Source organism: Gymnogyps californianus, chromosome 1 (genome assembly GCF_018139145.2).
Source record: "Gymnogyps californianus isolate 813 chromosome 1, ASM1813914v2, whole genome shotgun sequence".
In the NCBI taxonomy this organism is placed as follows: Eukaryota; Metazoa; Chordata; class Aves; order Accipitriformes; family Cathartidae; genus Gymnogyps; species Gymnogyps californianus.
In genome coordinates, this window is record NC_059471.1 from 133,258,717 (window position 1) to 133,402,895 (window position 144,179).

General features: G+C 42.4%; 1 protein-coding gene and 1 pseudogene across 1 annotated transcript; one reads left to right on the forward strand and one right to left on the reverse strand.

Annotated features, from left to right (window-relative positions):
* The first annotated feature begins 6,761 nt into the window (after positions 1 to 6,761).
* On the forward strand, positions 6,762 to 19,957 carry LOC127015639 (transient receptor potential cation channel subfamily V member 6-like; annotated as a pseudogene).
* Positions 19,958 to 24,701: 4,744 nt separating this feature from the next.
* Positions 24,702 to 113,583, reverse strand: LOC127029743 (ephrin type-B receptor 5-like). Its single transcript, XM_050915536.1, has 17 exons — positions 113,120 to 113,583; positions 95,812 to 96,029; positions 83,685 to 83,749; positions 78,497 to 79,193; positions 56,248 to 56,403; positions 53,719 to 54,057; positions 36,000 to 36,124; positions 34,702 to 34,864; positions 33,735 to 33,849; positions 30,897 to 30,946; positions 30,662 to 30,781; positions 30,016 to 30,263; positions 28,853 to 29,068; positions 27,627 to 27,776; positions 27,284 to 27,477; positions 25,866 to 26,021; positions 24,702 to 24,810 (listed from the first exon to the last, which is right to left on the reverse strand). The coding sequence occupies exons 2-17, from the start codon at positions 95,903 to 95,905 to the stop codon at positions 24,702 to 24,704; spliced, it is 2,997 nt and encodes a 998-aa protein (XP_050771493.1). The 5' UTR covers positions 95,906 to 96,029; positions 113,120 to 113,583.
* Between the last annotated feature and the right edge of the window lie 30,596 nt (positions 113,584 to 144,179).

A 144,179-nucleotide genomic window follows, 5' to 3' on the forward strand; every position in this document is an offset into this window, starting at 1 on the left:
TTCTAGATGCAACCTCATCTGTGCTGAGGCAAACAATCGCTTCTCTTGCCCTGCTGTCTATGCTTTTCCTAATACATCACACTAAGTTGTTAAATGGCATTGTCACAAAGGCACACTACACTGCTGAGGCACGTTCAAGTTGGAAGTCTTGTTGCAGAGCTGTCCCCTAGTCAGTCAGTCCCTGGCCTGAAGTGAGTCATAGGTTATTTCCATTCCAAATGTAGGACTTACTTAGCCTTGAATTCCTGAATGGCAGATTTTTAGTTTTCCTTCCATTTTTTTTTCCAAACCATTATTCAGACATGTAACAATAAGTAGGAAGAAAGAATTCTCACTTAAAATGTTTCAAAATTGTTCACTTCATTGAGCAAGTGGATTATTTCTACCTAGTTATCTAGATCAGAGAAGATAATATTTGATTCAAGCTTGTCTTTTTCCTTGTATTTGAAAATTACCTCTACAAGTACAGTCATATTTAGGGCTGTTAGGCTAGTTAGCCTATCTGGAAATGTTAGACCATTATGTCAAAGGGAAGGAAAATTGTGAAAATGGACTATTTAGCATGTAAGTAATAAACAGGCCACTTGCTTTCGTAACATACATATTTCTCAGAGGACGAAGCAGCAAGAAAACCTCTCATCAGCAGAACGACTTTTCTGAACAGTCGCATGTCTAAAGATTGATCAAGTCATTTTCCTTGCTCACTGAAGGGTGAAAATTCTCACCAGCCTTTCTGCTGCTTCTAAAATGACTGTGCAAATAGAAACCCTGAAGAAGCCTCGCTCATAAACCATGTGTTTTCACCTTTTCCAATCATGGGCTTCTATTTTCCTGTGGATAGATAAATCCCTTTGGAGCAAACTCTAGCATGCTAAAAATAAGTTTTCATAATAAAACAAAGTAATTTCTTAATTCCTGGATGCTTTACAGGTAGTATGTCAACACACACACTCTTCCAGAGTCCTGTTAGACAAGATCATCAGATCTGTATAACTACCCAGCCTTACGTGCACATATCCAATCAAGTGATGAGCACCTGCTTTAAAAATTATTCCAAATAATGTATAATATATTTTACAGAAGGTTCATTAATGTTTTAATTAAGGGATATTACATTTACTGCATCTTCACAAATTTTTAATGGTAGGCTTTAAAAATTATTTTTAGGCATTTTAGCATCATGAACAAACTGCTGAGAATAAAGACAGAGAGCACAGGTACAAACAATTTTAAGGCAAAGGTAGAGTTATACAGACAGTGATCTTATCCTTAAAGATAAAGCAATAGAAATTGTTTAGGGTGTCCTGAAAGAACACAGAGAACTAAAGAAAATAATTAGGCAAACCCAGAAGATTCAGGTAGGATGATAAGAGATCCTTCTGCACAATTACAGCTCTGTAAGGCTATGAAACAGTCACCTCAAGCACAGAAGCCCAAGCATTTGGAATCTAAATGATTTAGACTTCAGAAATGGCAGAAAGTGTGATCTCGGACTATCCAGGGTAGATCACAATAAAAGGACATTCCAGACTTTCATGTATATTTTCTTCTGAGAGAAATGATTTTTTCAAGCTTGACCATTTTTTTATTTCCTGCAACTCCATGTTCAAATATTCAATTATTATGTAATCAGCTTCCAGTTTCTTTCCTTATCTTATATATAGTTCAGACTTAATCTTTTATAAAGGCATCAAATCCACTTTAATATCAGAGATTTACTAGTTTCATTTCTAAAACTTCTAATTGATAGGTCTGTAATGAGATTCAGGCCTCCCACGTTATTCTCTGGCTATTGGGGGACAGAAGAACCTCAACAATCCCCTTTGAAGGTAGCAACTTTTTGCTACCTTGTATGTAAGTATGGCAAAGCAGACCATCTGCTGCGCGGGTCTAGACAATATTAGCTAGAGAGGAAAGCCTTTTCTTCTCATTATCTTCTTTGTGTCTTCACAGAAAATTGCAGATGTGATCCGTTGTGAAGATTGGGAATTCATTTTCAGGAGGTGAATTAGTTTTGGACTGTATTAGTTTTGCAGAGATTTTACAGTGTTCTCAGAGACTTCTTAGAGTCAATTCTGGAGGGAGCATAAAAGCAACCTGAACAGCAGAGCCAGTTGGCTCTTGTCAGCTCTCTAATTTCTCACTCTCACCTTTTAGATGTATAGTAACCTACAGTGTTCCTTGGGCCATCTCCCTCCCTTGGATTTCAGCCAGCAGCCTCAAGATATTTCATGTGCTCAAGTGTTGTTCTGCCCAGTGCACCTGCTGTATATCTGCACCTGGGATAGAAGAATGCTTTGGATATTTCCCTGACCAGAAACTGTCCAGAGTAGATTCTATATGGTGAACAGCTACTATACGGTGGCTCACTCTTAGGACTTCTGTTCTCCTTTTGTAGACTGACCATACTCCTTTTAGATATATTTTATTTTGAACTGCTAAACTCCAATGGAGAACCCAAGAGACTGGAATCTCTCCCATAAATAAACATTGCACAGAGAGACAATGCAGATTTCCAGCCTACCAACTCTTTTGCAAACATTCGATTTCAATGCCTTTAGTTCATTCTTGACTTTCTCTAGAAGCAACAACTGACAGGAAGGGATGGCGATTGTTAAGGCTTCATCAATGTTCCTGAGGAACCTGCTAAACTGAGGAACATTCAAAGATTTTGTAATAAGAAATGTCATCTGTCACCTGCCTTGTGTGAACAAACTGTTCCTTCTACAGTTAGCTCAGGCAACTAACTACAGGTTGAAGGGGAATCCTAAAATTGTGTTTTGTGGGAGAACTGTTTGTTTTTCAGTCTCTGCATATCTTGCAAGCCTTCTGCAGCTGCAGTCTCAGCCCAGAATTTTCATCTTGACTCATTGAAGAACGAAAGCTATTTGTTTGTTGAACTATTATTCCATGCTGCTCCTGAAGGAGAAAGCTAGTTTCTGCCATCTACATTGCTGCCTAGTCCTAATCACTGAAGACACCATAGTCTGCATGGATAGAGAGAAGCTGTAAAGACTTCAGAGCCGTCTCCTTTTCTATGAAGTACACAGAAACCAAAGAGAGACATATGAAGGGAATATATAAGACTTTGTAGAAGGGTTTCTCCCATCTTTTTCTGGAATACTTATGGAGGATCAGGGCCCACTTTCCACAATTGATTTAGGGTAAATGATGAGCCCTATGTCTTCTTTCAATGTTTCATTGAGACTAGCATCCAAATACACCTACATAATACCTTTTTTGCCTTGTGCATTGAGAGGCAGCAAAACAGAGGTCCTGGATTGTAACTGCAAATGTTTATATATATTATCCACTGAACCATTAAGGAACTATTATAACCATTTTATCTTATCTATCTTTTTAATAAATCAGGTATTGCATTGCTGGTAAAGATGAGTAGCTGACCGCACTACCTAGTGTTATGCAGTGCCAGTGAATGCTGAACAAGTGTTGACCATATGTTCAAGCATACTCCAGTCCTCTTCGGTATCCCTTCTGCTCTTTCTTCTTTGGCTTCTGCACGCCATTTTGCAGATGCAGGTCAGCAGAGAGATGCAGCCCTTTTCCTAATTTAGTTCTTCAGCCTTGTATAGCTGTGGTGTAATACCTGTTGGCAAGATTCTCTGTTACCCCAATCTTGCCCTTTCAGCACGTTTGTCAGTAACTTCAGGCTGGACTTCTCATTTTCTTAAGCACAGCACGCCCCATTAAAAGCAGGTGGAGTGGTTTTCATTCTCTCCTTATGAAAAGCATGATGCTGCATGTTGTTAGTACATTTTCTTAGGGTATCACCTTATTTTACTTAAGTTAATAAGCTGATGAAGAAGAAGTTTGTTTCTTTTTTTTTTCATTTTGGCAGATTAAGCTGGCTGGGTACCTACAGACAGAACCCCTGTGGCTCTCAGCATCAGAAATAATTACAATGGGCATGCAGCCAACCTTTATTTCTCTTAAAAATTATTTATTTCTGTAAACAATGACATCTTTATTTTCAAACTTTCCAGAGGGATCATTATGTATTGTATTCAGCTGAAGCTCCCATGCTGGGATGGAGCAAGATGAAAGGTTTGAATATTTAATTAGGATTCTTTTTCTACCCAAGTTTCCTGGTTAGAGCAGAGGGCTGGGAGTCAAAGAGACAGTTTTGTGTTCTGCCAGTGTATTTCCGTCTGTCAGAAAGAAAGGATTTGGTTACTGAATTTTGTATTATGACAAGAATCAATGATCCAGCCTACTTGAGACTGGCTGATGAACTTCAAATGGGAACAGAAATCCATAAATAATAAAGGGAATATGTGCAATTTCTGCATTTTTCTCAGATGTAGCCTGCTAGAAAATGCTGAGGCCTGACAGTGTAAGATTTGAAGGTAATTTGACACCCTGTACAAAGTCTAGTCAAGTACAGTAAATGTGCAATTACCCTGGAATGCTAAATTACCACCTGAGTCAGAATTATATTTCCTCTGCAACATTTTCATCAGCTCTCTAGTAATTCAAAAGCTGAATTATAGATCTTCTGGTTATGCAAAATGTCTGATCTTTAAAAGGTGGATCATTCATGTATGTGTCTTGACAGTTCTCAGAAGTGTCTGTTACCTTGAGAACAAAAACCTCTAACCAAGTCTGTTTTGCTGATGCACCAAAACTTGTTTCCAATAACCACTTTATTTATTTTAAGACTATGAATGGGAAATTTTTATTGTTCCAGGCTCTGGGAATCCATGTTAGAGATTCACTCAGGATCCCAAACAGCCAATGAAAATGACCTACTCAAGGATGTTCTATTTTACTGTCCCGTGACTCAGTTGCTTGACACCTCTGGATACTCTGCTTTCACTCCAAAAAGTAAACTGTGTACCTATGCTGATCTAAAAAACCTATGTACCTAAACTGTGTACATATGCTGACCTAAAAAACCGGGAGTCAATTTTGTCCTTGGAATATATCCCATTCTCAACCCTTTTTCTCCATTTCTCATTCCCATTTGATTTGTCTGGATCGATAATTGAGCAAGATCACTTCATGATAACCTCTGCAGATATGTTTCAGTACTGCAAGAAGCAGTATGGATTCAGAAGATGACGCTTTTCCTATCTGAACTTCATTCTCACAGATGTTGCTACACAGAGACACAGAGAGGAAGCAATGTAACCAGTCCTGGGGAAGAGCCTCCTCCCTGACCAAACACACTCAATGAGAGGAGAATGCATCTGAAGCTCTTATACATTCATGTAGCCCTCAGGAGCAGCAGCATTTATTCTGTTGTTTTGCCTAAATTTCAGGGTGAACATTACATTTAACTCTGCAAATTTTTCAAGGACGATGTCACTTTTTTAGAATGTTTTCATAGCAATTCTGTGCATTGTGTGAGAATTGCATCCTCCTATTTCAGAAAAAGACTGAAAAGAAGTAGGGAATATAGTGATTTATGTGGGAAACCTAGCTATGGTCATTTGCCTGTCTCTGAACAAGGTTCTTCATTTCTCTGTGCCTCAGTTTCTCCATCTGTAAAATATCATGATTTATTTCAGAGCCATAAACAAAGGCTGATGTAAAGTTTGGTGAAGTAACATGTCCAAGTGCTTGAGATACTCACATAGAAGCTACTACAGAAGCATGTTAGGAGTGACTTTGTAGAAGACATTCTGGATTTTGTCCTGTGAGAAGGACCACAAGATCTGGCCCAGCTTCTCATTCATGTAGTCTTTAATCTGTTTTGACCCAAAGGCAGATACTACAACTGTGAAGTGAATTACCACTCAGAATGAGCAATATTCACTCTCAGCATTTCTCATTAAAGTGTTTTAGTGCCTTGTTTATTCATTTAAAATGTAGCTGTCTGAAAGTGTATATATATGAAATATTCACAGAATTTCTTATCTACCGTTTTGAAATTAAAGATCATTGCTTCAGAGTGTACAGAGACTTGTGATTTAGTCATCTGTCTTTCCTATTTCTTTCTCATGTGAATGCATTTTTCTCCTGTTCTCTCCTATAGTCTTCATGTCACATCATGTCACATCATGTCACATCATGTCACATCATGTCACATCACGTCATCTCATCTCATCTCATCTCATCTCATCTCATCTCATCTCATCTCATCTCATCATATGCTTCAAAGAAGCATACGACAGCCATAGAGAGCAATTTTTCAAAAACGTCTCACAAAATATAAAAAGCAAAGGATTGAAATTTGATAAGCAAAAGTGCAGGCTGAGTATCAGGAAATATTTGTGATAGTACAGAACTTGGGATACAAAATATTAGGCAATTAGCAGACATTTCAAAGCACTGGTCACTTAAAACTAGAGTAGAAAAAGTAAAGAAGAATTATATGTTTGCTAACAGTCAGTAAGGCTCTCTCTTGACACAAAACATCAATCTGTCTATCATAAAAAAACTCTCTCTGAAATGTTGGAACACTTCTGCTGCCAGGATTTGGCAAAATAGAGAAGATGTGAGATCAGCATAGTGCCTTGTTGCAGGAGAGAATCATCTTTTCATTGTACTGTTAATCTGAATTACCCCTGAAGAGCAGAAAATCTCTGCAGGACAGATGGAAAAGAATGCAAAACCGTAACTGTTTTCATTTCCATATTTCATTTCTGTTTTCATTTCTCCAAATTCTGTAACTTGCTTGTCGTATTTCTTCTCTCTATAAAGTTGGGTTTTCCCCTTAACATGCTACTGAGCTGAATTGTCATTTGATAAAAACTGGAATAGCGCAATAAATGTCATTAGATGATTTATGTTAGACAATGATCTGGCCACTGTATTTAGTAATTGTCAATGCCATGATCTATGAGTGTAAGCAAGTAAGTTTAGGAGAAAAATTTCCTACTGCTTTTTAAACTGACCCTTCAATTATTTTTCAGTCAGACATCTGTGTTGTGTATATATGTATATACCTGCGGTGTGTATATATATGTGCCTTGTGTTTATATATGGCTGTACATATCTGTATATTACACTTTTACTTCCATTTCTTTCCCAATAACATTAAAATCTACTCCTACTGAAACTAGCATCATAGATCTTTCCATCCCATTGAGTTTTCAATATTCTCCTCTAAAACTGCTACTGGGCCATTGTCTAATTTCAGATTGAGAAAGCATGAAAGCTTCCAAAAGAGAGTCACTTATCTCTCCATGTACTTGCTTAATAAAAGCAACTTTTCAGAGAGTTAGACATTTTTCAGATAAAATCTGCTACAGATGGTAGTCTAATCTTACTCTTGATTACTTCACTGTAAATGCAGTGACACTGTAAATACAGTCACTTTTTTAGAATGTTTTCATAGCAATTCTCTGCAATGTGTGAGAATTGCATCCTCAGAAATTTCAAAGATATAAGCAATACCAGGGGAGAAAACAATCTGCTCTGGAGAGGTTGTGATCCTAGAGCTACCTGGACAGAGAAATGCTCAGTTCCAAATTAACCAGTCCTAAATCAGAAAGGAAAGAGGCTCTTGTACTGATAAGCTATCGCATCCACTTCAGGTCAGCAGCAAACTACCTTTTTGATGATTTTTCTTATATATTGAAGGCCTCTACTTGGCAGCTGCTATCCTTAGATTTTAAAGTGGATGTGTTTGTAGTGCACTGAGGGGGTGCAGGGTGCTAACAAATTGCTTTCTCTTACTGAAGCTGAGTAGGGACTCCCTAAGAGTCTGTCATAGCTAGGAGATGAGGGTTTTTCATCTTATTGTTTTACAGAAGATCTCATTTTCTGTCAGACCTCTACAGGTAACACTGTTCTCCATATCCTGGTTCTTCAACACAACAAGACCTTTGCCTGCCAGATGTACAATCTCATCCTTTCTTATGAAAGGAATAACATGGGGCAGGAAGCCCTGGACCAGATTCCTAACAACAAGGGACTCACTCCATTCAAGCCAGCAGGCATAGAAGGCAACATGACAGTGAGTATGTGAATAGCATTCAGATTACCTAAAACTGTTGTCACTGTATCACCTCCTGAACTGAAGGAGTTGATGGATTACCTCTGTATGGGACCATTTAGATGCAGAAATGCAGCTGCCCAAGGTAAAATGTGATAAGACTGGACCTGTGCTGATCCAGAGAGAACTTCTCAACTCCTGCATCATCATCAACAAGTTATCATACAGTGTATCAGAGAACTATTCTGGTCAGTAGTGACTTAGGAGATGAAACATCTATTACTAATCACCTAACATTACAGCAAGGACTTGGGTCAGTCCTGGCTGAGGGAAAAGAGGACCTCTGTTAAACTGGTAATGCGTGTAACACATGGGGATTTTTGGAAGTCTTTCCACCTTGCTATTGACCCAGATCAGCTTACTTAGCTTGAGAATCTGGTAACACCAGAGACTGACAAGTCCATTCTCCCTTTGCAGGAGAGCAAGGCAGTTGGGAAATCTGGGAAGACTAAAAAGGAGATTGGTTTGAGTAAATGTTTTTATTGTTTCAGCTGTTCCCAACTCATTAATTAGATGTTTCAGTACCTCATGCAGAAAAGAAAACATGTCCGGTGGAATTTTGGCCCTCTGACCTCCACCTTGTATGACCTCACTGAGACTGACTCATGGGAAGATAATCATTCTCTCTTGGAACTTAACACAAGGAAGAGACAAGTGTATTATTTGATCTCTAACTCCTTCTTTCACTGAGAAAGTTTTGCACACTTTCTAAATATCCCAGAATATTAGAATTGTCCACATGTTGAAAGCCAGGAGTGCAGCTGTTATAGTGGAACATCACGACTGGCATAATCTCAGACGAATTTGGGCTGAATGTCCAAGAATGGCCTGGTCCCAGTGTCCTCTTTTCCTCCTAAGTGCCCCCTTATCCTACTTTCTTTCTCTGTTGTTATTATGGCATTGTCTATCTAGTGAGTACACTAGGTTGTTGTGTTTAAATAGGTGCAGTGGCAGTAAAGGAGTGAATAGGTCAGTGAGAAAAACTGTTGCTTTTTCTATTAGTCTTTCTCTGCCTGTGGCATTTCAATCATTTGTGTTTGACAGGTAGAGTGAGGTACAGCCAAGACTGGAAGGTTCTACTTCATCTTGGTTTGTGATAACTTTGGCAATGACAGTCTTCCCAGTCTGGGGTGAGTTGTTCATAGGTTACTCTTCTGATTGACAATGTAAATTTAGTCTGGTTTCTTTTCTGAGGCCCAGATGATCCTTGATCTTACTCCTGTTACTGAGCTGGTGAGTCTCAAGTGGAATAAATATGGATGTAGCTGTTTCTGTATCCTGGCTGTGTTCTATGTGCTCTACATGATCTGCTTCACCATGTGCTGCATTTACCGACCTCTGAAACTTCAAGACACCACCAAAACAGATCAAAGAGACAATACTATCTATGTGCAGAAACTGCTGCAGGTATTTGATTCTTCATGTTCTCTTCATATCCCAAAGTGACTAAGCCTACACAGGGAGTCCTTAGTGTCAGCCACCAGGGTTGGGAATGACTGCAAGACTGCCACCCTGCAGACATAATGGAGTGACTTAAGAGCTTCACCCTAGCTTTCCCACGTCAAAATAGCAAGGCAGCATAGGCTTCAGCATGTCCTAGAAGCATATTTGGAGTTCCTGAATAAGCTTTTATGGCCTGCACTGAAACTCAGCATGACACTGCAATAGATTGCCCATTATTTAGGGAGCCACAGATACGGGCATGCCTGTGCCTGTCTATGCAATATTTCTCATAGGCATAGTGTGTCACTACAAAGGAAGAAGTAACACTTCCTCCTGAGAAGCACACTTTAAATCCTACAACACTGTCCAAAACTTTAAGGCATTCTAAAGCTGGCTACTTCCAGTTCTGGGGACATTTAAGCTACATGATGTAGTCAAGATAGCAGATAGGTCCCCACTATGTGGACTAGCTAAACAAATGGCTATTATGTGATTCTGTATTAGTTTGCCTTTTTTATTCAAAACCTCTTCCCTCATTCTTTTCTTGCTTTTGTGTGTGAAAGGTATGTAAAGGTGTTAATGGAGAGCTCTGCTTATTAATACCTCTCAGAAACTGATGATTTATTTCCATTTTATGGATGAGGAAAGAGAGTCATGGAAAAGAAGCAGCTAGTGCTTTGAAAATTGCTTGTGATTTTTAGTGCTCCAGTTCAATGGACAATATGAAATATCCATGGCCATATTCCACGGAATAGGTATCCACAATTCCAGGTGAACTTTTTGGCAATTCAAATGCCCAGAACCTCTGAAAATCATCGTCTACTAGGTTGTCTACAACTGTGAACCTGACTGTGAGGTCATTAGATAGCCATCTTTTGTTAGCAGTTGAGACCTAAATCAGTTTTCCTTAGACTAAGCCATGCTCAGTTCTCTAGGCTGCAGAGTTTCATAATAACACTAAGAATTATGACAGAAGCTATACCATGAGGAGGATTTGTTGGCCCAGGTCACCACTGGGCCTGCTTAAATGGAGCCTTATGGTCATATCTTTGTCAGTTTCTAATGTAGTGAGATCTCTTTCAGGAAACTTATGTGACTCCTGAGGATAACCTCCGGCTGGTGGGGGAACTGGTCACAGTGACTGGGGCTATAATAATATTGATCTTGGAGGTAAGTGAGAACAGTTTACATTTATAATATTTCCTCAGTTTGCAATTTGACTGAATACAAATGTAAACAGTGTATACCGCTTAGATTCCAGATATCTTCAGAGTTGGAGCAACCAAATACTTTGGACAAACCATCTTGGGAGGGCCTTTCCACATCATCAGGTAAGGTTCCACTCTTCCAGATTTCAGAGGGATTTTGTTTCTGGGATGTATGTAACAACATTACCATTTTATAGATGGAGGGAGGATGGTGTCAAGGAACGTTAACAAATGGAAGGTACCTGATGGGGCAGGGAGGTAGGAGAAGGTGTGATTCCAACTCTGTATTTTTGCCTCTTCTTCCTTTGCAGCATCACATATGCTTGCATGATTCTGGTAACCATAGTGATGCGTCTCACCAGCACAACTGGTGAGGTGGTGCCCATGTCCTTTGCCCTGATGTTAGGATGATGCAATGTCATGGACGTCACATAAGGCTTCCAGATGCCTGGACCCTTTACCATCATGATCCAGAAGCTAAGTTAAGGAAGTCCTTTGACTGTGAGAGAAAAACTAATAAATGTGTCAGGGAGAGCTACACAGCCTAGCAGTTTTAGAATTATTCCATACATAAATATAAGCTAGGATTGTAGCTCAGGCCTTTTGGTAGAGTGGCCACAGATTCAAAGATTGCTACCTGAAAACCATTTAAGGAATATTTTTCCTTTAATTAGGAAGTCATTCTAAGGGGAAAAACTGGATGATAGGAAGTGTTTATATTGTTCCCTGGGTAATGTGAAAGATGTCACATCCAATCCACTAACAATGGCAAGAATGGATGAACGTGTTCATTCCACAGGATGTCACATCAACAAAGCACAGGAGACTAGCAGGAAGCATTCCTGTTGGAATTCACAGTCTTGAGGGATATAGGCCAAGCGAAGAGTAGAGTCAGGACCCTGAATTTTAGGAGAGCAAACTTTCAGTTCTTTAAGGAATTAATGGATGGGACCCCCTGGGAAACTGCCCTCAGGGTTAAAGGAGCTGAACAGAGCTGGCAGCTCTTTAAGGACATTTTTCTTAGAGCACAAGAGCTCTGGATTCCCATGTGTAAGAAATCAGGCAAGAAGGGCAGGAGACAAGCATGGCTCAGTAAGAACCTCCTGGTCAAACTAAAGTGTAATAAGGAAATGCACAGGCAGTGGAACCAGGGACATGTATCCTGGGAAGAATATAGGGATGCTACCTGAATGTGTAGGGATGGGACCAGGAAAGCTAAGGCACAGCTGGAGCTAAATTTGGCAAAGGATGGAAAGAATAATAAGAAGGGCCTCTACAGGTACATTGGCCCAGAAAAGGAAGATTAAAGAAAATGTATCCCCCCACCCCGATAAATAACACAGGAGAACTGGTGAAAACCAACATGGAGAAGGCTGAGGCACTAAACAATTTTTTTGCCTCAGTTTTCAATGGTAGTCTCTTTTCCCACATCTCTCAAGCCCCTGAACCTCAAGGCAGGGATTAGGGGAATGAAGTCCCACCCATTGTAAGTGAGGAGAGACCACCTCACTTACCACCTAAGACCACCTAAGGAACCTGAACATACATAAGTCCATGGGACCCGACAAAATGCATCCCAGGGTCCTGAGGGAATTGGCTGACGTAATTGCCAAGCCACTTTCCATCACATTTGAAAAGTCATGGCAGTCAGGTGAAGTCCCCAGTGACTGGAAAAAGGGAAACATCACCCTCATTTTTAAAATGGGTAAAAAGGAGGACCCTGGGAAGTACTAGCCAGTCAAACTTACCTCTGTGCCCAGTAAAATCATGGAACAGATGCTCCTGGAAGATATGTTGAAACATATGGAAGACAGGGAGGTGATTAGAGACAGCCAACACAGCTTCACCAAGTGCAAGTTTTGCCTGACTAATCTTGTGGCCTTCTACAATGGAGTGACTACATCAATGGACAAGGGAAGAGCTATAGATGTCATCTACCTGGACTTCTGTAAGGCCTTTGATAGAGTCCCACACAACATTCTTGCTGCTAAATTGGAGAGATATGGGTTTAATGGATGGACTGTTACATGGGTAAGGAATTGGCTGGATGGCCGCACCTGAAGAGTTACAGTCAATGGCTCAGTATCCAAGTGGAAACCAGTAATGTGTGGTGTCGTGACAGCCCAGACAAGCAATCATATCCTGGGCTGCATCAAGAGAAGCGTGGCCAGCAGGTCAAGGGAGGTGATTCTGGCCCTCTACACTGCTCTCATGAGACCCCACCTGGAGTACTGCGTCCAGTTCTGGGGTCCCCAGTGCAAGAAAGACATGGACCTGTTAAAGCAGGTCCAGAAGAGGGCCACAAAAATGATCAGAGGGCTGGAACACCTGTCCTGTGAAGAAAGGCTGATAAAGTTGGGGTTGTTCAGCCTGGAGAAGAGAAGCCTTTGGGGAGACCTTCTTGCGGCCTTTCAATATATCAAGAGAGCTTACAAGAAAGATGGAGAGAGACTTTTTACCAAGGCCTGTAGTGACAGGACAAGGGGCAATGGTTTTAAACTGAAAGAGGGTAGCTTTAGATTGGATATAAGGAAGAAATTTGTTACGATGAGGGTGGTGAGACACTGGAACAGGTTGCCCAGAGAAGGTGTGGATGCCCCATCATTGGAAGTGTTCAAAGCCAAGTTGGATGGGCCTTTGAGCAACCTGATGTCCAGGGCTTGGCTGGGATAGGGTTAATTTTCACAAGAAGCTGGGAGGGGGCATGGCCAGAATGGCTGACCCATACTAGCTGAAGGGATATTCGATGCCATACTGACATCATGCTCAGTATATATCTGGGGGAGCTGGCTGGGTGGAGTGCTATTGTGGCCGGGGAACAAGCTGAGCATAGTGTTCCAGGTGGTGAGCAACTGTATTGCGCAAAACTCGCTTTATATACTCTTTTGTTAGTATTGTTGTTATTATTATTTCTTCTCTCCTTGTGTTGTTCTATTAAACTGTTCTTATCTCAACCAGCGAGGTTTTACCTTTTTCTTTCAATTCTCCTCCCCATCCCGCTGGGGGGGTGGGGAGCAAGCGAGCAGCCACATGGTGCTTAGTTGCCAGCTGGGCCTAAACCATGACACCTGATCTCGTGAAAGACGTTCCTGCTTATGGCAGGGGGTTTGGACTAGATGATCTTTAAAGGTCCCTTCCGACCCAAACCATTCTATGATTCTACGATTCTATGATTCTATGATACGGTGCTTGAAATTGAAGGAACAGAGTTAGTTCTTGAATTAGGAACAACAGTGGCAGAATTAGAGAGGGAACATTATCAGTAAGGGAGAAGTAAGGTTCTTCAAATGGCACAAGCTAAAGGCAATCACTTTCAATGGTCAGTATGGCAGAGAGAGTCACTAAGTTGGAATAGAGTATAAGTCTACCGGATCTGGTTTCCATGTCTGGGTATTGGTGGAATGGTTTAGCTTCTTGCCCATAGGTAACACTAAGAGGCAACACTTTTGGAAAAGCATGCCATTTCCCCTTTATTGGGGAAAACACCCTAAAAATAATATTTTAACAGTTCTGCATTTGCATAAATAAGAATGTTGACTGTGATACTGTTATAATATGGCTGTTGATGTTTATGATTTAGGGCATAAATAGAACAACAATTTGATGTAGCAGGAAACAGTCTTATTTTATAGCCACCTCTTACAGACACTTCAACATGTTGATTTAGAGCATCAAGTCATTCTGCTGTCAGCATATTAGAGTCCTCCCACTGGATCATTTGGATGGTACTTTTTCATCCTCAGGGTGAAAAATATTCAATATGTTATTCACTGGTACACTACAAACCTGAAGAAAATGAAATTAGTTCTCCAATTTACATTCATGGGACTAGGGATAAATCTATACTTCACTTTGCCTATGCTGCCATCTAAACAGATAATTAAACAAGATACAGGACCAGATGATCAAACAAGACAGAGGAGATGCAAGAATGGACCCTTGATTCGACTTGGTATGCCAAAAAATGAAAAAGCAGGGTAGATTGATGACTAGGATATTAAGGATACTATTACTTAAGAATTTAGTAGTTCGGTATTGTGGGATCTTGACTATGATGCATCAATTTGAAAAGAGGACTGGAAGGGGTGCAGGTTATTTTTTATTTCTATCATCAGATTAAAAGACTAGATAATTCACATGGTAAATTCACATGTGAATGGGATCACAGATCCCAAGCAATGTGTGGACAAAACATTGAGTTGCTATGATGGAACACATAGACTGCAGTCCTGTGCAACCCCAACAGCACAGTGTCATTAGAGTTATATAATAAATGACAGGATAATTTTATAGCATGAGCATCCAGGTCCACTAAAAGACTTTAACACCTAAATGCCCAAGCCTGTGATCCATAGTTCCCCCACCTGATCTATTTAGGTAATAGGATATAGTTGTTTAAGATTTTGTTGACTGAGTTATTTTAGATCCTGGGATACTGCTGCTATGCTCACCCATCAGATCACACATATATGACTTAGAGTTTATCATCTCGTCTAACTTTGCTCTGACTATACCTTGTATGGGACCTGATCTGATAGGTACTCTGAATATACCTAACAAACCAAAGCAGGCATGGAAAAAATTGATAGAATACAAAACAGCAGTCATGAACAAATTTTGGCAGGTGGTAAGGCTGACCTTTGATAAAGCCATTACATTTTTAGGTGACAGAGACAAAAATTCTGGATCACTTTCCTTGTTTAGACATTTTATATTTGTAAATCCCTAATTGTAATAATAAAAAAATGCATTAGCAGTATGGCCCAGGATTTGGGACTCCTCTGCCCTTGGAGTTTCAGAAAATTGAAGCCACAGGTTCAGTCCTCACTGTATTTAAGAAGGGCTTACAGCTCAGGAATAGCTAGATGCCTGATTCTTCTGACAAGGAGGTCCTGAACAAGCAAAGGAAAACTGTGTCAAGGGAAGAATTGTCAGACACTGATATATTTTCCTTAATTCAGGTGGTTCTTGTGAGTATTTGGTTTGAGATTTGGATAGCAAAGCTCTCATAAAATGGACCTTACATGGTCCAAACTTGACCTATGGACCATTTTATGGTCTATTATTTTGCAGAATAGATTGATAATACTGATTAAAGTCTGCTTAATATTGTAAAATACCAATATAAAGATCCATTTTTTGACAACTCTCATCTAAGGCTAGTCCTTGACATCTGGGGAAAAAAAAAAGTGCACATTCTGTCTACATAGAATGGATTTTGTAAAGAAACATTTATGTCAGAAGGATCTGGGTGCCCTAGCAGCCAAAGAACTCAATTGTGAAAGGCTTACTGTGATCTGTGGGTGAAAAAACAGTGAAGAGAGTCAGTGTGAGAGGCTGGTTCCCTGTCCATGTATAGTATTAGTGAGACTGATTTTGTCTATTCTTGACATTGTCCTCTTAAAAAGGATGCCCAAAAATGTGATGAAGAAGAGAACCACAACAATGATGGGAGGGCCAAATGAGATGTGTAACAGGGAGACATTTAAATATTTCAAATTTTTAGGGTATAAAGAAGTGAATATGTGACCTGATGATGGTGGAAAATGCAGAAATACCAGAATACAAACAGCTCTTTATCCAAATTGGGTAGTGTACAAAAAGTGCCAGGCAAACAGCAATTAAAATTATCATAACGGTAAGATTGAGTAGCCACGGGGAAAACCAGTCCAAGGTATCTGGTAGATTCATTATTCCTGAATTAATCAAGATACACCTTTCTAGCAAAGATTCTTCAGTCAAGTGTAAATTAAACTCAACAGTGGGTAAAGAGGTGAAATGTAACGTCCTGGAGGGTAAAGGAGATCAGACTAGATGATCAGTGTTCCCTCTTCTGCCATAATTTCCATGGCAATATGCTCGTGGTTCTTTGTGAGAAGACTTGGTCTTATTGCTAGTACTTTGCCTAACCTGCAGATGATATTTGGAGATCTCATGTGCAGACTTGGGTCCATAAAGGGAGGGCTTATTCAGAGGATCTAAATTCAGGATATGAATTCAGAGGAAGAGAAGAGGACTGCTGGAATTTGATCCAACTTCTGAAAAATTCCAATACCTGTAGTAAGAGATAATCTACATTCTTCTCATTCTTCTTCAGAAGCAATATGAATTTACTGTTGTTATTGATGTGTTCCCTAAAATTTCCCAAAGTGTATGATTGAATACAGCACAGCCAAGTATTGTGTTTGTCTTGCAATACAATGTCTGCATGATGTAACCATTATACTTCTTTCATTCCAACCTGCTTGGATAACTCAGCGGGTGAGAGGAGAATATTGGCCCATCAGTACATAATAGGATGCTGAACTCGGGAGCCTTGAAGACCGTAAGAGCGAACTGAAGTAGTTATAAGTAAATAAACTCAGACATAGACATACATAGATGTGGCTGTCTTGTCCTATTGTTTGGGCTAAAATCTGATGCTGTAGTTTACAGAGATAATCAGATTATGCTGGCCAAGGCCGTGATAACAGTCTTGGGTTTTTTTCTTTACCTCTTCTTTTTCCTTTCTTTTCTGTTAGCTTTTTACTTTATCTTCCAGACCCAGGATCCCGATGAGTTGGGCCCCTTCCACAACTAGCCCATGGCACTTTTAGCACCTTTGAGCTCTTCCTCACCATCACTGATGGACCTGCCAACTATGAAGTGGACCTGCCAACTATGAAGTGGACCTACCCTTCATGTATGGCATCCTTATGCTCAACTTGTTCATTGCCATGATGGCTGGCACCCGCTGGAGAGTGGCTCATGAGCAGGGTGAGCTTTGGAGAGCACAGGTGAGAAAACTGTTCAGCTATGTAACTCCTGTTGTGAATTATGAAGAGTGTGTTGGAAGGGACAGACTGCTTGTCAGTCCTGGAACGGGCAGAGTTGGGATCCCATTGACAAGTGAGGCATGTTCAGTTGAGAAGAGTTGTGAATTTTCTTATGGAGGGAAGAACTGAATTCTTATGAGCAAAGGTAGAGCTAGATGAGAAGTACCTGTAAATGTTTCACGAATTCAAAGGTGATTAGAAGTGTGGATTTTATGTTTGCTACATTGGTCTCATGGCAACTACGAAAATACTCTATATTTCCTCTGTTTCTGCATCTCTCAATGCCTGCAAATATTTATTTATTTATTTCAGGTTGTTTCTACTACTGCCATGCTGGAGAGGAAGCTTCCATGATACCTCTGTCCTCCCTCTGGAATCTGTGGCCAGAAATATGGTCTAGGGGACAGATGGTATCTCAGGTAAATTCTGTTAGAGTAGACAACTAAACACAGTAAATTCACATGTGTAAACCTATCAGGAAGGACCACCCTGTTCTAAGAAGTCAGACCCAGTGAAACAAACCCCATAATGCACGATGGGATTGTTGGGATCTGATGTGGAGTTCTGAAATCTGAGGCTGGACAAGAACCAGGAAAAAGATAGAATCAGAGCTTTAAAAACATTGTTAGATTATATTAGGTCCCACTCCCATACCCCAAGTAGAGAATTTTCATCTGCAGTTCATCACAAAGTCAGGAACATGCTCACATCATGAAGTGAGGAACACAGCTTATAGGGGTCCTAAGTAAATGTCTCAGCATAGTCACAGCCCCATAAACCGTCACTGCTAGAAAATGTCTCTTCATGCTTAATCTTGAGTATCATCCCGTTCTTTTCCATTCACTCCCACTCCTGAATTGCACTCCTTTAAACAATTCCTGTGTCCTACCTAACTGTCTTTGGATGATACCCAGGTGGCATGGTGTGGCAGGTGCACACTTCTCAACCACGGGAAGGAAAGAGTTAAACTAGAAGCCACGGTTTGGGGTCGAGCCAGCTAGCCGGCCAGCAACTGGAGTCACGTACACACCGTGCCCCAAGCTACGTGCCCCAGCTACCCGAGCCCGCCAAAAACACCTCAACCAGTGAAACCACTTGGTTGAGAGAAGTTTCTAGACCACTGACCATATATGACCACGAGCCCCGATCTGACCTAGGGTATAAATGGAGCCCCGCCAGAGGGTACATTGAGCCAGTCCTCCTTGGAGCAACGGGTCTGCAGTCAGGGACTCTCCCTGTGGGTTGGGACGCCGTCCACGGAAACTCCTGCAGGTCGAGAGCCTCGCCTTATCGGTGAGCGATTGCGCATTTTGAGTCATCATTCTAAGCTTAGATTTGGTTACAGTTCGTGTAGTACTAGTTCCCAACTGACATCCTGAACCTGTAAACAAGTTGTGTTCATCGCAGTGTTATGACCTAATATTCCTGTTTCATCCGGCCATTATACCTCAATGCAACATAACATTCCTGTTGAATTTGACCGTTACATACTGATAGCATTAAAGAAAACTGACTTTCAAAATACATTGCTATCCGTCTAGTGCTTCTGTGACACATGGAAATTACCTCACATTGTTTGACCTTGTCAAACAAAGATTAAGGACAGATATTATTGCTCTCACACAAAAAACATAGCAAATTCCTTCCTGAAGAGAAGGCATCATCTCAGAGCCATAAGAAAAGGGACCACACCTAGGTCTGTGGTACTGAAAGCTGAACTTACAGTTCAGCTTGCCAGTTGTGCTGCATTCTGACTGTGGCTGGATAAGGGAAGTCTCAAGAACAGTTCATTGATTTTATGATATATATTTGCGTGAAGCTAGTCAACCTAAGATCCTCAGTGTTAGCTTAATAACTTAGTACTATTTCCTAGAGAATTCTAAAAAAGCATCCTAAATTTGAATAAAACCAGTCTAGCAGTCCTAACAATACATATTACATCCTCATTCTATGTGCATGCAGTTAAGCAGCTGTTCACATGATCCTAAGTATGTCCCTAAGCTGACATTTAGTTTCCTAATTGGTAGGTTTGATAGACTGATCTTTCAGTTTGCAATAATATTTCACTTGTCAAAAAACCACATTGCTTCTCAGTACAAATCACAGGCAACCCAGCTGTTGGACTACTGTTATTTTTACAGTAGTTCTCTTAATTGAGGAAAACCACATTTTTTTACCATCATCATTGTTATTATTGTTGTTGTTAGTTTGTTCTTGTTATGGGTCTGCAGAGATGACAGGTTAAAATAGCAACACTTTTGCAACTTAACTTATAGTAGAGACATTAGGATACATTATAATCACTGTCCTTTTTAACAGAGCAAATCTAATAGATCTACTTTTAAATAGCTTTTCTATTTTTAAATAGCTTATTTCAGATAGTGCCTTCTCATTCATATCTGTCAAACTAGCTGACTTCTCTGAATAAACCTGATTTTCTTATCTTTAATCTCCTGTTCACTTGCAGAGTCAATATGGTTCAAAGAGGACTAGAGTCTGTTCTCAGCAACAGAATTGTTTATAAATGATCAGTCTGTTACAGCTGTCCAAATGCATGGACAGTAGTAGGTTTGTATAAAAGTTACTAAAATGCAATGAGAGAGAGTTGCACAGATGTAAATAGTGCAGCCCTTTCAGTAACACAGAAGTGGAACAGCTTCATACACAGAGCATGATGATCTTGAATGCATAACAAAATGTAAATTCTGAGAGGTGCCATTTTTTCCATATAGATTTGAAAAGTGAAGGATTAGACTAGCTTTTTAGTAGGACACGAAGTTTGCTCTTCCATGCTGTCTTTTAATGATATCCAGAGATTCAAATTTACATGTGCTCTACAATCCTTAGGATGCTTGATACTCATGAATAGTTGCTAGCATGGAATACATGTGAACAGCTCATTGCATTGCCCCCTCTAGCATCAGCTGGTTTCAGGGAAGAGAATTGGTTTCGTCCTGAACCCAAATCTATTGCTTAGCTCCACCTGTATGCCTAAGAGCTGTGTAGTTGACTGCCGAGAAAGTATGCCAAAGGCAGGATGAATTCAAGCTGGTTACCTTCACTTAGACTAGCCCTCAGGTAGATTCATTGGCTGGAATCCCTGACCAAAGAAGATCCAGTGGTAGGGACAGCTCTACCTTTGTTTGCTTATTAAAGGTAAGTTCCTTGGTGCTGCTCATCATTTCCCACCACACCCAGAGGTTTCATTCAGCTTAATAACATGTGCATTGTCTGGAACTAAGGAAGCTACAGCAGCTTCTTTCTTTCTAGATAGTCCCAGGTGCTGAATATATTTGTACTAAACAGACAGACTCTTTCAGCTTTCCCTCGGTAGCAGTAAGCAGCTTGTGCTCCCTCAACTAGCCCTAATATAGTGTTGTCAAAATATGCCCTAAGATTACATCCTTGAATTTTAAAAAACAAACAAACAAAACAAAAAATAGGAACTACAAGCCATATCATCTGCACATGCACTGAGGATACTTGGGTGCCAACATAGAAATCACTGTGTAAGTCATACTGTCATTGAGCCTTTCCTCAACATCATTTCAGGCCTGGATGCAAAAATCTTATCTTATGTGCTGTCTTTGAATACTCTGGGTGAGCAGGACCTGCTTTTGACATAAACATGCCATGGCTTAGTGAAGCAGGGGGTGCACAGACATGTACTCTGGCTGAGAATTCCACTTGGCTGCTGAAGCAGCATAGGTGGGAACTTGCTTGCCTGACGTGCTCTTTGGCAGCACGATACATTAACTGATGTACTGGTGCAGATCCAATTGTCTGTCTGGGAGACTGTCCAACAACAGACACCAAAAAGGCAGGTACAGGGAACCTCATCTGGAATAATTACAAACCAGCTTGCCTTAAGGTGAAGTTTCTTCCTGTTTCCAGATAGTGAAAAGTTGGTGTTCAAGCAGAAAAGCTATTAGTCTTCGCAATATATTGTCTCCAACTGTAGGTATGACTCTTCTGAGTTTTCATACAAATGCCTAATGCCCTCATGAAGGTCTACGCATTGATACCTGTGCATTTAATTTACTCAGTCTTCTTATGCACTGCATATTATAGATATCATATGGAGTAAATGTGGGCAATAACTTGTTAATCTCCCATTGCTTCTCTGGCAAAGAATATGGCTCTGTAAGACTTTTTTGCATTGTTTCTCACTCTTCTGGTGAAGGACAGATATCAGGTGCCTAGGTGAGCCCCACTCCTTTCCCTCCTGATTCTCATCCCTACCTGTTGAGGGTGCTTATATACTGCAGGACATCCCAGATGACATCTGTGGAAACAGAATGTAGGATTTCTGCTTTCACATGGTTGAGAAAAGTGAGATCAGGATATTTCTAATGCTTTTGCCATGACTGCCTTTCCTCAATGCCTGCAGAGTTGAGGGCCAACACGATGACAAATAACACAAGATGCATTGCAACATGAGAGCCTTTGCATCCTAAATTATGAAAGAAGTACTCTGAAAATAGGGAACAACTTGGGAATAAAGAGAATGGAGAGACTTCTTACAGAAAATACTTATTCTTTTGCACTCTGTCTGCGACGCCAAGCCTGTCCCTGTGCAGTTCTAGCCACAGCCAGGACATCTTGACACTTGACACCTTGGAACTATCACAGGGACATTTCAACCTTGCCTTAGAACAGGAGGAAGAAGAGATCTATGATGTCCAATCACTACTTGCCTGCCTTGGTATAGTGAGTAAATCCCTTTCCTCTGACTGTGAAAACAACTTTGCCATAGACTTCATATGTGAAAGTAAATGTCCTACTGCCTGAACTACCACCAAGCAGTTCATTTCACTGCAGCTCCCCATAAGGGGCTATTAAACCTCATTGTCATTGGTGTGAGATTCAGACAAGGCTCCCATTTTGTCTCCCATTGCATGAAGAGAGAGAGTGTATTTTCTGCATATGTTTCCACTAGGCTGAAAAGAGGCCATAGGATTTGAACTAGATCACTAATTTCTCCACTCATCTTGACCACCCAAGGCACGGAAAACACAGCCTGCCGTGTTTCCCCAAATGGCCCGCAGAACTTCTAGAATACACTGATATATGAATATGCATATATGCATTGTTGTCCTCTGGTGAATACATATGGAAGGTGCTAGAGGCCAGAGATTCCACTCAACATCTTGTGCTCAATATGCTTTCTGAAGAGGACAACACTTGTTCAGTCTCAGATGCTGTAGGTGGAGCTGACAGTCAGTCAGCATACATGTAACTGGATTTGTGAGTATTACAAGTTTGTAGAAACCTCTTAAAAAGCAACAGACTCAAATTTTCTAGGATTGGACTCACTCTAGTCTGATGTGTGTTTTTTTAATCTTCACACTCTCTTTGTACAGCTATGAATGTTTTATTCTTGTTTCCTTGTATTTTTTTTGTATTGACTTTTTTATATCTTGAAAGAATGCATTGCTATTCTCCCGCTTCAACTGAAAAAAATTAACAATAATGTTGCTCTAATGGTGTAATAGTCTGAACTGTGTTGGCTGTTCTAGTGCAACTATTCTGGAGCACCTCCTATCATATTATGGGACTCTTCAATAACTATTAAACGTGGCTTCTCAGTCTTCAATTGCTGGGTTGACTAGGGGAAATCCTTAAATCCGTACAGGAATAGTATCTGCAGAAGTTGTGCTATTCTAACCTTGACAGCTGGGGAAATACGGTAAGTTCATGACTAGTTCACAGTGAGCCAACAGATGGGCACAGATCGGAACAGCTAGGGTTATTTCTGCTCTAGACACAAAGAAGGTATCTTTTTCTGTAATGTCTTCATTGGGGTCTTGTTTAACAAGGCCATTTCCATTTCCCTTCCTATGTGTTGGTGAGGTGGACAAGCGGTGAGGTGGACATTTCCATTTCCATTTCCTTTCCTGTGTGTTGGTGAGGTGGACAAGTGTATAGTTTATGAGTTTTCCTCTCAAGCTCAGCTTCGTGTTTTCATACTCCTGCATAGGGATAGATATAAAGATACAGTCCTGAAGCTCTGCTCCTCCTCAAAGCAGATCTTTCCTTAAGCAGGTACTAGTCTGTCTGAAGGGAGACACAGGCTCTGTCATACTGGTCATTCTCATGCACCTCTACCAGACACAGAGTTCATCCCAAGGACATTGTTATTCCTTTTTTAAGGACTGAAGTGACTTGTGGGACTGGTACCCTTCCTGGGTCACTCTTGACAAGAACTCGTGAAAGAGCTTCACGTCTCTTGTTCCAATTGTCTATTTGGAGTTGACTACTGCAGGTCTGCATTTTCTTCAGAAACAGTATTCAACCAGCTGTGCCCATTGATGTAGCTGGTTAGGGTGAGAAGAAGAGCAAGTATTTTTCAACAGCAAAGGGCTTCAGATTTTTTTGTCACACTCTTCGATGTCTGTAAGGGGGTCAGAAGAGAACAAAACCCAAATTCTGGGTGCTCAGGATTTCAGAATATCACAACTTTTGCCTTTCCTCTCAAGGATGGGCTTGTGAGGACCAGAACCTATTTGTTTCCCAGCAGGATGGATTCTAGGAATCCTTATTGTTCCATTCTGTTGCAGTCCCATAAACAGAGTTGCATAGCACTAAAGATGTGCTGTTCCTTCAGCACAGAAAGTTTCCCTCCTGGACCATGGAGCAGACCCAAGAACTGCCCATGAAATAGCACAGAATTTTGACCCCTTTACTCTTAACCTCTTTACCCGGTGACATGTCTTACTGCTTACCACAGTGCACTAACTGGAACTTGAGTTCCAGACCAAGCTGGCATAACAAGTGATAGCCTGATGCTCATCTCCATCTGAGTAATAATGTCTCACACCATGATGGCATTCTTTTGGGAAAAAATAGTAATTTTTTGTTACCTTTGTCATGTCTTTGTAGCGTTGCTGGGCTCCCAGCCACAGATAAAGCCTGCTGATGTAAAGTTGTCCGATACCTTTTGTTGGTAGAGAAGAGGCAACAGGTGCTTGTGATCTGTCCAACCTATTATTCCATGTCCTCCCCATGGTATTATAACTTTCCCTCCCTCAACCCATTCCCAATGTATGACGTCAGCCACATTTAAATGCTACCAGTTATTTAGCTCTGCTTTCAAATCATGGCAAGGCTTTGTTTTTGTTCATGGAACAGTACATGTAGTGTGCACTCTCTAGGTGCATTAAGTCTTCAAGTAGCATACTGACATCTCTTTTTCTTACAGTGAAAATCCCTTTGAACTCCCCCAGAACTTTTCCAGAGTTTGAGACTAGTGGAATAAGGATGGTGTAAACATCACACTTCAACTGGTTCAAGCTGATTCAAATGGACTCGCATGAGCTGGATGCTGTTTAGAATCTTTTTCTGGTGACCAACGAGGGTGATGCCAATACGCTGGATATCTCTGCAAGAGAATAGAGGATGTGGAAGGTGTTAAAATGGGCTTCTTGTTCTGAACAGTCCCAGTCCAGTTCCCTGTAGATCCAAATCAATGTGTATGGATATATGGCTATATGTATCTTTGAGAAACAGTTGACAAGGCTTCTGCTTTTGCTTGGCAAATGTGTGTGCGTGGAGGGGGTGTTGGCAGAACTTGGTAGGTTATGATACAAAAAGAAGCAGTGGAAGTGGGCCATGAAAATGATCAGAGGGCTGGAACACCTCTCCTATGAAGAAAGGCTGAGAGAGTTGGGGTTGTTGAGCCTGGAGAAGAGAAGCCTCTGGGGAGACCTTCTTGCGGCCTTTCAATATATAAAGGGGGCTTACAAGAAAGATGGAGAAAGACTTTTTACAGGGCCTGTAGTGACAGGACAAGGGGCAACAGTTTTAAACTGAAAGAGAATAGGTTTAGATTGGATATAAGGAAGCATGGTGAGACACAGGAACAGGTTGCCAGGAGAAGTTGTGGATGTCCCATCCCTGTAAGCATTCAAAGTCAGGTTGGACGGGGCTTTGAGCAACCGGATCTACTGAAAGATGTCCTTGCTCATGGCAGGGGATTGGACTAGATGATCTTTAAAGGTCCCTTCCAACCCAAACCATTCTATGATTCTAAGAATGTTCCTTTTCCTGGCTCCTGTCTTGTACATAACACTTCAACCCAGTATATGGTATGGCTGGTTCTACACCTCTCCTTAAAAGTGGTTATTACCTGTGGCAGCTGTCATGAACATTCTGATGTAACAGTCTCTCTGCAACACTGACAATATGTTTTGTAGTGTACACAGGATCAGTATTAGTGCTTATAGAAACAGATTACAAATGTACAGTGGTATGAACGGTGTCCAGAGACCCTAATAAAATGCAAGAAACAGTAGCTACTTTGCTCTGGCTTCCCTCTCCTTTTTCATGTGTATGTATTCTCCATATAGCCCTTACTAAATATTTCTCAGACTGCTTTCACTTTCTGCATGGAAAACTCAGTGTCCGGTATCTTCTGCTCTCTGCCCCTCTACTTACTCCAGAGTCATGCGTGATATGACATCAAATGTAATCAGACCAGCCTGGTCAAAATTCTCCTTGTAACAGCCCATCTTGATAGCATCCAACCACTCATGGGCATTGCTGAGTGAAGGGAAATCTGGAAGACAGTTGCTCAGGAGAGGCTGAGATGGTCTGCAAAAGAGGCAGGTTCTAAAAACCAGAGTTATCAACATCAGCTGACCACACTAGTAAGGTAAGAGTTATGAGAGGGAGAGAATGCAACCTCTGAAGAGCACAGAATGGAGAACAATGATGTTTGTTCTTCATGCCCGGATTCCTAAAGTCCCACCTTGATGCCCTGTTTCTAGACTACCTGTGTGCCCTTTTCTGCCTGAAAACAATCAACCCAACCCAAGAAATTGATCCTTCCTTCATAAAATTGATTTTATACTCTCTCAGGCACATTCTCTTCTTGTTGCCCCAGATCTTTCCACACTTTCTGGGTCTAGACCTATTAGCTGGGCAAAGAGTTGCAGTGAGGAGGTTTCTGAGGCAGAGATGAGACCTTATACCTTTTTACCTTTGTGACTAGCTTTCCTTCTCCTAGATGCACTCCTTGGATCAGAAAGTAACCTATGAGACAATGAGTGCGATGTTTCAGCCCCAACACCCATCAGATAAAAGCATAGCAGTAAAACGCCAAAGAACTGACTGTTTGTACGTGGCATTTGCTCTTTTCCCCATCACTTGAACCTGTCCAAAAGCTATAACTCTCTTTATGTGCTGTTTTTAGTAAACTGGGCATGACTAGGCACTTTTTCTCTCCCTAAGCTGTGGACTACATTTCACTGAGACAAGGTTTATAACCACGGGGAAAAACCCTTCAAGCCAGCAGGATGTAATTCTGTCATCAGCCCAACAGCCATCTAATCTTGGTGCCATTTACGCCCCCCAGAGACTTCTCCTTTGCCAACCTCCTGCCTCTGGTTCCATCAGGCTGCAAAATGCAGTTGGGAAAATATGGGATGCAAGCTGCAGTCCTAATTAGTCTTAGCTACAGATTTCCTTCCCTACATAAGCTAAGCTCTTTTCCTTCATCACTTCTTGTGATCACACAGTATTGTGTGATCACAGAATATCTTGTGTAGCTGCACCCAGATGTGTCCCTCCCTTCATTCCCTAAGATCCCTCACTTGTTCATCCTCAGTGCACCTCATCAAGAGATTTATCTCCCCTCACATTCAGCACTCACATCTCCTCATCACCCATTAAGTGAATCAGGATATACAGTTCTTCCAACCCTCTCCCTCTTTTTTTTTTTCCTTCATATTTGTTCCCAGTCTCAGATGAGAGGCTTGGAAAAAATACTATATAGCCTGATTTACTGCTTTCTTTTCCTCATGATGCCTACTGAGAGACAAGCCTTATTATTTTGCACTAAATCCTCATCTCACCTGCTGCTCCCAGTGCCAGTGGCTTTGAGGGCAGATGGCTTCCGGATCATTTTATCTAGGGCACTGACTATTTGCTCAAATTTGGGTCTCTGGACCCGCTCCTTCTGCCAGCAGTCAAGCATCAGCAAGTGCAAACCAGTTGGGCAGTCTGGGGGTGGTGGCAGGCGATAGTCCTGGTCAATGGCATTAATTACCTGCAGAAAAAGAAGAACAAAGCTTTATCACAGCTGGGAAAATAAAAGACAAACAAGCTTCAATCACTTGGTGGTGTATGACTTTCTTCTACTTGAACTGATACAGGACAGAGAGGCAGATGTACATTCTCACCACTTCTAAAACTTACATCCTGATTGGACATGTCCCAGTAAGGCCTCTCACCATAGGACATCACCTCCCACATGACAATGCCATAGCTCCAGACATCACTGGAAGAGGTGAACTTGCGATACTGGACAGCTTCAGGGGCAGTCCAACGGACGGGGATTTTGCAGCCCTAGAAAGCAGTCAGAGAGCAACCAGAATGTTAGTGAGATAAGGACTATTTGTGGAAATGACATCACTGAATTGATCAGATGCCGGTAGCATGACACAACTCTGAGCATGGGGTGCCAGTCCAGTTGATGCTGTCTCGTAGACATTGTTGGTTTAAATTCAAACTATGTTCAAGGTTTCCACCTTGTTCTACTGTCAAATATAGATGAAAAAAGAGAATCATGCCTCCTTGCTGCTACAAATCCTATGATGTAATAGATTTTAACTTTTATAGCTCTTCTTTGCAGCATTTGAGAGGTGGCAGACAGTAAAATCCTCCTGAAAGCCACAATCATTTGGGAATCTAAAGCCATTTAAACAATCCCAACCTGCAACACCATGGACAGATACACTGAGCGGCTAGCATTAACTCCTTCCTCTTTCCATCTTGACCTCTCTGACTGCAGGTATGACCCACCAGACGAAACATCATTCAGGTGCTGGTTCTTCAAAACACATACCTCTAAAACTTGTTTCACTTTTCAGTGACTGAATTCTTCTTCATCCCCTGCATAGCAAATGGTAGTTTCAACCTGCCTGTTATACTCCCACCCCTTTTGTAGTATGTATAACAGGTGTCAGAACTTCATAGGCAATAAGTTCATTTGATGGTTGGTTGTAAGCCCATAAATATACTTATGCCAGTTATCTTTTCTGTAGGAAAAAACCAACTCTTTCCTCAAAGGGTGGTAGTACAGGACTTCAGTCTCTCCTTCAGTCCTTTATACTTCCTGTAAGAAACTAATGAAAGGGGAAAGATAACACCTACATCAGGTTATGAGGTTTGTCCTATTCACCATCATTCCACAAAGAATGGCACTGAGACTCCATTTCACATGGCAGAGTGGATCAGATATTCAGTTATTTTTGTTTTTTACTGGTTTGGAACAGATAGCCCACAAGATAGAAGGCTCTGCCCCACTGGTCTCTCTGGTCTCAAGATGATGGACTAAAAAGGGTACACCAAATCAAGGAGGAACACAGGAAAAAATTATAGGGGGCAGCACTGCAGTAACTCACTCCATAGTGGTAACTCACCAGAGCTCCAGTATAAGTGGGATTTGAAGCATCATCCTCCAGAAAGCGGGACAAACCAAAGTCTGACACTTTGCACACAAGGTTACTGTTGACTAAGACGTTACGTGCTGCCAGGTCACGATGCACATAGTTCATGTCTGAAAGGTAGCGCATGCCAGCTGCAATCCCCCGTAGCATTCCCACCAGCTGTAACACACTGAACTGTCCCTCTTTCTGCTGCAAGTGTGGAGGCAAACATAGGCTTTTATGACCACAGAACATGAAGCCAACAGGGAAGACTAACAAAGAGCAAGGTAACAAGGTGGATTTATGAAGTTAGAGAACATGCATCTTAACTTCAACCAAAATCTGAAGGTTCAGGGACAGCAAATAAGGAAGGAGGGTGGGCTTAAAGCAATGAATCTCAAATGAAGTCAGACACTGGTGATCTTTTTCTGAAGACAAATCTCATCTTGTGGCCATATCCTCCTTTAGCATCCTATGCCTAGTCTCGTTAACTACTAAGATGGCTAAATGAATGGGAGCAGACAAATCTGCCTTTACTGTTTTAAGATCTTTATAATAGGTTCTATGCAATTCTACGCAATGGGTTCATGTGCCCTTCAAAATGTACCTGCCAAAGCATTTGTGGTTGAATTAGCACATGAATCAGTAAAAAAAAGAAGTGAAGCATCTATACTACAAAAATGTCTGTATTTATGTTTCATTACTAGAAAAAAACACTGGAAACTCTGAATCCAAAAATAACTACAAGTTCCATTACTTCATTACAATGTTGAAACTTGAAAACATTCAATGGAATGAAGTCTGAAAAACATTATTAGAAAAGCAAACTTTGGAGCCTGCACATAAGGAACTGGAAGGCTGTGTACAAAGATAAACAATTTAGTACTGTTTACCATTAATTATTTGAACTGGAGAAGTCTAAAATAATGAAGAAATTTTATATGATGGGTGAGCTTTTAGAATATTTTCACCACACCATGTTGGCCCAAACCCACTTACTCTGATAATTTGCTATTATTTCTATTGCACCTGAAGAGGGCAACTGAGGACTTATACAGACAGGAGTGAAGAGGAAGGACAGGCAAAATTATCAGATCTGGGACTGGCACACAGTAAGATGAAGAGGTAACGGTTGTGGGAGACTCTGGTTGTGGTACCCTGAGGAAGGAATCCAGTGATCCATTCTCCATGAACTCTGTGACAATCATGACTGGTCGGCTCTTGGTGACCACACCCTCCAGATGGATGACATTGGGATGCTCAAATTGCCCCATGATGCTGGCCTCGCTCAGGAACTCCCGCCGCTGTTCATCTGTGTAACCTGACTTCAGGGTCTTAATAGCTACTGTGTATTCACGCTTCCCTGGGTGTTTCAGGCGCCCAAAGCATACCTCTCCAAACTCTCCTGTCAGGGAGGGAAGAAACACACCTCAAGTAAGGAAACACAGCAAAGAATTTTAGTCAGGTGCACTAAAACATTCTACTGTGGAAGACTCCAGGTGCTGCTTGGAAATAGGGTTACTAGGACTGTTTGGATTAAGGTAAAGTTCTTGATGAAGGCTCAGGTTGGCGACTACATCCTCAGGGTTCAAATGAGGAGCTCTGAGTCTTCAAAGGGTGTTTTAAACTTGGTTTGGAGCCAGCATCTAAGGGTAAGTAGGTTAAGATGAATTTTGGTAAAAATGAAGGTTAGCTATCCTGAGGCACTTGATGTACCATGGTTGGGTGCATTTCAGGCCAGTAGTGTGCCAGGTCACAATGTGAACAAGAAGGCACTTCAAAATCTGCAGATTCTTACACTACCTGATCCAATGACCTCCTCAATCTTGATGAAAGACACATCAATCTCCTTGGCAAATTCTCGAATAGCTTGATTGGGATCTTCATAGGTTGAAGGATCAATATAATACTTCACTCCAAGTCCTGCAGTGGAGGAGAGAGCCCAAAATATCACCAGAATCAAACCCTGAGAGACATGGGTGTTAATGAGTCCTGAAAAGAGACAGGCCCTTGCCATCTGTTCCTCAAGAACTCTTACCTCGTGCACTGATGTACTGCTGCAGGCGGTCTGTGTACGGAGTCTCTCGCCTTTTACTGCAGGATATAAAGGAAAGGAAAGTCAAAACACACACACGAGTCTCTCACAGGATGTTGGGGTAGGCTTCTCAATGCAAGACAGAGAATCCTTGAATTTAGGGATAGAAGATGGGTGTTAAGATCTTGCCCATCTCTTGGTAACCAGTGCATGCTTGTTTTCTATGTGGTAGTTTTTACACCACTGTTTGCATCCCCACTTTAGATATGACAAACGATAGGGCCTCCAGCACTATCCTGGAAAAAAAAATTACAGTGTAACATTACTGTCTTGGAAGTTTTCTTGCTATTCAGGCTAAATTTGCATTTTAATTTCATTTGATTACAACAAATTATTCTTTTCAATACTAATCTAAGCCATCTCCTGTGATGCCTTTTAAGTTCTTCAAAAACATTCTAAGATCCATTTACTCTAATGCTTAATTTGTATACATTTCCCCCAAAGATTAATTCTTCTTTATTTTTCCTCCTGGTCTCTTAACAGCATTTACTTTGACTATTCTTTTCATAAGTATGGTACTCAAAACCAACCACACAGAGCCAGAAGGACAGAAGTCTGTTCCATGATGTGATTTTTGCATGTGCAGATCAAAACAGTCTTTATTATTGTAATATTTATTGCATATATGCATCTAATTTCCAGCAAGCATACATCCTTCTCAGCATAGGTGTTTCTCAGATTTCATTCTCCTCTTAAATGTGTGTGATTCAAGCAATTTTTTCCCACATGATCTAGTTGTTTGATAAGTTTCATCCTATTCTTGGTTTGCTCTAAACACATTTTCCATTTTCAAGTCACTTCTTTTGTTCCCAACAGGGTTCATATTTTTTTCCAAAAATGTACAATTCATGCTAGTTTACAATCTTTTCTAAATCACATTAATTAGACTAGATTGTAAATCAAACCCTGTGGTATCCTGTAGTATCCCTGCTGTATGCATGGATTTGTGTCAACTCGCATGCTTTGCTGTTTCAGCACAAGATCTTCTAGCTGCTGATTCAATTAGCATCTGAAGACAGAGTATCGTGAAACATTATTTTACTTTTCTTTACTAACATAACTAATTCTGTCATTCTAACAGGTAACTTTGTGTATTATTCTTATTTGTCAAGCTTATCTCTTTAAATTCTGCTAAGATTGCAAAAACACAGATAGTTCTACCTTCAAAATCTGTTCTGTTGTGGAAAGAAATTGGCTTTACTGGGGGCTTATACCTAAGAGCTCTAACTCTGCTGTTGCATCTGAAAGTCAGGTCTACATTCATGGGTTTTTTATAGATTATCTGACATACTAATGGTTTTCCATCATTAAAAAAAAAAAACAATTAGCTAAAATAGGTGTTTCACATTGTATATTGCCTGGAAAATGTGTACCAACAATTTACAAAAACAAGTTAAAACCATAGCATTTGACTCTACATATATTCAACCTTTTAAAGAACTACTCATTTCATGTGGCGTTCCTCATTTCCTACATCTTCAAACTTACTTTTCTTATCAAGGAATTTAAAATAGAAATTTGGTATCTCCACTTTTTCTGAACAACTGTCTATTAATTGCACATGACCCTTCAAGTATAAATGAATTTATTTTTTATGATATCTCCTTCTATGTAGATACATTTACAGAAACCCATTAATGTCTTTCCCCAACACAGTTTTGGTAATATTAATTTATTCTGGGTTTGGTTTACTTTTTTTTAGAAAAATATACACTTTATTGAGTTGTGCACATAATATCACATTTCCAGCTGTAACAAGAAATTATATTTTTAACAGTTTAAAGCTACAAAAGGAGGCAACAATGCAAATATAACAATACTTGATAATTCTTTTCTTTCCAGAAAGAAAAATATTAAAAGACAATATACACAGAAGGAGAAAACAAATGTAGAAAAGGGAAGAGAACAAAAAAGAAATAACTAAAACCAGATGTCACTTTCTAAAGTTAAGTAGTTTATACATTTTTTTACGTCAGCAGAAAAAGCTAAAAAGTCCCTCCTGTGCAGAGGCAGAGTAGAGCAAAGATATGGAAATCCATTACTGACAATCTAGGGGATTAAGTTCAAGCCTTAGTAAATTCAAGGAGCAAGTAATGACCATTTCTTTTCTTCAAATAACAAACCCCCCATTGTTTACTTTTGTACCTCTACAAAAGTAGCGACCCTTACTTTTCTCTCTTTCCTTCTTTTTCTATCCTTCTTTTTTGCCATAACAGATTATCTCTACATTGACTTATATGCCCTTTTTTCTTTCCAAAATGGCAAGTGATATTTGCTTTCTTTAACCTATATTTTATGAGTTAGTGTTCTATGGAACCATTGGGGTTGTACAGATTTTATTCTTCAACAAATGAGCTATTGTCTCTTGGTCCTTCGTTAAAGGGTATGTAGCGCCTTCTAAATAAGTGGATCTAAATACTTATTCCACCAGTCCTTCTTCACTACATTGTTTCATTCTCCACTTGTTTGCCTAAAATGCAATTTACAGTCCCTTCTTTACAGTGATGCATTTAAATATCTTTTGAGCACCAGCTTTAAAATGCTTCCCTTGTGTTCATATTGCTAACTAGCCAAATATCAGCTAAGTACATGAGCGGTTCACCAAAGGAGAGGCTCCTCAGATAGGAGTAATGGGGCAGGATCTTTCCTTAATTAGAAAATGGCATCTCAAGGACATCTGGATAAATGTAGATCAGGTTGTTTCCCTTAGGATGGGGTTATGTAGCGGGGGTAAGAAAGTTCCACTGTCTGCAGTGCACATGAGCAGGTCAAGGAATTCACCTCTTGAAGATGATGGCAAGGATGGCAATGGCAGCAATTACCAAGAAGGCTAGACCACCAAGTGCTGAGCCCACGATAAGCGGCAGTCGGTCCTGCACCATCTCCGAGCGCTCCCCTAGCAAGGAAGACACATGCATACACACACACAAATGCAGAGCACAGGAACTGTTAGAGTCTCCCTTCTACTCAACTAGGTCTCACCCATAATTCCATCCCTACCAGCCCTTTGCTTCCCAGGCTAGTCCTGGCAGTTCAACAAATGCTTGACTTGGTGATCCCTTTACCCCTTCAATCACTGTGCTTCTCCAGTGCCTTCCTTTGTACTTCTGAAAAGCCAGTGCTCCCTCTGAATCCACTTTTCATTCCCCTGGTCCACTGACACCTGACTAGCCACTTAAGTATAGGCTAGCTCTACACCTGGGCTTTGATCCCATTGTCCCCTATTAATTTAGCTTGTAGATGACATAATGAGTACCTTTGATCCAGACCAAAGCGTATCACAAGGTAATATGTTGCTCTCTGCATGAACAGACAGTGATACTGCTGGAAGACAAGCTTCTGGGTATATGTCCTGTGTCCCACCTGTCTTTAAGACTTTCACAGAGCATTTAGCTGTAAGATGTCCTGTGACAGCTGGAGACCAAACTACAGCAGTGTATAGCGCTATGTACTGTAACACCCTCCTAAAGAGAGTTCTACTGACACACTCTGCTCCTGCTGGTCAGAGGCGCAGAGGCAACAAGGAGTAGGACTGGGGAATATGGCGGTAGCGTAAACAATACACTCTGACAGCATGAAGCTTCTTTGAGTGAATAAATCTGCATATGCAAATTATGATATACAGAAATACAAGTTGAGTTAGGAGTGTCTGGTAGCAGTCCTCCAGAGGATAAGCTAATACACTCAGGGACACACACAAGTGAAAGATGGTCACATGCAGATCTGAGTACAAAATGGTAGCACTTACCTCCCATTAAAGTCTGGAAATACATCTTTCCACTGTATGGGCCATAGCCTACTGCTGTTCTAGCTCGTACTTGGAAGGCATAGATCTTGCCTGGGCTCAGAGTTGATATGGTGGCCATGTTGGTTTCGCTAGTCAAGGTGAATGAATTATCCTCATCTTCTGCCTATGAATGTCAGTGACCAAAAAGGAATGTGAGACTTCTGCCCACACTGCTTGCTCTCCTCATCAAGGAATACTAGTTTCCATGTTGGCCCAATATTCTTTGAATCTGTTACAGAGCCTCCCAACCACAACTGCTATTCCAGACCTGACTTTCTCACACACTACTTGTTGTTCCTCACTGCTGCTTTTCATTCCCTTAGGCCTAGGCTTCCCACAAAGCTCTGCCAAAGACCCTCAGTCCTGACCTAAACAAGAGTGAAAGACAAAACTACCTTGTCCTGTGGTTCCTTGCTAAGCATATCCATAAAAAAAGCCCTAGCCTGTCCTGAAATTTTGCCTTCTACAAGCTCCAAACTCATGTAATCTCCTAGGAGAATCCAGAGCAAGAACATATGTAGTGCTGTATCCAGGAAGCTGCTAGACATGTTATTACAAAGAGCAGGCCCTTTTACTGCTAGAAAAACAGTAGCCCTGCACAATCCTGCAAAAATATTTATGTAAAAAATCAAGAATATGGAATGGGAGCTTGTCTGAACAGCCCTACGTACCTCTTCCCCTCAAATCAGTTGGATTAGGAGTCATGAAATATGTGAATGGAGAACAACTTTGTATTTGCCAACCTGTAATTCCAGCACATAAACACGTAACTAATATCTGCCACTTAGTGAATTAAAGAGTGCATTCCTCCTCCTAAAATTTCTTAGAGATGTCTGTCTAAGATAAATGGGGACACAGAACTTCCCTCCACAAACACATGACAGAATGTTGTAGTGAGTCCAATTCCAATATACACATTTGGAAACTTCGGCTCCTTCCACTGTTACCTGTGTCAGCTGGTGCTAAACTTACTAGGTTGTTAGCCACAGCTTTTTAACTTAGCTACAACTATCTTCTCTTTTGTTATTTGCATTGTCCCTAGATGGTTCCAGGTTGGGAATGCAGATGGACTGATGTTAGATGACGCGTATATTAGGAACTTCTGGTTTTGCTACAGCTTGTTCTTCCCTCATAATTGAAGCATTTTTCTCCACCTTATCCATCCTGATCCAGGGGTGCATCTCCCAGACAGAAGATTTCCCTGTTCTCTTTTGCATAACAGCTATACAACAATCAGCACTGCATCACTTTCTGCTGACCTTGTCAAAGTAGCGTAGCTGGTAATCCAGGATGATCCCATTGGGCTGGTCTGGCTGAGGCCATGATAGTGTGATGCTATTGGTAGTACGACTCACCTGATGCATCATAGGGACGGCAGAGGGGACTGGAATAAGAAAGGAAGGAGAGATTGCAAAGGGATAAGCTTAATCAACTATAATTGAATATTCATTATGATGAATTAATAAATTAGGTCAGCTCTTCCTTTAATTTCCCTTAATTTGCATTATGAAGTACTTTATAAAATAACCAGAAGAAATCCAGGTACAATTCTACTCTACTGGGAGATACAGTCACTGACAACTCGGACAGAAAGAAAATTAAGAAATCCACATCCAACTGATCATGCACAGTAATTAAGAAATGATCTATATTGTAGCTGGAACATTATTCTGATCTTCAAATTTGCAATTTTTACATGCAAGATGACAAGGTGTACAGTGCCACTGCCTTGTTCTAGGATCACGCTTTGACAAACAATGTGATAGTGATCAGAGCAAAAGCAGAGCACACTACCTCTCTTCTGCTTCTCCCCCAGATTATAATTCTTTGCCTGGGGAAAAAAATCAAGTATGGGCTATCAGAGTAATGGAGGCCTTTCACCACGGTTGCAAACCAGAAGACTGAGGCAGATAAGAACACTGATGCATTACGGAATAGATTTTGAAGCATTCCTCAGTTCAGTGGTCCCAGTTCAGTTGCAGATCATAGAGAAAGAAAGCATCTCATTTTCATAGCCTGATATGCAGCCTTTTGTTCAGACTAGCTCCTGGATCTCAGGCCAATCCCTGTCAGGACTGTTGCCCAGATGTCAAAACTACCACTGTATTTGAGACTCTCAGTCCCTCTGCGGGCCATTGAGCTACAGAATTCCAGTCTGAATGGGCTTCTAACTAGAACTACTGCCTGGAACCACGACCTAAAGGTCACTGTTAAGTTTGCATGTGTGGAAGCTTCACATACAGTTTTTCTGTCTGTTCTTAAATAGCTTGCTAAGTTTCTGTCTTTTGGTGAACAGGCCAGCCTGGTATACTACCCAGATGGAGCTGTTAGCTCTCTTGATTCCATTATGATATTAAGTGCTTATAGTCTGTGTCAGATATTAATTACTGTGGGAAAATGTCAACTTCCCTTTATGTAGAAAGCAAGGATCTGGACATCAAACATAAAAGAAAGTTTTGGAAGCATGAATCTAAACCAGAAAGCAAGCAAGAACTTGTGTCTACCAATTTTAGAGATCTTTTGATTGCCTACTCTAGAAGTCTGAAGTTCAAGACTTTGAGACTTGTGTAATTGCTGTTACTTCTCACTAACCTGAAACTCATTAAATCACTAGGAAGGAAACAAAATATTATCCTGAAGATAATATGATTAATGATTTCAAACAGTGTTCACTGAACTAAAATTAGATTACAATGAGAAACAATCCAAGCTTCTATTTGGGGTAGTTTTGCTTTTCATTTTTTTGTCCTCCTAGAGGCACCATTCACATCTTCTGAAGACAACAGAAGTACAGAACGCCTATTTAACAGCAGGCCCTTTCCTGAAGTAGTTAGTTCTTCTAAAAGAAGAACAGGAAGGGAGCAGGAAGGGAGATGAATGGTTGTTAAAGCCACTTGCACGTGAAGCTTTCTGGAGAACGAAAATCCACTTCTACAAAAAACATCCATGAATTTATACGTACACACACACACACACATGCACACTCTCCAGGTTTGTGCAAAAGCTAAACGAATATGAGTTTCTTCTTAGGAAGAGGTTTCCAAGCAAAAATTTCAGGATAATTGGAAGAGGATCTTTCAGCCTGCCAGCTGTCTGTCCACAAAGCTCTTCTCAAGTTTTGCTTTCTTTCTGCAAGCAAAATGTCATGTTGCCAAGAAACCTCCAGGTAGGCAGCTAGGGAACCCTCATTTTCCTAATGGAAGTAACATTTTCAGCAACATTTAAATTTTCCAGAAAAAGCATGCCAATGAAAAACTGCCACCTAACTCCACTGGTTTTACACAATAGACATAAACTTCCTTGATGTGAGGGATGAAGCAGAGACATTTGGCAAATGATCAAAAACTGCAGAACATCATTTTCTTCCCTCATTAATTGTGAAAAAGATAAAAGAATTGTTTTTAATAACAAGATAAAGTTATTCTGGAAGACATAATTCAAATGCGCTCCAAACAGCTCAGGCAAGTGAGAACCAGTTAAAAATGTAAATGAAATAAAAATGTAAGAGTATAAACAATAAAATGCTTTCTCTCATCCTTACTCCTTTTATTTCTTACAGTTGCTTGTCTTCAAACAAGATTGCACAACTACTTCACCCGCTAATGACAATGTTGCAACAAGGATGGAAGACAGCAGCAATTAACCAAGACCATATGTAGCATTTAAGACACAAATAAATAATACCTTATTCAAATGATGATGTAAGGAGAATGGGATAACTCGTCCGTTAACATTTGCTCAAGACAGATTCCGCTACATTTTAATGTTGTGAAAAGTTTAACTTCCTTCTGATGGGTCATAAAGCACACACATGGAGAGGTGCAAACCTAAATACACAGCTGCACTGCCAGGGAAGAGCCCACTTCCTTCCAGTTTCGAATGAAGATTTTGCAGAATGATCGGAGTTAAGTATCGCCTCCATTCCTGCCTTCCCACCTCTTTTGATTCCTCTCCTTCCCACTTCCAACAACTATTCTTCCCACCCTTCTCATTTCTTCCCAATCCACAATTTTTCCCCTACCTGGAAGGAATACTCTAAGTGAACTAGCAGCATTTGACCGATATTTTAGTTAAAATATATCCATTCTGATGTTAATATGTACTATCAATTTTCAGCTACCCATCAACAGGTTATCTTTTGCCAATGGTACAAAGACCTGAGCTGGCACTGTGCATAGTACATTTAGGCACAGCAAAATCTGCACAAGAACAATGATGACAAATGGTACTCTACTCAGATGGGCAGTATGCAGAAGCACATTACAACTAGTGGAATCAGAAATATTGGGAAACATAAGAAAAAAATCACTGGAGTGGCTTTGCCCAGAGTTACACCGTGTGTATCTCTTGACCATGCGCCACAGTATTCTAGAATGTCCCTATTATCCAGGTATGTCCATCACTCAGGGTAATCAGGTGGTGGTGGTGGGGATGCCCAGGATAATGCAGTCTGTTGTATTAAAAATAGTCATTTCAGTGATATGTACCTAATAAGCAGATACCACTTAAGGCAATAGCCTAAACCAGTAAAAATGCTCAGTAATAAAAATAGCTATGAATCAATGCAAGACAGGTTGTCTTTAATCTACCTCTCTGAGACAGAGTTCAGATTTTGATACATGTGTTTGCCTTTTAAGGACAAAACTTATGAAACACTGTCCAGGGAGCTCTCCCACCATTTCAAGTAAAAGAGATATCTAGATTTTTCCTTTGAAAAATTCCATACTAAGATGATGTGAATACTAATACTAAGGTGATGTGAAATGTGAACATTTGTGGATGGAATAAGTAAATATTTACTGTCAGAAGTGTAAGATAAAGTTACTCTCCCAGTGTTAATAAATTAGGAAATATAAAGTTCAAGGTTTTATGTCTTAACACAACATGCAAACTACCCTCTCTCTGCTGCCACAGAAGTCCTAGATGAGTATTTTCCTTTGCATGCATGCCAACTATTAAAAATTTTTATAACAGAACATTGCTTTCAAAGCTTGTTTCATGTATATGTGTCCAGTTCTATGTTGATTTGTCACTTTTATTCATTTTGCTCTTTTCACATGGGGTTTATAAATGGAGACATGCTAGGTCTGTGTCTAATAAGAGCTGAAATCACAGGGCCTGATTCAATCCAATCATGGCACTTGGACTAGATGATCATTGTAGGACCCTTCCAACTGAACTATTCTATTCTATTCTATTCTATTCTATTCTATTCTATTCTAATTATTCACTGAATGCAGACAACATGTTGTGAGATCAGACCTCTAAGGAAGACTGAAAAATGACTACTTTTTGTATATTATTTATAAAATATCAAATGCGTGGAAAATTCTTGCACTTATAAAACCTAATTAAAGCTGTAAAGCAGTCCAAACACCAGTTAAATACAGCTCCCAGATTCTATTTTTTGTGGGCTGTCAGTTACAACTCTTCCACATGGCAGGACAAATTTTTTCCTGGTAGCACACAGGGGGGGATTTAAGATGTTTTGAGTACCTTGAAAATGCTACATTCTCTGAGTTACTAATGTTTAACAAGTTTCTGTTGTTTTCTAATAAAGCTGATGTCCTTGACTGTAGTATCTGCTCAGACCAGCAACACATGGCTGCAAGCCTAAAAATCTACTTAAATCAAAAGACGAGGTAAGAAAGGAACGTGAAGGAAGTGCAGACTAGCATAACAGTACATGGCGATCCCCACTTAGGCAGAGCACAGCCAAATGCCATTCTCAGTACACCATGAACATCTCTGGCATGTGACATTCCATCAAGCCATAAATAATTCACCCTTATGTCGCCAATCCAGATCTACCTGAGCCACTTCAATCCTAGCAGCCTTGTCTACCTGTTGATTGTTCTGATGTTCTTCAGCGGCATGACTCTTAGGTACATGAGCATCTACATGACGTACTTTCACAACCAGGTTCTCTAGCCGGGCAGCAATATCTTGCCACAATGCGGCAGCCCAGATGGGTTTACCTCTGTGTTGCCATTTACTCCGCTTCCATTGCTGCAACCACCTCCACAGAGCATTTGCCACCGTCCATGAGTCAGTATAAAGTATTGGCCATTCTTCTCGTTCAGCAACGTCTAAAGCCAGCTGGATGGCTTTCACCTCTGCAAACTCACTCGCTTCACCTTCTCCTTCCGCAGTTTCTGCAACTTGTTGTATAGGACTCCATACAGCCACCTTCCACCTCCGATGCTTTCCTACAATGCGACAGGACCCATCAGTAAACAGGGTATATTGCCTCTCACTTTCTGGCAGTTTATTATACAGTGGAGCCTCTTCAGCATGCGTTACCTCCTCCTCTGGCGATATTCCAAAATCTTTGCCTTCTGGCCAGTCCATGATCACTTCTAGAATTTCTGGGCAACTGGGATTTCCTATTTGAGTCCGTTGTGTGATCAGTGCAACCCACTTACTCCATGTAGCATCAGTTGCATGATGTGTAGAAGGGACCTTCCCTTTGAACATCCAGCCCAGCACCGGCAGTCGGGGTGCTAATAGGAGCTGTGTTTCAGTACCAACCACTTCTGAGGCAGCTCAAACTCCTTCATATGCTGCTAATATGTCCTTTTCAGTTGGAGTATAGCAGGCCTCGGATCCTCGATATCCCCAACTCCAAAATCCTAGAGGTCAACCTGGGGTCTCCCCAGCTGCTTTCTGCCAGAGACTCCAGGTAGGGACATTCTCCCCGGCTGTGGTATAGAGCACATTTTTAACATCTGGTCCTGCCCGGACTGGCATGAACAATCTCCCGTTTAATTTGTTCAAAGGCTTGTTGTTGCTCAGGGCCCCATTTAAAATCATTCTTTTTCTGAGTCCCTTGATGAAGAGGGCTTACAATCAGACTATAATTTGGAATATGCATTCTCCAAAAACCAACAATGCCTAAGAAGGCTTGCATTTCCTGTTTAGTAGTCAGTGGAGACATAGCTGCTATTTTGTTGATCACATCCATTGGGATGTGACGACGTCCATCTTGCCATTTTATTCCTAAAAACTGACTCTTCTGTGCAGGTCCTTTCACCTTACGTTGTTTTATGGCAAAACCAGCTTTCAGAAGGATTTGGATTATTTTCTTCCCTTTCTCAAAAACTTCTTCTGCTGTGTTGCCCCATACGATGATGTCATCAATGTATTGCAGGTGTTCTGGAGCTTCACCCTTTTCCAGTGCATTCTGAATTAGTCCATGGCAAATGGTGGGGCTGTGTTTCCACCCCTGCGGCAGTCGATTCCAGGTGTACTGGACGCCCCTCCAAGTGAAAGCAAACTGTGGCCGGCACTCTGCTGCGAAGGGATCGAGAAAAACGCATTAGCGATATCAATTGTGGCATACCACTTGGCTGCCTTTGACTCCAGTTCCTATTGAAGTTCTAGCACGTCTGGCACGGCAGCACTCAGCGGCGGCGTGACTTCATTCAGGCCACAATAGTCTACTGTTAGTCGCCATTCTCCATTAGACTTTTGCACTGGCCGTATGGGGCTGTTAAAAGGTGAGCGAGTCCTGCTGATCACTCCTTGGCTCTCCAGCCGACGAATCAGCGTACGGATGGGAATCAGAGAGTCTTGATTGGTGTGATATTGCCACCGGTGCACTGCTGCAGTAGCAATTGGCACCTGTTGTTCTTCAGCCCTCAGCAATCCCACAACCGAAGGGTCCTCCGAGAGACCAGGCAAGGTGGACAACTGTTCAATTTTCTCTGTCTCCAAGGCAGCTATACCAAAGGCCCACCGGTACCCTCCTGGGTCCTTGAAATACCCTCTCCTGACATAATCTATGCCAAGGATGCATGGAGCCTCTGGGCCAGTCACAATGGGGTGTTTTTGCTACTCATTTCCAGTTAGGCTTGTTTCAGCCTCCAATACAGTTAGCTGTTGAGATCCTCCTGTCACCCCAGAAATACAAATGGTTTCCACCTCTTTATAGCGTGATGGCATTAGGGTAGACTGTGCACTACCTACTAGAGCCTCATACTCCTGTGGGTCTGACATGCCAGGCCATCGGATCCACACAGTCCAGTAAACCCGGTTGTCCCTCTCCTCCACCTGGCTGGAGGCAGGGCCCCTCTCGTCCTGGTCATAGGATTCTCCACCCACTTTTTGTAAAAATGGATTAGAATTCTTTCTGATCAGGAGTAAGATCGGCCCTTCCACTCTGTCTGGCACACCGCTCACACTGCCACCGGAGACTGGAGCAGCCATTTTCCTGGAAGAACCCTCATTTGTGATTGTTTTTCCTTGCAATTCACGTATCCATGCATCCAGGACCGAGGTAGGTTTTCCATCCCACTTCATCATATCCTCTCTGTGTTCACGCAGGTAAGACCACAGGGTGCCCTGTGGTGTGTACCTTCTATCTCCTCTCTCTTGAGCAGAGGGACGCTTATTCCTAATAGCTGAGATACTGGTCCGTACAGGTGGGAGGCAGAACTTACCCTCAGATCGCTGGAACTCTTGGGACTGTTTCTCGGCTAGTGTGTCTGGTAGTTTCTCCACAGCTGAGATGAGGGAGGAAGAGAGACTTTCTTCATATTGCCGGAGTTGGCCAGCCAATTCATCCACCATTGGTCCTTCTTTGTCTTTCTAGTCCATTACTGCCAGTGAGCTGGCATAAGACGGTGTGCTCTGTGTAAACTTCTGCCACATGGGTCGTGTGCAGTGGACTTTATCTGGATCTGTGGGTAACTGCGCATCGTCCCGGTCATAATAAACCATCTCCTGCACGGCTAATTCCCTCAGGTACTGGATACCTTTCTCCATGGTAGTCCACTTGTTTGGATGACATACAACATCTTCCTAGAAGGGATACCTTGTCCTCACGCCTGAGAGAAGTCGCCTCCAGAGGCTGAGGGCTTGTGTCTTTTTTCCAATCACTTTGCCAATGCCCCCTTCCCTAGAAAGGGATCCCAGCTGCTTGGCTTCCCTACCCTCTAATTTGAAGCTACTGGCTCCGTTATCCCAGCATCGGAGCAGCCAGGTGATAATGCGCTCGCCTGGACGACGACTGAAGTCTTTTCACATATCTTGCAGCTCACGCAAGGATAGGGATTGGGTGATTATCTCCAGTTCTGCCTCTTCCTCCTGTTCTCGTGATGAACCTGGTTCACCTTCATCCTTCGCTAAGCAAGCTGGTTTTTTTGAGTACAGGGGCGACTGATACCGGCATGGGTTGGTTCTCTGGTTCAGCTGCAGTGCCTGTCACAGGGGTTGGAGTAACCGTAGTGCCTGTCACAGGGGTTGGAGTGCCTGCAGTGCCTGTCGCTGGGGTTGGAGTGGCTGCAGTGCCTGTTGCCAGGGTTGGAGTGGCTGCAGTGCCTGTCACGGGGGCTGGAGTAGCAGTGCCTGTCATTTTGTTGTCAGATTCAGAGACCTTCTCTTCCCCTTGAGGGTACTGAATAGTGTTGAAAAGAGCTCGGTAGGTATGGGCCAGGCCCCAGTACATTGCAGTGATTTGTGTCTCCCTGGAATTGTCGAGGTGACGGCGTATTTTTTCCAAATGTTGTACTAGTTTTTCAGGATTCTGCACCTGTTCAAGGGTGAAGTTCCAAAACACTGGAAGTGCCCACCGTCCTAGGCATTTTCCCATGCTATCCCACACACCCTGCCACTGATAACTCTCCAGTCTTAGGGCAGATCTCTGGGTGATCCTCTTAAATAGTTGTTTAACCCTGAACAAGACCTGAACCACATTCAGGAACACGCTAGTTCCTAGCAATAGGACCATGTTAGTTTCAACATTCCAAGGATATTCAAAATTTTCATAATTCTCAAATGCTGCTGTAATTAGCCTGGAGGAGAAGGGGAGGTTGAAGGAAGGTGTCTCCCCCATAGATTGGCTCTCTGAGGAGAAAAGGTAAAGCGTGTAATTATTAATAGTTTCCGCTAGATAGCTCCCGAAATATGGAGATAACGGCAATGCTGAGTACAAATACTGGATTAGTCCCACGACCGATAATTTTATCGTATCATAAACCAGTGTTACATAGCACAGCAAAGCGAAAACCTTAATCCACCTCACCTTATGGGTGACAAACAGCAGCACAGGGACTATATACAGCAAGTAAGGTGATACATAACACAACTCTAAGAACCAGCGCCACAACTCTAAGAGCCAATAAATCAATATTGTGACCAGAAACTATTAAACTAATATAATGAATGCTTATAACAAATTCATTTTAACACGCTCTGGTCAGATCTGTCACTACCTCTACCCTTCGGGCCCCACCTTGGGCACCAAAAAGGACTGTTGTGGTTTAACGTCAGCCAGCAACTAAGCACCACAGAGCCGCTCCCTCACTCCTCCCCGCCTCCCAGTAGGATGGGGAGAAGAATCGGGAAAAAAGGTAAAACTCGTGGGTTGAGATAAGAACGGTTTAATGACTAAAGTAAAATATAATACTAACAATAATAATAATGAAGAATAATAATAATATAGTAATGAAAAGGAATATAACAAAAAGAAAAAAAAGAAAAAAGAAATAAAACTCAAGGAAAAAAACCAGTGATGCACAATGCAATTGTGCCTACAAGCCTAAAAATCTACTTGAATCAACAGACTAGGTAAGAAAGGAACGTGAAGGAAGTGCAGACTAGTGTAACAGTACATGGTGATCCCCACATAGGCAGAGCACAGCCAAATGCCATTCTCAGTACACCGTGAACATCTCTGGCATGTGACATTCAGTCCATATTCCATGCAGATACACGTGATGATAGGCAGCTGAATCCCATCCCCAGTCAATACAATCAGTGGAACCTAATGAGCAATTTGGCTCACTCTAAAGCAAAGACCCAAGGAGCAATTCAGTTGCCCATACATTTGAGAAGCCCCTGGTATCCATTCTCTCTGTCATCCAGATGGCATTCCAGTAGGTGCTGGGTCTTCTACTGTTCCTATGTCATATCTGCTAGCCCTAAGTAGATGTCTTGGCTACACCAGGGTGTCTCAGATGGCCTCAGATGCTTGCATGTGAAAAACTGAATGGAGCTGAGAGCCGACAGCTGGAAGTAGCCTCACGTTTGGAGGCACTGATCCTCAAGGGCGACTTCAACCACCCTAATATCTGCTGGAGGAGCAACACAGCAGGGCATAAGCAATCCAGGAAGTTCCTGGAAAGCATCAGTGACTACTTCCTGACCCAAGCAATGGAGGAGGCAATGAGGGGAGGTGCCCTGCTGGACCTCATGCTCACAAACAAGGAAGGGCTCATTGGTGACGTGACAGTTGAATGCAGCCTTGGCTGCGGTGACCATGAGATGGTGGAGTTTAAGATCCTGAGAGGAGTGAGCAGAGCAAAAAGCAAGCTCACAACACTGGACTTCAGGAGAGCCGATGTGACCCCTTTGGGGTTCTGCTTGGAGAAGTCCCATGGGATAAGGACCTGGAGGGAAGGGTGGCCCCAGAAAAGCTAGAAAATCCTAGTGCAAGGATTACCTCCTCCAGGTGCAAAAGTGGTCCATGCCAACAAGCAGGAATTCAGGCAAAAAATGCCAAGAGGCCTGCATGTTTGAACAAGGGGCTCCTAGTTAAACTCAAACATAAAAAGGAAGTATACAGAAGGTGGAAGCAGGGACAGGTAACCTGGAGGAACATAGAGGCACTGTCCAAGCATGCAGGGACATGATTAGGAAAGCCAAAGCCTACCTGGAATCACGTCTGGCAAGGGACGTCAAAAGCAAGAAGGGCTTCTCTGAGTACATAAGTGGCTAAAGGAAGACTAGAGAAAATGTGGGCACACTGCTGGGTGGCGCAGCGGACCTGGTGACACAGGACATAGAAAAGGCTGAGGTACCGAATGTCTTCTTCACATCAGCCTTTACTAGCAAGACCAGCCTTTAGGAACTCCAGGTCCCAGAGACCGGGGGAAAGTCTGGAGCAAGGAAGATCTTCTTCCTGGTAGAAGATCAGCTGAGAGAATATTTAGGTAAACTGGACCTACATAATTCCATGGGCCCTGATGGGATGCACCCATGAGGGAGCTGGCTGATGTCATTTTGAGGCCACTCTTGATAATCTTTGAATGATCGTGGTGACTGTGAGAGGTGCCTGAGGACTAGAGGAAAGCAAATGTCACTCCTGTCTTCAAGAAGGGCAAGAAGGAGGACCCTGGGAAATGCAGGCAGCTCAGCCTCACCTTGATCCCTGGGAAGATGATGGAACAACTAATCCTGGAAACCTTTTCCAGGCACATGAAGGACAAGAAGGTAATTGTGAGTAGCCAGCATGGATTCTCAAAGGGGAACTCAGGCTTGACCAACCTTCTACGATGAAATTACTGGCTTGGTAGATGAGGGGAGAGCAGTGGATATTGACTACCTTGACTTCAGTAAGGCTTTCAACACTGTCTCCCATAACATCCTCATGGAGAACACAGTATGGGCTTTAAGCACTGTCTCCCATAATATCCTCATAGACAATCTGATGAAGTATCGGCCAGATGAGCAGACAGTGAGGTTAATTGAAAACTGCCTGAACAACTGAGCCCAGAGGGTGGAATGAAGTCTAGATGGAGGCCAGCACCTAGCGGTGTACCCCAAGGGTCAATACTGGGTCCAATACTGTTCAACATCTTCACTAATGACATGGATGATGGGGCAGAGTGTACCCTCAGCAAGCTTGCTGATGATACAAAACTGGGAGGAGAGGCTGATACACCAGTGGGTTGCGCTGCCATCCAGAGGGACCTCGACAGGCTGGAGAAATGGGCTGACAGGATCCTCATGAAGTTCAACAAGGGGAAGTGCACCGGGGGAGGAATAATCACATGAACCAGTATATGCCGGGGGCTGACCACCTGGAAAGCAGCTTTGCAGAAAGCATCCTGGGGGGTCCTGGTGGACACCAAGTTGAACAGGAGCCAGCAATGTGTCCTTGTGGCAAAGAAGGCGAATGGTATCCTGGGCTGCCTTAGGAGGAATGTTGCCAGCAGGTCAAGGGAGGTAATCTTTCCCCTCTACTCAGCTCTGGTGAGGCTACGCTTGGAGTCCTGCGTCCAGTTCTGGGCTCCCCAGCACAAGAGAGACATGGACATACTGGAGAGAATCCAGCAAAGGCCACAAAGATGATTAGGGGACTGGAGCCTCTCTCATAGGAGGAGAGGCTGGGAGAGCTGGGACTGTTCAGCTTGGAGAAGAGAAGGCTTCCAGGGATCTCATCAATATGTGCACAAATAGTTGAAGGGAGAATGCAAAGAGGATGGAGCCGGGCTCTTTTCAGTGGTGCCCAGTGACAGGCCCAGAGGCAATAGGCACAAACTGAAACACAAGAGGTTCCCTCTGAACACAAGGAAACACTTTTTATCATGAGGGTGACCAAGCACTGGAGCAGGTTACCCAGAGGGGTTGTGGAGTCTCCCTCCTTGGAGAAATTCAAAAGTGGTCTGGACGTAGTCCTGGGTAACCTGCTCACGGTGACCCTGCTGGAGCGGGGGGTGGTGGAGAAGATGTCCTCCAGAGGTCTCTTACAAGCTTAGCCATTTTCTGATTCTGACCAGACAGCTGAATCACTCACTCAGCAGTACTGTCTAGACATCCATGGACTACAACAGGAGTTTAGACAACTGGCTCACAGATCATCACTTAATTGGGATTTAAACTAAACCCTGCCAGGGCTTGTGTGTTCTTTCTAGTTATTTATGGGTTTTCTTCCCCTTCTGTCTCACCCCATAGCTTCTGAAAGCATCCAGTGTCTCTCTCATTATATTTCACATGGTTTGATCAACCTCAGCTATGCCTCTAATGTTCTCTGATATTCTTCTATATTCTCGAATACCATCCCCAAATCTACCACTCTCACATTCTTGTTTCTCCTTCATTATCACTTCAGGTATCCTATTATCCTCCTATTCTAAGCAAAGGGCATGAAGACCCTAGCTTTGTTCCACACACCTTCCCACATGTCATCTTCAAGGAAGATCAGTCTGAATACAGCATGGAAATTCCCTTCTTTATGTGTTTAATATCTTTATTTCGAAAATGTCCTATGTCTTTTCCACAGACTTCAATTTAGTTCTGACCCTTTCTCTAAATACCTGAAAATCCTTTAAAAGTACCTTAGTCTCCTGTCATAACCTTGTACTTTGCTTCCTGTGGATGAAGAGTCCTTTAGAAAGGCAAATTAGTTAGTTATTTTCACTTCCTTTACCTCTTTACTACTTCTTGTGTATGGGTTCCACTCATGCCTAATAAACAGGAAAAAGTCCTTTATGCCACAAGGTGCCATGTTTTACTATGCATCTCCTATTTCTACTTGCTGAAAATGTTTCTGTCTTCATTTAAACAGTTGCTGAAGCCTGAGATGTGAAAACAAGCACATTCATTCTCTGCTCATGCTGTGGAGATAGGGCATAGTAAAGACAGAAACTGGAACAGTTTCTTTTTGTGGAGTGAGCATAGAAATTTTTAAGTCCCAGTCATAACCGGGCAAATCCGCTGAAGATGGCAAAGTTGACAAATGTCACTAAGGGAAAAATTAAACCTTAAGAGTATTTTTGTTGTTCATATGTAAGAAGAAAACAATACAGTTGAATTCCTAGGGACCTTTGGCAAGTGTTCAGAGTTGGTAATTAGATCGTAAATAAACAAACAGCTTGTTACATTGAAAATTAATGTAGTTCATTCGGAGGACAATGAACAAAAAGCTCATGCTCCACTTGCTTTACCTGCTGGTTTTAGCCTAGCAAAACACAGCAGTATGTAGCTTTTGACAGTTCTCTTTTTATTCCTTTCCTGTTTTGATCAAGAAAATGCCTTGCCTGTGTCCCTGCTTTGCCAACTAAGTCTACTGGACTCTTTTGTCTCTCTTTGGAAAAGCAAACATCTTCAAGCAACTCATCCATTTGCCTTCATAATCTCATAATCATACTTGGCATTTAATTCTTTTCCTCTTCTCACACCATTTCACCTGAAAATCTTCTGTCAGGTCCTCTTAGATTTCCTGGCACTACCCATAACTGTCCTTGTCCCCATTCAGCCTTACACAAGCCTTCAGACTGTCTAGCTTTCATTTCTGCAGTTCTACAGATTTTTTTGGTATTGCCAGGTCCCACTGCTCTGAATCCAACTGATGTAGAAGGCTGCTATGTATCTTTTCCCAGGTACAAGGCAACCTGGTCACAAAACCTTTATCCTTACATATCTCCATTAGCTCTCATAATGTCTGGATTCAGTTAAAAAAAAAATCTACTTGCTTTTAAAAGTCTGCATAGATTTGCTCCAACATTTGAGTCTCTGCTGTCTTTATCTCTTCCTCTTCTTTCTAGGAATGTAACAACTGCCTGAATGAGTAAGTTCAGTAGCATGTCTCTGGCAAGAGACATTACTACATGCTTCAGTGGAAGGTGTAGGGAAAAAAAATGGACAGGTAGTTACAGCTGTGCACAGAGAAAGTTTTTTCACAATCCTTTAAATGAAAATCTGACTTCTGCCCTGAGACATGAGAAGAGATATTTGTTTACCCTGATAAGTACACTTCAAGATGTTAAAATAATCATTAAAACTTTAGTCAGGTTTTTTTTTTAATAATATGGTTGGATTTTAAGAAGTTCTTTGCTTTCTTTGTGTCAGGTTCCCCTCTGTGAAGAAGTAAACTCCACTACAATTGCATAATAGCCTTTCCTCATGCAGTTCATGCTATCTGGAACAGCCTCCCAACATCTTTCTATATATCCTGATACTTCTTTAGGTATTCACCCTCAGCACTTCAAACCTGAGCTGAAAGCAGTTCCCTTCTCTCATCTCATCTCTGGACAGTTTTTCCTTCTGGCAATTTGCATATCATATTTGCATGTCATACTATTACTATCTAAACAAATTTTATTATTACTATCCAAACAGATTTCAGATGCTTTTTGCTATAGGAGGTTAAGTCTTACTATATTAAAGGAAGTTTTTCAGTGCCAGCCCTTCTTATTCTGTCTTCAGACACACAGTCACTGAAGAGTAGGAACATCATAATTAGGCTACCACAGAAAAACATGATTGTGTAACCAGATCCTATCATACTTTGAAGCAGGGCTAGCAGATTGCTTGGAGTAAGCAAACTCTTAGATGAACAGTGTTTTGGAGACAAAGATGAAGAGCAAATAGGTAGCAGGGGAAAAAGAAAAAGAAAAGTAGAACTGTTCCAGCACAGAATATTGCCTAATATACCTCTAACAAAGGGACAGAGGGTGGGGAGGAGGATTTTTTGGATCAGCAACTGGAAGAAGCAAGAGAACTCTGTCTGATGTATGAGTAAGCAGAATAGTCAGAAACTGCCAGGGCTGGAGGGTCTTTCTTTGGTCACCTTTAATTCAATGGAGTGAAAATTTTTGCTACAGCCATTTATTCTGAAAGCTTATCTTTCTCCAGTTTGCTTTTTTATACCCTTCATGCCTTCCTGTCCCCTCCTTGTCTCTTTCAGAACATAAGATCCTGAAATGTCCATCTCTGCTTGTATAATAATAATAGTAATAATAATAATAATAATTGTTATAATAACACAACAACAATAAGCCATGCTAAAGTGAAAACCTGCTGAAGGGATTGAAGGAGGGGGTATGGATGAGACAGGCCACGTGATGGAGGAAGCAGGGCCTTGTTAGTATGAGCTGTCACTATGAATCGAGGGCAGCTCATCTCAAGCTCACTCCTAACGATCTTGAGGAAGAGCAAGGAAAAAAAAAACCACAAAAAGAAGCCATTCAGTACACATTGCTGTTTAAGAAAGTTGGCTTCCCCTGAAACTGCTTCAGTGCACAAGAGAGGCACCTTAAAGAGAGACACCCAACACACCCAACACACCCAGAGACACCAAGAGACACCTGGAGGAATAGGAGTGGTCAGAAAAGTCAAACAGAAGCAAAAGAAGAGGGTAGATTTGGTGATTCCAGGCAGGAGAAGGAAGCAGCTACTCCATTAAATTACCTCAGATACAGATGAAGAAGGCTGAGATGAGAAGCATGCAGAAAGAGAATTCTTTAGGATGTTAATAGAACACCCACCTGTCTCCAGCAGAAGCCAAAGGAACTGCCTGGAATTACCATACAAATTAGCCAGTCATGTTTTTTACCGTAAACAAAAACTGATCACCCACTTGCAGCCAGCCTCTTAAGGGGACTGGGTATCCTATACATGCTCTGCTACTCAGTGCCTGTCAGGTAACATTTCAAAGGGAAGAAACAGACGTTGTCAAACCCCTGGCATCTGCTAACAGTAGGAAATTACTTGGGCTATATATATACTCCCTTCCTTTCCATAGCATAGAAGCAGAAATGACAAGATGTGATTTAATCAAGATCATGATGCCACATCTGGTTTTGCAGCATTTCTCCTGAGCTTTACTGGAACCTGGTTTCGCAGGGGTTTCCACAACTACACTGTGGAATCTCATTGGGATTTGTTTGAGTTTAACATTTACACATCTCCAAATGTTCACAGACATTTGCTGTCACTCAGTTCAAATTGTTCCCCCTCTTTCTCCTCCTCATCACATTACTCCTCATTATATCCTCTTAAACAAGCTGTGTACAATTCCTCTCTGTACTAGCTTATACATGCTTGTAAAGAACAACATATGCCTAGTCTCTTACTGTTGACATTTAGCAGAACTGTATGGCTGTATGCATGTGGCTCTCTCCAGCTCCAGTCCTTATATATGATATTTACAGAAAATCAGAATTTGCTCGATGCTGTTCTCCATTTTCCTCCATATATATAAGCCTTCTGTATGCTATCCATCAGTCTGACCTACTCTTCAACTCTTTAATCTCTCCCCTTCCTTTGAATGCCCACACAAGCCATTAGTATTTTAGTTTAGTCATCCCTGCAGTTTAGTTCCTAGTTACAAGGATCACAACACCTTTGATACAACTGTACAACACATTTTAATATTTCTACCATGGAAAAGGCAAAAAAAAAAAAAAATCTTTGTTTCCTATTGACAGGAGAATGATATTCCAAGACCACTTAGCAGAACAGCAAGGTTGAAAAGGCAAGAACAAGGTAGAAGAAAATATATGGCATGCAGAAGAACCCAAAGTAATTTCAGTAAAATAGGAATGGTGATTCTGCTTCTGGATCCTTTGTCAAAATTCCATTTAACACCTCCCCAGGAATTGTAAAAACTGTAGTTTTCATATCCTTTTATGACCCACAGGACTGCACAGTATTAACACACGCCATCCCAGGGTCACATATATTTAGGTGATGAATAAATATGATTGTATACATTCTTTTTTGTCATACAGCACCTATCTGTATCTTTAACTGTATCTTCATTTTTAGACAGTGCCTAACTGTCTCTATTTTCCACTTCCTTACTTTGATATGCAGCAAGGCAAAGGTGGATAGATTTGATGAAACACTCAATACCACTTGTTAAAGTGCACTAGAGTATGAACTGATACGAGGAGAGTGGAAGGTGGTGTATAGGAACAAGAAAGGACAGAAAAACAGAGTATCTCAAAACATAGACAAAAAAGAAAAGTGAACAGGTGAAAAATGCTAGAAAGACTGACTGAAGTATAACAAGATGAAATGGAGAAGAGTAGGAGATAGAGAAGGTGAAAAGGAAATGAGAAATGCTGTCTAAGAGCTGCTGTGGCAAGCTGATGCTCACAAAATCCCTGTCAAACCCTGATAGTGTCCCCTGTCTTGCACAATGAAGCAACATGCTTTGTCTGACCCAGAGAACTACATCTCCCATTGCCATCTTCTCCAGGGCAGCTTCTGCACCAACAACTCTTCTCGATATACAGTCACATCAGCTGCTAAACTCAGTTTTTCTGCCAAGAGGGAAGAAAGGAAAGCCCATTCAGAGAAAGCAGGAATGAGAAGGGCAGAAGTGAAATCATGGAACTAGCAGGGCAAGATAAAAAAGGGCACAACACACAAGTAAGAAGACAAAGGCCCAGGATTCAAAAGATAAAAGCAAATCAAATGAGAGATAGAAGTGGAAATTTTGGGACTCATATGCAGGGGTCTCCTCACCTGACTGGCTGGTGCTAACATTGATGGTGGCATAGTGGGGTGCTTCTGAACTCAATTCAGTCACTGAGTTGACAGCCTGGATCTCAAAGGTGTACTGCACATGGGCCAAGAGGTTGGAGACTTGCACACGACTTTCTGTCAGGCCCACTTGGCGTGGTTCAAATTGTATGCTGTCCCCACAGCGCACGCATGGCCCTGAGGACCCTGCTGGGCATACTTTGCAGATGACATTGAAGAAAACATCCTTGCGGCCACCCAGATCCTTGGGGAGGCGCCAGGTCAGGAGCACGTTGGAGCCAACAATTTCATAGCTAAGGTCACGGGGAGCAGAGGGGATGCCTAGAAGACAGAATGAAAGATCAAAAACCCATGAAAGAATGGGAGAGAGGTGGGGGAGGGGAGAAGACAAAGCAGGGGGAAAAGAACAGAAGAACAAGTTGCTTTTTCTTCTCATTCTTACTCTTCTCTAGTTGTTTCTCTGCTGAACAAGGCCAAGAAAAACATATTCTTTGCTACATCAAACATACACTTACATACATGAAGGAGCAATAGTACTACCACATTTTAGAGAAACAAAATTAACAAGAAGGGTCTTTGTTTCAAGGGTGTGACTTTTACTTTTCCCTAAAAGAACAGCCAGTGTTCAGAGAAATTCCAAGCCTTTGAAATTTTAAATTTTGCACAAGCTTAGTAAAGATTTGTCTCTACTGAGACCTCTAATTCTCTCCTTTGGCACCTAATATCTCTGAACTCTTTCAGACTTCAGTTAGCCTGTTCCATCTGTTGCAGGAACTGAACACCAGTTTCCCTATGATTAGTCCTGCTGCCAGCCAGATTCCTGAATTGGGATTGGGAGTAAACTCTGACAGCTGAAAAACTGCCCATTCTGTGCATCTAACACTTCCCCTGCTGGCACAGAGACAGTAAAGAGAAAGAGGAAAATGCAGAGGGTGAGAAGATGGCATGGGGATGAGAATGGGACAAGACACTGGAGCTAGAAAGTGAAAAGCTCAGACAGGTAAAAATAAGCAGCAGGGTTGCACTGCTAAACTTGCGCATAGACACAAAGCAAGACTGGAAGGGCAGGGACAGAGAGGCTGAGCTCAGTAACAGGGAGGGGCAAGGGAAACATGATTTACAGAACATTTCCCTCCAAAGGCTGTAATGAAATCCAAGAATCCTCATTCTCACCATTACTCTATAGTCAAGAAATATCGATGAAAACTATGGGCAAAGCCTTTTCTCTGTCTAACACTGATCAATATAAAGGATGACACCCTCTATTAGTATAGGTGGATGAGGTCTTTGTGGGGGATCTCTCTGGCTGCAATCTAGTTCATTGCTGGAGCGTTTGAGTATTTCCAATAGCTATATGTCCCTGGGGACTCACATTTCCGGTGTTGTTAAAAAAATAAATTATGCTGGAAAATTGCACACAGAAGACTGTTTAAAAAAATGTATTACTGACAAGATGAAGCATTTGTACATCAGAAAATGTCAGAATTAAATTTTCTTTTGTGATCTTAACTGGGCTACTCAGCATTTGCATTGTGGTATAGTATTTAATTGCATGATCACATAGGAGCTTTCCCTGAGGATTCTTATCACAGTCAATGCAAAGGATAGACAACTGCTCAGGAAAAATAATCCCTGTGAAGTAAAGATTGCTTGATGCTGGTTAAGATGGATTCTGTGCAGTATAGGAAGCAAGGGATTACAGAAAAAAACCACAATCACATTTCCTAACTTCTGAGTGTTTAACTTCAGAGGCATAAAGTGTTAGCAAGATGTTTTAGGAAGTTAATTTTTTTCTGTCACTTCCACAAAGTTCAAGGGTGATGTTTGATATATTATTTAAACTATATTTTTGAGTGCTAATCACTAACCTTATTTCATTTTCTGCATCTAATTATTCCTTCTTGACCTATTAATATTCATAATCAATGACTGTGAAAAGTCGTAACTGATGAGAACCACAGAGAAGCCAATGAAAAAATTAAATATTTACCCATAAATAAAATTTGCAGAATTTGAATTCTGTGCAGTAAATATGGTCTTCACACTTTCAATGATAAAGGGAAGAATAATATTGGTTAACTCTTTCAATGAACAATGTTTACCCCATGTATGAAATGAGTTTAGCATTTCATGAGAAATTAGTATATTATTCTCTCATTAAAAGTTGTACCTTATGCATACTTGCAATGGACTTATTTAAGGTTGCATGAGTCATCTAAAATCTGACATTTTTTCATTTCTCAACATCTAGTATTGCAATACCCCAGTATTCTCAAAACACAGTTTCACCAATATATCAATATTGTAAAAAGCATGTGGGAACACTTCTGTCTTCTCATCTGCATTCAGTGAGTGGATATACCCTGTAGTCAACTGGAGGAGCAAAGGGAAGTTTTGGGTTATTTCAGAGGTCATGAGAAGAGGTGAACTGCAACTCCCCTGAATCATTCAGGCACATTCTCTCTCATTAACTGCCCTTCTTGCTTTCAAACACTCCATCCATATACTTACCAGTGCAGGGAGCATCAGAATTGTCCGAAGCAGATCGATAGTAGCGGTTCTGACACACACATTCACTGGAACCTGGCAGTGGAGCGTGGCTGTGGGCAGGGCATAGATGGCAGGGGTCATCTCCCACAGATACTTTAAAGAAACCAAGGGGACAGGCTAAGAGGAGGAAAATGAGAAAGGCAAAAGCAGGAAACTCATTAATTCAAACTTCAGAAACAATGCAATCTTATTTACATTTAACTTGTGCTGTTGCTGTAGGGAGAAGTTACTACATAGAGTTTTGTTGGTTTTGTTGCTTTATGGAGCATGTATTGTTAAAGTTGCAATTTCAAAACAGTTTATTTTATTCTATACAACAGGTGCTTAAATTGATTCACTGGCAGACGAAAGAGAACCAGTCCAAAGACAGCTCTGGCCATCTGAAATAATTGTCTTCTCATTACTCACTCAAAGAGCTTTAGCATTGGAAAAGCCAAAAAGCATAGCCATGTGATCTGTCTGGAAATAGCCATAACAGTTAGAGGTATTATCCACACCTCCTTCTCCCCACCCAACACAGCCACAAAAATGGATTTTTTATGCTGCCTTCAACAGTTTCATTGCTTAAAGTAATATAAGCTACCATGGCTGATTTTGCATCAAAATTAGGAGCAGGCACTCAGATTGGCAGTCCTATTGTCTTCTTGTAGGTCTGGAAATTTCCCAATAATGGATAAAAGCCTCTTAATTTAGTCAAATGCAAATCTGCAAATGCATAGGAACATGCCTATGCAAAAAGCTGAAACAAGGATGGAAATCCATCCTACAGGGAAAGAAAATGAAAAAACAGTAACTTATTAACAGTATGGGAGTATGGCACTTTCTAGGTTTGACAAAGATGCTATGCTGAATTACCTAACAGAAGGCGCTTGGATCTTACATTGAAGTGCTAGGATAAAGTGTTTACAATTTTTATGTAAGTTATGTCAGTTTTCTAAAGCTGATTTGCTATATAAATAGATACAGCTTTTTTAGATTTTATGGACTAACAAGCTCAGGTGAAAGTTCATTTGTCAGACTGACATTTGGTTAGTTAACTTCACAATAAAGAGCATTTACAGGGAATGGGAAACTTTCAGATAGACCCCGGATGAGCGTTTGATGTCAAAAGACAGAAGGGACACACTCAAGAGAACTGTCCTAGTGATTACTATAAGCAGAACAATCCAAAGGATTGTGGATAGCAAAAAGTTATATAAAAAAAGAAAAATGTGTAAGAGAAGAATATTGCATACAGGTGTTAATATGAAATTAGAGTATCTAATGAATGTTCCAAAATGGAACACCACACCAGAAGCTGCAGAATTAGCCCATCTGGTTATTACTTACTGTACTTACAGGCTTCCACCTCCAATAACAATTATTTGGAAATGTTTCTAACCTACATAGGTGCTGAGTGGCCATTGATGCATCTTTCTTAACAAATAAACAACTTCAGAAAAACAGAGTAGCTTGCTTATCTAACCTTCTTCTCATATGTGTTCAATTGCCTTTGCTTTGGGTTTTCAAAGCACATTGTAGAATTTTTGATGTATACTGTGGGAGTGCAGGTATGCAAACCTTAACAAAGCTGAAAAGGTTACAGCCGCAGTCCAGACATAATAGCCAATAACATTTGTGGAGTCCCATCAGCTTTATGCCTGTTATATTATTTCATCTTCTCTGTCAGAAGTCTTCTTGGCTGCAGAGTAACTTCCACATGTACTGTGATAAGAGTGGCAAGTGCTGGAACAGGTCAGACCATAAAAGGGACTTCAATAACTCTGAATGATAGCTATCAGATAGGAGAACACTGATTCTTCCCAGCACTCAGAAAATGACAACATTCAGTGTGTGATACATTGTCATATGGAAAGGCAGGGGGAAGGAGAGATTGTAATTTTGCGTATGATGGATGATGGTAAGAAAAGAGCAACTGCCTTTGCCTTCAGGCCTTTATCCAGCAGAAAAATCAAATTATTCTTATATGGAAAAATCTGTCCCTATTTTCCTATGGACAAAAAAATAACATTTTGCCCACTTTATGAATTATATCCCTTTCATTCAGTTTAAGGCTCTGCTAACAGCCACAGATGTAGAATATAATTTTCACATTTCTTGGCAAATGCAGCTATACTGAAACTATGAGTATTATGAATGGGAAGTTCTCATCCAACTCGCTGCATAGCCATTCCACCAAAATTTACCACTTTCAGGGATCTTCCTTTATTAATTTCAAATTTGAGAATGCTGAACTGAATGTGAACATCTTTATTTTCCTACAAGTAATTTTATCTCATCCATTTTTTCTTGCATCAAACCCATTCTCAAGCTTTTGTCAAGGCTTAGAACTAATGGCACATTCATTCCACTTGTCAAGGTAGACCCTGGAGGATGGTTCTTTTTCTACATTCAGTCATACAGAGCCTGACATCAACCGGGAGAATGACCTTGCTGCTAGTCACAATAGTGAAAATGAACAGGTAATGATAATGCCTGCAGTCTATGTGATGCTAAAAGGAAATCTGTAGAGATTTTACAGAGATTTTAGAGATTTTTTTACAGAGATTTTACAGATTTTTTTACAGACTTTACCCCTGCAGTGCAAAAACATATTTACCCTACAAGTGTAGTGCTAAGAGAATTCAGGTAGATTAATCTCTAGCCTAACTGCAAATCATATGGAAAGCTAGACAAAGTTGTGAATGAAGAAGAATTTGTCTGGTATTTAGTAAATATAATTTATTTTAAAATAAACATGGTTGTGTTAAAAATAAGCAAACATTTATTTTTACATGGTGCTTTGAAGTCTACCAGCAACTTGCTGTTGAGACTGGGGATGCAGGGATGAGGTCTGCAGGGATGGCACACTGTTGATGAGTTAGACAAAGGTATTAAGCAAAAGTGCAATGTTGTAGGTTTTACATAATGGAATGAACATGCCAGTGGCACTACTACCTCAGTAAAGAAAGCCAGTTTATATAAGGCAAAGCAAGTCTATTGCTTAAAAGGCCATGCAAGATTTCATTCATGCTATGGACAGTCAGTCCAAGTGACCAGAAGCATTCAACAGCTGCTTATAAAAACCAACCAACCAACCAACCAACCAACACAGCAAGAATACAAACCTTTGTATAGGGACATGGTGTCTGCTAATGGAAAACAATGTTATCTACTCATACCACAGATATAGTACAATACTATAGAGACAACACTTCGGAAAAGGTACTCGTAACAAATACTAGAGATCAAATACTTACAGCTATTCTTTCATATTTGCCTCACAAAATCTAATTTCTTCATCCATGTATCGTGCTTGCCCTTATATGCCTGCACCATATGCAAAGGCAGGTTACTGCTGTCTCCCCTAGCACTGCCCAGTGTGCTATGCTTTTCGGGCTGTCACACTTAGGTGGTTTTTTGCCATCTTATTCTCTCTCTTACTCATTGATGCAGCACCTGTTCTTGAATGTAATCCCAGAACTGTTACAGTCAGGGAATGAAGAATTGTTTATTTATGCTGAAGAGCAATGTCAGCATGAAAACAGGTGACTTTACAGTAAATTACAGGTTTAAATAAGAAGAATGCTTCCACCAACTAAAGCAGCAGGCTCTGAGAAAAACTTCCAATACAAGCAGCAGATCAAAAAAAGCCTAACCATATTTAAGAAGGAACCTGGCCTGTTTCTGAAGTGATTTTGTGATACAGTAGCCATTGAGATCAAAGTAGCAGACTTAATGTAAACGTATCTCCCCCTCCCAATGTCGCCAGGTCCAATACTCCCTTGTCCTGTATTTAACATAAGCAGAGTGTGAAGCAGTCACATAGGCTCATTTATAAGCACTCCACTACAGCTGAGTAAAGCAGACAAACAAAATTCCACTGCAGCTGTTTCACCAACAAAACAAATTTCAGGAACATTTCTCTGTCCTCACATGCTCCCTCCCTTTTGGGAGAAAAGTCAAAACACTGACTGTGATGGCTAGTTCATTTTCTATGCAAAAAAACAAGCCTAAAATGTTAAGTTACCACATTACAGAGAGAAGGGAGCTAAGAAGGCTCCCTGTAAGAAAGAAATCAAGAGAGCAGACTAGTATAACAGTTGTCGTGGTTTAACCCCAGCTAGCAACTAAGCATCACGCAGCCACTCCCTCACTCCTCCCCGGCTCCCAGTGGGATGGGGAGGAGAATCAGGAAAAAAGGTAAAACACGGGGGTTGAGATAAGAACAGTTTCATAACTAAAGTAAAATATAATACTAACAATAATAATAATGAAATATAACAATAATAGTAATGAAAAGGAATATAAAAAAAAGGAAAAAAAAAGAAAAAAAACTCAAGAAAAAAAACAGTGATGCACAATGCAATTGCTCACCACCCACGGACCGATGTCCAAGCAGCAATCCGCCCTTCCCGGCCAACTCCCCCCTGTTTATATACTGAGCATGACATTCTATGGTATGGAATATCCCTTTGGCTAGTTTGGGTCAGCTGTCCTGGCTATGCTCCCTCCCAGCTTCTTGCACACCTGCTTGCTGGCAGAGCATGGGAAACTGAAAAATCCTTAACTTAGGGTAAGCACTACTTAGCAACAACTAAAACATCAGCGTGTTATCAACATTATTCTCACACTAAATCCAAAACACAGCACTGTACCAGCTACTAAGAAGAAAATTAACTCAATCCCAGCCGAAACCAGGACAATATCCACCCCTTATTCTGTACCATTTACGTCATGTCCAGATCCCACACTTTCCGATACATTTCCAATTAATCACCACCACTTTTCCTGTCTTTTAATATATACACACAGATATAATTCCCACAGTCTATGCGCCATCTCTATCAAATGTCTGTTGAGTTCATTCAGTCCATGACTTTGGGCTCCATCTGTCACAACAGTCTCTCTGGGCAGGAGGCATAGTGCAAAGTCTGCTCAGTCGGGAGAACAGGATTGGGCTTCGGTGTGGTGCAGCGTGCGGGTGACATTGGGCGCAGCAGGAGGATGGTGTGTAGTGTTGGATTGTTGCATGCTGAAGTCAGTCCTGGTTCCATCACTACTGCGCTTTGCTCCATTTTATCAAAGTTCATTCTTCATTAATCAAAGTGATTCTTACTGTAATACCATTGATATAGCATATAACAATTACAATAATAATGACATACAGTGGCAGGATTACATAGCAATCAACATCATACAATTTAATCTATTGGCTGTTCTCACCTAAAATCAAATCCCCTTGAGGCACACATCGAACTTCCCCATCGTCCCGCATCACCCACCAAGTGCATCCAGGTCCTTGAGCAAAAGCAATCCCATGAATGGGTTTGCCTTTGCCTGAGGCAGGAGTAACCCAGACTGTTTTCCCTAGCATATTTTTTATGTGCACTACAGGAACTTTATCCCCTTCTACAGTACGTAAAAGTTCTGATTAGGCAGGGCCAGCCTGATTGGCAGATCCTCTAGTATTGACTAACCAGGTGGCCTTTGCTAAATGTGTATCCCAATGTTTGAAGGTCCCACCACCCATTGCTCTCAATGTAGTCTTTAACAATCCATTGTATTGCTCGATTTTCCTGGACGCTGGTGCATGGTAGGGGATGTGATATACCCACTCAATGCCATGCTCTTTGCCCCAGGTGTCTATGAGATTGTTTTGGAAATGAATCCGGTTGTCTGACTCCTTTCTGGGGTGCCATGTCGCCATAAGACTTGTTTTTCAAGGCCCAGGATAGTGTTCTGGGTGGTGGCATGGGGCATGGGATATGTATCCAGCCATCCAGTGGTGGCTTCCACCATTGTAAGCACGTGGCGCTTGCCTTGGCGGGTTTGTGGGAGTGTGATATAGTCAATCTGCCAGACCTCCCCATATTTATATTTCAGCCATCGTCCTCCATACCACAGAAGCTTTAACTGCTTGGCTTGCTTGATTGCAGCGCATGTTTCACATTCATGGATAACTTGTGCGATAGTGTCCGTGGTCAGGTCCACCCCTTGATCACGAGCCCATCTATATGTTGCATCTCTTCCCTGATGGCCTGAGGCATCATGGGCCCACCAAGCCATAAATAATTCACCCTTATGTCGTCAATCCAGATCTACCTGAGCCACTTCAATCCTAGCAGCCTTGTCTACCTGTTGATTGTTCTGATGTTCTTCAGTGGCATGACTCTTAGGTACATGAGCATCTACATGACGTACTTTCACAACCAGGTTCTCTAGCCGGGCAGCAATATCTTGCCACAATGCGGCAGCCCAGATGGGTTTACCTCTGTGTTGCCATTTACTCCGCTTCCATTGCTGCAACCACCTCCACAGAGCATTTGCCACCGTCCATGAGTCAGTATAAAGTATTGGCCATTCTTCTCGTTCAGCAACGTCTAAAGCCAGCTGGATGGCTTTCACCTCTGCAAACTCACTCGCTTCACCTTCTCCTTCCGCAGTTTCTGCAACTTGTTGTATAGGACTCCATACAGCCACCTTCCACCTCCGATGCTTTCCTACAATGCGACAGGACCCATCAGTAAACAGGGTATATTGCCTCTCACTTTCTGGCAGTTTATTATACAGTGGAGCCTCTTCAGCATGCGTTACCTCCTCCTCTGGCGATATTCCAAAATCTTTGCCTTCTGGCCAGTCCATGATCACTTCTAGAATTTCTGGGCAACTGGGATTTCCTATTTGAGTCCGTTGTGTGATCAGTGCAACCCACTTACTCCATGTAGCATCAGTTGCATGATGTGTAGAAGGGACCTTCCCTTTGAACATCCAGCCCAGCACCGGCAGTCGGGGTGCTAATAGGAGCTGTGTTTCAGTACCAACCACTTCTGAGGCAGCTCAAACTCCTTCATATGCTGCTAATATGTCCTTTTCAGTTGGAGTATAGCAGGCCTCGGATCCTCGATATCCCCAACTCCAAAATCCTAGAGGTCAACCTGGGGTCTCCCCAGCTGCTTTCTGCCAGAGACTCCAGGTAGGGACATTCTCCCCGGCTGTGGTATAGAGCACATTTTTAACATCTGGTCCTGCCCGGACTGGCATGAACAATCTCCCGTTTAATTTGTTCAAAGGCTTGTTGTTGCTCAGGGCCCCATTTAAAATCATTCTTTTTCTGAGTCCCTTGATGAAGAGGGCTTACAATCAGACTATAATTTGGAATATGCATTCTCCAAAAACCAACAATGCCTAAGAAGGCTTGCATTTCCTGTTTAGTAGTCAGTGGAGACATAGCTGCTATTTTGTTGATCACATCCATTGGGATGTGACGACGTCCATCTTGCCATTTTATTCCTAAAAACTGACTCTTCTGTGCAGGTCCTTTCACCTTACGTTGTTTTATGGCAAAACCAGCTTTCAGAAGGATTTGGATTATTTTCTTCCCTTTCTCAAAAACTTCTTCTGCTGTGTTGCCCCATACGATGATGTCATCAATGTATTGCAGGTGTTCTGGAGCTTCACCCTTTTCCAGTGCATTCTGAATTAGTCCATGGCAAATGGTGGGGCTGTGTTTCCACCCCTGCGGCAGTCGATTCCAGGTGTACTGGACGCCCCTCCAAGTGAAAGCAAACTGTGGCCGGCACTCTGCTGCGAAGGGATCGAGAAAAACGCATTAGCGATATCAATTGTGGCATACCACTTGGCTGCCTTTGACTCCAGTTCCTATTGAAGTTCTAGCACGTCTGGCACGGCAGCACTCAGCGGCGGCGTGACTTCATTCAGGCCACAATAGTCTACTGTTAGTCGCCATTCTCCATTAGACTTTTGCACTGGCCGTATGGGGCTGTTAAAAGGTGAGCGAGTCCTGCTGATCACTCCTTGGCTCTCCAGCCGACGAATCAGCGTACGGATGGGAATCAGAGAGTCTTGATTGGTGTGATATTGCCACCGGTGCACTGCTGCAGTAGCAATTGGCACCTGTTGTTCTTCAGCCCTCAGCAATCCCACAACCGAAGGGTCCTCCGAGAGACCAGGCAAGGTGGACAACTGTTCAATTTTCTCTGTCTCCAAGGCAGCTATACCAAAGGCCCACCGGTACCCTCCTGGGTCCTTGAAATACCCTCTCCTGACATAATCTATGCCAAGGATGCATGGAGCCTCTGGGCCAGTCACAATGGGGTGTTTTTGCTACTCATTTCCAGTTAGGCTTGTTTCAGCCTCCAATACAGTTAGCTGTTGAGATCCTCCTGTCACCCCAGAAATACAAATGGTTTCCACCTCTTTATAGCGTGATGGCATTAGGGTAGACTGTGCACTACCTACTAGAGCCTCATACTCCTGTGGGTCTGACATGCCAGGCCATCGGATCCACACAGTCCAGTAAACCCGGTTGTCCCTCTCCTCCACCTGGCTGGAGGCAGGGCCCCTCTCGTCCTGGTCATAGGATTCTCCACCCACTTTTTGTAAAAATGGATTAGAATTCTTTCTGATCAGGAGTAAGATCGGCCCTTCCACTCTGTCTGGCACACCGCTCACACTGCCACCGGAGACTGGAGCAGCCATTTTCCTGGAAGAACCCTCATTTGTGATTGTTTTTCCTTGCAATTCACGTATCCATGCATCCAGGACCGAGGTAGGTTTTCCATCCCACTTCATCATATCCTCTCTGTGTTCACGCAGGTAAGACCACAGGGTGCCCTGTGGTGTGTACCTTCTATCTCCTCTCTCTTGAGCAGAGGGACGCTTATTCCTAATAGCTGAGATACTGGTCCGTACAGGTGGGAGGCAGAACTTACCCTCAGATCGCTGGAACTCTTGGGACTGTTTCTCGGCTAGTGTGTCTGGTAGTTTCTCCACAGCTGAGATGAGGGAGGAAGAGAGACTTTCTTCATATTGCCGGAGTTGGCCAGCCAATTCATCCACCATTGGTCCTTCTTTGTCTTTCTAGTCCATTACTGCCAGTGAGCTGGCATAAGACGGTGTGCTCTGTGTAAACTTCTGCCACATGGGTCGTGTGCAGTGGACTTTATCTGGATCTGTGGGTAACTGCGCATCGTCCCGGTCATAATAAACCATCTCCTGCACGGCTAATTCCCTCAGGTACTGGATACCTTTCTCCATGGTAGTCCACTTGTTTGGATGACATACAACATCTTCCTAGAAGGGATACCTTGTCCTCACGCCTGAGAGAAGTCGCCTCCAGAGGCTGAGGGCTTGTGTCTTTTTTCCAATCACTTTGCCAATGCCCCCTTCCCTAGAAAGGGATCCCAGCTGCTTGGCTTCCCTACCCTCTAATTTGAAGCTACTGGCTCCGTTATCCCAGCATTGGAGCAGCCAGGTGATAATGCGCTCGCCTGGACGACGACTGAAGTCTTTTCACATATCTTGCAGCTCACGCAAGGATAGGGATTGGGTGATTATCTCCAGTTCTGCCTCTTCCTCCTGTTCTCGTGATGAACCTGGTTCACCTTCATCCTTCGCTAAGCAAGCTGGTTTTTTTGAGTACAGGGGCGACTGATACCGGCATGGGTTGGTTCTCTGGTTCAGCTGCAGTGCCTGTCACAGGGGTTGGAGTAACCGTAGTGCCTGTCACAGGGGTTGGAGTGCCTGCAGTGCCTGTCGCTGGGGTTGGAGTGGCTGCAGTGCCTGTTGCCAGGGTTGGAGTGGCTGCAGTGCCTGTCACGGGGGCTGGAGTAGCAGTGCCTGTCATTTTGTTGTCAGATTCAGAGACCTTCTCTTCCCCTTGAGGGTACTGAATAGTGTTGAAAAGGGCTCGGTAGGTATGGGCCAGGCCCCAGTACATTGCAGTGATTTGTGTCTCCCTGGAATTGTCGAGGTGACGGCGTATTTTTTCCAAATGTTGTACTAGTTTTTCAGGATTCTGCACTTGTTCAAGGGTGAAGTTCCAAAACACTGGAAGTGCCCACCGTCCTAGGCATTTTCCCATGCTATCCCACACACCCTGCCACTGATAACTCTCCAGTCTTAGGGCAGATCTCTGGGTGATCCTCTTAAATAGTTGTTTAACCCTGAACAAGACCTGAACCACATTCAGGAACACGCTAGTTCCTAGCAATAGGACCATGTTAGTTTCAACATTCCAAGGATATTCAAAATTTTCATAATTCTCAAATGCTGCTGTAATTAGCCTGGAGGAGAAGGGGAGGTTGAAGGAAGGTGTCTCCCCCATAGATTGGCTCTCTGAGGAGAAAAGGTAAAGCGTGTAATTATTAATAGTTTCCGCTAGATAGCTCCCGAAATATGGAGATAACGGCAATGCTGAGTACAAATACTGGATTAGTCCCACGACCGATAATTTTATCGTATCATAAACCAGTGTTACATAGCACAGCAAAGCGAAAACCTTAATCCACCTCACCTTATGGGTGACAAACAGCAGCACAGGGACTATATACAGCAAGTAAGGTGATACATAACACAACTCTAAGAACCAGCGCCACAACTCTAAGAGCCAATAAATCAATATTGTGACCAGAAACTATTAAACTAATATAATGAATGCTTATAACAAATTCATTTTAACACGCTCTGGTCAGATCTGTCACTACCTCTACCCTTCGGGCCCCACCTTGGGCACCAAAAAGGACTGTTGTGGTTTAACGTCAGCCAGCAACTAAGCACCACAGAGCCGCTCCCTCACTCCTCCCCGCCTCCCAGTAGGATGGGGAGAAGAATCGGGAAAAAAGGTAAAACTCGTGGGTTGAGATAAGAACGGTTTAATGACTAAAGTAAAATATAATACTAACAATAATAATAATGAAGAATAATAATAATATAGTAATGAAAAGGAATATAACAAAAAGAAAAAAAAGAAAAAAGAAATAAAACTCAAGGAAAAAAACCAGTGATGCACAATGCAATTGTGCCTACAAGCCTAAAAATCTACTTGAATCAACAGACTAGGTAAGAAAGGAACGTGAAGGAAGTGCAGACTAGTGTAACAGTACATGGTGATCCCCACATAGGCAGAGCACAGCCAAATGCCATTCTCAGTACACCGTGAACATCTCTGGCATGTGACATTCAGTCCATATTCCATGCAGATACACGTGATGATAGGCAGCTGAATCCCATCCCCAGTCAATACAATCAGTGGAACCTAATGAGCAATTTGGCTCACTCTAAAGCAAAGACCCAAGGAGCAATTCAGTTGCCCATACATTTGAGAAGCCCCTGGTATCCATTCTCTCTGTCATCCAGATGGCATTCCAGTAGGTGCTGGGTCTTCTACTGTTCCTATGTCATATCTGCTAGCCCTAAGTAGATGTCTTGGCTACACCAGGGTGTCTCAGATGGCCTCAGATGCTTGCATGTGAAAAACTGAATGGAGCTGAGAGCCGACAGCTGGAAGTAGCCTCACGTTTGGAGGCACTGATCCTCAAGGGCGACTTCAACCACCCTAATATCTGCTGGAGGAGCAACACAGCAGGGCATAAGCAATCCAGGAAGTTCCTGGAAAGCATCAGTGACTACTTCCTGACCCAAGCAATGGAGGAGGCAATGAGGGGAGGTGCCCTGCTGGACCTCATGCTCACAAACAAGGAAGGGCTCATTGGTGACGTGACAGTTGAATGCAGCCTTGGCTGCGGTGACCATGAGATGGTGGAGTTTAAGATCCTGAGAGGAGTGAGCAGAGCAAAAAGCAAGCTCACAACACTGGACTTCAGGAGAGCCGATGTGACCCCTTTGGGGTTCTGCTTGGAGAAGTCCCATGGGATAAGGACCTGGAGGGAAGGGTGGCCCCAGAAAAGCTAGAAAATCCTAGTGCAAGGATTACCTCCTCCAGGTGCAAAAGTGGTCCATGCCAACAAGCAGGAATTCAGGCAAAAAATGCCAAGAGGCCTGCATGTTTGAACAAGGGGCTCCTAGTTAAACTCAAACATAAAAAGGAAGTATACAGAAGGTGGAAGCAGGGACAGGTAACCTGGAGGAACATAGAGGCACTGTCCAAGCATGCAGGGACATGATTAGGAAAGCCAAAGCCTACCTGGAATCACGTCTGGCAAGGGATGTCAAAAGCAAGAAGGGCTTCTCTGAGTACATAAGTGGCTAAAGGAAGACTAGAGAAAATGTGGGCACACTGCTGGGTGGCGCAGCGGACCTGGTGACACAGGACATAGAAAAGGCTGAGGTACCGAATGTCTTCTTCACATCAGCCTTTACTAGCAAGACCAGCCTTTAGGAACTCCAGGTCCCAGAGACCGGGGGAAAGTCTGGAGCAAGGAAGATCTTCTTCCTGGTAGAAGATCAGCTGAGAGAATATTTAGGCAAACTGGACCTACATAATTCCATGGGCCCTGATGGGATGCACCCATGAGGGAGCTGGCTGATGTCATTTTGAGGCCACTCTTGATAATCTTTGAATGATCGTGGTGACTGTGAGAGGTGCCTGAGGACTAGAGGAAAGCAAATGTCACTCCTGTCTTCAAGAAGGGCAAGAAGGAGGACCCTGGGAAATGCAGGCAGCTCAGCCTCACCTTGATCCCTGGGAAGATGATGGAACAACTAATCCTGGAAACCTTTTCCAGGCACATGAAGGACAAGAAGGTAATTGTGAGTAGCCAGCATGGATTCTCAAAGGGGAACTCAGGCTTGACCAACCTTCTACGATGAAATTACTGGCTTGGTAGATGAGGGGAGAGCAGTGGATATTGACTACCTTGACTTCAGTAAGGCTTTCAACACTGTCTCCCATAACATCCTCATGGAGAACACAGTATGGGCTTTAAGCACTGTCTCCCATAATATCCTCATAGACAATCTGATGAAGTATCGGCCAGATGAGCAGACAGTGAGGTTAATTGAAAACTGCCTGAACAACTGAGCCCAGAGGGTGGAATGAAGTCTAGATGGAGGCCAGCACCTAGCGGTGTACCCCAAGGGTCAATACTGGGTCCAATACTGTTCAACATCTTCACTAATGACATGGATGATGGGGCAGAGTGTACCCTCAGCAAGCTTGCTGATGATACAAAACTGGGAGGAGAGGCTGATACACCAGTGGGTTGCGCTGCCATCCAGAGGGACCTCGACAGGCTGGAGAAATGGGCTGACAGGATCCTCATGAAGTTCAACAAGGGGAAGTGCACCGGGGGAGGAATAATCACATGAACCAGTATATGCCGGGGGCTGACCACCTGGAAAGCAGCTTTGCAGAAAGCATCCTGGGGGGTCCTGGTGGACACCAAGTTGAACAGGAGCCAGCAATGTGTCCTTGTGGCAAAGAAGGCGAATGGTATCCTGGGCTGCCTTAGGAGGAATGTTGCCAGCAGGTCAAGGGAGGTAATCTTTCCCCTCTACTCAGCTCTGGTGAGGCCATGCTTGGAGTCCTGCGTCCAGTTCTGGGCTCCCCAGCACAAGAGAGACATGGACATACTGGAGAGAATCCAGCAAAGGCCACAAAGATGATTAGGGGACTGGAGCCTCTCTCATAGGAGGAGAGGCTGGGAGAGCTGGGACTGTTCAGCTTGGAGAAGAGAAGGCTTCCAGGGATCTCATCAATATGTGCACAAATAGTTGAAGGGAGAATGCAAAGAGGATGGAGCCGGGCTCTTTTCAGTGGTGCCCAGTGACAGGCCCAGAGGCAATAGGCACAAACTGAAACACAAGAGGTTCCCTCTGAACACAAGGAAACACTTTTTATCATGAGGGTGACCAAGCACTGGAGCAGGTTACCCAGAGGGGTTGTGGAGTCTCCCTCCTTGGAGAAATTCAAAAGTGGTCTGGACGTAGTCCTGGGTAACCTGCTCACGGTGACCCTGCTGGAGCGGGGGGTGGTGGAGAAGATGTCCTCCAGAGGTCTCTTACAAGTTCAGCTGTTCTGTGATTTCCCTTAAACATATGCAAATTAAAATGCATGGAGAGATCCCTGTGGTCTTGGCTGCCCCACTGCCAGATCCTTCACCACATACATGAATGTGTGTGGACAGAGAACAAGGAATGGAAAGTTTTTGACACTAGGCTATATTTCATTTCAGGTGTTCAGAAGTGAAATGAGAATATGATTAGCAGTTTCCCTCTGAGGGAGGAACCTGAGAAAAGAGTTTAAAGAAGACAGAGAAAAGTGTAAAGAAAAGCAGTAAGGAAGAGACTCACCTGCCCTGTTCAACTCACGTGACAGAAATGGCAGCTGAAGAACTATGGAGTGGAATCCAGAGCAACTTAGGAGGAAAGATCTCTTCACAGTGATTATTTTTGTATTGTCTAGAGGAAAAAATTAATGACTACATAAACCTATAATCTCATGCTGGTATTTCCAGGAGAGATGGCAGAGACAGAGAAAGGATCGTGCTTTGAAACCCTCATTCTGCCCCTGGGTATTTCTACTTCCAGAAAAAAAATAGCAAAATGAAATCATACAGCATACTGCAAGCAAAGCTGATTTGCAGCGATTAAACATGATTCACATCTCCCCCACCTTCCTAACGAACAGATAGTTCCAAAAAAAAAAAAAAAAAGACTATGACCTAAAATTCGTAGTTACTTATATTTTACATTTGCAATTTTGGCCAATAAGGCTGGGCTGACTACAGTAGACACTAACTGGCCTCCATGTAGCTAAAGAATGGCCTCCACGGGCAGGGACTGCAGTTATCACACAGCTTCTGCTTCCACCTAAACCCTGACCCCTGCCTCTGCATCCAGTCAGGGAGCTGCTTACATTCACGAGTACCTTTATCCCTTTCCAAAATTGCCTAAGATATGCTGGCTCACTGCACGCAGAGCTTTAGCCCACAGATGGCAACAATAATTGTTCCCATGACATGGAGCTTTTCCTGGCATTGCCTCAGTCCAGTCACTCTATAAATAGTATATCAAAGGTCAAGTCGAGAGGAAAGAGAAAAAAATCCCCTGGCAATCTAAATAATAGGCAAAAGCCACTTCCTTTTATTCCAGCAGTTACAGCGAGCCTAGGGCTGTCTTTCCACACACAGACAGAATCCATGTCTCATTTGTTTCTGAAGGATTCCTTTTTTCACACCATGAGATTTTTCAGTTTTCATGTACCTTACACTCCCTTCTTACTGCAGTTCATGGCATCATGTCCACTTGCTGTGGTCCTACAATCTCTGCAGATGACTGCTGTGCTCACTGGAGACAGTCGTAACAAATACCCAAGCTGAAGCATGCCCACCATCACTAGGACTAGCATGTTTTGCTTTAGTGAACATTACCATTTCAGGACCATGCCAGAGAAAGCCTGAACAAGAGCAGCTTCTCCTGAAACACCTCCACTGTGTGCCTGCAGAACAACTTCACACAAAACACCAACACCAGTTAAGCCACAGGCCTTGTCACTGGGGATAGTATGACTTGATCATCCCCCAGGCACCAGTACTTTCCAAGAAAACACAGATTTAGCTCTCATTAATTCACAACATCCAATGCAAGGACAGAGGGTTGCAGAGCTAGCACCTTAGGGGGCAGAGCAAGCTGCCACTCCCATTAAGTCAAAGTTACTATGAAAGGAGAAGGCAGAGTTCAGAGTGTGCAAGTGCTCTTCTCTCAGCTTGTCTCAGTCACTTTTCATATCTTGCCACAGTGTCAGAATGCCACAATAGTTCAGCTGGGCACAGCTCATCTCAGAGACACTGACCCAATTTTCCCTCTACAACACTCGCTCCTGTGTTGCCTGTATTTGCATGACTGCTCACTGGAGACAAGTTCCACCTGGGAGGCCAGAGGAGCAGTTTCTGACAGACTTCTAACAATAACAAATATCAAAACCAGCAGAGAAAAGTGCTGGAATCATGGAGTGTGGGAGGGAGGGGGGTGAAGAAAATGAAAATGGGGAGGGGACAGACCAAGAACCAAAGAAGTTAAGAGAGAGAAAGAGGCACTGAAAAGCTCACTTGGACAATAAGGGCAGAGAGGAAATATTCCAAGAGCAAAACAAAATACAGCAAGGGGAGAGGGACCAAGAAGGGCAGTGGGAAACTTCAACAGAGCTTTATGTACCCCCAGCAGTGTTTTTAGGGAATGTGATACAGGTGACATTGACTTTTTGTACCCAGATATGATTTGGAACTGAGCTGGGACATAGGAAGACATTTAGAAGAGCATAAAATTACTCTCTTCTTGACTGAGACAAGTATCTGTTTCTTATATGGGAGTTCTGCTCCCAGGTGTACTGTGGGGCAGCAAGAATGAATACTAGATGTGAGACTATAAAAAATGAACAGAGTGTCAAAGCTGGCATTGGAGTCAAATTGGGAGGGATGAATGGCCATAGCTGAATTTGAGGCCTAGGGAAAACTGGATGTGCAGAGCTACAGAGGGCCTCAAATGAGAATGAATCTAGGCAAAGCAGAATCAGCATGGATTTTAAAAGAGAAGATAACTGGTATGGGCCACGCCACTTACTTTAACTAGAGAATGGGAGGCACTGCTAGAATAAGCCCTAAACTGAATCAACTGGAAAGAGGGATGGACTTTGGCAGTTACAAGGGGCAGGATGATGGAAAAGATTAATAATTGATAATTGTAGAAATACTAGCATGCAGAAGACACACTAGAAAAGAAAAATCTAAGTAACTTTTAGATAAAACATTGTGCTTTTTTTCCCCAGAAATAAGCCTATGACTAGCTTATGGTGATAGGAAGTAATTTCCCACTGGGGCAGGCTGTTCCACAGTGACTGTTACCGTGTATCTTGCATCTTGTTCTGAATAAGGTGGGATCAGCCAGAGTTAGAAGCAAGGCATAGTGAAGTGATAGGGCTCTAGGTTGATTTAGAGTTTCATAGTTTCTACAGCTGTTTAGGTGGGAAGAGACAGTGGAAAATGAAAGAAACATAAGGAGAGAAGTGTGTGGCTTTGAGTTTTTTTAAATGGAAAAGGAGAGCACCAAATCAACTGAGATAAAATAAATGAAGTGACTAAGAACTGTTTCCTGCTGAACTGTTGATAGGAGATCAGTTGAGTAAGGGATTTTTAGGTAAAAGAGGTGGAGCTGAAGCAATTACTAGCTAGTTATATAATGGGAGGACTGCCAGGCTGCGTGAAGAAAAAAAGGCAAAACAAGAGAGGAAAGATTTGGGCAGGGGAGGGATAGAATATGAGCAGAGAGCAACCACTGGATATAGGAAAAGCAGCAAACTACTTGAAAAGCACCAAAATGTATGTGCAAGTAGCAGAATAAAGCTGGAGAAGCTGATGAAAGGAGAAATACATAAGAAAAAAAAATATAAATAGGTAATCTAGCACAAGGCACCAAACATTATTATCAACCGTAGTTTACCTCGAAGTTAAAGCTCTTACTCAGGAGAGGCTAAGAAACTGGGTTTGTTCATTTTAAAGAAGAGAAGGTGGGGAGGAGGGGCAACTTATGGGTGGCATCAGCCACCTAATGGGAGGATATGAAGAAGGTGTAGGCACAAGCTGGTAGAACATGAGACAACAGACACAAGTTGTAATAATCTCTTATTACATCTTATTACAATCTCCTTCTATATAGGAAAAAGAAATTTCACCATGGGTGTCATCAAACATTGGAACAGTTGCCCAGGGACATTGTGGAATCTTCATCTTTAGGAATAATGAAAACTAGACTAGAATAGGCCTTGAGTGACCTAACCCAATTTGGTCCTGCTTTGAGCATGGGGTTGGAGCAGATGACTTCCACAGGTCCCTGCAATTTAAATTATTCTATGGTTTTAAAGGAAGCATCTTTTAAGTTATTACAATTTGAGAAGAGCTTATTGTGTATTTTTTTTTGCTAATAGTATATGCATATTTTTAGTAGACTACTGAAGCTTATGCTTTAACATAAATCTCAACATTTCCTTAGCCTCACACACTGAAAAAAGTTTATCCAGGCTGGTGAGGAAGGGCATCTTTTAATAATACAAAAATAATCATGCAATATTCTTCCCAAATGAACCCACAAACAGCTGTGTGCACAGTTACTAGCTCCTGTAGTAATCAGTCATACAGATGTGATTCCTTCTGCAATCAGAATGGACACAGGGCAATTTTATGGAAACCTCTTCTCCATCTGACTTGTTCGTACACCCTTGCACCCTACAGAAGAAGAGCCAATTACAGATACTAGAAGACAGGCAGACCTTTTCCTTCCTTAATACTCTCAGAAACATCCAAGGAAAGAAGAGAGAAGAAGCCGTGTGGTGGGTTAACCTTGGTAAACAGCCAAATGCCCACCCAGCCACTCTCTCACTCCCCCTCCTCAGCAAGGCATAGGGAGAAAATAGGATGAGAAAGCTCGTGGGTAGAGATAAAGACAGGGAGATTGTTTACCAATTACTATCACAGGCAAAACAGACTTGGTTTGGGGAAAATTAATTTAATTTATTGCTGATTAAAATAGATTTGGGTAATGAGAAAACAAAAACAAACATTAAACCAACACCTTTCCTCCCCCCTCTCCCAAGCTCAACTTAACTCTTTTCACTCCAAACTCTCCTAATCCACCCAAGCACCACAGGGTAGGATATGCGGTGTGCAGTTTCTCTCTGTCACTCCTTCCCTCTCACACTTTTCCCCTGCCCCAGTGTGGGCTCGCCATGAGCCACAGTTCCTTCAGGAAATATCCATCTGCTCCGACGTGGGATCCTCCGTAGGTTGCAGTGTGGATACCTGCTCCGGCGTGGGCTCTTCCACAAGCTGCAGAGAGTATCTGCTCCAGTGCCTGGAGTACCTCCCCTCCTCCTTCTCTGAACTTGGTGTTCCCTCTGCTGTTTCTCACTCTTTTTGTTCCCTCCTCCTCTCTCTGGCTAGTGTTTTCTGCCCCTTCTTAAATATGTTTGTACAGAGGTGCCACACACATGGCTAATGGGCTCAGCTCTGTCCTGTGGTGGGTCCACTGAGGAGCTGTCTGGAAAAAGCTATGTCTGGCATGGGACAGCCCCTGCCCTCTGGCCGCAGAGGCCGCCCCGTCAGCCCCCACCACTACCAGAACCTTGCCAAATAAGCCCAATACACTATGATACCCAAGAAGGGGATCAGCAGTCCAAGTCCAACAAGGGGACTTCAACAAGGATGCAAAGACCTGCCCTCAATCTCATGATTGAAATAGCTCCCTCCACTCTATCCCTTTCTAAATATGGTTCCATCTATGTTCTTCTCCCATAGTCCCATGATTTTCTCTCCCTCAGACATCAAAGCTGGGTAAAGGGAGAAGAGTCAGTTCTCTGAGCTACAGGAACAGCAGGTGGGTAGCTGGAGAGTAATTGCATAGGTAGGGGTATACTGATACAGTAATGGCACATTTTCAGTGATGTGGGACAAACATCATATTGGATACTGCTATGGGACTGAGTAGAAAAACAGACATGGAACTTGATTGGCAGAACTGACTTGGAATTAATTTGTATTTGGACTTGAAAGAAAAAAAAAGATAAACTCCGTATTATTAAATTAATAGTTCTATTTCAGTGATTTTTCAAGCTAAGAGCTCGCCTTACTTCTTCATTCGGAAGTCAGCTTAGCACTTTATCAAGTAGTCATTTCTCTTCTCTTTTTTCTCCACATTGTCATTTTTGAAATATTTTTTAAAATGTGTCAATCATGAATTCTAAGTACTATTTTCAAAAGCGTCTGGTAACTTAAATCCCTTGTGACTTTTAGCTAAAAGGTGATGATAAGCAGTAGGCAGTGAATCCCAAGAAACATATTATATTGTAAAATGGTTTGTGAAGATGGAATCCGGGAACAACTGTTTTCAGTAATGAATCTGTTGATCTGAGAGAAGACTTGGGATAACAGCCCACCAGTCCAGAATTTTGGGAACCAGTAGCCTAGGATGGCCTAATCACCCAGAACTTTCTGTTTCCGGCCTTCTATGTGGAAAAACACTTAGAGTTGTACGAAACCTTGCAAGGCAAGGCACCCTGTGTGTATACATCCACAGAAAGAAAAGGAGCTAAGGTCCCAACCTTCCTTTTTCCTTTGTAAACTGCCATTCTCCTTTCTTACTGTTCAGCATGAGAAAAAGTCTAGTTGGATAAAGTCAAAAGTGAATCCCACACACACCACATCCCACATCACCTAGAGGGCTCACTAAAGGATGGTGTTTCACTCTTTTATTTAGCTGGAGAAATTGGCCATATAGTAAGAAACAGCAGGCAGTCTTATGAACCTAATGAAAGAAAGCATCTTAACTCATGGCAAGGGGCAGGAAAAAAGAAGGGCTTTCTATCTATCTGCTCAGAATGGTTCTTGTCAGATTCTTTGTTCTAAATAAAGAGGTAACAGCTGGTCCAGGAAGGACTCCACAGGCTTCCGTATGGTGAGGGGGAAGGCAATGCCCACACACTCTTCTACTAAAGTATAAAGAAACTTGCTTCTCCTTCCTATCCTTGGTTCATTCTTCAGTCTTATTAAGAGCTCTCTGCAGGATCATCAGTAGAAATCTGCCCTTGGGCTATTGCTTTTGTTCTGTATTCCATATAGAACACTGTAACTCTGTATCACAGTGTACTTCTGTTCTTAGGAAGGGAGAACATGCAGAGAAGTCCTGGAAAGGACTTCACGCAAAGAAACACCAAGCAAGGGGACAAACTACACTAGCTGAACGTGGCTCCATTCAGACAAGACAGCAACATATTGTTAGCAGGAGAAGAAATCAGGAATGGTGATTAAGCCAGAGGAGTTTACGAGAAACATGAGGAGAAAAAATATCTTCTAACATTAAGGTTCATTATTTCGTTGTCTTTGGCTGCTCTAAGCTGCTCATGGAATCTCAGGAAGTAAATTATGGGAACAGTGTTTTGTAGTTTGATAGACTGTCATTATTTCAGTTATTCCTGAAAATATTTACCATTTTCATCTATCTCCAGCTTCTGTGATAATTGGGCTGCAAGGGAGTATCAGCTTTCATTGAATGCTACAAAAAAGGGAAGATAGATTTTTAAAAAATTCCTATTCTTATTTGCCAAGCCTAATTTCCGTATTTTCTGAGTGCTTAAGACTACTATCTGATACTAAATTATTGACTGGCAGTTTACCTGGACTGTGAACTAGTCATGCTACTGATGCAGACAACAAAGCTAGTGCCATATAGAGTTGCTCTATGTCCGTCTGAGCTTTCTGTCTCAGAAGCAGCACTATATGAATGTAGTTACATTTCTTTCAGGATGAACAGGATAAAAAGGCGCACACATTTTAATCATTCTCAAAGCTTAAACAAATAAAAAGCACTTACCAATTTTAATTGCTTTATAAGTCTCCAGCACAATGAACTGTATTTTAATAAAGTTATTTTGCATGACCCCAGTCACTTCATGATACAGGAATTTAAGGTAACATATTGACAACCATTAACTGCCCATTGCATTTGCACTTGGTATTACCCAGAACGTTTGTACTCTCAATGTCCCAGTTGAAGTCTGATTTGAATAACTTACAATCCAAATTTAAAATTGTGTCTGCAGCCAAAACTGGGTTGTACATTACATTTATTTTTTAGAGTACTGAGTGTGGTGTAGGAACATTTAACATTGCTGAGAGATCTTGAGTAGATGCATATTAAAACCAAGGAAGCACCAGAAGAACATTATACACAAAATTATATAACCAACATAAGCAGTTTGGTCTAATGGACTGTCTTAAGCTTGACATAGGAAGACAGTCATGACATTAGACTAGGTGTTCACGGTTGGCCAGATTTTGGCCCAATACCATTACTGGGTGATACGTAATTTATTCTACTTCCTCCTACAAGCATTTCACAGAAAATACCATGGGCCCCAGGGCAGAGAGCACATTAGAAGTAATGATAATACCATTGACTGTTTTTTCTTACTGAGCCAGGCTCATAGATCCCTGCTGCATGTTCCCTGTCCCATCACCAGGCTGCTGCCATTTCCCCTTTCTTTTTTTTATCACTAGTTCCAACAGCACTAGCAAAAGGGCCCAAACTAGTTAGGACAGTAGAGTGTATTAGCTCTGGGCTCAGCTCTGCTCCATGTGGCATCTCTCCTCTAACGCTGTTGCCTCTTGGTAAAGAAGTGAAACTATGCTAGATCTGGTTAGTTACAACTCTTGCTAATTCTGTATATGTAGGCTGTCTCTAGTGGCAGCTTGAACTAAGGCCTGAGTGGAGTTTCCAGCCATGTTCTTAGCACCAAGAAGTGGTCGCTCCAACTCCAGTCTGGGGTGCTAAAAGTGTCAGAAGAGGCTGCTAGTAAGCATCCTCTGTGAGAAATGATTTAATTTCCCAGCTCTGTGAACTTTTGGAAAATGCCAAATACTACTAATACAGAGAACCAACAAAGAAGTGGCTGCCTAAGGGGTGGGGAAAAAGGGTCTCTCACCTTGGCAGGCTCGTTCATCATCAACAGGCTGGTAGCCAGCCTTGCAGGTGCATCGTCCAATGGCCACCATCCACTCCCCTTCTCCATTGCAGTGCAACCGAATACCTGAAGACCCAGTCATGCTTGTCTCTTCAGCATTTGGTACACACGTCCCTGGTGACTCCACCAGCGAGGTCCTCTCCCCTCCAGCAAAAGTTTCAGGGAAGGAGGCAAATCCTTTCACCACAGCTGGGCACTTGTAGAAAAAGACTTGGACTGCCACCAGGGACATGCAGGCTCCTGAGTCCTGGAAGGCCAGGTAGAAGCCATGCTTGGTGAGTGGCCCAAAGCTACGTACTTTAACATTCATCTTTACCACCTTCCCAGTGCTGTCCACCTGGGAAAAGCTTTCATCAGCTGCAATAGTATCCACTTTGGTCCAGGGGCCCTCATGCCACTCTGGCAGTTCCTGAGAGGCTGTGTCAGCCTCCGACTGGTGGTAATAGAGTGTGAAAGTCTCCTTGCAAGAAGAGGCCACAGTGCGCATGCTGGCACAGTCTCTCACTGAGAAACGGAGGCGGACATGGACTCGGTGGGCTCCGCGTCGCTCTATGAAGTGGGTACGCAACCAATTATTCTGACCTGGTTCAGCCACGTTACAGACTTCAAAGGTTCGGATCAGGCGCTTCTTGTCATCCAGGACACTTACCTCATCCCACTATAATGGATATATGGGAGAGAAAAGGAAGAAGAAATAGTAAAAAAAATATGCATTCAGTGTTCAACTGCACTAAAAATACAGGACAGGCCTTCTTCTTCCCCTCCATTCTCCTTGCCATGTCTACGACAAGACTTGAATCTGCTGCTGGCATGTGCAGCACAGCACTCTAGACAGGACAAAGTATGATCCTGTAAAGAAGAGCTGTTAAAGCTTGAAAGTAAGAACGGTTGTGACAGAAAACATAATTCCTGTAAACCTGTCACATGGCATTGAGAATCTTAAAATCAGTCACACTTTCTTCCCTCCTATTTCCCCATCTCTTATCTCTAGAGACAAGACGCACAACACAAACAAATGAGACAGAGAAACAAGACACTGCTCTTTGGAGAAAACATTAAAGCAGAAGTCCCTTCTACCCAGCTTTACCACAGTTGGAGCTGTGCTCTGCCATCTCCAATGCACACAAGCCAACTCAGCATGGTCACTATGGGGGCAGGTCCAGGATCTGTTTTGTGCCAGGAGAAAGGCACAGGTAAGGGATAGGGAGGGGTGGAAGCAGGTTACCGCATGAAGCTGTAAGAGAAACTCCTCCTTACCCTCTCAGCTAGCTTTACAGAATAGGTATGAGGCCCTGGGTATGGTACACAAAGCACATAATGAGACAGAAGAGAAGGAACCTGTGCAAGCACTCTCGCCAAGGTCAGATCGACCAACTCCTCGCAACAAGACCTGCATTAAGACCAGTGCTGAGAAGAAACAATGGCAAGTTATGGTCATTGGTGACTCCCTCCTGTGCGAAACAGAAGCACCTATTTGCAGACCAGACTTTCTTTTCAGGGAAGTTTGCTGCCTCCCTGGGGCCCAGATTAGGGATGTCACCAGATGATGGAAGAGCTTAGTACAGCCTTCAGGCTATTATCCACTCCTGCTCTTTCACGTGGGTACTAATGATGTTGCAACAAAAAGTCTAAAGTCGATCAAAAGAGATTTCAGGGCCCTGGGAAGAATGCTAAAAAATTCAGGAGCACAGGTAGTGTTTTCCTCAGTCCTCCCAGTAACGGGGAGAGACTTCGGAAGAAACAGGCAATCCCAAGATATCAATACCTAGCTTCAGGACTGGTGCCTCTGCGAAAACTTTTGGTTTTACAACCCTGGAAGAGTCTTCGAGGCACAAGGTATGCTGGGGCCTGCCAGGATCCACCTGTCCCGATGGGGGAAACACATCTTTGCTCATAAGCTGGTGGGACCGATTGAGAAGGCTTTAATCTAGAATTGATGGGGGAAGGGGATACCAACAGGAGAGCTGAAGGTAAGCCAAGGGTTGGCATAGCATCGCCTCAGGGTTGCAATGCTAGTGGGAACATTTATGCTGCTCCTGGGAGCATGGAGGGCTCAGGAGCACATCTGAAATGCCTGTATACCAATCCACGCAGTATTGAGAAACAAACAAGGTGAACTGGAAGCATTGGTATTAGTGAGACTTCCTGGAATGAGTCCCACAATTGGAGTGCTGGGATGGAGGGCTACAGGCTGTTCAGGAGGGACAGGCAGGGCAGGGGAGGTAGAGGAGTTGCACTGTACGTAAGAGAGAGGTTTGATTGCACAGCCTTTACAGTTAGTGATGATGTGGTTGAGAGGTTCTGAGTGAGGATTAGGGGGATGGAAAACAAATGAGATGTTGTAGTGGGTGTCTATTACCGATTGCCCAGCCAGGATGTTGGCACTGATGAGTTAGTTATTCTACAGGCAATTAGGAGAAATCTCTGGATCGGTAGCCCTTGTTCTTATGGGAGATTTCAACTTCCCAGACATCAACTGGGAATACCATACTGCTGTGACGAGCAAGTCCGGGAAATTCCTTAAGTTTGAGGACGAAAACTTCTTGTCACAAGTACTCAGTGAGCCAACTAGGAAAGATGCCCTCCTAGACTTGCTATTTGTGAATAGAGAAGGACTCGTGAGACATGCGATGGCAGGTGGCTGTCTTGGACACAGTGATCATGAAATGGTTGAGTTTAAAGTTTTGGTGTAATGAGAAAAAAGGACAGCAGAGTTTCCCTGGATTTCAAGAGAGCAAACTTTAAGTTACTCAGGGAGCTACTTAGCAGTGTCCCCTGGGAATCTGCTTTTGAGGGCTTAGGAGTCCATGAGCACTGGTCAGTTTTTAAGAACCACCTTTTAGAAGCACAGGAGCGGGCAATTCCAGTGTCTTGGAAGTCAACGAAGTGGGGCAGAAGACCAGCTTGGCTGAACAGGGAACTCCTCACGGAGCTCAAGAGGAAAAAGAAATTGTACAATCTCTGGAAGCAAGGTCAGGCTTCGCAGGAAGATTACAGAGCTGTGGTTCGTCTATGCAGAGAAAAGACACAAAAGGCCAAAGCTCAGCTAGAGTTGAAACTGGCCAGTGTTGTTTCAGAAAACAAGAAAGGCTTTTTAAAGTACGTTAATAGCAAGAGGAGGTCTAAAGAAAACATTGGACAGATACTTGTTCAAGATGGTGACCTGACTAATAGGAACGAAGAAAAACCAGAGCCATTCAATGCTTTTTTTGCCTCAGTCTTTAATAATACTGATAGACCTTTGGCTGCCCAGTCCCCTGAGTCGGAGGACCACGAGTGTGGGAACAGTGACTTTCCATTTGTGTACACTGAAATTGTAAGGGACCACCTGTATCAGCTGAATGTTCACAAGTCCATGCGGCCTCAGGGGATTCATCCCAGAGTACTGAAGGAGCTAGCGGATGTTACAGCAGGACCCCTTTTGATCTTCTACCAAAGGTCTTGGGAGTCTGGGGAGGTCACTGCTAACTGGAAGCTAGACAGTGTTATTCCAATCTACAAGAAGGGTGTGAGGGAAGACCCAGAAAACTACAGACCTGTTAGTCTAACCTCAGTACCTGGAAAAATTATGGAAAAGATCATACTGGGTACTATTGAAAGGCATTTAAAGAACAATGCAATCATCAGGCACAGCCAACACGGGTTCACAAAGGGAAAGTCCTGCCTACCTAATTTGATATCCTTCTATGATAAGGTCACTCACCTAATGGATGAAGGGAAGGCAGAGGATGTAGATTTTCTGGATTTTAGTAAGGTTATTGATGCTGTCCCTCACAGCATTCTTCTGGACAAGTTGTCCAACTGTGGGATGAGCACTTACATGGTGCACTGGGTGAAGAACTGGCTGAATGGCAGGGCTCAAAGGGTTGTAGTGAATGGGGCTACATCTGGCTGGTGACTGGTCACCAGCAGTGTCCCTCAGGGTTCAATTCTAGGGCCAGTCCTGTTCAATACATTCATCAACGATCTGGATGCAGGAGTTGAAAGCACCATTAGCGAGTTTGCTAATGATACCAAACTGGGAGTGCTGTTGACTCTCTTGAGGGACAAGAGGCCTTGCAGAGGAATCTAGACAGATTGGAGCATTGGGCAATCATCAATGGCTGAAATTTAACAAGAACAAATGCCAGATTCTGCACCTGGGACAGAGGAATGCCAGACACAAGTAGAAACTGGGAGAGGAGTGGCTGGACAGCAGCCCTGCAGAAAGGGTCTGGGGGTGCTCATTGACGGCAGGCTTAATATGAGTCAGCAGCCAAGAGGGCAAACTGCACTCTGGGGTGCATGAAACGCAGTATAAACAGCCAAAGGAACTGATTATCCTGCTGTATTTAGCGTTAGTGCGGTCTCACCTTGAGTATTGTGTGCAGTTCTGGGCCCCACACTTTAAGAAGGATGTGAAGGTCCTTGAATGCATCCAGAGGAGGGCACCAAAGCTGGTGAAAGGGCTGGAAGGCATGTCCTATGAGGAGTGGCCAAGGACACTGGGTCTGTCTAGTTTGGAGAAAAGGAGGCTGAGAGGTGACCTCATTGCTGTCTGCAGCTTCCTGAGGAGGTAAAGGGGAGAGGGAGGTGCTGATCTCTTCTCCCTGCTATCCAGTGATAGGACATGTGGGAATGGTTCAAAGCTGCATTAGGGGAGGTTCAGAATTGACATTAGGAAACATTTCTTTACTGGGAGGGTGGTTAAACACTCAAACAGGCCTCCTAGAGAGGCATGATGCCCCATGCCTGTCAGTTTTGAAGAGGCGCTTGGACAATGCCCTTAATAACATGCTTTAACCTTTTATCAGCCCTGAAGTGATCAGGCAGTTGGACTAGATGATTGTTGTAGGTCCCTTCCAACTGAAATATTCTATTATAATTCTAGTCTAGTCTAGTCTAGTCTAGTTAGTCTGTGTGGAAGGATGGCTGGAGACCTCATGAGTATTTCTGAAGGAGGGTAGAAGGAAGAGGGTAAGGAGGTGGCAATAGTACCCCACTCAGTATCCTCCTCTCTTAACAATCTGGCTTTGCACAACATACCATGTTCAAATTGTTCATATGTACAAAATCAATCCCATTGGCTCCAGTCTCCCTTTCTTCATCAGATGCATGCACGCCTTCCCAGTAGACGTGCAGTCAGGAAGAAGATAAGGGAAATGCTTACCCCATCAGAAGGGTGGGTGGTCCAGCCAATCTCTGAGGTCTCTCCAGTTGTATCCAGAAGTATTTCTGTTTATATTTTAAAAAATTAAATAAAAAAAAAAGTATTTTCTACTTTTCCAAGTCAGGCTAAAATCTTATCTGTCCCTCACAAGATTGTCTCTGAAAAAAACCCAACCCCAAAACATGTCTTGTAGAGAGCTTCTACACACCCAGAATATACATTCATGTTTTGAGATTAAATATGACTGGCTACGTCCATACTAGTAAAGTAAGCAGGGCCAAGACAGGGGTAGAGGCACTGGGCATATAGTCATGCTAACTCATGGTTAGCAAGTCGCTTGGCAATATTCTGGCCAGACGAAAACCTTCCCAGGCAAAGTATAAGCACACTGACAGCATGATGAGCAGTACAGATGAGGCCACCCTCTATTTGGAAAGGAAAGGGTGGGACAGAGATGAGTTATATGAATGCATGCCAGTCTCCTCAGGACCATGGCTGCCCATTTTATTTGCAGGTGTGAATGCGGACACAAGGCCAAGACACTTTTCTTTCCAGCTCCGGAACCAAATTTCTGTGGGACTTTAGGATGATGACCCAGTTGATCCTGTAATGGATTCACTTTGTTCTGGAGCTGGGCATTAGGCTGCAAGCCTGTCTACGAGTCCCAGTTTTATCAGAAAATCAGTATTAAATAGTCTCTTGCATTATACTGCTCAGGAGTAGGGTACATGCAGAACTTCACAGGCCTAGTTTATTCCCACAACTAGTCTGCATTTTCATTTTTATTGAATCTGCCACTGGAGACAGGTACTAGACTTGACCGCTCTTGGAGATGTTCTTTTCTGTTCAGGTACAAAGAAATACAGAAGAAATTGTGACAGTGCAAGCTATACACATAGTATTCTCCAGAAGTGAATTTCAAGGTCTGAGACCACCCTGGAAGTTACTGGTATGCAAGCATGTGCACTTTTCTGTGTACATTTATAGTGAGAATATAGGGGAAGAAAAAGACTTTGTCGAATAGGTATTTACATGTGTTGATACATAACTGTACAAATCGACTGCTTTTTCTTAAATTCCGGAAAGTCAATCTCTTTTGTTCGCTTATTTTAATTTTCATTTTTCTATCTTGTTGCTTTGTTTAAAAAAACCCCCAAAACCAGAAAAAAACAAAACCCAACAGCAACATCCAGCTTATTTACAAACAGGATTCATCATTCCCCTTCCAAAGGTTTGATGATATGATCGTCCCATGGTTTACGCAGGAGAGATCCTCAATAGTTTCTATTTCCAAATTATGGATTGCTGACTTCACTACCCCTATCAGTGCTCCTGGGGATTCACTCCACATTAATCAGCAGAAAGAAAAGACTAGACTCATCCTAAAGCAGACATATCAAGTGAGTAAGTTTATTCAGACCTCAGGCTTCACTGATGTCCCCAAACTGTGCACCCTATATTCCTACAGGAGATCATATGCATAGACCTTCCTGAGGAGCCGATGCAGTTCCTTGCTTCAAAAGCAGTGCAAAATATCTGGGCTGCCTTGCCAGAACTGGAAAGAGCTACTCTTTACAGCTAAAGCAGAACCCCACTAAAATTACCTAACAGACCTCAGGAAATGCTGAGCAGCTTGGTACTCAAGGATAGCTCAGCTCAGATGGCTCCTCTGAGTGGGAAAACATCTGTGAAAGGCCCATGCCTCCCTGAGGCATAGTCTTCCCCTAGGCTGTCCGGGCAGCAGAAGGACTTGGCACTCCCCCATGCACATTACTGTCTCAATTGCACAGTCTGGCACAGAGGTTGCACTCTGTCATGTCAGTACTTTGCCATTGGGTTCCCAAACATGGCTTTGATCTGCTGGAATAATATAAAAGGTAATTTTTCAACAAAGAAAGAACTTTTTTTTCTAATCAGGTCTGAGTCTCCCATTTACCAAAGTATAATGCAACTACCCCATGGAAACTCTAGGAGAAAATAAAATAGAGAAAAGTTAATCAGGGCATGGAAAGCCAGATAAAAAGTGAGAAAGGAAAGGAGAAAGGAAGGTAAAAAAGGAAGACCCCAGGAACTACAGGCCAGTCAGTCTCACCTCTGGGCCCAGCAAGATCATGGAGCAAATCCTCCTGGAAACTATGCTAAGGCACGTGGAAAATAAGGAGGTGATTGGTGACAGCCAACATGGCTTCACTAAGAGCAAATCGTGCCTGACAAATTTGGTGGCCTTCTAAGACGAGGTTACAGTGTTGGTGGATAAGGGAAGAGCAGCTGACGTCATCTACCTGGACTTGTGCAAAGCATCTGACACTGTCCCGCACGATATCCTTGTCTCTAAATTGGAGAGACGTGGATTTGATGGATGGACCACTCGGTGGATAAGGAATTGGCTGGATGGTTGCACTCAAAGCGTCGCGGTCAACGGCTTGATGTCCAAGAGAAGAGCAGTGATGAATGGCGTTCCTCAGGAGTCAGTATTGGGACCGGCGCTGTTTAACGTCTTTGTCAGCGACACCAACAGTGGGATTGAGTGCACCCTCAGCAAGTTTGCCAACAACACCAAGCTGTGTGGTGTGGTCGACACACTGGAGGGAAGGGATGCCATCCAGAGGGACCTTGAAAGGCTTGAGAGGTGGGCCTGTGCGAACCCCATGAAGCTCAACAAGGCCAAGTACAAGGTCCTGCACGTGGGTCTGGGCAATCCCAAGCACAAATACAGGCTGGGCGATGAGTGGATTGAGAGCAGCCCTGCAGAGAAGGACTTGGGGATGTTGGTTGATGAGAAGCTCAACATGAGCTTGTGCATTTGCAGCCCAGAAAGCCAACGGTATCCTGGGCTGCATCAAAAGAAGCATGGCCAGCAGGTCCAGGGAGGTGATTCTCCCCCTCTACTCCACTCTCATGAGACCCCACCTGGAGTACTGCGTTCAGCTCTGGGGCCCCCAACATAAGAAGGACATGGACCTGTTGGAGCGAGTCCAGAGGAGCGCCACAAAGATGATCAGAGGGCTGGAGCACCTCTCCTGTGAAGACAGGCTGAGAGAGTTGGGGTTGTTCAGCCTGGAGAAGAGAAGGCTCCGGGGAGACCTTATAGTAGCCTTCCAGTACCTAAAGGGGGCCTACAAGAAAGCCGGAGAAGGACTTTTTACAAGGACATGTAGTGATAGGCCAAGGGGTAATGGCTTTAAACTGAAAGAGGGTAGATTTAGATTAGATGTAAGGAAGAAGTTCTTTACTGTGAGACTGGTGAGGCACTGGAACAGGTTGCCCAGAGAGGCTGTGGATGCCCCATCGCTGGAAGTGTTCAAGGCCAGGTTGGATGGGACTTTGAGCAACCTCATCTAGTGGAAGGTGTCCCTGCCTATGGCAGGGGGGTTGGAACGAGATGATCTTTAAGGTCCCTTCCAACCCAAAGCATTCTATCATTCTGTGATTCTATGATGAGAAGAGAGAAAATAGAGAAGACTTGCTCAGCAGCCTGGGCTCTGCCACGACTAGCAGGAAGCATATTCTCCAGATGGCTTCTCACCAGTGAGCAAGGTAATCTTTATCAAGCACATGAATATTTCACAGGCGACAGATACAGGCAGCCTGAAGCAGACAGAACTGCCCCTCTCACAGTGAATATTTTAAGTCAGGAAGCATTAGAAAAATAAGAAAAGCACACAAGAATGTTGTGTACATAAATCTCATTTGGTGACCTATGGTCAAAAGTTCCTATTTTTCTTCTTTTTCTCCCTCTCCTACTGGCTGTATGCCTTGAATCAGATGCACAGTCACACTAGCTGCATGTACATTCATAGATCTAACAAGCTGTTAGACTGCTCTCTAATTCTGAGGACAACAGGCACAGTATGGTTCATGTTCACATGGCTAAAAACTCCAACCCCACCGAAGTGCATGGTTGCATCCAAACCTTCTCTCAGGAATGGTCCTTGGTCCGTCCTAACCTCTGACTTATGCCTAGGCACTGTTTAGGAGAAGGTTAGTTGGCACGGGCCAAACCCATGACTGTGCTAATAATTTAACAGTATGAATGTCTACATACCAGTGTACAGGTATAAGCCTTTACTCTGCCACTTCACTAGTACTGATGTAGCATGCCACATCCTCAGTGTGTTGGGCCAGACCAGTATTCTGCTGCTCTTCAGTGCAGATAGCAATGATCTGTTCAGCTGTATTTATCAACCTGGAAGAAAAATGGCTTACACCCTTTCTATCTTGCTCAAAATCAAGGGTTGTGCAAGATCAGATCAGACCCAGGCCCAGAACAGTCCATGATGCTGCAATGCTGCTAGAGACAACATTTACTGAGGTGACCTCAGAGTATCAACAGAACAATATTCCACTCTGGATTAAAAATGAGGAATAATCAAGGTATCTGAGCAATCTGGAGGCTTTTAAATGCTTCTTGGACTCCTGCTTTAATCTTAGATTTGTGAAGAATGAGATTCCAATTTCTTATTAAGACCGTTATTTTAGTTCAAAGAAGAGAAAAATAGCTGATGAGAGGTTTTCCTGTATTTCTCTTCCCTAAACTAAAAAAACCCATCATCTTTTATAGCAGAGTCAAATGGATTCATTACACTCTTCGTAAAACAAAATTCAGAATTAACTACACTCTCATTTCAGTGCCCTCTGTTCTTGCAGGCCAGAAAGGGTGAAAAAAAATCCCAAAGACTTATGCTAGTACCAGCCTATACTTACGCCACAAACCAATCTCTTGAGCTGCACTATACTATAACGTCAACATCAAGATCAACTGGGCAGAGGTTGGAAGTTGCTATTAAAGATCAGGCTGTTCAGAATAGGCATGTTAATGATTTTCAGATTTTGGTTAGCCTATGCTTTCAAGCAAGACACTTTAGTGTTTGTATTACAGGCAAAATATTCCCCTGATGCAAGAGGATGACAATTCACCCAAGGACGACTGACCCTTGGACAACCTTCATAAAGGCAGAGATGGCCTAACAGCTTTCTGGATTGCAGAGATGGCCTAAGAGCTTTCTGGATTGAAGAACACTTGTCCTCACTGTCTTAACAGTGGAGTGGTGCAAGAGGGAATTATACAACCCAAGTCTAGGCAAACTATAGCCACTGAGAAGAAAGCGGATCCTGAGAAGACAGCAAAAGAATCCCTTTCCCTGTGGGATGAGAAGCTCGTGCTAAGAATGACTAGACCATAGAATCACAGAATCAAACAAGCTGGAAGGGAGATACAGAGGTCATCTTGATCAACATCCCTCTCAAGGCCAGGCTAAATTACAGTAGGTTGCTCAATGCCTTGTTCAGTTGAATTCTGGAAATATCCAAACGTACACGTACATTGGTAGATAAGGCAAAGGGCACTAGGGTAAAAGGTAACATTCAGAGAGTTTGCTTTGCTATGCAGCTGAATGCCCCAAGCAGCAAAGCTCTCTGGCTTAACAGACTGCTTGAAAAGAACTGAAATATTACTGGGCTTATTCTGCCTTGTATGATCATGCCTTGAACATGAACAAGTAGGAAGACTGTGAATGCTCTCTAAGAGGGCTGGAAAGAGAACGCATTCTCTGGGCTTGTGCAAAAATACTGTTAGGGGTTGCCAAATCCAGTAACTTCACATAAGCAAGGCTGCTGCAGCTCCATGTCCCCAGGTCCAACCAATAGCAAGGTTGAGTGGGTATTCCCAATAGGCACACACACAAACACATGTAGGCACTGCACATATACAAATGGTCAGCCACGATGATCAACACAGACAGAAACACTCACCAGTCATGCAAACAGAAACAGCACCACCAACGGCCTCATCCTGCTCCCCTTTCTGGCTGGTCAGGATGAAGGTCTGTTAGTGGGAAATATATATGTATTTATATACAATACGGATCCCTGCAATAACTGTCCCTAAACATTCAGTCTCCAGTAGCTGACCTCTGGATCTGTGGTGTCCCCATTTGCTGGCACCTGCACATATAAGCACCTGAAGCTTGCAGCCCCACTCCTGTTCCTCGTATTCAGACACCCTCACTCACTGATCCATCCCTTCACACACACACAGGCACACTATTGATCCTCTACTTACTGGTTTTAGGCATGCGGTCTACTCAGTATCTGGCCCTGGATTCTTGTTCTCCTAGGTTGCTGGCACTTGGACATGTGAGCCCCCAAGGCCTGCAGCCAGTTGCTGTAGTACTGCCCCACTCCACAGAACCCCACTTACACATACAAACACATGCACATACACTATGGATCCCTCCAGTAACTGGCCTTAGCCACTCAACCTACCCAGGAGCTGGCCCTTGGATCATCTTGTCTCTGGTTGCACAGAGATACACAATATACAGACAGGACTCTCAAAGAACCCCCAGAACTTACGGTCTCCCCAACAGCTGGCCTGGACCTCCTGATCCCCTCAGAAGATAGCTCCTCCAGCTATCTCACTCACAGAGACACACACATACAAACAGATGTCTCATTCATCCCCCAGACCCTCTGGTCTCTCCCTGGCTTCCCAACCCACTTACTCTACTAACCAGCTAGTCTGGCTTGATATTTGCTAGAGATCACAGACTCACTCATATAAGCTCGCTCACTCCAGTTGCTGGCATCACAGATGCACAGATCGTATGACCTGTGGTCCAACTTCAGTTCCTGGCACTTGATTTTCATCCATTCCAGGCTCTCCAGTTGCTGGCAGTGCTGACACATGGGCCCCTATGACCTGTGGTTCAGCTCCAGTTGCTGGCATTTAAATGCCCACATACATACAAAATAAAGCCCCCTCACCCAGGTAACTAGTGAAAAATTGAATTTAATAAGAAGATAGGATAGACTGTGGTGATCAGGTGCAGGCCTGACAGGCATACTGACCAGCAGCCTGTTTACACATGACTGGCCCCTTATCTCTCTATTTTCTCACTTGATCCTCCTCAAAACCACCCTGATCCCTCCCTTTCCCCACCTATGGTTCCTCCCCTAAACAACTCACAGTAAGTTTTGCAGAAGCCCCAGATGATCTTCCCTACATCCCATAATAAGTCCCATGCCCCTGTTGGCAGTAACCCCCCTCAATCTGCAAGGTGTTCCAGAGAGCACTTCCATTGACTTATTTTAATGCGTTCCATTCCCACTCAATGGGCTGATCACACTCCTGTGATAGCCCTGGGAGAAGCTGGGTCAGGGTGCTTATTTCTCTGTTAGGTTATTTGGGTTCCCCTGCCTTTCACTGTTCCTCTGTGCTCCTTTGAGAGTGGGGAGAGGAGCCTTTTATCACACAACTGAACAAATATATTAATATATGGGGGCTATCACTTGGAGACAGAATACAGTGAAACCTTTGGGAAGCCTTAAATACACTAGAACTTCTTCCAAACCTAAACAGCTATTGTGGTGAAGTAAATAATATATCAATGGCTAGTGACATATGCAACTGTAACAAGTATTTTATTTTTCAGGAATGAGTTGATGAAACAAGTAAAAAACCAAACAAAAACAGCCGAAAAATCCCACTTGTTCGTAACTACTCAATACAAAGTTTGCTGTTATTTTTTAGCAAAAAATGTCTTTTTTACAGTTCAGCTATGACTTAACATGAAAAAACAAGCTACAGAGTTATAAAATATGCCTCCTAATATAACAGAATATATACAAAACCAACGTATATAAGACAAATGAGTTTGATTTTTTCCTTGGATAAATCCATATTGTGAAGTCATTCCTGCAATGAACGTTCCTGTATTACTTCTGTACTCTAATGCAATTGATTAAAAAAGCTATTTGGAGGCAATGGGATATGTATTTAGTGAGTTCCATGAATGGTGTCAGAGCAAAATGCTGACACTATCAGAACACTGAAGTTGTCATCCGCATGGAGGAATTCTCACACCCCAATCAGGAGTTACGTACTATCTGTGAAAGAGAGAAATGACAGCCAGATGGTCTAGGATATGGAAATACACAGCTATTTGCAAGGTAGCACAGCTTTTAAGCTTTATGAATGACTGTGTATTTTTCTCTTTACCTCCCCTATTCTTTTGTTAAAGCTCTAGGGAAACTGTCAGGATTAGCATGTTGCACTAATTATTCTGCTGATGTCAGGGAATGCAGACATCAGGAAACAAAAAAAAATGACATTAAATGGTTAGTTTCAACTTACATGATTATCTACAACTTTTCTAGTAATATAATATAATATGTATTCTTCCACAGCTTAAGAGATTCATTCTGCAAACACCCACTATTGAGTCTAGAACTTATCCAACTGCCACTGCCATCAAACTGGCTACTTTTGATGACAGTACAGTGTGATTTTTAAAGTTTATCACCTATGTTTTCCTGCTCATTTTTTTTCATAAACATTAAAAATGTGAGCTTGGGTCTTCCAAGGTTTCACTGAAGCATGTACTGAAAGTCTCAGATACCGTATATTACAAGAATGCTGCTCCTTTTCTTTGAAGCTTTAATTAGCTTTGTATATAAACAGTGTTAGTTGCAGCATGAGTAGCCTCTACTGTCCTACTGGCCTCTAAGCAGCAAGACCTAGCCTGCAGCTTGAGAACAGTTTCAACACAGGGCTATGGTACATATCTGGGAATGGCAATGTCCTAGCACAGGGACTACAGACTAATCTATTATGGGAAAAAACAAATCAAGTGGAGCTGCTGAGACTGACCAATGGGATAACCCAGACACCCCTCCCCTTACAAACAAGCTGCACATCCAATACAGTCCCATTCACCTTCTGAATGTCCACAACAGGAGATTCCTCTGCCCTGGGCTTTCCAAGCATGTGACAAAGATTTTGGCATGCAGGGAAGTGTCAGGAAAGAACTGGGAAGAACGTAATGGAAAATCTTTGCTAGGATTTTAATAACTCATGTGAATCACAAGCGACTAAAGTAAAAAGTTAATTTTATTTTTTTTTCCCTGAAGTAAAATAACATCCATTTAAACCTTTCTTTGTATATAATAAAACAAAAGGCAATGGTATTTTTTACTCAGAAGATTACCTTTGAGGAAAGTATAGTTTTCCTCCACTTCAAAGTCAAGTCAATTTGAGCAATCAATACATTATTTTCAATAACCCAAGATGACAACCAGTTAATAGAAAAGATAGGGGAAAAAATGAAAGAAGAATGTCTGACGTCACAGCCTTTTTCTTGCATATTCCCTTTTGCCAAGGAGACACTTTTAATGCAAAAAGTTTCTACCAAAGCAGAAGAATTATCCTCTCTATATCTTGAACTTCTGGAAAATATTTAGAAAGGCTGTCCAGCTATTCTGCAGGCTGGAGAGTTTGTTGCAAAATAAATGCAGTCGCTCACATGCAGAACACATCATTCCTTTGGAACATATTTAATGAGTTCTGCAAAATGAACTCCGCTTGTGTTTACAGCCGTAAACATTTATAACTCAGTCAAAGCAAAACCAATATTCCACAGAAAATTCAGCTCTGTGCCCTACTAAGAGCTATTGCTCTCAGCTATTTTGACTGTAGCCCATCAGGCATTCTTGAATTCTATGCTTCACTAACTTTTACAATCAGAAAGGTTAACTTACAAAAATGTTAAATGATAAACTGTAGACAGTAATTACATACATATATAGATACTCACAGAAATAAAACTTGTGTATTTCTTTACTTATTTTTGAGAAAAAGGAAAAAATCTATTTTTTCACCCAGCATGTAGCTCAAAAATAATGCTCCCCAAACTAAAACCTCAAAACCTCTTGCAGAGCCATAAACATTGGGAAATGCAATCTTAATGAAAACTTTTGTGCAATCTTGTTTCCTTTTATAAAGCTAAAATAATAAGTTTACTAATGTCTTCCGTTTGCAAATCAGTCTTCCCTCATGCTTCCCATGCACGTTTTTTTCTAGTCTAAAAATTGTATCTGGAAAATTTTGGACAGACATGCTCACTCCTAGTGAAATCAGTGTGTCCAAATACTAGATCTGTATCAAATAAGTTCAGCCTAATGATTCCTTTTTATGCATTAACAACAACAAAAACAATAACAACAAAAACATTTTTAATTGCTTACAAGAACTTCTTTACTTCTGAGTCATGAAGGGGTTTAAAGTCCCATTAGGTCCTGTAAAAGCATACAGCCTTCCTTGTATCTAAAAAGCATTCTGCATAAAAAGTATTTGCTCTCTTCATAATGCATAGAAAGATGGTTTGAATACTTTGGCTACTTTTCTTCCCCTCTCTACAGCTTCTTCTTTTCTTAACAATTTACATTAAGGTTTTATCAACACTGGTTTTCCCCTGTCAGAAAATTTCAAACAAAGCTTAGTTTGAGACAAAAAGTGATTTACATTCAGACTGTTTAAATCTAACTCAAATGCCTGAGAAACACCTGGAAGAAAAATTACCTTGATTAATTTTCCCCCTCAGTCAATCCTCTTCAGTTAGAGGCAAGATGTATTTTAGACACCATCTAAACTTCTAAGAAACCTTACAAAAACTAAAGACCAAACTGGATATTTGCTATATTTTTCAACTTCAATCTGCAACCTGAAGTTCAAGTTTTTACTATATATAACAATGAGTCAACAAAATGGCCATAGGCCTTTTTTCTTCCTTATGGATAACTCTGTAGTAAAGCAAAGCTTTCTACATAGTTATCATCAGACTTTCCTTCGCCTAATGCATAATTCTTCTTTGCCTTTTGACCACAACAAAAATACTTACCTCTGAGATGCAAATTAGCTTTGGAGTGCAATCCTAAGACCATGTAGTACAGTCACAATGCAAGGTGCTGACTCCCCTGATTCTGAATTGAGAGTTGAAATGAGCTCATGGGCACCTTTACTGCTTCATCTCCATAGGCAGAATGTTACTGTCCTATTTTAATCCAGGCAATTCAACCATGTGATCTGTGAAGCTGCATCACATGGTGTTTTCTAAATTCTTTTATCTCTACAAACTTAGAGGAGTGATCACTGAAGTCCAAAAATGTCAGTTCCTACAGGCATCACTGAGCTACTTCATATTTGGACAGAATGGACATTTTCTCTCCCTTTTCTATCTCAGTTCCTCTACCAGTTATGCTAAGGAATAACAGAGTGCTTTGTAACATCATTTTAAAATCAGCAATTAACAGAGTTGCAGAGATTTAAGAATTTGTATTATAATCTTATGTCAATTATTTCCTCTCTGAGCTCCCTCCCACTCCATTCCCCTCCTATTAAGAGAAGGGATGCTTTAACAAGCTTTCCTCTTCATTATTAGTAAGAAAAAAACAATATCTTTTTCTTCCCAATCTCCACCCTCTCTTTCTTAGATCTCACACTATTCTCCTTTCCCTTCCTCTAGGTGTTTCCTTCCTTGTCTCCCTTTGATTCCCTCTCTCCTCCTCTCTTTTTTCAGAGGCTTTCACATATGCAAGAGATGAACATTCATCACAAAGCAGTGCAGTTCATTGAGCACATGTAGCTGCAAGGATATTTCTTGGAACAAACAATAGGATTGTTTACTACACCTCTGCCCTTCTCTAACTCTCTTCCATAGCTCTCATCTTATCTCCTGCTCTCATCACCCTCCCTCCTATCATCTATTCTTTCTTCTCCCATTTTCTTGGCCTCTCTTTTCCCCTGCCCACCTTTTCTCTATCCTGTCTTCACTGCTCTCTTCCTCCTCTCCTCTGCTGGCTGACCACAAACTGCCTCTTGTTAATGCAAAGCATTATCTCTGTTATATGAGGCAGGCTGTTCAGATGGCAGAGACAAAAATTCCTGATTTCAGCCCACTGGATGCTGTCTTGTAGAACAGCATAAACATCGAGAGATTGTTTCACAAAACAAACATAGTGCAAGAACAAGAACACAAGGATCAAATACACGCAAAGCATAAACAAGGAGCTTATTCCCAGGGCAAAAAATTTATTCTTTAGGACTGTCACTTCTGAGATAGCTAGTAGAAATGTTCATTGATGGTCCTTCATAAGAGGATTTGCCTGTCCCACTAGAAACAATACTAATATATTCTTACATCTCATGAGATAGTGATCAACCATCAAACAGAAAGACATGTGCTCAATGCTCATCTGGACTAGGATAAGCATACTGGAGAGCACACTCATGGTTTTTTTCCTCTAGAGTAAACTTTGTTAAGTTGTTGCATCATATAAAATCTGTTCCTACCTTCTAGTGAGGTGACTAGATGAAGGAAGCAGACCATCCAGAGCCAACCCATTCCTGCCACTCTTCTTGCTCTGATGCCAGCGTTAGAATCCATGCAGATTCTCTGTAGATACCACCATCTCCAAAACCACACACCACTCCCTTGAAATGGTCAGAGATTTCTTGGAGTGTTTTAATATCTTCCCAAATCAAAGCACAGAGGCCTTCACACAGAAATACTGGTTAAGAAAAAACAGAAGGTGGAAACAGAAATCAGGTCACAATAATACAGACCTGGCAGTTTTTATACACCCACTCCATCATTTACTACTTCTGAGATACAGGTGAAGAAGAGTAGCACAGATCCAGTATTTACCATATACCCACACCTTCCACCCCTCAAGACTTCAGTCCCGGTGGTTTCGTACAGTGACAGTACACACAGACTTTGAGACATTCATGGCAGCAGTGAGAGTAGGGTTCCCAGATCAATGTTAATCTGTCTCACAATATAGGCTGTATTCTTACTTAAGTCCTGACCCTTTGCATCTTTGGCAATGTCTCTTGGAAGGTCTCCATTCCATTTCCCCTGTACGCTTTCCAAATTCTGTCTCTTATAATTTACACTTTGCCTTTTCAGGACTCTGCAGGGCAGTAGCCATGACAGGAGAGTTTTTGCCATTTATGACAATACAAACCTGCGCTGCTGACACACTTGTAACTGCATTTCAGATGCAGGCATTTGTCCCTTTAAGCATATGACTGTACAACCCTATTGAAGCTGCACAGCATTTTTCCCATTAATATGTTGTAGGTGAGGAAGCAAACATTGTGATATTGAAGGTCAACTAGGGAGCCTGCGTTACAGCCACAAAAAGCACACAAGTCCAAATTTATTATCTTAAGTGGGAAAAAATCCAAACAAAACCAAACAAAACTCCACCACCACCATTAAGAACCTGACATAAAGGCTTATCTAACAGTCAGGGAGCAGCATGTAGCCTAATCCAGCACTGCATTAGATCAATCCAGCACAATAATTTTGCTAAGCAAGGTATTTCTGGCTCCATCTGCCCAATTCTCAGCCCACCAGAGAAATATCATGGTAATATGTAGGTTACACACAAAAAGCCAGTATGTTTTCTTTCTTTAGGTGCTCTTTGCACAGAGCATTGAAAACACTTCAATGTCTTCAGTGAGACAGTGAAGCGTAGCTAAGGAGAAAGAAACGTCTCAGGCAATATAGAGAAATGGCTCAATAACTTGGCTGAAATAGGGGGGAGAAGAGTTGTAATTAAAAGGGGCAGCCTCACTGCAATTATCTGAAAACCTAGCAATGGAGGATTTGAGCAAGCTCAGCATAGCAGAGAAAAAAAGCAGCCTAGGGAGTATGAGAAAAGGCAATGGAGTGCAATTTGATTTGCTTTACTAAAGAGGGGGAGAAATTACTGGACAGGATGGAATAGTTCTCTCTTACACTGCCCCTTAATGAGAACCTAGAGCACCACACACAGATGAACCAAAGGCACCCTCAGCATCACTAAAACATAAGGAAACTAAAGGGACCTCAGGAAGAAGTAAAAACTTTGGTTCATGATTTATGAGGAAAGAGAAAAATAAAATCAGTTAAGTATAACTGAGGAAAAATGAAGATTAAATGGGAGGATGGATATAATACAGGTAACTGCATATTAGTTTACGAAGCTTGTGTACACCACAGAAGGAAAACACCACCGGATGAAACTGTAAAAAGGAGAAAAGTCCAGGCTGAATGATCAGAAAACCCTTCTTTACAGAAAGAACTATCCAAGCACATAGCAGTGTTCTCCAGGAACAGGGCTGAAGACTGCTGCCTGAACCACGAAAACCAAGACTGGGTACACCAGAATCAAGCCTGCATGACTAGTCTACATGGAGACATAAATACTCAGCATTTGTACTGCCAGTCAATCTATAACATTATAACATCTAAAAGCCTTTTTTTTAGGCCAGCCAACTCCTGAGAGATGGGGACTTTTAAACACTAATTTTGAAGGCAAATAAATGCAGAAACAGAGGTCAAATAAACTGAAGAAAACTTTCATTTCAGTCAATGGGACTGCATCCATTACAGAAGGTTTGAAAACAGCCCAGAATTCAGACTTTCTCAATGATGTCACATATGAGTGGCAGAGCAGGAAACAGAACCCAAATATGCTCTGGCTGCTGGATCTCAGGCCAAAGTCTTGAAATTACTAGGTAATGCGTAAGGAGGAAATCAGTATGCTACTACAAAACAGACAGAACTAAAAAAACCCTGCTACCAAGAAGCAGATACAAAATAATTTCTGGCTACAAGGAAACCAATTGTTCTCCTTCCCTCCCTACCTGCACATCTCTCTTACAATATCTGTTCAGCTGACCCTGGCAGACCCTGTATCCCAGCAATGTTGCACTGCTCTTCATGAGGCATCATACAGACTTTGTCTAGATTATACTGGAAAATTATTTTTCCCTGAAGTAAGTTCTGGCTAAACCAAAAAGCTGGCTTTGATTTAGCAGTTAAAAAAGGTAAAACTGACATTTTTTTGTTGATTCTGCCTCTTCCACACCTCAATGAAAAATGCTTACTCCACAATGAAGGATAGAGGAGAACATTATGGAAGCATTTAAGGGAAAGTAGGAGGGAAGCATTAGCCTCTCTGAATTAAAGAGTACCAAGCCCCTAAATTGCTAACCACTGCCCTGCCCTTCCCCCCGGCACTTGATGTGTGCAGAATCTGACTACACCCAAAGACACTCATCTTTCATTCTTCAGTTGTCCTACTATTTCTTCCCTACACCAAACTACTTAAACAGAAACGTCAAACCATCCCAACTTTTAAACCACCCTCTTCTCTTCTCCACACAAGCACCTTTCCATGGCCTTCTCAGCTTGTTACTTCTTCCAAAACCACTTTCAGACAGATTACCTCTCCTTGTTACAGAATCCACTATCCCCCATTCTCCTCCAAATCCAACTGCAAAGTAATACACCTTCCCTGCACAGGATTCTTCAACAAACTTCCTTAAATACCCCTTCTCATCCTCTCTCTCTTCCAGCTACATAGAACTTGCCACCCATGTACCACCTGTCAATCCTTCTTATGCTAACCCTTCCATAAAGGATTCTAAACCATTTTTGGGCATATACTTCCTTGGCTAATGCAATGATCTCCAGCTCCTTGGACGTCCTGAAAATCATAAAGCATCTGAAAAGCATGACAGTTCCTGAGGATCCAAATGTCTTTCAATGATTCAACCCTATAAACAGTGAAGATCCCAAGCAGTCAGAAAAAAACAGTTACATATTGCCTTTGCTTTAGTACCAAGCTCCAAGAGACAGGAGATGGAAGTCTCCAGGTTATCTGCTTACATTATTCACCAATGCTATCATGATTGTTTACTTTGGCACCATCACTGGTATCTGGATTACCAAAATTTAATTATGTTCAAGATCCCAATAAGAGAGATGAATACAATCATCACCAGTATTTTAAAGAATCCTGGTTTCTTAGCTGAACAACCAGCGAGGGAGAAGAGTTCTTTGGGAAACTTGTCAAGGCAAGTTTTGAACATCTCGAAGGATGGAGATTCCCAGCTTCTTTGGGCATCTGTTCCAGTGCTGAACCACTACTGGGGATTTTTTTTCTTCCTTATGTATAGTTAGAATCTCCCTTGCTCTCTTCTGTTGTATATCTCAACAGAAGAGAGTCAGCTCTTGCCCAGCATCTCAAAGCTTCTTCTACATAAGACTGCAAACACAAACCATTTCAGCTGGAAAGCCGTAAAGTGTGAAACATAGTATGCCTGGCTTAACTGGCAATGTTTACAGCCTGTTTCTTCTCACCAGGCAGACCCAGTGCTCTGATTTCTCACTTTTTCTGAACTCAGTCTTGAAGTAGGAACACTTTAGTACAATCTCCAGGCAAATGATGCTCAGTGCTACAGGATAGATAGCAACAGTGCTCCCACATGTACCAGGACAACAGACACTTGTACAGGTCTGTGCTTGTGAGATTTCTGTCACAAAGGGGACTGCTGTGTGCCCATGCTGTATCAAAACTGTGGCAATCATGAAGTATTTCATGCAGCCAGTATCTCTGCAGCAGTTTCCTTATGCAAATAAAGCATTCCCTCAAAGTTCAAGCACTGTCGATGATGACACCTGAAGAGCCACAGGGCACGAGTGTTGCTAAACGGGTCAGCACTGATTCAAAATTCTCTTCCATCAGTGCATGTGTTTTTATTAGAAGGGAAGCAGATTTGCTCCTAGGTTTGTGTAGTCACTTATTTTAGAGTACCCCAATGGCATATGTCTTGAGTCTTGATGTAGGCGGTCATGCACATGACAAACCTAAGAGGGAGCTCCTCAGAATGGACTTTTTTTCTTCTGGGTGTGCCTGGCACTCTGAGACTGATCAAGAACAGTAACAATTAGATAAACTGTATTAATTCTCTGTTGGCCACAGGTTCCACCCATAAATCTTTAGACAGACCTTCACTGAAGCATGTTCTAGCTTAGTATGCAGACAATATGTAGCCACAGATCAGAAAGTAATGCACATTGACCTTATTCCCCTTTGACAGATACCACCTGCAGAATCTGACATCAAATAGCAGTTAAGCATTCATCTGAACCATGCACCTGTCTGGGTTCTGCAGGAGGAATTCAGGCATGCCTTTAGGATTAAGAAAAAAGCTACGATTGTGCAGGCACTGCACAAGCCCCCTGGAGAAAAGATGAGGGTCTGACAGGTTTTTCCTCTCCATGCATGGAATGTAGCTGTTTCTTTGAGTTTTGTGAAATTAGAGCAAACCAGAGGCAGCAGGAAGAACTATTAGTCCCACAGCCCCCAATTCCTACAGGAGACCTAAGGGCAGTTCCAATATTCTATTCCCTAAAAGCTGACAGGAGCTTGATCCACTGCAGAGAGGATGCTCCATCCTGCACTACTTTGTAGAAATCCCAATTCTAATATTGGTCCAAGTATCTCATTCCCAGAAGGCATGGAGGCAAATGGAAACAATGGGGCTGTCAACACAATATAAATCTTTAGACTGTCAGTTCTTAATCAAGAGTTCCTGACAGCCTTCCTTATTGCAAGAACACTTGTGTTTTTGAATGTGCGGTCAAGATAATAACAATTCTGCATGCTTTAGTGCAAACTACATTTCAAAACACAAGAAAGAACACTGAAGCAGATCAACATCCATCTAACCCAAGTTTTATCTGTGTCTCCAGGACAGCACCAGGAAGAGGTGCTATTTGGAGACAGCTTGCAAGCCTGGTCTCTATGTGGTCCACTCCCCTACTATTTCTCCAGCACCCACAAATACAAGACTAGGGTTGCTAGAGAATGGCATTCCCAATGCCGTTCCCTTTAGTATCTCTGTGAATTTATCTAATCATTATTTTGAACTTGCAACAGATTTTAAAAGATATCTATCCCTGTGCAACAAAGTACTTTTATGTATTTTAAATTGTTCTACTAATAGAAGCTGAAATCGTAACAATGCCAGATTTTTACTCTTTCTATTCTTCTTAACTGTCCCAAGAACTCTTCCAAATCATCTTGTTTCCTCCCACTGGAACAATGCTTCTTCTTCCATTGTTAACTGACTCCTCTAGGCCTATTTCACAGTAGAAATCATTATATGGGTATAGCTTCCCTCTGCTACACTTGATTCAACAGATTTCCCTCATATTTGTCATACTTCTTCCTCATGCAAAGCTTCTAGATGCAAAATAAACGCACCTCAAAAATTTGTCAGGGCAGAGAAAATGCTGTACCTTTGCAGGCACCGTCTTTCCCCTCTTGCACATTTTGCACTATGACTCATAACAGCTTAATGTTATCTCTCAGTGAGAAGTATTAAAAAGATAAATGAGCACAACATCTGGGAGAGTCAATAAACTACTACTCCAATTAATTTGTGCTGCACACTGATTCATCACCTTTAGGCAGAGTACAAAAAGTGGAATTAAGACTTCTTCTCATTCATGATAAAATAGGGAACCATGATAGTGTTACATAGCAAGCAAGAGGTCTTCCCCCCTCCTTTCCCCCAAGTTCTCTCCTACTATAATTCCTCCTTCGCCACTGAGATGCCCTTGCAGCTACGGTCACGCATCTCACTAGGATAGATCTCACAATGCTGTTGTGAAAAGCTGTCACTCAATGCCTGTGCAACACTTTGAACATGACATAATACTGCCTACCTTCTTTCTTAGACAATAATTACAATAACTGCTATTCATAGAAATCTTTCTACAGCCCAAACAGGAAGTGAATGGAGGGAGAGCAACACATAATTTATCGCTCAGGGTTTTAATATTATGAAGTTAATGTGTTTTTCTTCAAAAAATTTAACACTGGCGCACATACAGCAGCACAGAGAAATGTTTAATTAAATACATAAATCATTTCAATAATTGCTGTATATCCTTTTATCCTCTGTTACTATTTGAGATTATTTTGAATGACTCCAAAATACTTTAAAAATATCTGAGAGTGGAATTTGTAACAAAGCCTTGTGGATTTTTTATGGTCCATTCAGTTTATTAATTTAATTTTAAGAGAAAGGCTCTAGGTGCTAATGTATAACTAAGCTTAAAGGAATTCTTCCTCAACAAGGTACTTCATAAAAGATTTCCTCTAGCTGGCTTGATCATTTGTTTCTTACAGGTAGGGTTGTGTCTGTGTCTTTTGGGATTCTTTAAGTTTGCAACGACAATCCAAAGGTTGATTTTGAATGCTCTCCAAAGGGATTTATTTCCTTGTTTACCATGGAAACACCAGGAGTCTTGAGGCTGATCTTCCACGCTCTGATTATACATTTCCTAGTGGGATCCAAGTTAAGACTCCATAGCCCTTAAAGGGAAGAGATGCTTATTTTCATTAATTTTTATTAAGCCCTTATGGCTCGGATAGGGTGCCCAAATTAGAAGCATAATCACTCAAACAACCTCTACAGTCAGTGGACTGAGCTGAATCACCTTCAGTAGGTACCTAAGATCTGCACTAACTAAAAAAGGGAGCTATGGACAGCTAAACAGCCCCCTCCAGATGACTCCTTAGGTGCAGCCTAAAGGTGTCTGGGGAGATTCTGAGCATCTGTGCTGTCTTCCAACCCGTATAGGTGGCCACATTAGCACTTCTTTAGATAATCACAGTACTTTCCTTTAAATCTCTCTTCTCTGCCATGACACATATACTTGGTTAGAGAAGCCTCACAGCTTTGCTTGTGTCCCTAGTTTATCTTCCTAACCAAAATTCATTCACTGCTGCCCTGTGTTTCCGCAGACTCTCTCAATGCTCCCCATTATGTTTCTGCTATGCCTAACAAGATGGACGCTGATCTCTTGCAACTATTGCAATTCAAAAAAAAAAAAATTTGAACTAAAGATAGATTCTTTCTTTCACCTGCTTATTAGGTAATTGAATTACATGCATAGTAAGTACAACAAAGCTCCTGAATAAAATCCCTTCCCTCCTCACAAGATTTGACTTAATTGACAATTTTTACAGTGATTCGTATACTTTTCAAAGAAACATTGGTAATTATACTCAAGTTTCTAACATTAACACCTGGAAGCAAAATCCCAGCTCTAGAATATTAATAACGTTATAGAATGAAAAATGTGAAGAAATGCGTTGTTGTGTATGTTATCCATCCCTTGCTTGATAAAAACTCTCCTAAAAAGTAATAGGAATTGGAGTGATACAGACATTGCTCCCTTTGAATTTTCATACAGTAAATACAGGCGACTGCAGAAAGAAGAGGGAGAAAAAGAATTCCATCACATTTATCTTCTTTGATGGAAAGAGAAGATAACAGCTGTATCTACTGGGTATGGTTTCACTGTGCTCTCATCAATTTTACTCTTAATTTCTCAGGAAACTTCTCTCAGTACAACTGTGCATGGATCTCTGCAATGCACTTTTATCTATGTGGAAATAAACACGATGTTTTCAACTTCAAGTATGATTTACCTTTAACAAGTATACTTTTATCTGTACAAAAGGAAGACATAAAGCTTCAGAGAGGAAAAAAATAGGTAATATACAAGCTCTAGGGCACAGCAGCAAACCTTTCTCAAGCACTGTGTAAAAGGTTGTATTTCCAAAATTCTAGCAAAGAATTTTATGTTTAGGGGATTCAACTTAAGTGTCCCTGAAGATGGCCACATTATTAACTTCTAGGTGAAAAAATTCTGTGGTAGTAAAAATTCTTTGAAAATTGACATTTCCTTCTCCGGTACAACTGGCAATAGCTAAGTTTAAGTAAACACTTCAAATTTCACAGTAATTTTATGACAGAACAAGTTTGAAAACAACAAGGAAAAAGATGCTCACTATTTTGGCATTAAAAAAGGGAAGGGAAATAAAACTTTTTCACAAACAGCATTTAAACAAAGGATGTGTGATGTAAAGTGTATGTCCCTAAAATCATGTTCTCATCTACTCAGCAATGCTGATCTTGCTTCTTTTTCATCTGAAATTAAAGTTTTATTATATACCAAGTTCTGATTGCTGATGGATGGAAAATGATAAAGAGGCCAAGCACAGTGTTAGCAATGGCCAGACAAGCAACGCCACAATCAGACAAATAACCTTGACATTTGCTGACCAAGTCCGTGAGAGCATCTGCAAATCTGCATAGACAAACCAATCATAGAGCTGCAAAAGGGCCTTAAAGGCACTGTCAGGATGCTAGAAAAGAAATCAGGGGCCTGAAGGGTTGGGTGGTGGGAAAAGTGAGAGTGGCTTACAAAAGTAAGATATGGATAAGCCTGAGAAAATGGATATTTTATACTAATGCTGTTTCCCATTTTAAATTAAGAATGTAGCCTTACATGGCATGTCTAGAAATATATGAACCAAGATCTATGCACAAACACTCAAAACCTACAATGGAGGGCAAAAACCAAACTGAGAATACTTTTCTTAAACTGCTCTTTCTGGATAAAAGTTTGCAAAGCCCTTTAGTAAGGATTAAGATTTTCTTCAGCTGCAGTAAAGAATCTTCATTTTTTGTAAAAATATACTTACTGTCCTCATCTCTAATTTTGCTTTTGACTTCATGAGGGTTTTAGTAAGGAACATTTAGCCTAAGCAGAAAATGCATGCTATTCATATTCACAGTACCCAAACTTACGCTGTCCATTAGGAGATAGTGACAGCACTGACAGTCAGTTAAAAGACGATGTTCCTCTTCTATAGGAATTCCCTGCATTTTGAAATTGCCCTTCATTCCATAAGAGAAACTGACATTTCAAAACAGACTACAGAAAGAACTAATAATATTAAAACTTCTTCATTTAAGTGCTGCTCTTTTTATTAACCTCCTTTCTGGCTTCAAGGAGGCAACTTGGGTTTTCAGAGAATGTGCTTCATGATTTAAGGGTTAATTATAACTACTTTTTTCCATTTTAATCCGTTTCATAGCCTTGGTTTGTCATAGAGCTTGGTTCTCAAATTGTTGGCTGCATGCATTTGCAGATAGAGGCTACTTTTATTTTTAAAACTATTTAATTATTGCCATTATTTATCATCACTGTTTTTATTCCTGTTAAGAGAAGCAAGGAAAGAATGCTTCTTCGTAAAACAAGGCAGAAAAGCACTGAAGCATAATCTCTTTACTGACTTGTCAATTGCCCTAATCTTGCTGTCCAAACCTCCTTCCCCAGCCCCACTCCATGCAGTTGATTACCAACTAGCTTCCACCCAATTATAACCCCACACCTATTGCAAATATCAGTTTTTGAGTTCACAAGGTTGCCCTAACAGAGGCCTGTAACATATTCCCTGAATGGAATTCAGTCAGGCTGATTCCCTTAAATTTTGCTGACTGCACCAACAGGCTATACAATACACAAGCTTTAGCTCCAGCATGTAAATTAGAGCTTTTGATGTGGAAATCTATGCACAAAACTAGGACGCTATGAGGGAGAGAGAAAATGGCTCAGAGAAGAGTTTTACAACACAGTTTTCATCCTCATATGACCACTGTTTGCCTAGATGGGAATTCTGTCTGTTCCACCATTAGTTTGAGCCTCATGTTCCCATTTGGCACTAAAACACTACAAACTAATCCTGCACTGCACTGATCATACTCCACAGAACTGCACACCAACACTGACTATAGTCTGTCTATAACCATTTTTGCAGGAGGTGTTACTGCATTGTGCAGTAACAAGCAACTTGGGAGCTACCTTGGTAGCAATCTCTCAAGGCACAGTAAGAACAGAGACAGGAACTATGAGACCTAGAACTTATTCTGGGAAAACTTTATGAAAATAGATGATTTCTCCAGTTTTGCTTTATTCAGTTTCAGTCTCCAAATCCATAATCTTCATTCAGACTCAGTCTCCTTCCCTCATAGTACCTCGATCTCATTGTAAAAATGACTGAAATGAGCAACAAGAACAGACAATATAAGGGTCCTCCTATTCAACCTCAGAAACATCTGACTTGGTCTTTAACACTAAGTTTCTTTTACCTTTTGTCAATGATATATAGATACTTATTTAGAGGACAACATTAATGATTCATGCTGGTTCAAGGCTTAGACCAGCCTCTCACTTTGATTTTGGGAATCACGTTGCCCAAAATTGGCTCTTGTCTAGGAGACAGTTGAGAGAGCAATGAGGCAGAAACGGCAGCTTGAAGAAGAAAAGTGAGATCAAAGCTGCAAAGGAGAGATGACCTGAAAGGGAATGACTGGGTGGAACAATTAGCTGAGTTCAGTGAAGCATCATAGGGAGCCCATGTGCAGTGAAAGCAGGTTAGAGAGCCACACCAAAAATTAGAACTTGCCACTGGCAGAGCCTGCAGAGCAGCCAATCCATTCTCAGGTCCTTCCCTCCTCCTCCATCCTGCATTTCGAGTTCATTGTTTCCACCCTCAGGAAACAGGAACATTATGTGCCACTAATGCTTCAGCAGAACAGAAAAAGTCTTAAGAGGAAAAGTTAAGGCCAAGTGGGTTACAGTAGAAAGATATTTCAGGCTCATAGCATCTCTTTTTAATGCATGTTTGTATTATTTTTCGTGCCAGAGATGAAAGCAGTAACATAGATCTCAGAGCTCATCCTGCCTCCTCTGTGTCTCAAAGGCTTATTTATCCTTCAGTATGAATGCTGGGGCTCACTGCTCTTGTTACAGCCATGTCCAACTTCAAACCAAAGGATTACACCTAAAATGGAGCAAGCACAACACACCACTTCCTTTCCCTGGAAACCAACCAGTCTTGGTTGTAACACAGCAGATCCAAGATGCATTTTCTGTCAGGAAGGTAGTCCCTCCCCCAGTTGCTGGTGAGACTGTAGTAACAGAAACTAAAAGAGGGGGATGGACATCTTTATTTAGACAACATCTGGCCTACAGTCCCCAGTCAACTGCAGGATTTTTGTCTGTATATTCCTTTAAGCTTTCCTAGTTATATTTTTAAATGACATAAGCAATAGAGCTTCCATGACTTCCTACAATCTACTTAGATCCTTGCTGGAAGAAAACACGCCTTAATACTGAACCTGAAATCATCCCCTTCGCGCAATTTGAGCCAGCCCTTTTACTTTAGCCACATTGCCTAGGATCCTGTCAATAGTCTCCCAGGTACTACAGATACTCCAGAACAAGCCTTTTTCAGTCATCATTAAGCTAGTTTTTTTAAAAGCATGTCAAAAATTCCCTATAGTCTCCTCATCACTTCTGTTGCTCTTCACTGAGCTCCCAGTTCATCAGTGCCATGGCAGAGAAGTTCACACAGTCAAATACAAATAGCCCATGTGCATTTGCATTAGTGCCATAAAATCAGAGATTGTCCAATTTCAACACCACAGGTTCAGAGGCACAAGAGAAAATACACTGGGGTGATCTGCTATGATCTGGGGGGAAAAAAAGCAAAGCCTTTTTCGAAAGAATCATCTAAAACCTAATTTTAAAAGAACTTTCTGAGGTTTTAGGGCAAGTTTCCCCTTCCCACTCTGATTTCTATCCACAGAACTCTTTATAACGCTATTAGACACAGTGGGCTGGTACAGGCTATCAGTCAAGAGAAGCAAGACAGGTACAACAATTCAATGAGCCTATTCTGATCCTTTCAATTAGAGTTGTCCAGACGGTGTTATTTTACCGAAGAGAATAAAACCTGCTTTACCTTAATTCTTTTAAAGAACTGAACATTTTTATTTTTACTGTTTCCAAAGACTGATTTGTTTTCTTTACACCCTGTCACCGCACATGCTCTTTTGGGGGTAATTCATTAGACAGAATCAAAACTGTTTAGGAAACAATTTTTTAAGCCATTCTCTTCAGGTAACAGGGATCTAGTCACTAATTTGATTTCCTTAGTTGCAGGAACCTGCAGCTCTCTGAGACCATCCAGAGCCACTTATAATTCAAGACGGTTAAAACTACCCATGAGAAACATGCAATTGTCAACATGGTTCTTCCAGTCAGTGTTAGGAGGACTGAAACAAGGAGCACAAGTCATGCATCATTCCCATTACATTATTTCACCAAATGTCTTTCTGGTGCTCAGCCTGAGGCCCTGAGCAAAAAGGTGCTACAGTAAGGCTCCAAAAGAAAACTAATTACTCTTCAGCATCTGACTCCACATACATCATACATCCCGGCAGAACACAACACCAAGACACATGCATACTACAGAAAATTCCCTCTGTCAAGCCTCTATCTATCTGCTAGATTTTAACAGACTGCTGGTTTATATTCCGGTCAGCATAATTTGTTCTCAAATCATGTTGTACTGCACCTTTACTAATTTCTAACATGCTTAGATACTGGAGAAGACCACTAAGATCCTCTCTGCACTAGTAATTAAATGAACATTCCTCAACAGAACTATTCCATTCCTGATACCACAATGATGGCAGTGATAACTGCTGATATGGTGGCCCCTTTATGAACAACACATGCTCCAAACAGGATTAGTAAACTCACTGAAAAGTGAAAATGCCAGTACATACTTGCATTCCCATTGCTGCTGGCACCAGCTCAAAGCCTACTGACATTAGCAAGGGAAGGGGCCATCTGGGAGACAACTGCAGGCAAGCATCCCAATCCAGCTGTGCTTCCAGAAGCTTCTTTCTGGCTCAAAACCAAGATGGAATAATTTCAACTATCTTCCTGGCGCAGAAAGCATTTCAGATTCTGCTTACTGGAATCAAATTGATCCTAGCTGTGAGTGAAACTTAACATTTGGAAATTCAAACAGTTTTATAAACAGTCCAATTTGAATTTCCAAATTGAAATTATTCAAAACTTGCCCAGAAACCTCTGCAACAATATCCCTCTTGTGACATCCCACCCTCTTCTTAAAGAATAGTTAGGAAGATAAGAGAGTTCTGCCAAGGAACCCTGCTTCCATTTGTACACATCCTCAGGATCTGAGAGAACCTGTGGTAAGCCTCATGCTAAAGGCCTCCACACAGGCGTCTGTATCCTACACACTGCCTCTGAAGTGGTCAGCTAGGCCAAATACATTCATACCATGTGAGTGTTTTACCGTAAGTGGGAGAGAGATCAGGTCATTTAGGCAGCTTTGAAAGCTTTACAGTAACTTGGAGGAACATCGGTATGCTAAAACAGAAATAAGTTACAAAGAGTCAGTAGTCCTCAATCTCTAGCTTCTAGGGTTTAATTACATCATTTAGACACACTGGATATTTTCCAGAGAAATGGCATAGAGAAAAAAACTGCACTTGGAAACTGCAGAATCAGCAGAGGAATCATCTACTTGGCAAGCTTGGGGAGAAAAAAGAAGAAAAAGCCTGCCTGAAAATGCAGTCGTGTATGTTTCAATGTACAGGTCTGGGCTGGCGAGAATTTCCATCCTAAGCTGAACCAAGACCTTAAGGATCCAGCCTTCATATATATGGCTATAGTTTTCAGACTGGATAGGCTGTGTTCTCATAGTATCCAGCATCTTCTCTACTCCCAGGATAGCACTCTTCTCCTCTTGAACTGTTCTGTGCATACATGGGCATGTGCATGTATGCATGCATATGGGAGGGTGTGTCTGCATGTGAAACATTTGAACAAAAATTTTCTGGACAAGCAAGCCCTGAGTAGCAGAATGCACAGGGGCCTCTGGAGGCATGGAAAATTGAAACCAGTGACTAGAAGAGCTTGACTTCCAAAGCTGCTTCTTTTCTCAGAAGTGGTCTCAAGAACAATCTTCAAGTAGCACCTCCACGACAGGAGTATCAGCCTGCTCCATGGTGACTTTTTAAGAGGCAAGACAGCATCTTCCGTACAAAATACTGTGCCAGTACCTCCATAAAGTACACACCTTTTTTTAAACACCACATGTATTAATAGTACACTTAAAATAAAATACTATTCCTGGTGGCAGAGGAATATTTCTTGAAAGCACAACACATGCTTCTGAGAAGAAAGTACTAGTGTAGTTCTCTTTGTTAAGTTTAAAACTCCTTGTATAAATCAAATGCGAGAAGAGTGACAACATGAAATGGCATTTTCTTACTCAGCAGATTTGCTGCTCACATGTTAGAGTACCATGGCTGACATGAGTAATTAAGGACTTTTTATCCTTTCTGTGGTCTGTTTACGTAGCACAGTTGGCACCACTTAAGACAGGGAGCTAGTTTGCTGCTGTACAACATCTACAGAATTATTTACAAAATCCACATTAGTTATACTTGTGCACAGCCCCTGAAGTCCATGACACTGCATGGCTGCCAAAGAGAGCAAATATGGAGGGAAGTGGGATGTCCAGCCCAAGACTTAACAGGCAGAAGCTAAATGATAAGGTTGCAAAGAGTTGGAAAACTGTTGAATTTGTGGAGTCAGTAGCTGGAAAAAGTATGTTAACTGTATTGCTGTAAGATGATATAAAACTTCCTAACAAAATACAGATTTTCCTTTTTTTTAAACAGTAAGATATAATAGTAATACAATACTATGTTTAAGAAAAAACAAGAGAAAATAATGACAAAATTATAGAAGGCTCAGCTAAAGCTTTAATCAACTTTTCTCTTCATAGAAATGAGTCTTTTAGCTTTTTGAAAAAAATCATTATATGTTTATGACCAAGAACAGCCGATCTAGAATATTCTTAACAAACACTTTTTCACAATAGTGCCCTTTTTGGGTGATATTGCCATCCTTTTTGGTGGCTAAACCACATTATAAAGATCTAGCTTGACCATACATACCAGTTTCTACTTCTTCCATCTTCTATTGTTTGTGTGTGCAGTAAACATACACAATATGGCCATAGAAATGAGAAATAAAAATGAACTGTGCAACCTTAAATGTGCTCTGAAAGTACTTTGCACTCATCTGTAGGGACTTGAAGAGAACCTTCCGCACAGGGGCTGCTGAAGGATAATGACTGGATAAGAAGGGAAAGCATGTTTTAGGGGGAGCAGACCTATAGAGGGAAGCATTCCTGAAGCCAGAGGAAAAGCATGCATAAATCTCATAACAGTTTAGGTATCCAGGGAAGGAGAGTTGACCACAAAGCAACTCTATCTTAATGGAGGCACACAAGGTAAGGGGTGAGAAACTATAGCGATCTCTTACATGATTCTCTGCATATGGCACATGCAGTATCAAAGGGGAGAAGGGAAAGACATCTGCACCTGGGCACAAAGAGGAATGTACACAGTGAATTTGTATAGGCATAAACAAGACAATTCTCAATGGGTTGAGGAATCAGCTCTCTTGTCAGACACATCTGCTGGCAGCCTATGGGAGCATGCTGGAGGATAAGCAGCTGTCTCCTTGGAGCCACCAGCTGCCTTTCCCCCCAAAACCATTTACACTGTGTCATTGGTCAGCCTGCAAGTCAAATAGAGAAGGCAAAGACAGTAGCAGCCTTGGGCAAAGAGAGGTGATGTCTCTCCCCCAACCCCCTCCAAAAACAGTCTCTATAATCCAAGCTGTTCTTGCCACAGATAACAGCTTGGAAGAGCTGAGAACCTCAGAACAAAGCAAGAAAACATGCCTTTCTGCGGGGTTTCGGTGATTAAATTAGAGAGGATACAATCCTGCTTCATACAAGCTCCAATGCCCCAAAGTAATGGTATTTCCAAGTAACAAAACACATGGCCAAACAATTCCGTGCAGCTCAGTGCAAGAAAGTCAAAGAGGAGAGAACTCCGAAGACAAGAAAAAACATTTAGTGGCTAGAGGGGCACACATACATGTCAAGGAATTAAAAACTGCATGTCTAATTTGGCTAAGAGGACATATGTGCAAAAGGCAGTAAAGGAAAGGATGCAATTGCATGCAGTTATCTGAGGCTTGCCAAAACACTAGCAAAATAAACTGAAGTGGTGTAAGGTGTTGAATTTAGGGAATAAACTTCAGGAGAAAAACAGATTTTTTTTTCAGCACAGAAATCAGGTAACATCGAAGAAAAAGGATTATTAGATTGTGGATTAGCTCTTCCTTTCCTGCTCCCAAAGGAACCTCAGCATCGGAATTATTTCAAACTGGGAATGAAGAAAGACCTAAAAATAGTCACTAAATCTTGTATTAGCGGCTTGGGGCAGGAGGATCAGCTGTAACTAAACAAGAGGTGCACCCACATCCAGTTTCCATGTTTCTGATTAGAACCTAACAAGGAAGAAGGGAGCCTCCCTTGTTCATCCCAGCTGAGGCTGCAGATCTGTCTCTGGAACAGATGTGTCTAGTGGCGGCTACTCTTCCCACTGTCTTGACTTTATTGTTTCCATTTGCGCTCTCACTCTCCTTCCTCATCAATCTGCATGACTTGATAACACTGCTAATGAAGGATGCCCCTTGGGAGATTTGCTTCCCCATCTTTACTCTCTTATTTCTAGAACGTGTGGGGGAGGCAGGTGACATTCACTCTTCTCCCCAGCTGAATGAGTGTGGTAATAGCAAGAGAAACTTCAGAGTAAGTGAAATCATCTCAGTGGATCCATGAAAGGCAAATTTAAAATCACCCATCACAACAGCCCCTCCCACATTCACAGATTTATTTAGTATGAGTAGTAGTAACTTGCATCACCTCCTTGAAAAACAGGTTAACATGGCTTTTCTCTGCCACAAGCACTAATACAGCCATCTGTCCCCCACAAGAGCATTAAACAACCCTACCCACAGAGAAGGCCACAAAGCGTTCCTTGTGTCGTTCCACGAGGATCAGGAACCTACACCAGCATACATCTACCCCTGCCTTCCTGCTTCAGAGACTTCAAAGGCAGCATTTAATTATGGCTCTTCGAGGAGCTAGAGAGAAACAACACGCATAGGAGCAGACCAAACACACCATGCATGTGTGGAAGATACCTGGTTTTGACAGTAATTTCCGTGAGCAGAGAAACCGTGACCCGATTTCATACAGCTTTTCTCTCCTTGCCGACACACGGCACCTGACAAGGAGGGGTGCGCTTGGGGGAGGGTCTTTCTGAGCACTCCGAGTCCCAGTAACACAGCCTTTGAACAGCAGACACCAGGAAAGGAGAAAAAACCCACAAACTTAGGAGTTTTAATCCCTTTCAGAAGTAGTACTCGTTTGTTCTGTGTCCTCGCTCCCCGCCCCCGGATGGCAGAGATCCGAGGATATCCTCAACAATGTCTCTCTTCCTCAGATCTCTTCGGCCAGGCTCACAATGCCGTTGCCCGCCGGCCCGCTCGCCCGCCACAATACCTTTTACAGGACTCCAGCAACACCCCCTTCACTTCCCAGCATTACTCAAGCAGTTTTCGCAGGAGCCCTTCCCGCTAGAGCCGTGCCGACCGGCCGATCGCCATCAGAAAAGTTGGACAAAGACCATTTTCACCGTGTAAGTTACACCATCTCGATGGGCTAGCGCCAGGTCCCTCTCGCTCTGCACCCACTGCCGCTTTGTCCCCTGGCCCCGGGCACAGCCTTTGGCCCTCGATGGATGCCTTCAACAAGTCGGATGCTTGCGAGTAGTCCCGATCCTTGCGCTCCTCTCCAGGCCCTTCTCTGGGAACGTTTTTTTCTCTCCTCTCCCCGCCCAGGATCCCTCTCCTACAGGAGTCTCCCTTCCTCCCGCTTCCTAGGATCTGCCTCGTCCCTTTTTCCGGGCTCCTCTCTCGCGCTCGCTTTCTCTCCCGCCTCCCTCCTCTCCTCGCCGTGCCCCTCCTCCTCTCTCTAGCCCCCCCCCCCCCCGACCTGCTTTCCGTTGCAGAGGCCCAGCCTAGCGCAGCAGCACGCGACGGCAAATGGGGGTGGGGGCGCTGCGAGATCCCACACTCTGAGGCGGCGGCAGCCACTCCTGTCATTTCCGCGGCGGTCACCATCCTCTCTCCCACCCCCGGCGGCTCCCTCGTCCCCTGCTGCCGCAGACTCTCCTCTGCCAGCTGCCGCAGCCAGCGCTCGCAGGGATGGAGCAGGGCGCGGAGCCGCCGTCCTCTCACAGCCGCTCCGCTGGGCGGGCCACTGGGCGGCACCGGGTTCTGTCCTCGATTGAAGTGTTTGCTGCTCAGGCTCCCTCCCGCTTCCCCCGCGCAGCGTCTTTCAGAGGGGGCTTTTCCGAGTGGATCTTCCGTCACCACAGCGTCAGAGCTGCAGCCCTGGCCTGCGCCTTGTCCACGCTGCTGTCTTGCTGCAGCTGGGCTTTCTGTGGGGATGCCCGAGTGTGACTGCAGGTGTGCATGCCCCTGCTAGGTTCGTGCCAGAAGGTGCACTGTGGCAGTACAGGAGTAACAGCCTGAACTACTGATCCTTGGTCAGTCTCTCTTGACATGGTTGAAATCCATGTTGCTATATGGCATCTGCTGCTGTTCTGTGGCAACCTAGCTTAAAGTTAGCATGTATGTGCTTACTTGCACTCCACTTCCAAACGCTCAAGATTAAATGTCACAGAGGCTAGGTGCTTCCTTGATTCTAGATACTAACAAACCTCAACTCAATCAGCAATGGCGTGGATGAGTCAACCGGGGTTCCTCAATTCTCCCAAAGGAGAACCTCAGCTTCCCATGTAGAAACAAAGGACTGGAAGCATCTTTCTGGGTCACTCCTGTCTCCTGCTAGTGCAAGAACAAGAGTCTACCTACTCAATCTGCAAATGTTACTGGGCTGAATATGGAGAAATGCTAGAGGATGAAGCATGCTGCATAACCCTCTGATTATACCTACCGTTCAGTGACTTACATGGACAAGTAGCAGAAAATGAGGGTGCTGTGAGTTACAGTGCAAGCCGAGTGTGCCCGTTAGGACTGAACAGAAAATATATCAAAACTCAGTCGCTTACAATTCACAAATACTTCCGTGATAACACAGAGCAGAATTGTGGGCTTCTGCTGCCAAACTTCCTTTGGTTTGAACTATGAGCTTCATGTTACATACAATATAAAGTGACCGTGATTCCCTTCAGTGTAAAACACTAGTACACACATGCAAAAGCACAAATGCACATTAGACACCCCACTGCATGATAAAATGTATAAACTTCTCCTTAGAAGAAGCACTATCAGCAGATAGTGCCACATCTCGGAGTTCAAAAAGCCAGGGCTAGTTTCCACACAGCACAGCCTTTTCTAGCAGTTCTGTATATATGCAGAATAACACAAATACCTACTTCTTCCCAGACAGCATAGTTTCGTTCTTAATCCTCTCCGTGGGGGTTTCTAGACACCAATTACAACAGACCTCTTTCCTTTCAACTCCCCTCCTCCACCCTTTCCCCCCCATCCCCCCCCGACCTGATTCTAAAAGAAATAGACTTAAGGAGAAATTGCAGGTACTCAGCTCCTCTTGGAATATGGTCCTTACTCAGTTCAGTAGTAAATTTTTGCACATATGTTTTCCTTTCTTCCTCCTTTTAGTACTATGAGGAGCATCTGGCCCCTAGAAAGGAACAGTGGGACTGTACCATTGCACCGGGGTTGTGAAAGAGGTTAACTAGCTGCTTTGTTCAATAGCTGCAGAAACACTTCCTCCCCTTTATGGTAATGGAATATTCCCCCCAAAACCTCCTCCTTCTTCTTGTGGAATGAAAGCCAAACATGAGCGAGGGGCTACTGTGAATGGGGAAGTTTGGGAAAAGTTCCTATGCTACAAGGACACATGCACGCATGCACATGCAACATCCAAACCCTGTTTAAAATCTCACTTGGTGGAAGGCAAGATGACAGTCAATCCTTTACTTGGGATTAATTGTAAGGCAGTGTTTAAATGTTCTTTCTTCAATGCTGGAACATTTTGCAATGCATGCATTTATATCTTCAAAAATGTTTCCAGTTTCTGAAACCTTCCTCTACTAGGCAGATTATCACATCATACCAGAAAAACTCACCCCTCTCAAAATGTAAGCAATCGCAGCCCAGATATGACAGAAACAGAGAAACAAAAGCTCTCCATCCCGAACTACCATGGATGGATCAGATTCTCAGCTCAATCTTAAATGTGACAAAACCAGCATACTTTATGCAACAGTGTGGCTGCATGATATATATCAATGGTCTCCAAAGTGGGGTGCATGCACCCCAAGGGGTATGTGAGATGACCCATTGGGGTGCAGGAAGAAAATATTAGAACTTCAGTAGTACATTTATATAATTTGTAAGAAAATATACGTATATTGGGAGTGTATGCTAAAGTTTTTTACCAATAAGGGTACATGATCAAAAAAGTTTGGAGACCACTGATACAGACAATCATGTGCTCCAACTTACATAGACAGACATTGATTTTATAGACACAGAATTCCACACAATAGTGAGCTGCAAATATCCAGACACACAAACAGATCTCATAATATTTAAAGCAAAAGAAGAAGGTGCAGTTATTAAAACAATGGTCAGAATAGCAAAGCATAATCCATTTCATAAATAATGTCCTCACTGTGTGAAACATGTTAGGTCTTGAAGGGAAAAGAGTTGGAATGTGCAGGGCGGACCACACAAACCAAAGAGAAGAAAACCACCCATGAGAAAATAGCTGAGGAGGATAAAAAGGAGGGGTGAGGCTAAGACAAGGGGAATAGAGTTTCAAAGGAAAAAGAGAGAGGAAGGAGGGTAAGAGTGAGAGAGGTGAGAGACAGAAGTAGAGAAAGCAAGATACACACAGAGCAACTATAAAAGACAAGGAAAGAAAGGGATGCGAAGAAGAAAGGGAGGAGCTGGGAACAGCAAGTAGAATAGCAGGCAGAGGAAAGAGTAAGAAGGGTACTAGTTATACGAGAGGACATGTTTGACAAGCAGTTTTGCAGCAAAACTATTTTCAGTGGATAAAATCTTCAAGAAGATTTTTTCAAAGGCAGATTTATCACTTCAAAAGTCTAAAATAGCACATTTTCCTTCCCACATTTCTGAAAAATAATCATACAGATCAGTAAATTAAAACCTTGTAATACCCTTCTGGATGCCATATATTATGGCCTTGCTTTGTTTGTTGATGTGTTTGGTGAAGTACAAAGGTATTTTCTCCCTAAGAAAGCTCAGCATAGAAAGAGGAGAAGCTTACAGAAAATTAATAAGAAAGAACTGAAGAGAATTTAGGGAAACTCAGAAGTGCAAAAGGACTGAAAGGCAGCCCAAGATGGAGTGTGAAAGACCAGACCCTGCAGCTTCACAGTCTCTACACTGGCTCTTGGTAGCCATTAGTATATAGTCATGCATTTTTTTGTTTATTTTTTAAGCTTTATCACAAATAATGAGATTTTCTACAAGCAAGGAGGCTTCTTAGGGGTTTCAGTTCTCCCTTGAAATAAGCCGTGTGTTTCTGCTGACAGAGCAGACTTGTTCTCTGCTTTGTTCCTTCTCTGCAATCACTCACTTCTGCTTAGAGCATTGTTTCCTGAGCTTTAAAGGAAATGAATCTAAACCAGAGAGGGGAAAAACCCCAATCTACATTAGCTGAATATGCACCCACCTTTATTTTTAATAACTATTGTTATTAAGTATGTGTATCAGTTGTTATGAAAATTCCCTCCCTTACTATATCAACCAGTCTTTATAGTATGACAGTGTATTAATTTGTTAATATATATATTAGTTCACATTATACACTGTATTGTCATGAGGTAGTGAAATTTACTGAAGACATTAGTATTGTTCCTGCTTAAGTAAAAGAAACTAAAGGACAGCATCATCCTGGAAATAAGGACTTTGCTGCTTGGAAGCTTGCTTTGTCTATGAAGGATAAAGGATACCCCTGGACAACCAAGATAACACCAGCATCCTAGCCCACGTCTTTGAAACCCTCCCAGCATCATCTGGTGTCATAGATAAGTAGCTATAGCAAGACTGACTCCAGGGACATCTGGATCAATAGAAAAGTAGCAAGAATGCTGCAAAAATATAGTTGCTTTGCAGAGTTTTACTATGATTAGTAATCAGTAGTGTGGGTGTTAGTGTTTAGTCAAATCATGTAGTACCTGAATGTTTGAAGGGTATAAGAATCGTGTGTAAAACCACATTCAGGTTGCCCCAATTTGGCTGGGACAGCTCATGCACATGAATTAATATTTACCCTTGTAATTCTATACTTTGCATCCTAACCTCTCTCCTCAGTCGTCACGAGCCAGTTGCAAATTTTCATGACAGTCTCAAAGGTGAAGAAACAGCTAGACTTGTGCCAGTTCACTGGAGCTACAATCTAAATGTCTGTTTATCTATCCATTTTCTAGCAGTCTGCCTATATAATCCAAGCGTTTCGACACACTCATCACACAGATTGAGTGCTAGTGTTCATAATGCTAACACCTAGAAGGAAAACCAGTCATTTATGCTGTGGACCAGGATTTGGGGAACATTTAAAAGGAGAAGTACCTGCCTGGGGATCCATGACTGGTTTTACAATAAGCCTAGTTCCATGCTGGGACTGGGCACTTTGGGTATATTTAGTCAATTCTGTGTAGACCTGCAATCCAGCTGGGTAAGTTCAATACTGGCTCTAGCTTTTTACCTGAATGCCCAGACCTTGTAAATTAATTTGAAGCTTACTGGGACATGAGACACTACAGGCTTTCTGAAGCTGTGAAAGGGGGAAAAAATAAAATTCATGAGCCCTACAGCCATGGCTCAGGAACAGAAATGTGCAGCCATAAGTGAGAGATGTATATTTATCTTGTGCATGTTGTTACTAAAGTCCTATGAACTCCCTAGAAAGTATGAATGTATAGGTGTATCTCTTATAAAGTTATATAGATCTCTTGCAATCTTCTCTGTATTCTATCAAGCACCTGAGACTAGCCTCTTCTATCTGCGGATCCATGTTGATCCATGTTCCAAGCTTCACTCACTTCCTTTGGAGGTGTGCTGTGACCCAGTTCTTGACCAAGCATGAGATTTCTAATTTCTGCTGGATTTGTGAACAACAGGAATTGCAAACTCTTGTTGGAATAGCATAGACAAAGTAGCCCTGTACTTTTTTCAGTATTGTCTGTTTGACTTGGAAGGAAGAGGGGCTCAAATAAACTGCAATTATCCCAGTGTTTTGTTGCTTCAATAAGAGTGTTTGGAAGTACTCCATACTTAGAAAAGATCTGTGCTATGTTCAGGTGACTGTTGCTCATCTGAAGAATGACTCCAGAAAGCTGCATAAGATTTCAAAAAGCTCTGTTTTCTGTTGCATGCTTATGCTCAAGCGGAAAAAATGGACCAACAGTTACGTAGATGGGAAGGGAAGTTACATTTCTTAAGTGCCCTGGTATTTAAGCAAAATTGCCCTGCTAAAAAGATCCCATAACATATAACTTGTTCTTGGAAGCCCAGTAGAAAAGTAAGGACAGTAAGTTACTGGAGTTGAAAGGCAGAGCAGTGAAGGTTAAACACTCTCAAGAAGCTGAAAGGGAATGGAGCTGAGGTTCTGTAAGAGAATGTAAGGTACCAATGAACTGTTTCTGTTCGGCTCCCAACCTGGGCAGCTTGCGCCACCCTATGTCAAAGTACAGGGTCTCTGAGCCTGCTCAAGGTTACAGTAAGGGGTTATATAAATGACTGCAGTTTCAGTTTAGCTCTTGGCTGAAAAATGAGTAGGAAAGGAGAACTACAAATTTAGTTTGGATTGGAATAGAATTATTTCTTTTCTTTCTGAGAGAAAAAGAATGTGGGAAGTGTTAAAACAATTAATTTTGTTTAATGCAAAATATTCCGTTTAACTTACTTATTTCAGGAGCTCTTCAGAGAAGGAAATGAATGGCTAGATACATAAAGCTGCTAGCAGAAGAATTGTTTCATGAACAGAACAAGTCTGTATCCTGGCAGTTCCTGGGTCCCAGTCTGTAGCCTGGGTGCCAGTTTTTTCCCCAGGGAATGCTTACTTACTTGTAAGATGGAAACATCTCAACAGGAAACAGGAATTTCTCCCTTCACTCATTCCATCTCCCATGCACAGACTGGCATGCTCAGGAACCTGGTGGTGACAACATATTTGTAGAAAACAGTTTAAAATCACCATAGTGCAAAATGGAAACTGCTTCTAAGGCTGTGATCCCACAGACATTTCAACCCCACAAGAATACAAGCCTCTACTGAGACAGACAACCTTACTCTCTCTTTTCTCTGCCCTGAGCTGTATGTCCTCATCACCTTCCCTGTGCTGGCAGCAAAGATTTGTGCAGTGATCTGGATCAAGGAACTGATATGGCTGAAAACTAATTCAGCAAAAATTATATGTAAAATTTTGGAGTACGTGTAGGAGACTTTATGGAGCTGTATAAATGCTACAGCTAGAAGATGGATGGGAAGGCAGAGGATGTGCAGGTTGGGGAGGGACAGGTAAGACCACCCCTTTTAGCAGCAACCCCTTTTAGCAGCAACCCAGGTGATATATGTTTAAAGTGGTCATATGCCAGTTCCTAGAGTATGAGGCCTTTAATACCGAATATCCTGTAATAGGGATGGGTTTTCACTACCCCTTGCTCTTGCAGTCTGTGACTGAAACTGCTCTTTTCCCACTGAAAATAAAGCTGGAAAAAGAAAGAAAATCCTTCAGAAACTATGCAGGAAACTAAGGCTAAACTTGAAAATGCCTCCAGGAATTGTTGAAATGCCATTGTTCAGTAAATCTGCTAAACACTGGGGGTGTGGAGGTGGGAAATCACCCAGGTTTAACTATAGTGTAACATGAAAAGAATAAATCTCCTATGTATTAGGCAGCGCTCCTGCAGAAGGTGAGTAAGCACCTTGAAGGTAACAGGGGCAATGAACAACTGCTTCTGTTTGTCATGTTGGGGAATGATCTATTATAATCATCTCAGCTCTCTTGCTTGTCTTCCTGAATCATAGAATTATAGAATCATAGAATATCTCGAGTTGGAAGAGGCCCATAAGGATCACCGAGTCCAACTCCCCGCTCCTCGCAGGACTACCTAAAACTAAACCATATGACGAAGAGTGCCATCCAGATGCTCTTTGAACTCTGACAGGCTTGGTACCGTGACCACTTCCTGGGGGAGCCTGTTCTGGTGACCGACCACCCTAATGTCCAATATGAACTTCCCCTGAGGCAGCTTCATTCCATTTCAATGGAATGAAAAGACAATAAAAAATGTTTCTATAAATACATTAGCAACAAAAGGAGGGCTAAGGAGAATCTCCATCCTTTATTGGATGTGGGGGGAAACATAGTGACTAAGGATGAGGAAAAGGCTGAGGTATTTAATGCCTTCTTTGCCTCAGTCTTTAATAGTAAGACCAGTAAGCCCCCTGAGCTGGAAGACAGGGATGGGGAGCAGAATGAAGCCCCCATAATCCAAGGGGAAATGGTTAGCGACCTGCTACACCACTTAGACACACACAAGTCTACAGGGCCTGATGGGATCCACCCAAGGGTACTGAGGGAGCTGGCAGAAGTGCTCAACAACCCACTTTCAATCATTTATCAGCAGTCCTGGCTAACCGGGGAGGTCCCAGTTGACTGGAGGTTAGCAAATGTGACGCCCTTCTACAAGAATGCCCAGAAGGAGGACTCAGGGAACTACAGGGCTGTGAGTCTGACCTCAGTGCCAGGGAAGGTTATGGAGCAGGTCATCTTGAGTGCCATCACATGGCATGTACAGGACAACCAGGTGATCAGGCCCAGTCAAAATGGGTTTATGAAAGGCAGGTCCTGCTTGACTCACCTGATCTCCTTCTATGACAAGGTGACCCGCTTAGTGGGTGAAGGAAGGGCTGTGGATGTTGTTTACCTGGACTTTAGTAAAGCCTTTGACACCATTTCCCACAGCATTCTCCTGGAGAAACTGGCTGCTCACCGCTTGGACGAGCATAGTCATCGCTGGCTAAAAAACTGGCTGGCTGGCCGAGCCCAAAGAGTTGTGGTGAATGGAGTTAAATCCAGTTGGCAGGCAGTCACAAGTGGTGTTCCCCAGGGCTCAGTATTAGGGCCAGTTTTGTTTAATATCTTTATCAATGATCTGGACGAGGGGATCGAGTGCACCCTCAGTAAGTTTGCAGATGACACCAAGTTGGGCAGGAGTGTTGATTTGCTTGAGGGTAAGAAGGCTCTACAGAGGGATCTGGACAGGCTGGATCGATGGGCCAAGGCCAACTATGAGATTCAACAAGGCTAAGTGCTGGGTCCTGCACTTCGGTTACAACAGCCCCATGCAACGCTATAGGCTTGGAGAAGAGTAGCTGGAAAGCTGCTTGGCAGAAAAGGACCTGGGGGTGTTGGTCGACAGCCGGCTGAATATGAGCTGGCAGTGTGCCCAGGTGGCCAAAGCAGCCAATAACATCCTGGCTTGTATCGGAAATGGAAATAGTGTGGCCAGCAGGACTAGGGAAGTGATCATCCCCCTGTACTGAGCACTAGTAAGGCTGCACCTCAACTACTGCATTCCGTTTTGGGCCCCTCACTACAAGAAAGACATTGAGGTGCTGAAGCATGTCGAAAGAAGGGCAATGAAGCTGGTGAAGGGTCTAGAGAACAAGTCTTACGAGGAGCGGCTGAGGGAACTGGGGCTGTTTAGCCTAGAGAAAAGGAGGCTGAGGGGAGACCTTATCGCTCTCTACAACTACCTGAAAGGAAGTTGTAGCGAGGTGGAGGTCAGTTTCTTCTCCCAAGTAATAAGCAATAGGATGAGAGGAAATGGCCTCAAGTTGCACCAGGGGAGGTTTAGATTGGAAATTAGGAAAAATTTCTTCACTGGAAGGGTTGTCACGCATTGGAACAGGCTGCCCAGGGAAGTGGTTGACTCACCATCCCTGGAGGTATTTAAAAGACGTGTAGGTGTGGCACTTAGGGACATGGTTTAGTGTTACGTTTATGGTTGGACTCGATGATCTTAAAGGCCTTTTCCAACCTAAATGATTCTATGATTCTATGATTTCCTCATGTCCTATCACTGGTCATCAGAGCAAGGAGATCAGCACCTCCCCCTCTGCTGCACCCCTTGAGGAAGTTGTAGACTGTGATGAGGTCACCCCTCAGCCTTCTCTTCTCTAAGCTGAGCAAACCAAGTGACTTCTTGTTCTTCAGACCTTTCACCATCTTGGTCACCCTTCTCTGGACACACTCTAATAGTTTGATGTCCTTCTTATATTGAGGCGCCCACTTATATTGAGGCGGTGTGGTGGGGCCGCACCAGTGAAGTACAGAGTGAGACAATCACCTCCCTCAACCGGCTAACTATGCTATGCTTGATGCACCCCAGGACACAGTTAATCCTTTTGGCTGCCAGGGCACACTGTTGACTCAGATTCAACTTGCCATCAACCCAAGCCCCCGGATCTCTTTCCGCAGGGCTGCTCTCCATCCTCTCGTCCCTCAGTTTGTATGTATTAGAGTCCAGGATGTGAACAGAGAGGACTAAGATCTGTGAAAAAGATAGGAAAAAAAATTGAAGAAGAACTTGGAGAATGGAGTGTACTTTTGAACTGGATCTCAAGAGAATAGAGAGCCAATGGAGGTGTTTGAGAATGAGTAATAAAATTTTCCTTGCGCTGAAGTCTGCATACAGGGGTTCAGAGGCTAAAGATAATATGTGGAGGGTCTAGCATTTCTCTATTTCTTTCAAGAGAGCATGGAATTCTAGTTCACTGTGAGTGTAAAATCACATAAAGCATGCAATTCAGGAGTGCCCCTTTCAAAAACCACGTGTTGGGGCCAGAGGACTCCACTTTGTATTTCTGTAATTGAACGGTGCCACTCGGTGGACAGAAGTGGTATTGTTAGCTAACAGAACAGCATGTTGCTTAACATCTGAGCATCCCAAAGGACAAGAAAACCTGCAGGTAGGGGTATCAGCCTCCACTGATCTCCAGCTGATGCTTCACATGAGTACCATTTACTAGAAGGAGAGGTATAAAAGCATTGTGTATAAAAATTTTAGAAATTCCATGGAAAAAACATAGATTGGAAAAGTACTAACCCTCTCTGTTTAAGGGTACTTATTAGCACTGCACAGTTCAGGGTAGGTTTATTTCCTGTAACCAACTGAACTCAGTAGAGAAAGGACTTGAAACTACTTACCATGTCGCTAGCATTGCAAGGATACTAATGAATTCTAAGTGACTATGATTAATTAACTACTACCCTGCTGGACTTCTCTGTGCTGCAGAAAGTATCTTGAAGCAATGGGTGCTCTCTGTTTAAAGTCAGCATTATCCTAGTGACACAGTGTGATGCTACACTGTGGAAAATTAAGTTAGTTTTTAAATAAGTATTTTTTTCTATGAGTCTATGATTTGCTCTGTGATGCTTGTTGAAGCTGTACTCTTTCAACCAAGACAGTCAGGGTCTTGAGTGCACCAATAAGCCTTAATTGCCCTGAACAACCTCACCTGCACCCTCCAACAATGCAGTCTCTGTCCATTGCCCCAGGAGCTGTATTTAAGCTCAAACCTAGGGACACATTCTATGTTGTCCTGATTCCAGCTGGGATAGAATTAATTTTCTTCTTAGTAGCTGGTACAGTGCTGTGTTTTGGATTTAGTGTGAGAATAATGTTGATAACACACTGATGTTTTAGTTGTTGCTAAGGAGCGCCTATCCTAAGTTAAGGATTTTTTTCAGTTTCCCATGCTCTGCCAGCAAGCATGTGTACAAGAAGCTGGGAGGGAGCATAGCCGGGGCAGCTGACCCGAACTAGCCAAAGGGATATTCCATACCATGGAATGTCATGCCCAGTATATAAACAGGGGGGAGCTGGCCGGGAGGGGTGGATCGCTGCTCGGGCATTGGTCAGCGGGTGGTGAGCAATTAAGAAACTAGGGGAGAGCGCAAATGCAGTCCCCCACTACCACAAATTATGCAGTCAAGTTTTGAGGTTTTGGGTTTTTTTCCCCTCTTCTTTTTTTTGTTATATTCCTTTTCATTACAATTACTATTATTATTATTGTATTTCATTATTATTACTGTTAGTATCATATTTTACTTTAGTTATTAAACCGTTCTTATCTCAAAAAACAAAAAACAAACACACCCCCCCCCCCCAGTAATTCACAATGCACAATGCAATTGCTCACCACCTGCAAAAGAAAAACACTTTTTCTTCAGTGAATGAAGTTGCTGTAGAGAAATATCATCCTGATTAATTTCATTTGGACTATCTATGGTGACTTGAGACTAAGTCAAGGTGGTCTTGCACAGGTGCCACCACAGCAACAAAACCCCCAACCTTTTAGCAGCTTTTTCTTGATTAATATGTGGTTTGTTTTGATCAGCCAGTCAGAACCATAGAAAAGAATAATCTCAAAGCTCATTTTGAGAATTTGTCTTCAGGTGAAAACAAATGTAACAACATGATACTATAAGGATTTGGCCTTTTGTGCTAACTGGTGTACAAATGCATACAGGAAGATGTGGAGAACCCTAGACAAAGCACTTTAAAAACCAAGGGATCTAGGACTAGAAATCTATTCAAAGTTATGTGCCTCTGCCACGTGATCTAAAGCCCCTTCAGCTAGTGTTAATAACATTGTCTTTTTTGCAGACACCAAACAAAGGACAGTGGAGGGCAGCAGGATTCCACATCCAGAGCCACTAAGTTAGGAGAGACACCTCCTTTTGGAAAAAAATCGTGTGAGGTGTGCAAAAGGAAAGCGATGCTGAGTTCTGAAGCAAAAAGAGGGTGAAATGGAGCTCAGTCTGAACATTAGTGAGTGAGGCATTTTTATTCAAGTGAGCTGTAGTGCACAGCTCTGTATCAGCAACATTGGAGTCTCCTTGCAGTGACAGAGTGCATTCAGTTACTACGAGGAGCTGCAAGCTGCTTGCCTGGGAGATACTTTTTGATGTGTTGCTGGGTGAGATGCACCATTGCCCGGTAGATCCTGCTTTGCATTTGTTGTTAGAAAAAGCGCTAGTGATCTCTCATGGAACATATTTACAAATTGCCTGTTCTCATGTTGACAGTCTCCTGCTGGCTCATCTGAAGGCTTTCTCTCCTACTTAGTGACCACTGGATTGGTGCAAAAAGGTTCTTGGGAGCATTTTAAAGGCAGAGTGTCATTCAGGAAAGGCTAGCTCAAGGTCTTTGCCAATGACGCAAGGCTATGTTACTTTGCCAAAATACAGACATTGATTGGCACCCTTCTCAGATCCCACTGGCATTACTGAGACGATAATTCAGGCCTTGTACAAACAAGAGCAGGGAGATGTCATCCTAGAAACACAGTAGGTTTTATGGGAAATGTCATGGACCTACTTCTGCAAGGTCCATCAATGAGAGTCATACTTCTGAGAAGCATACGTAGTTAGATCTCACCTGCATCTGTTCATTGGGTTCCAAAGTGCCAGCCAGGGAGAACAACTGGCATGGCTGTAATCTTGCCTTTAATACAGGCTTCAACTTTCATGTTTCCTTTACTTCTGAAAATGCCATTGATATATTAATAAAAATACTACGTTTAAGTTTCTCTTTATGCCTCAACAAAGCAAAGAAAGAAACTCTAATGCTGCTGATACAGAACCATGCACTGCAGCTCACTTCCTGCACAAAAGAAGTAACAGTTTTGAGAAGGTATAATCAAGTGAACAATAAACAGCTGTAGAAAATGAAGCAAAATGGTGAACTTGTTGCTGTGCTTCGCAGTGGGGTTGGCCAAGGCATCCAAATAAATATATTTATATTTATATTTTTTATATATATGATTTGTGCATGCAAAAAGTATGGTACAGTTGTTGCATCCTTACAGTTGATTTTGTGTCTGCTTGGAGAGGAGGACATAGCAGACAGCTTGTCTGTGCACAGAATGCAGATGAGGAAAAGGATACTTCTCCTACAGTAGCTAATGTAGCCTGCTTGCAGTGAGGTGCTTTCTGGTTTCACAATCAACAGGATGAACGTGGATGTGGTTGAAAGACTTCTGTCTGTAACTGCGACAGTTTGCATCCTTGACTAATTATTCTCTAGCTCAGAGAAAAAAAATTAGCTTGAAGAAAATGCTGCAACTTCAGATAAATACAAGACTGTTCTTGAGACAAATGTGGAAGCTTAGAAACCTCGCGGTGAGGTCAAGGACCAAGCTGACATGGCACCTTTGATCTGTTTAACTCTGTAGTGGAACAGCTTAGTGATGGTCTTGAAGGTCTAAGCGGGAGTTCCAGAACAAGATATTCTCTTTAGAGAACAGTCAGAGGCCTCTGTAGGCAGGCAGTAAGCTGGGTTCTGGGCTAGGGAGTGGTTTTGGTTTTCAGACCTCACCCAACGGTAAGCAGAACAGCTGTTTGTTGTGCTTATGGCTAGCTGTGAGGCTTGCTTTAGCAGCATTTGTGCTAATAATGGAATGCTCAGAGATAATTTTAATGGTCTTTCTGCAGGAATGACACATGAATTCATGAAACATACCATGCTGGAGGGAAAAATGCTATCTTGTAGGGGAGTTTTCAGGCTCAGGAACAAAGGAGAAAGGTGAGAAGTCCAAAACCATTTTTCTGCAGTCAATGCAAACTAATGGATTAATAGATGGTCCCTAGCCTGATAGGCTAGTAGGCAGTTTGTCCTGGTTTCGGCTGGGACAGAGTTAATTTTCTTCTTAGTAGCTGGTACAGTGCTGTGTTTTGGATTTAGTGTGAGAATGATGTTGATAACACTCCGATGTTTTAGTTGTTGCTAAGTAGCGCTTATCTTAAGCCAAGGACTTTTCAGTTTCCCATGCTCTGCCAGCAAGCAGGTGTGCAAGAAGCTGGGAGGGAGCATAGCCGGGGCAGCTGACTTGAACTAGCCAAAGGGGTATTCCATACCATGGAACGTCATGCCCAGTATATAAACAGGGGGGAGTTGGCCGGGCGGTGCGGATCGTGGCTCGGGAACTAACTGGGCATCGGTCAGCGGGTGGTGAGCAATTGCATTGTGCATCACTGGTGGTTTTTTTTTTGTGTTTGTTTGGTTGGTTTTTTTCCTTCCTCCCCCCTCCTTTTTTGTTATATTCCCTTTCATTACTATTATTATTATTATATTTCATTATTATTATTGTTAGTATTATATTTTACTTTAGTTATTAAACTGTTCTTATCTCAACCCACGAGTTTTACTTTTTTTTTCTCCCCCCTTTCCTCCTCCTCACCCCACTGGGAGGGGGGAGGGGGAAGGGGGAAGCGGCTGCGTGGTGCTTAGTTGCTGGCTGGGGTTAAACCATGACACAGTTCCTTTGAGCAATCTGCCTTGATAGAAACTCTGTGTTGCAGGCAGCCCTGCCCTCCTCCTCTCTGCTGTGGCCCATTCAACCTCACACCCACTGCGTCTGCATTATCATGTTACCTGGTGGTAGGCTCTGAGCCAAATGACTGCTCATCAGCTCTGGTGTTGGAGCACACTTTGGGATGCTGTGTGAACCCCTACCAGGAGTGCTTGGGAGAAACTTCAACTTGGCCTGGCCTTTGCATCATTGTCTAGTGCTCTCCTACAGCTATTCTGGATGATCATGCCCACAGTTATGAGCAGAGGGTCAGCCTGATGGACCAGCAGTCTTCCCTTGCTTGTTGGATGGTGTGCCAGGCAATCCAAACTTGCACAGGAAACCAGAGGCTGGGACTAAGCGTGCTGCTCTACATTATGGTTCTTCAGCAATACTATACATGTCTGTGGTTCATGTTTGAGTTCAGAGAGTCTGGTAACAACTGAAATCACTGTTCCTTATGCTCTCAGCATGTTGTAAGTCTGAGAAAAGGTCTTTGCAAATCCTGCCTGGACCATCTCCAAAGCTAGCTACTCTGAACTCCAGCCTTCAGTTAGGCTGGAAACTAGAATCCTGGGAGGAACTGCTGGCCTGGTCACCAGTGACAGGCCTATCAGTTCTGAGGAGCATGCTTGGCAGTTTCCTCTATAGGCCAAGCTTGCCCTGTGTTGCTTCCCTCCAGGTCAGTTCCTTGTATACCTTAGCAGACAGCCCTTGAGAGACGAGCTGACAGACTGGAAAGACTGTGATCTTTGGTGGGGTTCGTGAAAGGTAAGGCACTGACTGCAATATGACTTGCTTAGAAGAATGAATGCTACCTGGGACTATGAGCTTTTACCTCAGGGTTGACGTGACCTGAAGACCGAACCCAAGCCAGCTCCTACCAGCTGAGAACACCCCATACTGACAATAAAATAATAGGACATTTGACTTAAGAAACCAGGCACATAACCACATCCAGAACAGCAACCAACCAGAATCCAGTATAAAACCACTCCACCTGCACAGGACATTGGTTTAGAACAATGAAGATTAACACACCACTGACCATATGTCTACACCACCTGCATGAGACAAGCACGTACTGATCCTGCATGGGACAAGCACATACTGATTACATAAGCAATAGTAACTGATTTGCCCTTAACATGAGTAATTTGACTGGTCTACACAACTGTATTGTAACGTATATAAACCCTGCTTTCCTCTGTATCAGGGTCCTCTGTGCATTAGGCTGGGGCACCACTATGCACACAGCTGCTACACAGAGAATAAATTCCCGTGGTAATTCTATACTAAGTGTCCTTGCCTCCCTCCTCTGCTGGTGAAGAACTGACTTCTACAGGTTCTTGGTTATCAGGCAACTTTTTTTTTTTTTGCTCTGGAGCAGAGTACAGTGGCTTTTGTTAAGGAGTCTGACCTTAGGGAGGCTAAGGGAGGCCTAGAAGGGAGGCTTCTCTTGACTTTTCCTGTCCCCTCTGGAGTCTTTTCTTTGGGGCCCTGGTAGCCTAGGTTTTATTCCCATTGGGTGTTCAGATTCAGATTATTCCCAGGTGGGCCAAGAGACTCCTTTCTTCCTGATGGCTTGTGTGGTTTCTGGATAACTACGGGGCGCTGAGGCTCTGGGAACACTGTTCTCTGTGGCCTGGCTATGAGGGTCAGTTCTTTGACCATGGCCTGTATAAGTAAGGAAAGCTATTTTGTCCACAGTAATGTGGGTTTGCTTTTTTTTTTTCCATAAATAAACTAGACTTAGGTCTTGCCTTCTACCTCAGTGTCCTAGGGACAGGCCTCAATCCCAAATTACCTTTCTTTTGTTTTCTGCAAATCCATTTCTTCTCCCCCCTCACCTTTTTCCTAAAAGGCAGCCTGTGTCAATCTGCTGACCTGACAGTGATATTAAGTCTGTGATAGTCTAATATTTCAATCTACTGACTTTCTGTCATTCCCTTAATCTGAAGTGCTTTTTAGTGAACTGCTGAAATTCCTCATTTTCCTGGGCTTTGAATTACTGCCTGAGCAAGACCAAATCAATAATTGTTTTGAGCAAATCATTTAAGAGGAGAGGTACTTGCCATATGCAAAGAGGTTCATGACTGACTGTTAAGAGAAGCTACAACTCTGCTTAGTCAATTCAGGGTATCAGCAACCTATACTCAAGTACTGTCCTGGTTTTGGCTGGGATAGAGTTAATTTTCTTCTTAGTAGCTGGTACAGTGCTGTGTTTTGGATTTAGTGTGAGAAAAATGTTGATAACACACTGATGTTTTAGTTGTTGCTAAGGAGCGCCTATCCTAAGTTAAGGATTTTTTTCAGTTTCCCATGCTCTGCCAGCAAGCAGGTATACAAGAAGCTGGGAGGAAGCATAGCCGGGGCAGCTGACCCGAACTAGCCAAAGGGATATTCCATACCATGGAACGTCATGCTCAGTATATAAACAGGGGGGAGTTGGCTGGGAGGGGTGGATCGCTGCTCAGGCATCTCGGTCAGTGGGTGGTGAGCAATTGCATTGTGCATCACTGGGTTTTTTTTTCCTTTTTTTCTTGTTTCTTTTTTTTTCTTTTTGTTGTATTCCTTTTCATTACAATTATTATTATTACTATATTTCATTGTTATTATTGTTAGTATTGTATTTTACTTTAGTTATTAAAATGTTCTCATCTCAACCCCCGTGTTTTACCTTTTTTTCCCTGATTCTCCTCCCCATCCCACTGGGAGCGGGGCAGGAGTGAGGGAGCGGCTGCCTGGTGCTTAGCTGCTGGCTGAGGTTAAACCACGACAAGTTCTTACACAAAGAAGAGCAGAAATGAATGTGAAGAATTCACATTTAAAGTAGATTTATCTGTTCTTTCGAAGATGGAACATAACTTGTAAAAGGAACACTCCAGGAGATCAGGACTAATTTGATATCCAGTTTTTCAGTAATTCTCTGATAAAATGATTCTGTGGAAGATGAATGTTGAAAAAAGCACCATAGGAAAAGCATTAACTTCTGATTTTTCAGGAAGATGGAAAGGCAATGGAAAAGAGAGGACCAGGAACAGAGGGAGAGTCTAGTAAAAGGAGGGAAAGTAAGACACACAGCATGACCAAATAACAAATCCAGAGGAATGAGTTAATGGAGATTGGAAAAAGGAAGGTTTTGTGGGGAAAAAGAAAATCAAGGCAACAGATAGAACAATCTGGCTTCAAAGCGCCTAATATCTCTTGCTGAGATCAGTGCTGTTACAGGACAGGAAAATGCTGACATGGTTGTTGCTGTTCCTCCTTACAGCTGCTGAATACAAGAACAGAATTGAGCTGTCAGGACCAAGAGGTATGTCTTCTCTCTTTTTCTCCTTCCTTCCTTCTGATGAGCACTCTCAGATCCTCTACTAGCCTCCATGTTTCATTTTTCAGCTCCAGGGATCATCAGTCCAACTTCTTGGAAAGCTACAGTGCAAATGGGTATATGAACCAGCAGTTAGCCCATGAGGAAGCTTTCCAAGATCTGGTAGTTTGTGTTGCACCAGATAGTGTGAGTATCCTGCACAAACATGTCATGGCTAGTTATCAGAAGAGTATGTTCACAGTGAGCCCAAGGAACTTCATCAGTAATGACACAAGAGGTGTGTTACTGGTGCCCGGAGCCTCATACTGAGGCAAGTGAACACAGCTCTTGCACAAAAGGTATCCTTGACCCAGCTGAGCAGAGCTGTGCTGGTTTCAGCTGGCACTTCCTATCCTCACTGAAGGTAAGGGCCTCAGACTACTTCCTGATAAATACAGGCTATTTACCTTTTGTTAATCCTGGAAGCTGAATGGAAGAGGAATCCCTCATTACTAAAGTCTTCTCAGAAGCTTTATTTCAGATCACAGAGACAATTACTGCCAAGTGCCAAAGAAATTCTGAGTTAATCAAAATGCTTTTTATTGATTTTTGCCAGTATCTCCAACAACTTTTGTTCATTTTTTTCATCATTATTTTACATTCCAAAATGGGATTCACTGGAAAATATAAAACTGCCTTCTCCTCCTTGAGAGAGTTCTCTACAATCTGCATTTTCAGGGGTGTATGGAATGTGGTTCATCCACCTCAGTCTAAGGAATGCTGGTCAGTGAGAAATCCACAGAAAGGTATATTGGGTTTGCGTGGCAAGGTTTTGGTAGCAGGGGGGCTACAGAGGTTGCTTCTGTGAGAAGCTACTAGAAGCTTCCCCTATGTCCGACAGATCCAATGCCAGCGGGTTCCAAGACGGACCCCCCACTGGCCAAGGCCGAGCCCATCAGTGACAGTGGTAGTGCCTCTGGGATAACATATTTAAGAAAGGGGAAAAGTTACTGCGCAGCAGCAATTGCAGCCGAGGGAGGAGTGAGAATGTGTGAGAGAAACAATTCTGCAGACCCCAAGGTCAGTGAAGAAGGAGGGGGAGGAGGTGCTCCAGGTGCTGGAGCAGACATTCCCCTGCAGCCCTTGGTGAAGACCATGGTGAGACAGGCTTTCCCCCTGCAGCTCATGGAGGTTAACACTGGAGCAGATATCCACCTGCCACCCATGGAGGACCCCACACCGGAGCAGGTAGATGCCCAAAGGAACCTGTGGCCCTGTGGGAAGCCCACACTGGAGCAGGCTCCTGGCAGGACCTGTGGACCCATGGAGAGAGGAGCCCACACTGGAGCAGGTTTGCTGGCAGGACTTGTGACCCCGTGGGGAACCCACACTGGAGCAGTCTGTTCGTGAAGGACTGCACCCTGTGGAAGGGACCCATGCTGGAGCAGTTCGTGAAGAACTGTAGCCCGTGGGAAGGACTCATGTTGGAGAAGTTTGTGGAGGACTGTCTCCCGTGGGAGGGACCCCACACTGGAGCAGGGGAAGAGTGTGAGGAGTCCTCCCCCTGAGGAGGAAAGAGTGGCAGAAACAAAGCGTGATGAACTGACCGCAACCCCCATTCCCCGTCCCCCTGTGCTGCTGGCAGGGAGGAGGTAGAGAAAATCGGGAGTAAAGTTAAACCTGGGAAGAAGGGAGGGGTGGGGGGAAGGTGTTTTTAAGATTTGGGTTTATTTCTCATTATCCTACTCTGATTTGATTGGTAATAAATTAAACTGATTTCCCCAAGTCGAGTCTGTTTTGCCTGTGATGGTAATTGGTAAGTGATTTCTTCCTGTCCTTATCTCGACCCACGAGTCTTTCGTTATATTTTCTCTCCCTTGCCCAGCTGAGGAGGGGAGTGATAGAGTGGCTTTGATGGGCACCTGGCATCCAGCCAGGGTCAACCCACCACAAAAGGTGAGCCCCCAAGGGTTCATGCCCTAAGGGAAATAGGATCAGCTCATGATCAGTTTATGTATGGGAGGGACAACTTCTTCTGACTCATCCTACTTGTATTTATGCACTGAGATTTTTATTAATGAACAGGGAACAGGTTGTTCTTACATTCTTATTTAGGCATTGTGACCGTTCACTCAACTCCTGCTCAGATTTTGGCTAATACAGTTCGTGATAAGGCCTGAAGTATGCTGGGAGCAGCACCATTAGGTCAAAGTGAGAGCACCATGTAGGCGGGACAGATGGCCAGAAAGAGCTAAAGGGCCATTATGCAACCATTGTCACCTGCAGAGCGCTGACTCCTGCAGCCATCATCTTTGTCTGGCAGTTTCTTCAGAATCTGCTGACTTATGGAAATGGTATAGACCAAACCTCCAAGCTGGAAGGTATAAAAACATCAGCTTACTCAAAAAGCCTTTGAAGCAGACGCAACAGCAGCTGGACGGCTGAGGCTTTCATGCTTCCCAGTGTGATACAGGGGATGCCCACACCGTCATGGAGGAGGAAGGATGAGCACTCTCACCATCGGCTAGGTAACTAATTCTTTTTTTTTTTTTTGCTCATAAGAGTTATGGGTTATAAATTATGAAATCTTATGACTTGAAAGGTGAATAAGTGAATTCATGTGATAGACTAGTCTAGGCAAAAGGGGATTAAGCCCCTGTTTGTCGTGTTTGTTGCATTTCTTAATGAGCTCATGAAATAAAGTTTAAATCACAGGGTATGTTGTCCTGTAAATTTGAGAGATCCAAATGGACTGTGTCAAGACATTTGATTTGATAGCTCCTCAAAACACTGAGTATATCCTAATGCTGCTCTATATGCATTCTCTTCTAGACATCTTCCCTCAGGTCAAGGCAAACAAAAGGGTAAATGATACATAAGAGCTTGTTTTAGGGACAGAAGAATGTTGAAGATTTTCAAGTAGAAAAAAACGTCTGTAAATAACATCTTCACTGGTCTGCACGGTAACTGTTGTTTAATGTAAATAACTTTGTTTTCTGCTTTCTTTTAGAGTATCTGAATACAAGTTTGTTGTGGTTTAACCCCAGTCAGCAACTAAGCACCACGCAGCCATTTCCCCCTCCCCCTCCCAGTGGGGTGAGGAGGAGGAAAGGAAAAAAAAAGAAAAGTAAAACTCATGGTTGAGATAAGAACAGTTTAATAACTAAAGTAAAATATAATACTAACAATAATAATAATGAAATATAATAATAATAATAGTAATGAAAAGGAATATAACCAAAAAAGGGGGGGGGGAAACCAGTGATGCACAATGCAATTGCTCACCACCCGCTGACCAATTGCCCAGCTAGTTCCCAATCTGCGCCTCCCGGCCAACTCCCCCCTGTTTATATACTGGGCATGACGTTCCATGGTATGGAATATCCCTCTGGCCAGTTCAGGCCAGCTGCCCTGTCTATGCTCCCTCCCAGCTTCTTGCACACCTGCTTGCTGGCAGAGCATGCAAAACTGAAAAGTCCTTGGCTTAAGATAAGCGCTCCTTAGCAACAACTAAAACATCAGTGTGTTATCAACATCATTCTCACACTAAATCCAAAACACAGCACTGTACCAGCTACTAAGAAGAGAGTTAACTCTGTCCCAGCCGAAACCAGGACAAAGTTTAACTACAGTGAATAAGATGAACAAGAAAACATCCTTTAGCCCTACTGATGGTAGCAATTCAGCTTAGCTGTTCAAAAATCATCTTATGTAACTGCAGAAAAAAAAGATTCATTGATTTTAAAAGTCTCTTGTCTGCAAACACAATTTTATTGTCTTATATTTGATGACAGTTTTATTAATGTTCTAGGTTAAAAGTGTAGAAAAGTTCATAGAGTTTGATTAAAAGAAAATTAATTGTGTTATTACATATTGCATGTACATCATTATAAGTACCTTCCTATAATCACACTGTTCCCCAAACTCTTTTTTAGTTTCAACTAAACAGCTTCAAAACCTTGTAAAGAGAAGATAATATGGATTGTTCTGTGGTTTCAAGTATATCTCTAAAAGTCAATGGTGTTAAAGCTATGGAGAAGCCCATGCACATATTAGTTATGGAGGTTTATTAATGTTTATTTAAAATCCTTTATCTTTCTCTATGAAAAAGTCAAGGCACTCAAGTTTAAAAATGGAGCAGTAAATTTCTATGTGTGCTCCAGCTTGTGAGATATTTTTGTTTTGTAAGAAGTACTCTGATTACCGACAGAACATCACTGTAAATACAGGTGTTTATGGACCTAATTCTTATTTATGGCTTCCTTCTTCCTTGCCGGAGGAGAAGTGTCTTAAAGTGAGTGTAACTAACTGCATGAGTTCTTTTCTCAGGGTGCGATAAGAATTATGAAATATAATAGGATTTGTGTACATTGTTGCACAGTGAAAGGCGGCCTGATAAACAGATTACGCTCATCAAACTAGGAAAAAGTTATTAATGTCACTCAGATTCAGCCCACCCTCCCCTCCATGTTTAACTGTTTGCAGAACCAGCTTCTCATTCATTTTAGCCAGTATGTAATAACATTTTTGGAATAATCTGAACAGTGTAAAAATGGATAGTTGTGACAAATATAGGAATAGTAGTATTCTTTCTTTCTTTCAGTAACAAGCACATTTTGAGTGCACATATCAAATATATAGCTATATCTGTTAATTAAAAGTACCTTAAATATTGTCAGTTTATGCCTCTATCTTGTAGTATCATCAGCCAGAAAGATTTCCTCCTCCTCCCGTATAGCCCTGCTGACCTCATAAAATGCAAGCTATGTTTCTTAGTCCTGCTAGTGTGTGACCCTCACTTTATTCACTGCCTGGCTATATGTTATTTGTATATTGGAAGGAAGCAAACCTGCTAAGCATAATTGTTTGCAGAGTCAAATGCTTTGGTTTTAATTTTTTTTTATCATTTTGGTAAGATTGGGAGCAGAGAAATGAATTTTTTTTGGTGATTATATGTGAGGTTTTGCACAGAGGTGTCAGAAAGCAGCCTCTGCTGTTAAATACACTTATCACCATGTGATAAAATGACAGTTTCAGGCTGGTTTTAAGGTTTTGCTGACTTGCATTCTTTCCTTAGTTTTGCAGCGAATTGTTGAATAGTTAATGAGGAGTATCTTCTACTCAACAATGAGTGGCAGCAAGCGTCCTTTAGGTTTTATTTGTAGCTGTGCTGTAGAGCATGCTTCTTCACTTACATGAGAATTTAGAGATATGTAGCTTTTGCTTCCACTGCAAAGTCTTTTATTAACTTCAGTGACAGCAAATATACTCAAAATCAATATTTTGAATGTTAGATATTGCTTAAGTGAAGGACATGCAGATATACTTGCTGGATCTCAGTCTGTAGTATTGCAAGTTGACTAAACTTATCCTTTCCTTGGCTTTTTATTTGGATATCCATTATTTAAGCCTCCATCTAGCTCTCTTCTTACTGAGACAATACATCTGTCTCCTTTCTGTGCTCTTTCCAGTTTTGTCTTCTCTCTCACCAAAGTGGTTGCCCTGTTGATAGACAAGAGGACTTAGCTTTATGCCTACCTTTCTGTTTTACTGTTCCACTCATAATGCCGTCCATTCTCCCACTGGCTCTCCTTTTTAAAGCATACACAAACTAGGCAGAACCAAAGGAGCAGCAGGCCTGCAATAAGTTTGATGTTGGTAGTTAAAAGAGGAGGCAGACTGTAATAGGAGTTGCGATCAGCTGCCCAAGGAGTCATCAGTCCTGCAGGACAGGATGTTCATGGCTCCTAAGTAGTGTAATATGAATGACTAAACAAGGATGAGTGGGAGAACATGGTTTGTTCTAGTTTTGATTTGCAGGAGGCCTTCAGTGTAATACCTCTCATACTGTACGTGTGTTTGAAAGAACAGAAGGTAGGATTTGTAGGACGAGGTCGTGTAGTTCATCAGACCAGATAAGTGAGTGGGGAAGTCTGAGATTTTCTTGTGTTCTCAAGCATTTACAAGATGACAAAAAGTAGTCATCTGAAGATCTAATAATGGGAAATTTTAAAAGGTTGCTTTGTTATCTGGAGACGAACAAAACTACAGTCTGATCACAACTGTGAAGCTTGGCCGGTCTTGATGCAAAAGGATTGTGTAGTTGGTACAGGCACAGAAAACACATTTAGAAACGATGAGTTTTACTTGAGTGGGAAGAGGAAAAGTAAGAAGAGTGTATTTTCTTTATCATCTGATGCTGTTGATGAGCTGGAGGAAGGCAGGGCAGATTGTTTCTCTGTCCTCATAAAGGGCATGCTATTTGGAATTTGTAACTTCTGTAATGTGTTGGGTGTATCACTTGGTGAGGCTTATTACTGTTGTCCAACCTGGCAGGAGAAAGACCAAGGAAATGACAACTACATAGTCTGGACAAAGAACAAGAAAGAACATCTAATGTTTTATAATTGGAGAACATGAAAATGTGTACATAATATCTGATGTGTTCTGAGCTGTGGTAATATTACCATACAAGGAAGTGAACATGCAGTTTCATGTTAGAACTTGACAGACTTCAGAGAAGGTATCACCAAAGTGAGTGGATCCTGTTTCCTGCCTCCTCCAGTCACAGGTTCCCACCCTTCCCTTGCCTCATACCTAATGATTAGGGGACCACTGGGTGACCCAGATCTTCTTGCTCCTCATGTGGAAAATGAAGAATTTTGATGTGTGTTATGCATGTTAGTTTTCTATGGTCAATAAAGTGTTCTGGCTCATTCTATAGCCACATAACATTATGATGCATTCCAATGTAGGAGACTGTTATTAGCGGAAAAGCAAAAGTATTGTATTCAGCCACTGTGCAAGGTTTGACAGAAATTACTGTAACATTAAACTGTACCTTGGGATTCATCTGTGAATGGATAACAAGGCTTTAAAAATTCATCCTCAGTATGACATCATTATTTCAATCCCAGACTAAGCAGAATATAAAAAATTTCCTAATTTGTAAATGTACATTTTAGTTTGATCTGTTTGTATAGATACTGTTACGTTAATGATTAAAGACTCATCTCCACAACCACATAGCCAGAGGTACAATGAGAGGCAGGAGAACCACCTCTAACCTTATCGGAAATCAGAGCAACCTCATTTAGCTCCTCCCAGGGCTATCATAGGAGGGTGATTACACCATTGTCCAGGGATGAAAGCCATCCAGGTGAGTAAAGGAGACAGGTTCTTTGCATCACTTTGCAGACAGGAGTATTACTGCCTGCATGGGTCTGAGACTCATTATGAGATGCAGAAGAAGAACATTTGAGTATTGTACAAAACTTGATAGGAGGATGGTTCCTTGGTTTAAGGTAGGAACCAAAGGCAGGGAAAGGGAGGGATCACAGTGGCTTAGGGAGGAACAAGCATGGGAAAATAGAGGAATTAAGGGACAAAAGGGGCCAGTCATACGTAAACAGGTTGCTGGTCTGTGTACTTATCTGGCTATGCCCAGTGTCTGATCACCATAGTCTGTCCTGACTTATTAAACTCCATTTCTAACTATTTTTGTGGGTGAGTGGGCTCTCTCTTCTGTGTGACTGGAGGTCTAATTGGCAACAACTGGAGTCAAACCACAAGTCCTATGGGCCCATGTGATTGTGGTGCCATCAAATGGAGTAAGTGAAGGTCTTGAGTGGCAGCAACTGGAGTGGATACCATGGGTCAGAGGGGCCAGCAACTGGAGACATGAGCAGGACACCCTAGAGAAGAAGAAGAAACATTAACTCGTATTTGGCAAGCGAAGGGGAACATCTGGACCACAGAAGGTCATATTTTAACAACCAGCCTGCATAGGCAGCACGTAACAGAATGCCTGAGAATACTTCAAAGGAAGTGAATGTGATTTTTTTGTGCTATTGGATGCTTATGCTTAGTGTTTTATTTAAAGCTGTATAAATATTCTTGGAACATCCCTATGGATGCCTTTCCTGCTCTTATGGAGGGATGTGTGTGTTTCTTTTTATCATGAAATAAACCTTTTGTAATTTTATCCTTGTGTCCCTTTCCTCCTTGGTCAATGAACATCCCAAATCACTTTTGCAACGCTACTAAGCAGACTGCATGTCTGAGGCCAGTTTCTGGGAGATCCATAGTGTAGATAGAACAGGATAGGATAGGGTAGGATAGGATAGTTCAGTTGGAAGGGACCTACAATGATCATCTAGTCCAACTGCCTGACCACTTCAGGGCTGATCAAAGGTTAAAGCATGTTATTAAGGGCATTGTCCAAATGCCTCTTCAAAACTGACAGGCATGGGGCATCAACCACCTCTCTAGGAAGCCTGTTTGAGTGTCTGACCACCCTCCCAGTAAAGAAATGTTTCCTAATGTCAATTCTGAGCCTCCCCTGATGCAGCTTTGAACCATTCCCACATGTCCTATAGGATAGCAGGGAGAAGAGATCAGCACCTCCCTCTCCCCTTTACCTCCTCAGGAAGCCGTAGAGAGCAATGAGGTCGCACCTCAGCCTCCTTTTCTCCAAACTAGACAGACCCAGTGTCCTTGGCCACTCCTCATAGGACATGCCTTCCAGCCCTTTCACCAGCTTTGTTGCGCTCCTCTGGATGCATTCAAGGACCTTCACATCCTTCTTAAAGTGTGGGGCCCAGAACTGCACACAGTACTCAAGGTAAGGCCGCACCAATGCTGTATACAGCAGGATTATCACCTCTTTTGACTGGCTGGTTATACTGTGTTTAATGCACCCCAGAATGCAGTTTGCCCTCTTGGCTGCCAGGGCACACTGCTGACTCATATTAAGCCTGCCGTCAATGAGCACCCCCAGATCGCTTTCTGCAGGGCTGCTGTCCAGCCACTCCTCTTCCAGTTTCTGCTTGTGTCTGACATTCCTCTGTCCCAGGTGCAGAATCTGACATTTGTTCTTGTTAAATTTCATTCCATTAATCATTGCCCAATGCTCCAATCTATCTAATCTATCTATGTGGGTCCTGGTGTGCATATGGGTGTGTGAGGTAACTGGAGAACCAGGGAGTTCAGGGCCAGTTGCTGGATAGACCAAGTGTCTAAGGCCAGTTACTGGGATCCAGCATGTGTGTCTATGTATGTGTGTGCGTGCACACGTGTGCAAAGGAGTGCATGAGGGTTTGTATCTGTGAGTGAGGGGGTCTGTATCAGGAAGTGGCATGAGGCTGCAGGCCTCAGGGCTCATACATCCAGGTGCCAGTGCGTGAGGATACCAAGGATCCAGGGCCAGCTGCTGGATAGCCTGTCTACGCCAGCTACTGGAGGGGTCCACACTGTGGTTATGTACATGTTTCCTGCTAACAGACCTTCATCCTCATCAGCCAGAGAGGGACACAGGATGAAGGTCTGTTAGTGCCATCTGTGTTTGCATGAGTGTTTCTGTCTGTATGGATCTGTGTGGCTGGCTGCATGTATACGTATATTGGTATTGTGTATGTGTTTGTATGCCCATTGGGAATACACGCTCAGCCTTGCTAGTGGATGAACCTACAGGCAGGGAGCTGCAGCAGCCTCACCACTATTGGGCTACCTGATTTCTCAAGTCTTAACGGGTACCTATATAGGTACCTGTAAGTACCTATATAGGTGTCTCTATTTAATTTGGCACTGTGATTCAAGCTACTTTAATATATTTTCATGTCCTGTCACAAGTGCAGAAGGTGGCTTGAGATGATGTTTCTTTTATGGTCAAAGTCATGGAAATTCTTTAACCTCAGGAGATGGATAGATCAGAGGATGGAATTAATCAGATGGAGAATGCAGAAGAGAATACCATTGAAATAAGGTGCTCAGAAAGGAACAAAACAGTGATATATCTGTTTTCACTTATATTAAAGCTGTCTAAAAAATAAGAGGGGGAAGTGGTATGTGCAGCCCTAAGTGAACTTGGCATAAGTCAGGCCAGAAATTTGAAGAAAAGACTAGAGTGACCAGAATAATGTAATAGAGAATACAAAATATACAGCCAAGATAAACTGTGCTGATGATGGAATAATACTATCTGCAATAAGAATTTAGAACTGGTTCAAATGAAAAAAGCAGCCATCTCAATGAATGTGGATTGAAATTCTAGGACTCAGTAGGAAGGGGATAGTACCAGATCTACGTTGCCAGTGGCCTAACAGTAATGGCAACAGTCTCGTGCTGTGCCGAAACTTCCATGACCCTCAGGTACATTAAGCAAGTAACACACAGGGATTTGAAGCAGAGACACTATCAATGAGTTAGGGATCTCCTGAAAGGAAACCTGTCACTCAGCCCTGAATAATAGTAGCATTCAAAATTCTATCAATTAAGAGTGCTAAGAGACCCCTGCAAATGAGCTACGTTATTTCGCAACATCTGTTGATGCTGTGAAACAGACAAAATCCATGCTGAAACCCATACTGAAATCCTTCTTTGTGTAACTAGTCCTCACCAGAAGTGTTGGCTGAAATTGAATTGACCAGAGAAGAGGTTATGGAACATGCAAATGATACTAAATTGCCATCATCAGATCTTTTTTAAAAAAAAAATTCTATGACAACACAATTCTGAAACAGCTGGCTTACAGACAGGAGTGTGTAATCTCTCATGTAAAATGTTCTTGATACATATGACTGGAAGGTGGCAAATGTGACACTAATTTTTAAATAAATTGGAGGAATCTAGAAAAAAAGGGCATGTTTTCTAAATTTCATCTTGGTTTTTTTTCCTGACAGGATGATAGTTAGGGGATTCAAACAAATAAACTTTTTTCACAAAAAAGCAGTATTTTTGCTAAACTTTTTTTTAAGTTGTAGGTGTAATTTTTTTTTTCTTAAAAGACATATTTGTATTTACTGAAGCAGTTCTCAGCATGTTTTGTTCTTGTAAATTATAACCTTGCTAATAATAATTTTTTTCCACATTTCGCAATTTCAGAGTCACACAAAAATCCCAAAATAACTGGCTAAAAGGATAACCATGGCATTTGTGGGCAATGGTGCAGTTATGGGACATGGCTATAAATGTGTTCATATGTATCCTAGGTACATAAAGCATACAATATCTGAATATGCTGGTCCAGCTTTGTATACTAGCCTGTTAGGATGTAGCAGTGTTCAGTGGTCTGGTCCCACAGATAGTAGTGCTGCAGTTTTTCGAAACAATTGCTTTCTATGCCCTCAGATGTAGCTTTCCTATGTTCCTGGATACCAAATTCATGAAGCACGTTGCAGACATTCATTCACACTGAGAAGAAAGTAAGCCTATCACAGCATTGAGCTGATGAGTACCCAGGTCATGTTATGCTCAGAGCTACAGCAAGACATTTTGATACCTTTATTTTTACAACTTCATCAGGAAGTCCAACCTCCAAACAAACTCACTGCCAAGATTAGGTGATGAGGTCTCTCCTTCCAACTGCCCACAGTTAGCAGTCCTAGAAGTAAAATACTCAGCTGTAAATTAGCAGACTAGGTTTTATTCCTCCCCTTGCTTGCTTTGGCCTTTACTTAAACAGTGGTGTGTAACAGGATGTTGTGGGTCAGATTTTCCTCTTGAAATTCTTTCATTTTGTATTGAATACTTAAATATTTATTGATCTGTCCCATGTGAAAAGTCTAGGCTATAAATCTGTATTTTTTATACAGTAGAAAAACATTTGTCATTAATCACTTTGTGATACCTTACAACACACTACACTAGAGAGTTTGTTTGTCTGGATTCACATCCTGGCTTGAAACAATGACAACGTGGGATTTTAATCTAGATATTCTCCTTGAATGTTTTGCCTATTATATTGCTGTAGACCACTCCTCTGCCCCCAGTCCCACATAAACCCAGAGGAAAACTCTTAACTATGTGTTCTGTGTGAAAGGAGGTTTCTCTCTCCAGCCCATTTACCTGGATCTTAGGACAACTTTTACAGCATATCTAGTTAGGTACCTCATCAGCTACTTCACACACTAGTTCCCTCCCTCAGCTGCATTATGTTGGCTTTGTAAAATCCCATTCTTAATATCAGCTCTGAGATCTTTCTCCTACAGATAAAGAACTTGTGTATTTCTGAGTCAACACTTTCAATTCAGCATTTCACAGTCACCAGTTTAATGGCAGACGTACGTATCTCTGGTGCATTAGTTCCAGTCCCCTTTCCATGCAGTTCTGCCAACGCAAAAATAGAGAACTGTGGGAAATACAGCCCCTAAGGATCACTGTGAACACCCATTCATTCCACCAGATGGTATCCTTTCACTTAAATAAGAAATAATAGTTTCAGTAGCACAGATGTTAGGTTGTTTGATTTTGGCGTTGGTCTCTGGGGCCTCATTTCAAAGCTATAGATGACAAATATGACTGCTGTGATGGTTCCCACTGTGCATCCAAAATACCATGGTAGGACAGTGATCAGTCTTCTTAACACGGGTTAAAAGATTGTGTAGAGACAGTAGTATCACTCTGAATCCTGGAAGTTGGGTTTATAATTAGTACAGGTATTGCTGGCACAACTAAGGGAAAAGAAGTTGTTAGATGCTTGCTTCAGGAACAATTAAAGTTTCC

Excerpts from the sequence above, each read along its gene's own strand:
- LOC127029743 (XM_050915536.1), bottom strand. The coding sequence starts at position 95,905 with ATGGATTCTAACGCTGGCATCAGAGCAAGAAGAGTGGCAGGAATGGGT. Across the intron at positions 56,404-78,496 it reads TGATGAACGAGCCTGCCAAG|CCTGTCCCCTTGGTTTCTTT; the intron begins GTGAGAGACCCT and ends TCCTCCTCTTAG. Across the intron at positions 26,022-27,283 it reads ACTGGCACTGGGAGCAGCAG|ACCATCTCAGCCTCTCCTGA; the intron begins GTGAGATGAGGA and ends CCTCTTTTGCAG.